Here is a 144,179-nt window from a genome sequence, read left to right on the forward strand (position 1 = left end):
TTCTTACAGATGATTTTGTAACTTTCAAATACATTACCCACTCTTAACCAGAACCACATATGTTGAAAAATCTCAGCTTTGGCAATTGGTGTTCAGTCAGCTGATCTTATCCAAGGTGGCAGAAGACCCAGCCAGATCCTTTATCACTTGACATCTACACATGTACTTTCTAATAAGAGTCTGTGAATAAAGGAACTATGGTTCCTTGTGCCACCTTAACCAACTTAACACAGACCATAGATCAAATGAAAAACCTTCAAGTATATATGGCTGATTATTTACCAACTCAGCCACTGGAATTACCCAGTCATTCCAAGTTCTCCTGTTTAGTGTCAGCTGTGGCTCCGACTTCTGAGTCAGAAGGTTGTAAGGTCAAGTCCCATTTCAGGGGGTGCTAAACCAAGGCCCCAACTACCCTCTCAGGTGTATGTAAAGGATCCCAATGCACTATACGAAGAAAAGCACGGGAGTTCTCCTTGGTGTCCTGCCCAATATTTATTATGCAACTAGCATCACTAAAACAGAATATCTGGTCATTCATTATCTCATTCTTGTTTGTAGAACCTTGCTGTGTGCAATTTGGCTGCCACGCATCCTGCAATATAACAATGTACTTCAAAAAATCTGTACCTCATTGGCTTTAAAACACTTTGGGATATCCTGAGATCAAGAAAGGTGCTATATAAATGCACGTCTTTTATTTTTATAATAAGAGTAGTCACTTTCATGAAATGATTCATAAGAGCTCAATACCAAATTAATGGTATCAGATTTTAGTCTAAACAGCCAAATAGATGGAGTGCTCGACAGTGCTGTCAGGAACTATAGAAAATAACTGGACTGCCCTAGCCTTTCACCTAGAAGGAATGAATATTCAAAGCTGGCGAATACCATTGTCAGGGATACAATTGTAATCAAACAACAAGAAACTATGAACCAAAGTGCAAAGGGCCTGGTTTCAATTGTTGTGAATTGAAGAATTGAAGTATGAATGAAGTCACCTAGCATGAAATAGTCAAATGGAGACCCCGATACACCTTTTCAGCTTCCCTAAGGTTTACCATCCATTGTTCAGCCATCAAAACCACTATTAAATATACACCTGAGTTTCTGATCCCTGTGTCAACTGAGGGAGGTGGCAATTGGTATCCAGGTTCTTCCTCTTAGTGTAGGAAATAAAATTGGATCAATGATAGCACAAGACACTGGGGTGTGGCTTCCAGCAACCATTCACAGAGTGTCATTTGCAGAGAACAAACACATGTGGAATAGTTATGTGGATAAACACCCCAACAGGTTTTTCCTCTTTCTCCGGGGTACCATATTTTATTGCTGGAAATACTTAAGAAAAAAAAAGCATGTTTTTACACTTTGCCCATTCTTGGGGCTCTCCATGCCATTCCTAGCTGAGAGGGAATGCAACACCCTGTATTCCACCAGTACTGCTTGGAGAAGAATGGAGTGTGAAGATGTGGCATACACTCCATCTAATTTTCTCCCCCTCCCTATATGGAAAGGAAAGAACTTGCATTTATACAACACCATTCACAACCTCCAGAATATCCCAAAATACTTTAAAGCCAATGAAGTATTTTTTGAAGTTCAGTCACTGTTGGAATGTCGGAAACATGTAAACACTTAAATAGATAACCTCATATAGTAATGTTGGTTGAGGGACAAGTATTGACCAGGACACCAGGGAGAACTGTGCTACTGTTCTTCGAAATAGTGTCATGAGATCTTTCACATCCACCTGAATGGGAAGGCAGATGGGGCCTTGGTTTAAGTTTCATTTGAAAGAGTGCACATCCGACAGTGCTGCACTCTCTCTATACTGCACTGGAGGCTCAGCCTAGATTATGCACTCAAGGCTCTGGAATGGCATTTTAACCCACAGCCTTCTGACATGAGGTGAGAATACTACCAATTGAGTCAAGGCTGATATCCATCAGTACATAATAAAAGCAAAATACTGCAGATGCTGGAAATCTGAAATAAAAACAAGAAATGCTGGAAATACTCAGCAGGTCTGGCAGCATCTGTGGAGAGAGAGGCAGAGTTAATGTTTCAGGTCAGTGACCCTTCATCAGAACTGGCAAATGTTAGAAATGTAATAGGTTTTAAGCAAATAAAGCGGGGGTGGGGCAAGAGATAACAAAAGGCAAAGTATTGATAGGACAGAGGGTCACAGAGAATAACTGACCAGAAGGTCATGGAGCAAAGGCTAATGGTATGTTAATGGTGTGTTGAAAGACAAAGCGTTAGTGCAGAGAGGGTGTTAATTGACAGAAAAATGAACAGCCCTGGCCCAAAGCACAAACATGAAAAAAAAGTGGGTAGGCACATGGTAAAAAAATGAATGATGAAACAAACCAAATTAAACAAATGATAAAAAAAAGAAAAAATAACTAAAAATAAAAAGGCGGCCCGGCATGCTCTGAAATTATTGAACTCAATATTCAGTCCGGCAGGCTGTAGCGTGCCTAATCGGTAAATGAGATGCTGTTCCTCGAGCTTGCGTTGATGTTCACTGGACAGATATGTGGACATGAGAGCAGGAGGTGTGTTGAAATGGCAAGCAACTGGAAGCTTGGAGTCATGCTTTCAGACTGAGCAGAGGTGTTCCACAAAGCGGTCACCCAATCTGCGTTTGGTCTCCCCAGTGTAGAGGAGACCACATTGTGAGCAGCGAATACAATATACTAAATTGAAAGAAGTACATGTAAATCGCCACTTCACCTGAAAGGAATGTTTGGGGCCTTGGATAGTGAGGATAGAAGAAGTAAAAGGGCAGGTGTTACACCTCCTGCGATTGCATGGGAAGGTACCGTGGGAAGGGGATGAGGTGTTGGTGGTAATGGAGGAGTGGACCAGAATGTCGCAGAGGGAATGATCCCTTCGGAATGCTGACAGGGGAGGGGAGGGGAAGATGCGTTTGGTAGCGGCATCACGCTGGATGTGGCGGAAATGGCGGAGGATGATCCTTTGGATGCGGAGGCTGGTGGGGGGGAAAGTGAGGACAAGGGGAACCTTGTCGCGGTTCTGAGAGGGAGGGGAAGGGGTGAGGGTAGAGGTGCGGGAAAGGGGCGGGACACGGTTGAGGGCCGTGTCAACCACAGTGGGGGGGAATCCTTGGTTGAAGAAAAAGGAAGACATATCAGAAGCGCTGTCATGGAAGGTAGCATCATCAGAGCAGATGCATCAGAGGCGGAGAAACTGGGAGAATGGAATGGAGTCCTTACACGAGGCAGGGTGTGAAGAAGTGTAGTCGAGGTAGCTGTGGGTGTCGGTGGGTTTATAATGATTATTAGTGGACAGCCTATCTCCAGAGATGGAGATAGAGAAGTTGAGGAAGGGAAGGGAAGTGTCGGAGATGGACCATGTAAAGGTGAGAGAAGGGTAGAAATCGGAAGCAAAGTTGATAAAGTTTTCCAGTTTGGGGCCTTACATGCCTGATTGTTTCAGGGTGCTACATTATCAGTACACCAAGAATGGCTTTGGAGGTATTTTCCCACTTGTGAAGACTGCATGAAGTACATTGCTCTTAAAACTACAGGAACCTTCTATGTATTCAAATCTTCGAACAAGAGAAAAAAAGGGAAGCGGGGTCAGGTCAGATGCCATCACGATCGATGTAATGGTTAGAATATTAAATGAATGAAAGGTCTCTTATCTCAAGTTTAATGAAAGGCTGCGTTCAACAACTCTCAAAGCCTTTGCCCAAGTTAACACTTCGCAATCCGTTATTTCGAAAGGTAAGTTTCTGTCACGTGAGCGTGACGTCGCTGTCGGGGTAATTTAAATGTTTTTTCCAGCTTCAATTAGTTTCAAAACACTTAGACCGAAGAGAGAGAGAGAGAGCGAGAGAGACACCGCTGAGACCCTGAGCTGAAGCACCGCACTACAAACCTTACAAGTAAGTCAGCGATCGGGTGGGTGGTTTTAGATTTGAGTGGAATGCGAGTTCCTGCTGGATCTACAGCTTTTAAACAAAATGCTGAATCTGACCCATGAGAGGGAGAGATTGCAATGGGTTACAGTGTGTGAAGCACAAAGGATTAGGGCGCCCACCTCGGTAAGAGTCTTCAAAAGTCCCCAGCTTTACATTTTGAGGAGCGATCCCGGGCTGCTTGTGACTGGAGTTGGACAATGGGATTGGGCATCTACCTGGGATTGGAAGTTTGAATGGGAACCTGCCCGAGGAAAACTGGGGGTGGGGGCGGTGGGTGGAGGGGCAGGACTCCCTGAGAGGGGGTCGCTGATGGGAATACATCTCTCCCAGTCTTGCCGAGGGAGTCCTCCCGGCCGGGACGGGGAAATTTGCCGATCGCTGCTTGAACAAGTGAACAGATGTGGGGAAAGAGTGACTTGTGGAGGAGGCTTTAGTTTGGTTCTTTGCAGAAGAGTGTGATGGGTCTGCAGAGTCTCATCAGAGAGTTGACTGCTACAAGAGGTTGGTGTATTAGAGGGGGTGGGGTAGAGGCTGGGGTGAGGACGCTACCCCAGGGTCGGGTGATGTCTAGGGGATGCAGATGATACAAGGGTGAGTGAAGACTGGAGGGCACCTGATGATAGAGGAATGTGCATTCGGCTTCATTGGATGAAGCTGTTGGTGTTACATTGGTGAGGGGAGGCGGGGGAGACGGTAAGTGAGGATGTTGGGACATTGGATGGGATGGTGTGAGGTGGGGAAACTAGATGGGGGGGGGGGGGATATTAGATGGGAGGGTCTGGGTGGAATTTGAGAATGGAAGGTTTGGGGGGATAAGAGATGAGAGAGTTTGGGGGAGACGCTGGATGGGAGGGTCTAATGTTCTAATGTCTAGGGAAGGGACACCAGACGGGAGAATTTGGGATCCTGTGCGGCTGTGGGTCTGATTCGATCGGGGATTGAGTTCTGATCTCCCGAGAGGCCGCTGATCGGTGTGAGCCCGGTCAGTTCAGCAGGAGGTGACCCTGCTCCACTCCCTACCCGCCCCAAAGCCTCCCCGTCGAGCAGCTCGATCCAGTTGTTGTCTGCTGGCTGCTGGGTTCTTTGCTCGGGGTTCCTGCTGTATTTCCCAAGTCATGGCTTCATTGAGCTTTAGGAGCCCGCGGGTTGGCTTGGTCTCCTCAAACAGCGGCCCAGAAACGTTGTAGAGGTGCGATCCCGGGGGCGGGGGGTTGTGTTCAAATTCGGGAGTGTGATCAAGGTTAATGCCAGGTCATTTCAAGAGGACCCGACCTCTCCTCTCTCCCTGCCCCTAACCCACCCCATCGAGCAGAAATCATTCAATCAATGACCAGATACAAGGAGATGACCATGGGAGGGAGAGGAAATAGAGACAAGGGCTCAGAGGGGAAGGAAATAGAAAGGAGAGATAAACTGGTAGGAGAGGGAGGGGCAATAGAGAAAGGACAGGAGAAGGGAGGGAGATAACAGAAGGGGAAATAAATGGAGAAGGGAAAAGATAAACTGGAGCAGGAGGGCCATCAATCGAGAGGGGATAGCGAGGAGGTAGATGGGAGTGGAGGAGAATGTCTTAAACTGGGGAGACTCCAGCACCCTAAGCTCACTAAATCCCAGAAAGTTAATGATGACTGGGTGCAGGAGATGGTGACAGAGCTAGGCATGGACCTGGGGAGGAGGAAACATATCCATCAAGCGCATGATCAGGAGCTGGAGGGAATGGGCTGTGTCTTTTACTGTGGACTTCTGTAAGCACTGGAACTGGAAAGAAATTTGGGGATTGGATTGGAATGTTCTTCAGATGCTCCATTATCCCTACCTCTTGAATGCAAATTGCTAAAAACATGGACTCAGTCGATGGTTTCACTGGACTGGATGAGTGAGGAGCTGTTGGTTTAGAATTTGACGAGTGGGAGAGTTCATTCACCATTGACTTGCACCATTTAACCATCCCATGGCATTATTTGCAGGGGAAAAAACATTGATGTATCAATAACAGATTAACTGGTCATTATTGCCGTTTTAGGACCTCACTATATGCAAGTTGACTGCTGCAGTTGCCTATGTACAAACCATGATTACACTTTTAGAAATAAAAAAAATATGTGAACCACTTTGGGATGTAGTAAGCTGAAGAAAAGTCAAATATTGCTTAACGCCTCCTCCCTCTACCACCACCCCCCCTCCCCCAACACCCCCCACACCCCACCCAGAAATGGAATAGAAACAAAAAGTGCTGGAAATACTCAGCAGGTCTGGCAACATCAGTGGAGAGAGAAGCAGAGTTAACGTTTCTGGTCCTTTCATCGGAAATGGAGTTCTTCCTGGTGGGGTGAGGCACCACTGCTGCCAGCAGATAATCATCCTGTGAGTTTGCAGATTATACTGTGGCTGGGGAGTGATCAGGAATGGGAGCCTTCTCTTACCCTACTTTGATACCCATGGGCACACAGACCACTCTGTCCCAGTGTTGCACTGACTGAGACCACTGCACAGACCTGAAGTGAGCCTTTCTTTGATCATGCCGTTGGAGATCAGAAGGGAAGTTCATGTATGAACTGAAAGTTATACCTTTTTTTAAAAGGGCAGTGAGTTTGAGAATGCACTGTTTGAAATAAATCAGGCTTTTTCCAAAGCTGTTGCAGTGGGTTTCTCTATTCAAATGGAATTGAGGCTTATTCATGTAATAGAAAGAAATACTTGCTTTTATATAGTGTCTTTCACAATCTCAGGATGTTCTGGAGTGTTTTACAGCCAATGAAGTAGTTCTGCAGTGTAGTCATTGTTGTAAAGTAGGAAATAATTGGTGTTCCTTTGTGAGTTTTCTACTGTGATATGATTGATACTGTTTTGATTGTGCTTTAATACAAAAAAGTCTGCTTTTGTGGCTGGTAAAGCTGCATTTTTAAAAAGTGCAAGCTATAAAGTTGTGGGTTATTCTCCATAAAGGGAGGTAGGTGATACTGAAACCTGTGGAAGCACGACTTAATTTAGTGAGTAACTGCAAATAGCTTGTTTTAAAAGAACTGCAACTTTGTGTCAAATTAAACTCAAGGGCCTGTGATTAATTAAGTACATTTTAAACCGTTGATGTACATTTTCTCTCCAGCATCAATTGAGCGGATAGACATATAATTGGTCTCTGTGAAAATGGGATTCGGGCTATTTGGATATGTTTGAGGGAGGCAGGTTTTGACACTTTTTTTTCCACTGTGGGGAATCTTGACATTACGTAGACACAGTTGACATAGGGAGCTTGTTATAAAGAGATAACTTCATAAATAGCTATCAGAAATCCTCTGATTTTCTCTTAGATTTACCAAATTTCTAACATCTGAAAATCCTCAGATAGAATTTGAATGTTGAATCCATTGGTATTTACTGCTCTGTTGGTCTGTATTTACAGTACCTTGCAAATCCTTAGAACAACTTTACCTTTTGCATTTCTCAAGTTAGAAAAACCCAGCAAATTTAATCTGCTAACCATATTGTTTGATGAAGTGCTGGACAGCTAAAACAGTTCATCAACTGCATGAAGAAAGTACAAGTTAGAACTGGATTGAAGCAGAACCAACTGGATCGTATAGAGGCTTAAAGCTGCTTGCATCAAAATGTATGCCAAGCAGGAAAGTGTAGCTGTTCTTATTCTTCTTCCCCTCCCCCACCCATTGAATGTGTAAATCTAAACCTTTCACTCAAAAACAGCCACAAGCAAAAAATCTGTTTGCAGAATTTTTGCCTCTTCAATACTAAATGTAGGTCCTCTCTTCCAGGTTGAAGTGTTGCAAAGAATAGCGCCATCCATTGTGATGTTCCAAACTTTTTTTATTCCCTGTACTGTGGTCAGTATGGTGTTCTTTGCATACTTTACATAGAATTTACAATATAGAAACAGGCCATTCTGCCCAGCTGGTCTGTGCCGGGTGCTTGTGGTGCTGAGTGGAGCCCCGACAGATAATTTTGTGATGGGATCCAGGTTTATAGAGCAATGAAGAATACTTGGTTGGGTTTTGGCAAAGCTATAACATCATTGTAATGGATGACATATTTACTTCAAAATCTGCTTTGTTGCTTCCTAGTTATACAGCACCTGGGATACTGCTGAGAACTAGGTTCTTTGAAAGAAAAAAGCTATGTTGCTTGGAAACTCTGCTCAGTAATCATTGCCTCCCCGTAGATTGCAACAAATTGCCTGTTATCAGAATTATTTATGGCATCCAAAATAGCTATAATTCTGTTCAGCTTGGAGGGTTCTGCCTCTGTCTCAGTTACATTTACCTTTTGCATGTTGGAATTTATTTGAAAACCACTTCCAAAGGGGTTTGGGGAGGGGTACAATTGGTAATGGGTTCACGAGTATACACATTGTGTAAATTCTATATGACCATTGCCCTCTAGGACCATAAGAAACAGGGATGCGGAAAGAAAAACAATGGCAATTTATTTTGTAGGCCATTAATGATTGTTTTCCAGGCAGGACCAGAAAACTGTAGGTTTTAAAACTTCTCCAGTTTTAAAACCTAAGGCTAACTGTGTGTATTGCTAAGCCAGCTGTACAGGATGACCAAATATTTCCAACTGCCTTGAAGTGGGAAGATAACTTCTAACTTTTCCCACCTCAACAGCCCAGCTGCAATGAGATAGAATGTGATTTAGCAATGTCCAGCCTCTCTCTCTCACTCTCTCTAGGAGGCTGCTGAATGTCCTTTATAAGTTCCTATCTGCAACCCGAGCTGTTAGCAATTTTAATTAATCTTGGCTCCCTCACCACCACCCTGCCCCCAGGAGGAGGGTGGTTTTCTCTGAATAACTGCTAGGAGACATCCATGAATAGGCTTCAGGGATTCCTTCTCCCAATGGGCAGTAGGTAAGATCTGCTGAGCTTCTTCCCATGATTGCAAAGTTTGGTAATTCACTGTATGGAGGAATTGCGATTGCAAGTCAAAATCCTACTACTTTGGTACACTGCATTGAAGCCTTCTCTAATCCCTCTGCTGTCTGTAACTGAATCTGGTTTGCAGGCCGATTCCAAAGTGCTGAAGACCCTCCATTCACAAAGGCCAGTTCAGTGCTGCAGCAGTTCAGAAGTTAACCCGATGGGTGCTGGGATAGATACTGCACTCCAAAATTAAACGTGGCAAGATTAATGTGGCAAGATTATAGTGTCTTCTTGCTCAGCAGCTACAGTGAGTTAGAGCGGCTTTTTGGTTCTGCTTACCTCTTTAGTCTTTTTCATCAATTTACATAAAACTAGATTTGTATGAGTTCCTGTTTACAGCTCAAACAAAGTGTCAAAAGTTTGATGCATAAAGATGCTGTAACATCCAGTCAGGGCCCAGCGTCACATGAGAAATGCTGCAGAGAGAGTTTTAAGACCACCCTGGAGAAATGCTCCTATGTTCTTTGTGACCATCATGAAATGGCCATATGACCTTCATTTAACATTTCTGGTCTTTTGGTTTCTGGGAAGGTGCAGTCAGTTGGGTGATATATTTGTAATAACACTGTAGTCCTTCTGTCCACTTGCTGTTGTTGCATTCCACACAGTTGGAGAAACCTGGTTTATTTATTTAGAGATACAGCACTGAAACAAGCCCTTTTGCCCACCGAGTTTGTGCCGACCATCAACCACCCATTTATACTAATCCTACATTAATCCCATTAACCTCTCACATCCCCACCTTCCCTCAATTCCCCTACCTACACTAGGGGCAATTTATAATGGCCAATGTACCTATCACCTGCAAGTCTTTGGCAGTGGGAGGAAACCGGAGCACCCGGCGAAAACCCACGTGGTCACAGCGAGAACTTGCAAACTCCACACAGGCAGTACCCAGAATCAAACCCGGGTCGCTGAAGCTGTGAGGCTGCGGTGCTAACCACTGCGCCACTGTGCTCCGGTTTCCTCCCACAGCCAAAGATTTGCAGGTTGATAGGTAAATTGGTCATTGTAAATTGCCCCTAGTGTAGGTAGGTGGTAGGAGAATGGTGGGGATGTGGTAGGGAATGTAGGATTAGTATAAATGGGTGGTTGGTTGGCACAGACTCGGTGGGCTGAAGGGTCTGTTTCAGTGCTAGTTAATGTGCCTTTTGCAGGCTTTTTCAATTGCAGGTCAGCTCATCCCACCAAGGGAAGAAAAGATAGTGAATTAAAAAGCTAGGTGGCAGTAGAAGAGCCTGAGAGGACACACAGACTGATGGACTTAGCGAGAAGAGTTGACTTAATGAGAAGGGTCTCTGTGGCTCTGACTTGTAATTCTATATAAAATCAAACCATTAGACAGTTAACAATTTTGGAGCCCATGGATACATTTAATTTTCTAAGTATTGGATAATCTTTGTCATGATTTATGCAGGCTCAAAAGGCTGTGCAATTGCAACTATTTTGACAACTCTTCTTAATAATGGGGCATTGCAACTTGTTGTCCTTTGCTAATAAACTAAGAAGCTCTGGGTGAAAGAATGCTGCTGATGTACTGGAGTTTTTTAAATCCAACCAAACCGTTGGGATGATTGTCATTAGGCTCGACTTACACGAATGTGGAAATGTTACTATGTATGCAGTGTGTTTTTGGAATTTTCTGGGGCATGCTAGTGATTCATCCCATTGTCATAATGCACTCTGTGTTTACAAATCGGCAAGCTGCCTTGTAAGAGATTTTCCAGCTGACCATGGCTCCTTTAAAGTCTTGTTCCCTTCAGTGCAGGCACTTTCAAATTGCCAGCCTGTGATTCTCTCTTCGAATCTCTTGTTTATGTCTGTCTTGGAACCAAAGTGCTTTCAATCATGGAGCCAGGCTTAAGGTTGAAAGGTTGACATTGACATCACTGGTATGGTGGGGGTTTTCTTTAAAAGAAACGTAAAACCAACTCTCTTGGGAGAATTATTGATCCTTGCTGGGAAAATCAAATTGCTATTTAGAAGGATTAGAGTCAGAAAAACGTTTCAGAAAAAGTGCTGTAAAAGGTTTCCATTTGGGAAGCGTTGCTCTGCTTATGCTGTTGGCCAGCTCGCTAAAGAAGTTGAATTTGGAGGGCAGTTACAAGTTATTAGTGAGTGATTTACTTTTAAAATAAATGACAAATCTCAGATTCTAACTTCTGACATTTCCAAAAGTGCTATTTGATCCTGAGTTTTGAAAAGATACAACTGTTGGAAATCTTAAACTGAGGCAAAGATTGAAATGGCAGCGAATAACTGGAGAATAGGTTCAACTGATATACTTCACACACTGGCTCATCCCATTTCAGTAACTTGTGTACCACCCAAGCTCAGTGAAATTCCAGCAGGAAATACTTCAGATTAGTAGAACTCAAGAGCACATAATTTCCTCTCCTTTTTAAAAAAAAAATCATCATGGGATGTGAGCATCACTGGCAAGGCCGGCATTTATTGCCCATCCATAATTGCCATTGAGAAGGTGAACCAACTCATTGACCCACTGTAGTCCATGTGATGTAGGTACACCCAAAGTGCTGTTAGGGAGGAAGTTCCAGGATTATAATCCAGTGACAGTGAAGGAACAGTAATATAGTTCCAAGTCAGGATAGTATGTGACCTGGAGAGGAAATTGAAGGTGGTATGTTCCCATGTGCCTTGTTCTTCTCGGTGTTAATGGCTGTGGCTTTCGAAGGTGCTGTTGAAGAAGTCCTGGTGAGTTGCTCCAGTGCATCTTGTAGATGGTACACACCGCTGCCACTGTGCGCTGGCATTGGAGGGAGTGAATGTTTAAGGTGGTGGATGGTGTGTCAATCAAGTTGGTTGCTTTGTCCTGGATGGTGTGAGCTTCTTGAGTGGTTTTGTAGCTGCACTCATCCAGGCAAGTGGAGAATATTCTGTCACACTTCTGACTTGTGCCTTGTAGATGCTGAAAAGGCTTTGGAGAGTCAGGAGCTCTGACCTGCTCTCGTAACCACAGTATTTATGTAGCTGGTCCAGTTCAGTTTCTGGTTAATGGTGACCCCAAGATGTTGATGGTGGGGAAATTCAGTGATGGTAATGCTGTCGAATGCCCAGGGGAGACGGTTAGACTCTCTTGTTTGAGATGGTCATTGCCTGGCACTTGTGTGGCGCAAATGTTACTTGCCTCTTTTCAGCCCAAGCTTGAATTCTATCCAGATGTTATTGCACACAGGCATGGACTGCTTCATTATCTGAGGAGTTGCAAATGGAACTGAGCGCTACACAATCATCAGCGAATATCCTTAAATCTGACCTTATGTTGGAGGGAATGTCATTGATGAAGGAACTGAAGAGGTTAGGCCTAGGAACAGCTTGGATACGGATGCAGCTAGTTCAGGAGCACAAGTCTTCAGTGGGATAGCTGGGATGTTGTCAAGGCCCATAGCCTTTGCAGATTGTATCCAGTATGCTCACTTGTTTTTTTGCTATCATGTGGAGTGAATTGAATTGACTAAGGACTGGCATCTGTGACCAATCCAAATATTTTCTGGGCGGAATCAATGATCTGAAACAAGCATTTTAACGGACATACCACTAATTTTAAAATCGACATCGGAGCAAGTGTGACAGTCCGGTCAGAAAAGAGCTGTGACTATCCACACATGTTCTGCAACCAACAGAAACTCAGTTACATGGCCCAGGAGGTGTTGTACTTGAAGTAACGGGGAAGTTACAAGCCACACTTCAATATAAGGGAAAGCAGAAGCACCGTCTGGCCTAAGCAATCAGGAGGTCTCACTCTTTAGAAGAGTTTGTATTGACCTTCATCTTATAAAGAAAGTTGGAGAAGTTAAACAAGAAGAATCCAGGAGCCAGGACAGAGGGAGAGTCCCCCAAACTAACCGGAGCACTGCAGAGAGTCCAGATTCCACCAGAGAGCCCGCACTGTGCGGCGAGAACCTGCACAAAATAACGCAGTCCGCCATGCCACTCAAAGACTACCAGGGTGAGAAAGAGAAATGCAGCAAGTTCCTGCAGGAATGCTACACGGACAGAGAAATTGGGAAGAAGCAAGTCCAACAAAATTGTCAGGTACAAGATCAAAGGGAACTGCTACTTTCGACCCAATTCCCAATTAGACTGTGAGAATGGTTGGTTATGGATTTATTCTTCTTTGAGGGAAGATCCTATCTAATTATAATTGATACTTCTCAATATGGATCGAAGTTATGCAGATGTACACAACAACAACTGAAGCAGTCATCTGAGTTTTACAAGACGTTTTCGCAACACATGATATACCTGATGAAATAGTATCTGATAATGGACCACAATTTGCAAATGATTACTTCACGCACTTTGCAGAAGAATGTGGATTTGTTCACCAAACAAGCTCTCCTAAGGAACCACAATCAAATGGAGAAGCTGAGCGAGCAGTTAGAACCATTAAAACTACGTTGATGAAAAAATCAAGATTTCCGATTAGCACTACTGACATACAGAACTACTCCATTATTGTGTGGATAGGCACCATCAGAACTCTTAAAGGGAAGAAAACTTCAAACTCAACTTCCAATTCTACCCAAGAAATTACTTCCAGGATTGCAAAGCAAGGATTATCAGAAAGTACAAGACAAAGAAAAGTTGTATTGAAACAAACAGACCCATAATTATAACAGAAGATACCTTACAAGAAACCTACCAAAGTTGTCACAGGGCAAATGTATGGGCACAAGACCAAAATAGAGCAGGGGTAATTATCCTGAAAGACGAGAATCAACAGCGATCTCATCTAGTATGAACTAGCAAACACCCCTGCGAGCACATCGGTTCCGGTCCTGCCTGGGTGTAACCCGTCCCGCTTGTACAGGTCCCACCTTCCCCATAACAAGTCCCAATGTCCCAGGAATCTAAATCCCTCTCTCCTGCACCATTTCTCCAGCCATGCATTCATCTCATCTATTCTCCTGTTCCTATACTCACGAACATGTGGCACAGGAAGTAATCCTGAGATTTCTACCTTTGAGGTCCTGCTTTTTAATTTAGCTCCTAACTCCTTAAATTCATCTAGCAGGACCTCATCCCTTTTTCTGCCTATGTCGTTCATACCGACATGTACCACGACCACTGGCTGTTCACCCTCCCCCTTCAGGATGTCCTGCAGCTGCTCCGAGATATCCTTGACCCAAGCACCAGGGAGGCAACATACCATCCTGGAGTCTCGTTTGTGGCCACAGAAACGCCTGTCTGTACCTCTTACAATTGAATCTCCTATCACTATGGCTCTCCCACTCTTGTTCCTCCCATCCCGTGCAGCAGAGCCATCCGTGGTGCCACGAACTTGGCTGTTGCTGCTTTCCCCTGGGAGGCCATCCCCCCCAACAGTATTCAAAGTGATATATCTGTTTGAGAGTGGGATGGCCACAGGGGACTCCTGCACTACCTGCCGGCACCTACTGCTCCGTCTGGTGGTCACCCATCCCTTTTCTGCCTGTGCAGCCATTACTTTCAGTGTGACCACCTCACTAAATGTGCTATCCGCGACGTCCTCAGCATCGCAGATGCTCCATAGTGAATCCACCCGCACTTCCAGCTGCGTAATGTGGGTAGTCAGTAGCTGCAGATGGAGACACTTCCTGCACACTTGGTTGTCAGGGACACTGGAAGCGTCATTGATTTCCCACATAGCACAGGAGGAGCATATCACAGGTGCGAGCTCTCCTGCCATGACTTACCTTTAGATTACTTAGTTACTCCCTTTAAAAAATACTAATTACAGTAGGGGTCTTGTTCTACTCCGAACACTGCCCACTACAATCTAAAGTCCTTAATAGAAATCTTATTCCTTTACATCAAAGATGTCAATCGGTCATACATTTAGACGACTCAGACGATGAAGCGAAAATTCAAAAAGCACCGAATGCTCAAATCACAACGAAGACCGTCCAAGTAAAGAAACAAGGGATCAGAGAAAGACAACTAATCTTCCACATCTGACAACAAGATCAGGGAGAGTTGTGAAGCCCCCTGATAGGTTGAATCTATGAAGTCAGAGACTTGGGGGGGAGATGGGATAGTATGTAAATAAATAAGTGAATGTATGTAAATATATATTGGGATGAAGACTCTGGGGGAGATTTAGTATAAGGGTATCAAAAGGTTAATCTCGAGAGAATGTAAAGATTACCACCCACCATGGTGAGGTAAGAGATCATGTGGGAGAGACTCGAGAACAGTTACAGTGTGGCTTTTGAAGGAGACACAGGCTAGTGTGGAGTGTACATAGTTATTACACAATAGAGATTAATGTTTAAACAATACAGTCGAAGAACCTCTCTGGCTATATTCTATACGGTGGCAGCATAAAGAACCAAATATATAACAAGCTCCATACGAGCCTCCTCCCACCCTTGTTCACCTAAACCCATCAACGTATTCCTTATCTTCCTTTCTCCCTCATGTGGTTATCTAGCTTGCCCTTAAATGCATCGATGCTCACCATCTGAAGTACTCCTTGTGGTGATGAGTTCCACATTCTAACAACTCTCTAAAGAAGTTTCTCCTGAATTCACTTTTGCCTTTCTGTTACAAACTGAGTTCTGCAGTTGGCATTTATGCAATGACCTAGTGGAATTGCCCAATTTTTCTAATGCTTGCGAGCAGCTCTATCACAACACCTATAGATGCTTTGAAATTGCGTTTCTGTCTCTAGATTTTAAATAGCACTCTTAAACTAGTGAGCGGGAAGCAGGCCAGTGATGAACTGAAGACGAGATGTGTCTGCTGCTAGCAATGTGTTTAATCTAAGTGGATGTCTTTTCTCAAAAGACCAATGAATTATAACTATCCAAATGAAAGTTCCTCTGTACTGAGAAGCATACGTTTGAAAGTATTCAGAGTGAAGATTGAAAAATCTCTTACAGATCCAAGTAGCTAGAAATCAACTTAAAACATTGTGACAACCTATCTCCTAAATAGTTTATGCACTTAAACAATAAATTCACTTCAAATGGGGCAGTAGCAGCTGATACTTTCACTTAAAACAGCGTTGGACAATAAAAATCATTGATTGGCCACAGTAATGGCTATGGTGACATTTTAGCCATGTAGGCTAATGTTGGTAGAGAACACTGTAAATTCACTCAGACAATACAGGACATATAAACAGCTATTACCACAGTCTCCTTTCTTTCCTTCAAATTCGTTGGCAATATAGGTGATCTCCCAAGACAAGATTGCCAGTACCAAGGTACTAATCACCCAAAACCAACTTTGCTTGGCAGGTGACCTTGTCCGCATACCTGATACCAAGCTCCTGAAACAACTGCTCTACTCTGAACTTTGTCGAGAAGAGACTCCCAGGAGGGCAGAGGAAACACTTTAGGGATGTTCTCAAAGCATTCCTGAAAATATCCAACATCCCCACTGATTCATATCAATCCTTGGCACGTGACAGTCCTAAATGGAGAAGAAGCATTTGGGAAGGCACCGAGCACCTCGTGAGACTTCGATGGGAGCATGCGGAAGACAAGTCCAGGCAGCAGAAGGAGCACAAACCCCCCAAGTAACTCATCTACCTGCCTTTTCAAACACCACCTGCCCCACATGTGGTAAAGTCTGCGATCGCGTATCAGACTCATTAGCCATATTAAAATGTGTGGAACTGGAGTGGAAGCAAGTCAACCTCAATCCTGAGGGACTGCCTAAGAAGAAAGAAAGTACCACAGATGGGCTGGTAAGATGGGCAGAGCAGTGACCATCTGAGAAGTGTGAGGTGATGTATTTTGGGAGGACTAACAAGGGAAGGGAATATACAATAGATGGTAGGACACTAGGAAGTACAGAGGGTCAGAAGGACCTTGGTGTCCTTGTCCATAGATCACTGAAGGCAGCAGCACAGGTAGGTAAGGTGGCTAGGAAGGCATATAAGAACTTAAGAACTAGGAGCAGGAGCAGGCAATTCAGCCCCTTGAGCCTGCTCCGCCATTCAATACGATCATGGCTGATCTCATCTCAGCCTTAACTCCACTTTCCTGCCCGTTCTCCATAACCCTTCAACACATTTCTAATTAAAAATCTGTCTATCTTCTCCTTAAATTTACTCAATGTCCCGACATCCACCGCATTCTGGGGTAGTGAATTCCACAGACTCACGACCCTTTGAGAGAAGTCATTTCTCCTCATCTCTGTTTTAAATCTGCTACCCCTTATCCTAAAACTATGACCTCTCATTCTAGAATCCCCCACCAGAGGAAACATCCTCTCTACGTCTACTTTGTCAATCCCCTTAATCATCTTATATACCTCAATTAGATCTCCTCTCATTCTTCTAAACTCTAGAGAGTAAAGGCCTAAACTGCTCAATCTCTCTTCATAAAGACAAACCCCTCATCTCTGGAATCAATCTAGTGAACCTCCTCTGATGCTATTCCAGTGCCTCCAATGCAACTACATCCCTCCTTAAGTACAGGGACCAAAACTCTACGCAGTACGCCAGGTGTGGTCTCACTAATGCCTTGTACGGTTGCAGCAACACTTCCCTACTTTTATACTCTATTCCTTTAGCAATAAGTGCCAAAATTTCATTTGCCTTCCTTATTACCTGCTGTACCTGCAGACTAGTTTTCTGTGATTCATGCACGAGGACACCCAGATCCCTCTGCACCGAAGCACTCTGAAGTTTCTCTCCATTTAGATAATAATTTGCCTTTCTATTCTTCCGACCAAAATGGATAACCTCACATTTATCCACGTTAAACTCCATCTGCAAAATTTTGGCCCATTCACCTAACCTATCCATATCAATTTGTAAATTTCTTATTTCTTTATTGCAACTTACTATCCCACCTATTTTAGTGTCATCTGCAAATTTGGCTATAGTACCTTCTATCCCTTCATTCAAGTCATAAATATATATTTTAAGTAGTTGGGGCCTGAGGACCGAACCCTGTGGCACTCCACTAGTTACATCTTGCCAACCAGAAAAGGACCCAGTTATCCCGACTGTTTTCAGTTAGTTAGCCAATCCTCTATCCAAGCTAATACATAACCCCATGTGATCTTACCTTGTGTGCGGCACCTTATCAAATGCCTTCTGGAAGTCCAGATATACTACATCTACAGGATCCCCATTATCCACTTTACTTGTTACATCTTTGAAGAACTCTAGCAAATTAGTCAAACACGATTTACCCTTCATAAAACCATACTGACTCTGATGGATTGAGTTTTGACTTTCTAAATGACCTATTATTACTTCCTTAATAATGGATTGTAACAATTTCCCAACTACAAGTTGAGTTTCGAAATAGGAGAATAGCACAGATGAATACGTGGCTTAAGAGTTGGTGCAGGAGGGAGGGTTTTAGATTCCTGGACCACTGGAACCGTTTCTGGGGAAGGTGGGACCTGTACAAGCGGGACGGTCTACATCTGAACCAGAGGGGGACTAACATCCTTGCTGACGGGTTTGCTAGTGCTGTTGGGAGGTGTTTAAACTAATTTGGCAGGGGGAGGGGATGCAGACACCTAGCAGAATAGGGACACAGCTAAACACAGGAAAGCGAACAAGTCAGAGGGAATACACCAGAAGTATGTTTCAAGGGAGTAAGACCAGGATGGAAGGACTCTACTTTAATGCCAGGAGTATTGCAGGTAAAACGGATGATTGAAGGGCAATGTTTGACACGTGGAGTTGTGATATAGTAGCCATCACGGAGACATGGTTGAGGGAGGGGCAGGATTGGCAGCTCAATAACCCTGGATATAGAATCTTCAGGCGAGACAGAGGAGGGGGTAAAAGAGGAGGGGGCATTGCAATATTAGTTAAGGAGTCAGTTACTGCAGTAAGGAGAGATGATTTCTTGGAGGGGCATCAAATAAAGCTTTATGGGTAGAGTTTAGGAATAAAAAAGGGACAGCCACATTGCTAGGTGTTTATTATGGACCCCCAGATAGTCAGCGGGAAATTGAGGAGCAAATATGTGCGCAATTTGCAGAGGTGTGTAAAAATAATAGGGTAATTATATTAGGTGATTTTAACTTTCCCAACATTAATTGGGATAGTCATTGTGTCAAGGGCTTAGATGGAGTGGAGTTCTTAAAATGTATACAAACTTTTTAGCTCAATATGTAGAGGATCCAACAAGGGAGGGTGCAGTGCTGGACCTAATTCTGGGGAATGAAGCCAGACAGGTGGTTGATGTGTTGGTGGGGGAGCATTTTGGTGTTAGCGACCACAACATGGTATAATTTAAGCTTGTTATGTAAAAAGAAATAGACAGGCTGCAAAAAATGGTTTTGGATTGGGAGAGAACGAACTTTAGTAAAATAAGGCAGGATCAGGCCAAGGTAGACTGGAAAGAGTTACTTGTCGGGAAATCTACTGAAGAGCAGTGGGGGGCATTCAAAAAGGAAATAGGGAGGGTACAGGCCCAACATGTTCCCTCTAGGGTAATAGGTAGGAGCAACAAGCCCAGGGAACCATGGATGACCAGAAACATTCAGGGTACGATGAGAAGGAAAAGAGAGGCTTTTAGCAAACACAAGGAGAGCAAATCAACGGAAGCATTAGTGGAGTACAGAAAGTGTAGGATGGAGCTTAAGAAAGCAATTAGGAGAGCAAAGAGGGGCTATGAGAAAGCTCTGGCTGGTAAAAGTAGGGAAAATCCCAAGATATTCTATAAGTATATCAATGGGAAGAGGATAACCAGGGAAAGAGTAGGACCCATTAGGGACCAAGGGGGAAATTTGTGGGTGGAGCCAGAGGACATTGATAGAGTGTTGAACGAATACTTCACATCTGTCTTCACCCAAGAGAAAGTGGATGTAGATATGGAACCGAGAGAGAGAGACTGTGAGATTCTTGACCAAATTGTCATGGGGAGTGAGAAGGTATTGGAGGTTTTGGAAGGCTTAAAAGTGGACAAATCTCCAGGTCTGGACGATTTATGTCCCAGGATGCTGTGAGAAGCGAGGGTGGAGATTGCAGGGGCTCTGACCCTAATTTTTAATTCCTCTCTGGCCACGGGGGAGGTGCCAGAGGACTGAAGAACAGCTAATGTGGTCCCACTATTTAAGAAAGGTTGTTGAGATAAGCCAGGGAATTACAGACCAGTGAGTCTCACGTCAGTAGTAGGGAAACTATTGGAGAAATTTTTGAAGGAGAGTATCTATCTCCACTTGGAGAGGCAAAATTTGATTAGGAATAGTCAGCATGGCTTTGTTAGAGAGAGGTCATGCCTAACAAATTTGATTGAATTTTTTGAGCATGTGACCAGGTGTGTAGATGAGGGTAGTGCAGTTGATGTAGTTTACATGGATTTCAGCAAAGCCTTTGACAAGGTGCCACATGGGAGACTTATCAAGAAAGCAAATGCACATGGGATACAAGGTAACTTGATAAGGTGGATTCAAAATTGGCTTAGCTGTAGGAGACAGAGAGTGATGACAGATGGCTGTTTTAGTGACTGGAAGCCTGTGTCCAGTGGCGAACCACAGGGATCTGTGCTGGGTCCCCTATTGTTTGTCATTTAAATAAATGACATAGCTGACTATGTGGGGGGTAGGATCAGTAAGTTCGCGGATGACACAAAGATTGGCCGAGTGGTTAACAGTGAGGTAGAGTGTCTTAGGTTACAGGAAGATGTAGACGGGATGGTCAAATGGGCAGCAAAGTGGCAGATGGAATTTAATGCTGAAAAGTGTGAGGTGATACACTTTGGAAGGAGTAATGTGACACAGAAGTATTCAATGAATGGCCTGACACTGGGAAGTTCCGAGGAACAAAGGGACCTTGGCGTGTTTGTCCATAGATCTCTGAAGGCAGAAGGGCAGGTTAATAGGGTGGTGAAAAAGGCATATGGAACACTAGCCTTTATCAATCGAGGCATAGATTACAAAAGCAGGGAGGTCATGTTGGAGTTGTACAGAACTTTGGTAAGGCCACAGCAGGAGTACTGTGTGCAATTCTGGTCGCCACATTATAGGAAGGATGTGATTGCATTGGAGGGGGTGCAGAGGCGATTCACCAGGATGTTGCCTGGGATGGAATATTTAAGCTATGAAGAGAGGTTGGATAGGCTTGGGTTGTTTTCACTGGAGTAGAGAAGACTAAGGGGTGACCTGATTGAGGTGTACAAGATTATGAGGGGCATGGACATGGTGGATAGGGAGCAGCTGTTCCCCTTAGTTGAAGGGTCAGTTACGAGGGGTCACAAGTTTAAGGTGAGGGGCGGGAGGTTTAAGGGGGATTTGAGGAAGAACATTTTTACCCAGAGGGTGGTGACGGTTTGGAATGCCCTGCTTGGGAGGGTGGTAGAGGCAGGTTGCCTCACATCCTTTAAAAAGTACCTGGATGAGCACTTGGCACGTCATAACATTCAAGGCTATGGGCCAAGTGCTGGCAAATGGGATTAGGTAGACAGGTCAGGTGTTTTAATGCATCGGTGCAGACTCGATGGGCCGAAGGGCCGATTTCTGCACTGTATTATTCTGTGATTCTGTGACAGATGTTAAATTAACTGGTCTATAGTTTCCTACTTTCTGCCTCCCTCCCTTTTTGAATAAGAGAATTATATTAGCTTTTTTTCCTCCACTGGAACCTTTCCCACATCCAGGGAATCACTATCTACACTGCCACTTCCTTTAAGATCCTCGGCTATAGGCCATCAGGCCCTGGGGACTTGTCTGCCTTCAATCCCAATAGTTTGCTCAGTACTTTTTCCCTAGTGATGATGATTGTTCTAAGTTCCTCCCTTTCTATAACCTGTGCATTATCTGTTACTGCTGGGATGGTACTAGTGTCCACTGTGAAAACTGAGGCAAAATACTGATTTAGTGTCTCCGCCATCTCTGTGTTTCCCTCTATTAACTCCTGAGTTACATCCTCCAAGAGACCCACTTTCACTTTAGCTACTCTTTTCCTTTTTATATACTTATAGAAGCTTTTTCTATCCGTTTTTATATTTTGTGCTAGTTTTCTTTCATAATTTACCTTTGCTCTTTTTATTACTTTTTTAGTAACCCTTTGTTTATCTTTAAAGGTTTCTGAATCTTCCAGCCTGCCACTGGCCTTTGCAATATGGTATGCCTTAGTTTTTGTCTTTATTTTATCCTTAATTTCCTTGCTTAGCCATGGATGTTTTTTCCCCCTCTTACAATCTTTGTTCCTCTCTGGAATATATTTTAGCTGGGAGGAATTGAATATCTCCTTAAATATGGGATACTTGCCTTTATTAGCCGAGGCATAGAATATAAGAGCAGGGAGCTTATGATGGAGCTGTATAAAACGCGAGTTATGCCACAACTGGAGAACTATTTACATTTCTGGTCACCACACTATAGGAAGGATGTGATTGCACTGGAGAGGAGATTCACCAGGATATTGCCTGGGCTGGAGCATTTCAGCTATGAAGAGAGAGTGAAAAGGCTGGGGTTGTTTTCCTTAGAGCAGAGAAGGCTGAGGGGGGACCTGATTGAGGTATCCAAAATTATGAGGGACATAGATACGGTAGATAGGAAGAAACTTTTTCCCTTAGAGGAGGTGTCAGTAACCAGGGGGCATAGATTTAAGGTAAGCGGAAGGAGGTTTAGAGGGGATTTGAGGAAAAATGTTTTCACCCAGAGGGTGGTTGGAATCTGGAACACACTGCCTGAAGGGATGGTCGAGGCAGGAACTCTCACAATATTTAAGAAGTATTTAGATGAGCACTTGAAATGCCATAGCATACAAGGCTACGGGCCAAGTGCTGGAAAATGGGATTAGAATAGATAGGCTCGATGGCCGGCACGAAAACAGTGGGCCAAAGGGCCTGTTTCTGTGCTGTATAACTCTATGACTCTGTGACAGTAACCAAGATGGTAAAGCACTCTCAACAATCAGAAAGCACTCACACATTCTGCTTTTTGTCTGACCACTTTAACAACAGATACACAAAAAGGTTAAAGTACTTAAGCATATATGTGAGTATTGATGTCACATGCCCAACGATGGTGTCTCTTACTCATTTTTTATTTACTGATCAGAAATACAATTAGTCACATCTGGATTTCCAATTAGCCACATGTCTAATGTACCAGACAGCACTGACTTAAAAATTGCAGCTCTGCACATTTGAATCTCACTGTTTTCGTGTCTGATTTGCCTTTCAGTTGTCTAGAAAAGTAAGCTTTAAAATGGCAAAAGATGGATATAATTTGTTGAAAGCTTTGCTATCATATGAAGAGGCTAGAAAATGTGTCGTGCTTGTGTGTTTCCACCCACCACCATCATCACATCCCCCACCCCACCTTGTCCCGAGAGACACTGATGTATAATAGAAACTGTTTGACTACTAGGTCATAGCCCAGGAGTCGGGACTAAGTGAAGTGTTTAACAATTTGTCTTAAAAGTGCTTCTGGGGGTTGGGAATGGACTAGAGCTCGTTATCTGATGTAGCTTTTTTCACTGGCGGTCTCGGGTGGGATCGAATGCAGATGTTAAAATGTTCTAGATGGTATTCAGTGCAGGAAGGATAAACCATCGTGGTACAAAGGTGAGGCCAGATGAATCAGTTATTTCCAAGAACAATCCACATTCCAAAGCCTTAGCAAAATGGGAGCAGCGAAAGCAGATCGTTCTAATTCAAGTTGTGCTTGAGCATTTGGGGTCGTAAGGCATTTATCTTTGTTTTGCAGAGATCAGCACCGTTGATCTATGAAGTTTGCATTCTATAGTCAAGAATGGTGAGAGTCAAGGTTGTATTCCCTGGAATTTAAAAGGTTAAAGGGTGATTGGATCAATGTTTTCAAGATATCAAGGGGAACAGAGAGATTGGGAGAAACTATTTCCACTGGTTGGTGAGCCTAGGACTGGGGGTACAGTCAGAAAGTTAGAGCCAGACCTTCCAGGAGTGAAATTAGGAAACCCTTCTATACACAAAGGCTCCCCTGAGGATTTTATGGCCCCCTCGAGATGAGATTGGAGATGGCGGGAGAACAGAGAATTGTGGCAGGTGGCGGGGGAGGCAGCAGGACGGAGGGCCAGTCACTTCCCCATCACCCAGCGATCCTCCTGGGGAAAACCTTCCCGCCCAGAGACAAATTGAGGCCCTTGTGGCCTATTAAGAGCTAATTAAGGACCTCTTCCCGCTGCCACTGGGATCTTACCAGCAGCGGGGTTGGGGGGGGGGGTGCCTCTGCTGTGCGGCGAGAATGCTTTGTAAAACGAGGCGCCTCCCTGCGGGCTTGGGGGTCCCTCCTTTGTGGGCAATTTGTGGCCCACGGAGAACCCACATCGGGTACCTGTTCACCCCCCTCTTCTGGACTGCAAGACCACCCCCAAAACCTCAGCCTCACCTACCTATGTTCCGGGGTTTCAGCGCTAGGCCTGGGTCTGAGGCCTTTGCAATACCTTCGCAAGTCTTTAAAGGGAATGGGATCCTGCCCTCTAAAACTTTGACAAAAAAAAAACGAGGAATTTTCCTGGTGATTGAGGGGAGTTGGTGAGGGGGGGGGTTGGTGGGGAGGGTGGTGGTGGGGAGGGGAGGGAGAGACTGAGTTCCCTGCCTTTTCGGCCCAGTGCCAGGAGACCTGCTTCCAGCACAAAATCCAGCTCAAAGGGTGGTAAAAGTTTGGAACTGTCTTCTGTATATGGTATTGATGCTAGATGAATTGTTAATTTTAATCTATGATAGATTTTTGTTCGGCAAAAGTATTATGGGATGTGGAGCAAGGCAGGTGTATACGGAGTTCAGTCACAGATCGGCAATGATCTCGCCTAATGTCAGAACAGGCTTGGAGGGTAAATGGCCTGCTCCTGTTTCTATGTGGCTCTGGATCCCAGTACTGAAGAAACATTTGTTTTTGTGTTCTGGAACAAAGTATTGTCTGACCTTTGCCCTTGCCTTGTCAGCAGTTTAGTGCGAAAGTATCAAAATTATACAAGTAAATGGGAGATAAAACTGGACAACATGGGTGATTGTACCAAAGCTCGCATTGAGATTTGAATAAGCCTTATGGGCATCTGTTTAAAACACTTGTCCCAACTCTCCTTCTATTTGTCATCTCTGCAGATAATCGTGATGATAACAAACCAAGGTTTTAAAAGACAAGTTTAATTTGTGATAGGATTATTGTGATAGTTTACAAACAAGTCAAATGGTTTCGGCAAAACTATTTTCTGTCTTTGGCGAGAAGAAACCACTGGGGTATGTGGATAACCAATGTGCATATTATAAAAAATTTAAATTGCTGGCAAGGCTGGCATTTATTGCCCATCCTTAAACTGAGTGGCTTGCTATACTATTTCAGAGGGCATTTAAGAGTCAACCACTGGAAGTGCAGAACTGGAGTCACATATAAGCCAGATTGGGTAAGGATGGGAGTTTTCCTTCCCTAAAGGACATCAGTGAATCAGTTGTGTTTTTACAACAATCTGATAGCCTCATATTCATAGGAACAGGAGTAGGCCATTCAGCCCCTTGAGGCTGTTCTGCCATTTAATGAGATCATGGCTGACCTGCAACCATAATCCACTTACCCATCTTTGCCCCATATCTGGTAATATTTCGTATAACAAAAATCTGTCAACCTCAGTTTTAAAATTAGCAGTTGATCTAATATCAATTGCCTTTTGCGGAAGGGAGTTCCAAACTTCTATCACCTTTTGCGTGAAGTGTTTCCTAATTTCACTCCTGAAAGATCTGGCTCTAATTTTTAGGCTATGCCACTTAGCCCTAAACTCCCCAACTAGCAGAAATAAAGTAGTGTCTCCCAATCTGTTCTCCTTAATATCACTTTTACTAATACCAGCTTTATTATTTCTAGATTTTTTAAGTTGAATTCAAATTTTGAAACTGCAATTATGGGATTTGAATTCACGACTATAAATTACTAAGTCGAGGAACATAACCACTACACTACCATAATCACGTTAGTAATGATGAAATGTGCCGTGTCTGTTGGTAAATCTTGTGATCTCCCCTCTTTTGGGAGATATAGATTCACCTTAGTGAGCAGAGGGGGCTCTCTACTGTACAGCGCAGTCTGAAAGAAGATCTTTGTCCAATAAGAACAGTGGCGCCTGATTTTGTGTAACTTGGAGGCAATTGTGACAAATTTGGGAATTAAGAAGTTTGTGCATACTTAAATACTGATTTAGAGGTAGCAGGATTTCTCAACTAACTTCACTTTTCTTATGGTCCTATAAGTATTTGTAAATGTGAGTTAATTGCAGTCCAATTTGATTTTGACATTTTACACAGGAGACTCCTGAGCTTTGAGATAATGGCTTGGGGGCCATTGGCTCCGCAGGGTTTCTGGAGACCAGTTGTGAGTTCGGGTGAAAGCTACTCTGCCAATTTCGTTTTCATCCAGATCAGTGGTGTTGAGTGATTATAAAGACGGCCTGAGTTTTTTTTGGGTGTGGAAAGAAGTGCAATTTAAATATTGTTGTTATGGCATCATTCTTGTGACTTACTTAACATCTTGAATTCTACTTGAAATATATTTGCAATGGCATGATTGTAATTCTCCAGTGTTGGGGCAATACGAACTGGAGTAGCCATAGAAATACAATGGCTACTAGAGCAGGTCAGACACTAAGAATCCTGCGGCGAGTAACTCACCTCCTGACTCACCAAAGCCTGTCCACCATCTACAAGGCACAAGTCAGGATTGTGATGGAATACTCTCCACTTGCCTGGATGGGTGCAGCTCCAACAACACTCAGCAAGTTCGACACCATCCAGGACAAAGCAGCCCACTTGATTGGCACCCCATCTATGAACATTCATTCCCTCCACCACGGACGCACAGTGGCAGCTGTGTGTACCATCTACAAGATGCAATCCAGCAACGCACCAAGACTCCTTAGACAGCACCTTCCAAACCCACGATCTCTACCAACTAGAAGGACAAGGCCTTCTTGAGGGCAGTTAGGGATGGGCAATAAATGATGTCCAAGCAGCGACGCCCATATCCCATAAATGAGTAAAACACAAGTACATGCACTCTTCTGAAGCTGTGTGGGATTGCAAGAGATATCCTCCAAAAAGGAAATAAATTGATTTTGGGGGTGGGGGAAGGGGAGACAAAGTAAAATATATGGAGGATACTCCCAAATGCCTACAGTTCTATAGTCTCAGCCATCGCTCAGTGGTTCAGTAGGGTAGATACAAAGAAACTGTTTCCTCTGGTGGGGGAATCAAGAATGGGGGGCACAATTTTGTTTGGTCATTTAGGAGGGAAACTAGGAAGCACTTCTTTGCACAATATCTAATGTTCAGAATATAATATGAGGGGAAAAATTTGTTTGTGTAGCACCGCTATACTTATGTTGATTCCCCGGGACAGGCAGAGCCATGGGCAGGTACCTGCAGGGTCCATGTGGCATTCTTTATTATTATCAACTAACCTCTCCCCTCATGAGTCTGCAAACCATCTTACAAGGTCCAAAACTGATGAGATTGTGGGAGACTATTAATACTAACAATGCTTATTAGATTGGGAGCCCTCATTAATCTTTACCCATCTCTTGTCACAATCCCAGTGTTACACCTGCAACTGAAGTAATGTACTTATTTAGTATTTCTGATATTCCCTCAATCTCTACAACAAGCCTGCTTCCTTCATTTCATGGCAGCACTATCCCACTGTTGACTATCTACTACTAATGAGTCAATAGAAAGCCTTTTTGTTGCCCTATTGCTTTTTCTCATTTTCGTCTTGGCCTTTAGCAAATTTTGTAGCTTTCCTATACTTTTTCCATCTGTTCTGGTTTTCTTTTTAATTATTTAGTCTGTAATCACTAAATGCTTTTCATAGCTTCCTAAATTTTGATTAAACTTCCCTAGTCATCCCTAGAAACCTGAAACACACTCCCTTTTTTACATCCTTTCTGTCTCCTGTTTTAATTATTTCTTGCTATTGACCTATGGCATCGTTTTCCAATTTTTCTTTCCATTTCATTTGGGCAAGGTCCCTTATCTTGCTGTAGTTTGCTTTCTTTTCCAGTCAAGTACCCATGCCCCTTAAACACTTCCTTTTTTCCTTTTATACTGGATGCAATTATATTGTTTCACAGTTTCTCAAACATTTGCCCAACTTCATGGCTCTTTCAATGAATGAATACAGTGAGTAGCTGAGCCATACAGATCAGGAAGGTCTGAACTTCATTTACCCCTCTTCCCCTGTCTTGTACTGTGGTAACGTATGTCAGTGTGGTGCTACAGCTGGCTTCAATGCCCCTTGTTTAGGGAAGAGAGAATCACCCAACAATTCTGTTCATGACTGCTATCCAGCAGCTGCTGCTGGAAGTGTACTTGTGAGCATGTTGGGTCGAGGATAGGATCAAGCTCACCTGTAGTACTCACTCTGGTTCAATGGCTGTCATTTCACTTTTGAATCACGACCACTTGTGTGAAGTGACAGAGAGCATCTGGCACCTGTGGACCAGAACCCTAACAGAGTCAATATCTTGAGATGGTGGATGGAGGGTGCGCGGTTCAGGTTTATGCCTATTAAACTACATTAATAACCTGTGGTTCTAATCCTCTTTTTACCTTTCTTTTATCCCATCCCTGAAAAACTGCTTTCATATTTATGAACTGTGGGGTTTGAGTAGTAGCTTTTACCTGTGTAGGCGGCTGCTGCATATTGGGACCCTGCTTAGTATTAGTATTTAATGCAGCATATGTTTTGCTACCAAAAGAAACTTGCATTTATATAGGACCTTTCATGACCTCAGGCTATCCCAAAGCTCTTAACAGCTAATTAAGCACTTTTTGAAGTATAGTCACTGTTGCAATGTAGGAAATGCAATAGCTGATTTGAGCACACAAGCTCCCACAAACAACAATGTGATAACAATCAGATAATCTGTTCTTGTGACGTTGATTGAGAGATAGATGCCAGGGATAACTCTCTTGCTCTTGTTCGAAATAATGTCTCGGGATCTTTTCCGCCCACCTGAGAGGGCAGATGGGCGCCAGTTTAACGTGTCATCCAAAAGATGGCACCTATGATAGTGCAGCACTCCCTCAGTATTGCACTAGAGTGTCAGCCTTGATTTTTGTGCTCAAGTCCATGGAGTGGGACTTGAATCCACAACCTTGTAACTCATGCGAGAGTGCTACTAACTGAACCATGACTGACCCACTGTTCATATTGGAAAAAAAGGATACCTAGAGCTGAGCACAGTGTGTTGACTTCTAGTCTGCAATTTTATCCTTCAGCCATGTCCATTAGAAACCTTTCAATGAAAAGGTGCTGAAGCATGTGGAGGAACAGAGATCTATGGGTCCAATCTATCTGTGTGCCTACAGGTAGCTAAAATTTAAAAGACTAATAACATTTTGGGTTTTATCAATGGCCCATAAAGTCCAGGATAAAAGTAGCAATGATACATTTGTGCAAAGCATTGGTTAGGCCACAGAGCACAGTATGTAGATTTGGACTAACCCATTATAGAAGGGACATTAAAAGTATGGTGTAGATTGACCAAGATGATTTCATGGAAGGGAAACTATAGTTATGAGGAGAGACTCAAGACTATATTCACTGGAACAGGGAAGGCTATAAGGGAAGTTAATAGGTTTTTTGAATTATGAAGTGTTTTGATAGTGAGTTTCCACAGGTTTGAGGGTGAGTAACAGGAGGTTATCAATGTAAAATTATCACTAAAAATGGGAGTGAGTTTAGACGTTTCTTTACAAAGTGGGTTGCTGGACTGTGGAATGTATTTCCAGTGGGTGCAGTTGAGCAAAGTAGATAGCAGTAGATCTGCTGTAGGTCTGTAACTTCTCCAGCCGAGTCAGTGAGGTACACTATTCCACTGCCACTTTTTTCAAAAAGAACTTTAACGAGGAACTTGAGCACACAAAATGTTACAGTAAACTAGTTGCTATAGATCAGCAAAAGTAACAGAGTGTGAAAAGTAGTTGAGGCAAAGAGCTGAGGCACAGGGAAATTTCGCTAAGTATTAGAAGCAGAGGATGGTACAGGGCTATGGGGAGAGTGTGGGGAGTGGGGTTAGTTTTGAATAGCTCTACAAAGACTTAGCACATACACAATGGAACTAATGACTTTCTTCCTTATAGTAAATTTCTAATTGAGGAAGGAAGGAAAGTAACTTCTAAAATTTACAAACGGGTACAGTTTCACATTGTATTTATAGTGCAGATAACGCACTTTGCCACATCAGTCTGCAAATTAGAAATAAAACCTATCCATTGACTTCCTTATTCATTATTCATATCGCCAATGGGGCTACCCTATCTTTATGCAGGTAACTACAGGCTACTTTTCACACTCTGTTACTTCTGCTAATCTATAGCAACTAGTTTACTGCAACATTTTGTGTGCTGAAGTTCCTCGTTAAAGTTCTTTTTGAAAAAGTGGCAGTGGAATAATGTACCTCACTGACTCGGCTGGAGAAGTTACAGACCTACAGCAGGTACTAACCTGCTATCTACTTTGCTCCTTTGTTTTGAGGGAACCTGCGAGTTGATGTAGAGAGCGGTTATGTTTTTCTTTAATTGGGAACGTACCAAGTGTTGCCATCAGATCATCTAAATCCCAATAAAATACAATGTAAACAGCCACTTAATGGCTCAGAGTCCCAGCTGACTGAATATAATTTTGTAGATAAATGTTTGGACACAAGCTGCCACACTGACCTGTGCAAAGTTAATGATACAGAGCAAGAGGAACTGCAGGTTCTGTGACTAGATGTACATTTTTCTCTTGGCTGAATCCAATTATTCATTGTTCCCTGTTCTCTGGCTTTTGATGCTCAGTACATCACTTTAGGCAATTCACGGCAAATGTTTCCCTGGGGAGAGAGCAGGATGCTTTTGAAATCCTTGCAATTTGCATAATGTATGGTCTTTTTTTTGTTTGATTTGTTCAATGAATGATTAACCAGGATATGGAGTTGAAATGATGCTTTAAACATAATGTAAACTTGCTTTATTAAGATTGTGCATGTTACAGATGTAGTGCAAGCTGCAACTTGTAATGACTGTGTAGGTCTGAAATCTCATTGTCCCTTCTTGTGAATGACAACTGAGGCCTTGCTTTGTTGGGGAGTAGCATTGCTGGGTTGCGGGTCTGCTATCTGCCTTCTGGATGCCTAAATTGAGTGTATGAATGCAGAGGGTAGGGGAGCCAACGGGTGGGTTTACAATGGAGAGGAGTTGAAATCAGCACAATCCCTGCATACCAGTTATCCTATTGCGCCTAGGGTCACCGACCTGCCTCGATTGCTTTGGAGTCTCCAGAAATTGAAGATTAATCTCCCAGACACTATTGCGAGCAATCTGGGTGAAAAAAAATCGCTGGGGCATTAAAATAAATTGTGTAGTTTGTTTTCCACTTTCTTTCAGCGCTTTAATTTATTAGTTATAAATATATAGAAGATGGGGAAATAAAGATTGCTTGACAGGGTGAAGCAGTTGGAGGCAGAGGTCATGTAATGAAACCTCCAGGAAAACGTCCAGCCAGAATTAGCAACCCTAATTACATTACCTGTTGCTCTGTGTAATTGCACACAGAAGTGAAATGCAGCAATAACATACAGCCTTGAAAATTCAAAGTCATTTTTTGCACTCAGTTCTGAGTGGAGAGGAGCGCATGCTTTTCTGCTTCATCAGAAGGCGTATTGCTATTGTTTTGTTGCACTTGCAATCCGCAGGGATTTTCCTGATCTCCCATTATAACTTTTGTGAAAGGTCGGCGGAAATCCAGGGCTATGGGGTGGGATTTCAATTCCGGGATTGGGACCCTGACTTCGCGTTCATTCCCGGATCCTGATCCCGCACTGCGCAGCAATGCACAGGTGTTGCTATTTTAATTGAAAATCAACTTAATTGGCCCAGGGTTGCATTTGCCACCCAATTAGCGGTAGCAGGTGCAAGAAGGAGGTGGGATACAGGAGCCAGTGGGCCTGATTTAAAGGACGAGTGGCAGCCATTGCTGTGCTTGCCATTCGTCTCAATGATGGAAGGAGAAGCTGAGCAGAGCGCAGTGGGAAGAGAGGGCCGGGGCAGGCCCAACCCCCCCAGTTTTTCTTACGCTTCACTTGAGGGTGCTATTGGAGATGGTGACAGCATGGAGACATATCCTTTTCCCTGCAAAGCAGACCAAGAAGGCATAGAGGTGGCAGCAGAGGAGTGGTGAGGAGGAACTCTGTCCAGTGCAGGAAATGTTTCAATGACCTGCATAGGTCTGGAAAGGTGAGTCCAAAGATAGACCCAGATAGCATGCCTCCTGTCAACAGTCACCAGAATGTAAAAGAGAGGGGCATCCTGAAGTTCTGATGTCCATGGGAGCGATGTGTGCTCGGCAGCATCGATAACCCCGAGGCATAGTTTATAACCCTAGCGCTATTGAACAGTAGGCTACGGTGAAGACTGCAACATCTTAGGCGAAAAAAGCCTCAAGTGGTGAGAGAGAGGCATTGTCCTAACAGCATCTTTCTTCACCTTGCGGGCCAAATGGGAGAACAAGGCCAGGGAGAGCACAAGGGCACACTTGGGTGGTGGGGTTCCTCAGCTTGTATCACTGATGCATTTTGAGCAGCTGGCCCTTAATCTGGCCAGCGTGGCAAGCCACCGGAATGCTGGAGCTGGATAAACAAAGGCAGGGTGAAAAGATCTCAACATTTCCACTTTCAGAGGATGAATGGCAATCCTCCCCGTTTAACAAGCTGTCAATGCATAAGCTGTCATTTCATTAGTTAGGCAGCAGAAGCATCTGTTGATGGTGACGATTTCTCATGACCACCTTCTCTTATATCTCCCACAGGACCAGCTGCAGAGGGGGAGGAGTTGACACACCGCCAACATGGAGTTCTGGAGGAGTCAGAGGAGGAAGACACATCGGAGCTTGCACTGTCACATCTTCCTTGCGCACCCTCGCACTCACTTGCACCTCGGGTTCTCGCGTGGTATTAGAAATGGTGGCACAGGGTAAAGTGTACATCACTTCAGAGCAGGAGGATACGGGAGAGGCAGTGTCGGCTGTGGCCAGTCCCCCTTGGGGGATGAAGAACGGGCACTGTCCTGCTCAGCAGGGCAGAGATGCAGAGCATTAGGAGTCACGAAACAGGTGGCTCTGCTGGAGAATCAGAATGAGACATGTGCCCACCTGTCTGAGTTACTTGAGGCACTGTGGACTCGTGGGATGAGAATAGACAAATCCATTCATCTCATACTCCACAATGTCTCAATGCTTTGAGCGCATGAACTTCTCCATTGAGAGAGTGGCCAACCTCATGGAGAGCCATATGTGGTGTCACTCAGAGTAGGTGCTGGAACAGCGTACTGACATGCACAGGATTCATGCGGCAATCAGTAGCATTGAACAGTCAGTGGCACAAATGGTGCAAAGAAGCATGGAGTGGATGCCAGCTGTGTCCCAGCTGGTGGTTTCCTCTAGTGATCAAGGGCGCATGAAAGGGCTGAGGTGACAGATGGTGATGAGGGCAACCCCTAGTGGGGCTCCGTCATCATCATCCACCTCGGTGGCCCCTCTGAGGCAGGAAGCATCTGTAGAGTTATTGTCTGTGAAGGAGGCTGTCCCTGCAGTAATGCTGGTAGAGCAGCCTTTGGAGGTGCACTCCCTCCTCCGTACCTCCACGATGAGGCTGACCGCTATGGGCATCTCAGTCCCAGAAAGGCACTAACGAGCAGTCTGCCTCCACCTCAGCCTCAGGGGGAGCAAATCTTAGCCGTGGCCATGAATGCAGGCCACCATGTCAGTGATGTAACTCTGTGGGTCACTTGGGTGTTTCTGTTGTAAATAAAATTAAACTTATGCGTTAAAGCACTGGGCATGTTGTTGCACTAAGACAGAGTTGTGTGTTTCTATTTCATCATGGCGAAAGGCAGGAGAATGGAAAGTAAAGGTTAGCAGGACAAAAGAGTGTGTTGGGGAAGAGTGCGTCAGGTGGACACTCTGGAGCCTTGCAGTGCTTCTGCCATTGAAAGGTTGCTGCCTTTTTCTCTTAACAGATGCTTGTTCTGAATCAGATGAAGGATCTCCAAATGTCCTGCCAACTAGGTCTCGTTCAGGTCCCTGCCATCCTGATCAGCATTCCCCTTTCTGAACCTACCATGGAGACATCCCTGCAAAGCATGGGGACCACTCTCCTTCAGCTTCCTCCTTGTCTTCCTCCTCCTCTTCTTCCGACTCCAGGTCCGGACGATTTGATTTTGATTTAGATTTAGAGATACAGCACTGAAACAGGCCCTTCGGCCCACCAAGTCTGTGCCGACCATTAACCACCCATTTATACTAATCCTACACTAATCCCATATTCCTACCACATCCTCACCTGTCCCTATATTCCCCTACCACCTATCTATACTAGGGGCAATTTATAATGGCCAATTTACCTATCAACCTGCAAGTCTTTTTGGCTGTGGGAGGAAACTGGAGCAGCCGGCGGAAATCCATGCAGACACAGGGAGAAGTTATGTCCCAGGATGCTGTGGGAGGCAAGGGTGGAGATTGCAGGGGCTCTGACCCTAATTTTTAATTCCTCTCTGGCCACGGGGGAGGTGCCAGAGGACTGGAGAACAGCTAATGTGGTCCCACTATTTAAGAAAGGTTGTAGAGATAAACCAGGGAACTACAGACCAGTGAGTCTCATGTCAGTGGTAGGGAAACTATTGGAGAAAATTCTGAAGGAGAGAATCTATCTCCACTTGGAGAGGCAAAATTTGATTAGGAATAGTCAGCATGGCTATGTCAGAGGGAGGTCATGCCTAACAAATTTGATTGAATTTTTTGAGCATGTGACCAGGTGTGTAGATGAGGGTAGTGCAGTTGATGTAGTTTACATGGATTTCAGCAAAGCCTTTGACAAGGTCCCACATGAGAAACTTATCAAGAAAGCAAATGCACTTGGGATACAAGGTAACTTGATAAGGTGGATTCAAAATTGGCTTAGCTGTAGGAGACAGAGAGTGATGACAGACGGCTGTTTTAGTGACTGGAAGCCAGTGTCCAGTGGCGTACCACAGGGATCTGTGCTGGATCCCCTATTTGTCATTTATATAAATGACATAGATGACTATGTGGGGGGTAGGATCAGTAAGTTCGCGGATGACACAAAGATTGGCTGAGTGGTTAACAGTGAGGTGGAGTGTCTTAGGTTACAGGAAGATATAGACAGGATGGTCAAATGGGCAGAAAAGTGGCAGATGGAATTTAACGCTGGAAAGTGTGAGGTGATACACTTTGGAAGGAGTAATGTGACACGGAAGTATTCAATGCATGGCCTGACACTGGGAAGTTCCGAGGAACAAAGGGACCTTGGCGTGTTTGTCCATAGATCTCTGAAGGCAGAAGGGCAGGTTAATAGGGTGGTGAAAAAGGCATATGGGACACTTGCCTTTATCAATCGAGGAATAGATTACAAAAGCAGGGAGGTCATGTTGGAGTTGTACAGAACTTTGGTAAGGCCACAGCTGGAGTACTGTGTGCAATTCTGGTCCCCACATTATAGGAAGGATGTGATTGCATCGGAGGGGGTGCAGAGGCGATTCACCAGGATGTTGCCTGGGATGGAACATTTAAGCTATGAAGAGAGGTTGGATAGGCTTGGGTTGTTTTCACTGGAGCAGAGAAGACAGAGGGGTGACCTGATCGAGGTGTACAAGATTATGAGGGACATGGACAGGGTGGATAGGGAGCAGCTGTTCCCCTTAGTTGAAGGGTCAGTTACGAGGGGTCACAAGTTTAAGGTGAGGGGCGGGAGGTTTAAGGGTGATTTGAGGAAGAACTTTTTTACCCAGAGGGTGGTGACGGTCTGGAATGCCCTGCCTGGGAGAGTGGTAGAGGCAGGTTGCCTCACATCCTTTAAAAAGTACCTGGATGAGCAATTGGCACATCATAACATTCAAGGCTATGGGCCAAGTGCCGGCAAATGGGATTAGGTAGACAGGTGTTTTAATGCATCGGTGCAGACTCGATGGGCCGAAGTGCTTCTTCTGCACTGTATTATTCTGTGATTCTGTGATACTCCAAGGTGCTGTGCCATTTCAGCGCTTCTCCCTCTTCAAGATTGGCACCTCTCTGGAGGTCCATGTTATGGAGGGGACAGCAGACCACCACAATGCGCGAAACCCTTGACGGAGTGTACTGGAGGGCGCCACTCGACCTGTCAAGGAACCGGAACCTTGTCTTCAAGAGGCAGATGGCCTGCTCAGTGATGACCCTTGTGCTCAGGTGGCATCAGTTACAGTGTCTCAGTCTCCATGGCTGGGTTACACACTGGTGCCATCAGCTATCTCTACAAGGGTTAAGCCTTATCTGCTAACAGCCATCCATGGATTTCCAATTCCTCCGTGAAGAGCTGCAGCACCTGTGATTGCCGGAGGATGAAGGCATCATGGTAGCATCCAGGATAGCATGCACACACTTGCATAAAGCGCTTGCTGTGGTGCTATACCAGCTGAACATTTAGGGAGTGGAATTCCTTCCTGTTGAAGAATCTCCCTGGCTGGTCAGTCAGCGCCTCGTAGGCCACGTGAGTGCAAACGATGATCCCCTACGCTTGAGGGAATCTGGCAAGGGAGACAAATCCCGCTACCCATTGAGCTTGAGTGCCACCATCCACCTTGAATTCAATGTAATCCCCTGCTCTCTCGAACAGAGCATTCCTTACTTACCTCCATGATGCAATGATGTTCTGCTGCCTGCGAGATGCCAATGATGTCTGCTGACGCTGCTTGGAAGAAACCAGTTGCAAAAAGGTGCAGGGCCACTGTGACTTTTACAGCCATGGTTCCTGAGAATGCTCAGATGACCCTCAATGAGGGCACACAGGTGAACAACCAGCTGCCTGGAAAGGCGCAGCCTTCAGCGGCACTGATGCTCCTGATGTATCTAGGTAGGTTCTCCTTTGGCAGTAGACCCTATGCTGAGGGTCTCATCTTCATTGCCTTCCTGCCCATTGTTCCTCACCCCTGTGCCCTTGTTGTCCAGGGGTCTGCCTCTGCTCTTGCAAATGCTGCTCCTCACCCCTAGTTGATCCAATCTCGGAGTATCTTAATCCCAGTTCCTGTTATGTCCTTCTTTCCTTTCAATTGGAATGTATAGTCTTTCTGAACTCCCCCTCTCATGAACCCATGAGGCCTGTATGCAAAAGGACCCCTTCACTCCCAAAGCTGTTTCCCCACAGTGCCCTTGTCAAAAATGAAGAGAAATTACAGATAATTGTCCTGACACTGTGCAGCTGGTTGCCTGTGAATGACGACCATCTCTGTGCCCTCCATCTTCAATGGTACCTCTTGCTGCTGTCCTGTCATTCTGATTTGTTCCTCGATGTGTAAGCGTCTCCTCCTCCATGTCGTTGAAATCCTGCGTGTATCCATGCTTTATGAAAATTCCAAATTGGCCCTTAATGAGCTGCCAACAAGTTTAAGAGCCATCACGAGCCATTTATTAATTTCGAGCAGGTTGCCTCTTCCCGCTCTCTTTGGAACTCCTTAAACTTTGAGCATGTTGGGTTCACATTGGGAAACTGGCATGAGAACTCCAGGGTTGGGCTTAATGACCACCCGCCTCTGTTCCCGCCCTCATATTTAAAACAAATGCCATCCATGAACCGGAATTTTATGCCACCCCGTCGAGCAGGATGGTAGTTGTGGGGTTGGGGGGGTGGCGTAAAATGGAGCGGGAGGCACCGGAAGACCTTCCTGACCCACTCCTGCCTCCACCATCACTTTATGCAGGGCAGCGGCGGCGAGAAACAGCCTGCCCACCCCAGGCCAATCAAGACCCTTAAGTGCCACTTAACGCCCACTTAAGGGCCTTCGCCTGCCTCCATGCGGATTTTACGTGTGGCAAGTGGGCGTCCTGGAGCCAGGTGAAGCCGCCGGACGAAACCAGGCGGCTTCTCAGCGTCCTGGGGCAACCCTCATGATCGGGCACCCCTGCTACCCCAACCACCCCTAAGACCCAACACACCCCACCCCCTTCCCCTCAAATGACCATCCTTGCCTCGCCAGGGGCCGACTGATTACCCCCGGCAAGGCAACCAAAACTTACCTTCCTTCCCGTCTCCCAAGCATCTTCTCTGCATGCAGGGCTGCAGTCCCAGTAGTGGTCACCTTAAGTGGATGGAAGTCCCGCCTCAGAGCAATTAAAGCCCAGGGACCTGCAAAATATGGATTGGATCCCCAGGCGAGGCGGAAGCGGGATCGCCACCAACATTTCAGTCGGTGGCTGGCTCCTGTCTGCCTCGGGCAAAATTCCAGCCATGGTGTGGGTTTTGCTGCACTTCTGACAGGAGATTGGGAGGATTCTATGTAAATTCCGTCCTGGAGCCCTTTGTGCGTGGTATGCTCTTGTCATAAAGTTATGGCTGTGGACCTCATATTAAGTTTATGTCAAGGAGTGTTTCTGCTGTTGTATGGAGTTCCTTAGCAGGTTCTGCCTTCGCCAAGTCTGGTGTTTAAACCTTACAAGTCCGATCGTGTTTGCACTTTGACAAGGTCCAGTTCTGCCTCTGGCAGTGTGTTTGATCTTTTAAAATTTATGATTGTCGTTGCATACTGCCTTCTGAATAACATTCTGCAGAGGGGTGTAGAGTGCCCCTTTGTAACGTGTTTAATGGCAAATTCTGTTTTTTTTCTCATATTTATCCAGTTACATTTGGATGCTTTTTTCCTGAGTCATTAACTTGAAATATGCCACCTGAGGAGTTTTGTGCTGATTTAACTTGGACCTCTTCAGTTTGACAACAGCAAAGAAGGAAGAAGCCACTTTAAAATGAGATTAAAATAACACTAACCTCCCCACTATAATCTTACCCTATTGCTAAAGCCTGGTGTGGTGCAATTAACTCTTCACAAATTGAACTTTGAGTAGATCTGAAAGGGTTGAATGCCATTTTGTACCGTTGATTCTGAAGTTAATTAAAAGTGACCATTGTAATATAATTGACTGTGTGCTTGAATATACTCCTGACAGTCTCCAGATTAGAGAAGTGCTTTGAGCGTGAAATGGTTTTCATCTGTCTTGAGGTTTCCCTGGTGCTGGTTTCCAAACTCTTGGAAGTTAACGGTGCTGGCAGGGGCCCTATGGTTAAAAGTAGCTTTTCCATCTTGGCGCTGTCACATGGTATCTAAGAGAAAGATGCAAAGTTTGAAATATCTAGTCTTTACAGACCCCGAGGCCTGCAGATGATCTATGGGCATGAGAAATAAAAAAGACTTGCACTGGGGGCATATTAAAGAGAGAAATAGCAACGTTATGACAGCTTGCATGTCCAGTAGTTTTTTTTTGGGTCGAATTGTGTGGGGTGGACAGTAGGAGTGGGGGATATTGAAAGATTTTCTAAACTAACTGTGCAACTATGCAAAATTCATTGAAGTTCTAGATAACTGATTCAAGTGCAAGTTTAAAGGGAGGTATTCTAAGCTGAGAAATCCCAAAGGGAACATGTTTGTGTGTCTCAGTTATATCTTCAAATTGAAAAGATTTAAGAAAACATCCGCTGGTGAGGTGAAATTGATCTACACCAATTTTCTTTATTGGTATGATGGAAGAGAAACTGAGTGCAGTGTAAGGGGGGGTTGCCAATTCCCTGTCAGCCCAATTTGCACTATTGGCACAAACTAATTTCCCCCTTGCCTCTGCTGAGGTTTTTAATTCATTCATGGGATGTGGGTGTCGTTGGCTAGGCTAGCATTTATTGCCCATCCCTAATTGCCCTTGAGAAGGTGGTGGTGAGCTGCCTTCTTGAACAGCTGCAGTCCTTGGGGTATAGGTACACCCACAGTGCTGTTAGGAAGAGACTTCCAGGAGTTTGACCCAGCGACAGTGAAGGAACAGCGATATAGTTCCAAGTCAGGATGGTGTGTGGCTTGGAGGAGAACTTGCAGGTGGTGATGTTCCCATGCATCTGCTTCCCTTGTCTTTCTCGGTGGTACAGGTCGTGGATTTGGAAGGTACTGTCGAAGGAGCCTTGGTGAGTTGCTGCAGTGCATCTTGTAGATGGTACACACTGCTGCTACTGTGCGTCGGTGGTGGAGGGAGTGAATGTTGAAAGTGGTGGATGGGGTGCCACTCAAGCGGGTTGCATTGTCCTGGTTGGTGTCGATTTTTTGAGTGTTGTTGGACTTTTACCACTGAGCAGGTAACTTCTTAATATCTACTTAGTGAAGACTGGTTAAGATTTTTGTTGGGTCTAATCCTTACGATTGAAAGCCATTTAACATTTGAAACATGACTGTTTCACTAATTAAAGTTTTAATCAAAAAACATGAATCTCTAACTTCAAATGGTCACCTCAATATGGTGATCACATGACTTCCTTACTCTGTTGTTTATTGGCACAGGCTCCATTTTGAGAGATTCAACTTACTGATTTGCTGGAACTCTTAATACTGAGGTGATTGATCCAGTTAAAGTGATCCTTTTTGTCTAATTTAAAATTATAATCTTGTCCTGGATTGATACGGAATATACTTTAAATAGTTTAGAAGGAGCTTTATCTTAGAGAAGAGAAAGCTTGACAACTTCTTGATGTAACATTTCTTTTGTCACGTTTGTCCTTTATGATCTTTACTAAAATTATCAGAAAAGAATTTCCCCTGTTTAGTTTCAGGTTTTTTGTAAACCTTTGCTAAGCAATACTATTTTTACAGCATAGTATTTAGTTTGTGAAGGTGGTGTTAAATGTCCAAGGGTGAACTGAAAATAGAGTGACGTAGAGCTAATCTCAAGATTTTCATTTAAAAAAGAGAAAGCCCAAGTCAAACTTCAAAGGCCCCACTCTTAAAGAACGAGCCCCATCCAAATGGTTGGCTGCGTCCTTTTCAAGAATGATAGGCAATATTTTACTAATCCCGCTCCTCACCCAAAGAAAAGGGAAAGGCTTCAATTGAAATGAGTGGATTTTTTTCAACTGAAGAATAGCTCTTATTGAGAGCAAGGTGCTCAAATCTCAGATCAGTGCATACAGCTCATTTCCTTCTGGAAGAGTAGAGCATTAAAGCATGTGGAGCGTATTAACTATAAGGTATTCGTACCATGCTGTTTCGCTGTGAAGCTGTTTTTGTAATGCTGAGATAACGTCGGTGGGTCTTCTGACCTACAACCCAGTGAATAAAGAGAACAAGTAGTATAAAGAGAAATGGTTACTGACCAAGATATTATTTTAAAAACACCCTTACGCCGGGATCAGACTTCCATAATCAGTAGTCCAGTTTTTTATAAGGATTACAAATCCTTTTGACATCTCTGTCATGTATTCATCAAATTCCTGTTTTAATAGGTATTGTCGATGCCTCTTTTTTCCACTAGCCATGCTTCTAAAGGTGATAGGAGGGGGAATCAGCATTTTAAAGCAAGTCCAAGCTCTTAGTCCAAGCACCTCCTTTTTATTAATTCTTAGGTAGTCGCTTGGCTTGCAAGGCTGGCATTTATGGCCCATTCTTAGTTGCCCTGATTAGCAGTTTGACACAACTGAATGGCTTGCTAGGCCACTTCAGAGGGAAGTTTAGATTCAACCACATTGGTGTCAGAGTTCAATCACATATAGGCAAGACCAAGTAAGATATTAGCAAACCAGTTGAGTTTTTATAACAGTCCCAACAATTTCCTGATCACTTTTACTGATAACCAGCTTTTTATTTTCTAGATTTAAAGAAACAAAATTGAATTCAAATTTTCAAACTACCCTGGTGCAATTGTGAATTCGTATTCTCCAGATTACTTGCCCAAGATCTAGATTACTAGATCAGTAACATAACCATTACGCTACCATACCTGAAATGCTTGACAGGGAGTAGTTGCTGGAGAGAAAAAAGGAAGAATTGGTTATCTTTAGCTTGGCCCTCTGTAAAAACAATTGGTCTTGAGGTGTGGACAGCACTGGCAAGGCTGTATTTATTACCCAACCCTTGCTACCCTGAGTTCATTACGAGTTAGCAACTGGGAACTGGATTCACATTTAGGTCAGACCAGGTAGAGATGATAGGCTTCTATCCCTGATTGACATTAGTCAACCAGCTAGGGGTTTGACCAGAGTTATTGAACTTAGTTTTATCGCTTGCCATGGTAACATTTGAATTCATGATTTCTGGATTACTGCTCTGGTATTATAACCACTCAGCTATTGTAACCAATTCTAAACCTTACTCCTATCTATCAATGGTAGCGAAAGTTAGTGGGGGTCTTTCTGAGACAAGTTTGAACTGCATTTGATTGCCCATAACTGAAAGAAGTAATCCCTGTCAATATTAGGAACTTCTATTGAAGTATTCCAATATGAACCAGTACTAGCCTTTTAATTGTAATGTTTATTGTGCTCCAGTAGCCAACCTTTCTTTTCTCTTCCCTGCCTCCCCCCTGAGCCCCCCTGCCCTCACCCCCCACCAATAAGGTATTGGGTGAAAATGCTTTTGTGTGTATGACCATTGTACGGATTTGAAAGTTCACACTTTTATTGTCTGTAATAAGGCTGTTGGGTGTTAGTTAATGATGAATCTGCTTGGTTTGCGCAGTAGAAGCCTGGCTCCTTTTTGTTCTCCATTTTCTTTCATCTCCTCCCCCTCCCACCCACCCCAGTATTTGTTACATTTGCTTCATGGTGGTAACAGGAAACCTTGGTAAAGCCACAGTTCAGGCTTGCAGGGTACAGTCATTCAGTAGCAATTGCTTTGATGGATGTAATGCTGCTCTGTTTGTTGGTTTATTCATAGTGGAAACAGTATATTCTGACAAGTTGAAATTAAAACACCCCCTGGTGCTAGCGAAGCTGCAAATTGCTGGGTTAGAAAATTTAGCTTTCAGTGAATTTTGCTAATGTGCCAGGGTTTTCCTTGATAAACCATTTTTAAGCGAATATTGTTCCTAAGGTCACTGTTCTTTTACCATCTGCCCCAGAGTATTCACTAAAGTTCATGCAGTGATGGTGCAAACTCATCGATGAATGTGTGTTCCTTTTAAATCCAGCTATTGCATCACTGCTAAGAGATTAAGGCTAGAGCTCCTCACAATTCATCTGTATGAATGGCCCCTACAATCATAATATGGCTCGATTATTCACGGTACTTCCCTGTCCAGTTGATCTCATTACACAGGAAGTGGTTTAGAGCGCTAGGTCTGGCCCAGTAGATAATTCTAATCACTAGTCATTCTCCCTCATTTTTAAATATTTGAACAAAGTGGAAAAAATCCTTATGGGAGGGGGGACAGAATTGCACTTGGGAATACATCCAGCTTGGCTCTAATCGGTAAACTGTATACACTCAACACTTTCATCTTTCAAAACTAACAGGATAATGATTAATGTTGCAGTTATTCTTTAGTTCATGTTTGAGTATAGTTGAAGCCTTTAAGACTCTGTTTCCAACATGGTGCACTCTTACTTAGGTCGTGTAGTATTGGCTTGCATTGGCCAACATCACTTGATGAATCTTGTAATCTGTGCCTCAGGAAAATATCTCCACTGGTGTTGGCTACACATTGAACAAACTCAGTTGATTAAGCTGTGAATCCCATTTTACACTCTCTGTATTTATTTTCCATTGTTTGCCTCTCCGAGGAAATTACATAACTCTGGACTGGGTGGAAGGTGTATGTATTGTGGTGCGCAAGGCATCCCAATTCTGTAGGATAGGCTGGACTGACCAGTAGGTCTTTTCCTGTCTGCCATTTTGAGTATGTTTGTGTATAAGAAAAATTGAGATGAGTGTAAATTATCCCCAGGAGTATTTTCACTCAAAAAGAAGGCTAAGATGCATTTAGGACTATGAAGGGTTTTGATAAGGTGGATAGGGAAAGATTATTTCTTCTGTTTTGTGGCAAGCGATCATTAATTTAAAAGTGAATGAGGACAGAGGCTGGGAGAAATCGATTTAGGCAGCAAACTAAAAGTTCTGCCACAGAAGTAGTTACAGATTTATTTAAAGGGAAAAGTGGATACAGTATTATGGGGGAGGACAAGGCACAGATGCTACAAGCCACATGATCTCCTATACTGTAAACATTTCCAGTAAGATTGTGTGTGTGTGTGTGTGTGTGTGTAGGTACAATGGAGTTTTATTATAAATTCTATTCAGGTATGCATCGTATTCACCTGAAACTTCAGTCCAGACCATTAGTTGATTTGGAACCACAAAGATGATAATAAACAGTGATGAATGGAAAACCAGAGAGTTGGGAAAGACAGAAAAAGCCATGAGAAGGAGCAACAAAGCAAATCAGCTCATGAAGAATTGCTTTCTTTGTCAGCTCCCGTTTATTAATGGATTGGGCACTGGGACTGAGGTGCGGCACTGTTTTGGGTTCAATAAATTAATGTCTGTGACAGCTGTAGTGGATGTGAACAGAAATACAGAGCCGATGGGTTACAAAAGGATTTCTTACTGTCTCCCCACCATAAACCACCAGGAGAAGGGGGAGATCAGATCAAACATGAAGTGACTATGGACTAATGTTGTACCTTTTGTAGCAAACTGCCTCTGGTATTCATTCATGCTCACAATGGACATAAATTATGGTTGGCACTTAAATCTTAAATCAAGGCATCCTTTTTTAAAAAGCTACTTTAGCAGAAACTTGCTGAATTTCCTACTCGCTTTGCATTTTCTCAGATGAATGAAAAATGGATCATGTATATCATTTACAGATTTCCTTGGGTCTTTGTAAGATTTAATGCTGAGACCATCTCTTCATCTTTTCTCTTTCAAGGAAGGCAAGATTGGCATCTGAGAGTTGTACTGTATTGGTGGTTTATGCTTTAATTAGTGAGCAGGATCTCTTCCAGGCATAGTAATTGGAATATGCTGCACACTATTCCCATTCAAACACTTTCGTTTAGGGAGAAATGGCCATTCTCAGTAAATGAAAACACTAAAACCATTACTGGAAACAAGTCAGCAGGGATTTAAAAAAAAAACACTCCTTGAAGATGCATAGCCTGAAGATGGCTTTCATGAGGTTTTATTTCCTCAAACACTATTTTTCTTTTTGTTTCTTTCAAAGCCGTTCGACACATTTACACATGACTAGGCTTAAGAATTGCTGTTTTCTAATGCACCACATCAGCTCATCGCTGTGAACTGAAAATTAAAAAGAACGTTCCCCACCACCAACTTTTTAGAAATAAATAATCTGAGGCCTGATAGCGGGGCTTATTAAATGATGCCAGCGCTCAATTCTGATGGTCCTGGTGAGCTGCTTCAAGCCTGCAGTCTTGGAATCTGTTGTAAGGACAACGGGCTGTATCATCAATTTGCACTAATATATCTTATTGCTTTAGGGTGGGGGTGTGGTAGGAGAAGGAAGAATGCAATTACAGAAGTGATGTGGTGCAGAAAGTTGACTGCCCATTAGCATTATTTCAGAGTGTGACGTTCTAAATAAGAGTGTTAAGATTTGTGTAGTGGGAGGGTCTTTGTCCTGGCCAGCTGGGTTTTGCCAATTGTTAACAGTGGGTAACTCCATTGAGTGCTGAAGATTTACTTGACTGGTGAAATGCTTGAGGACCTCGGAGCTGGAAGTGCGTTGGTGCAAGGCTAGAAAAGTTCAGATGGATCAAATGTTAGGAGGACATTTGATTTGTACTCCTTCTGCCCCTTCATTTTCATATCCCACAACAGCTGTACATAAGTTAATTTGGGTATCATAAAATGCAATTCAATTTGACTATTGTGTCAACCTTATATTATTAAGTCTTTAACTTCCCCCAAATTTCTCTTTAAGCATTTATTTCAAGGCCATAATCAATTGTAGCTCTGCTCTTGTATTGACCTCCACTTAAACCCTCATGTAATTGGATATTCCACCCTACCTCTTGTGATGATTCTCTTTTGGGCACGGTTCAGTAAACTGAGCCCTCTGCTTTCACATTTTCTTTCCCAGCAGAAATCCTTAAACAATGATCAGGATTGTCTCTTTTAGTTAATTGTAGGTGCTGATATGAATTTATGCCCTTACTGAGCTGCGTGTAGGCTGGCCTAGCAAACTGGCAAAAGTTGAGTAATGGCTTTAAAAAAAAACCTGTCCCAACCCCCTAAAAAAAAAACTGACCACTGAAGTAAAAGCCCTAATTGAAAGCTCATGATATCAAAGAGAACACATTTTTACCCGAGCTTAGTTTAAATTGTGGTAATGACCAACATTCCTTCACTTGTATTGGAGGGAAACAATGTAGATAAAAGGGAGAAATCCCGTTGATGGAAGGGACAAAGTTGGTGGTCAATTTCCAGGATTGGGGCCAAGCGGGTGTGTCCCACCAGGAAGCTTTGAATTTTTGCATTAAAATGATGCATTCTGGTTGATACTTCACAGTTAATAGGAAAAGTGACATTTGAATTTATAGCCGATCAACTAAACCATCACTTCCCCAAAAGTTAACGCTACAGTCATTGTTCCAGATTCAATCAGCTCCTCACTCTTTCACTTACCCCCAGCTTTTCAATTCATAGTGATGATTCTCCTCTCCCTCCTCAGTGCGGTCTGGCAGTCCTCCCCACCCTGTTCAAGCTAACACTTCTCTGCTGTTCCAAGTCACGATTATCTTCCTCCCCATTGGCACCCACCCCTCCCCCACAGTTTGCCTTCACGACTGCAGTCATTGGTCTTCTATATGGTTTGATGTAGGACAAGTGCATTGGGATGTTTCTACAAAACCCCTAATGGGGTGAAATAATGGTGCAATTCTTTTCTCTCAATTCACTCACCAACTGAACTGAAGGTGGTTTTTAAGTCTGGTTGCTCCTTGTAGTTCTGAAAGCAAATTCCTGGAAACAGTTTAATGTGTGTGTGTGAAGTACTGAGAAAGGAAGAGTCATGCATTTGGAGTAAGGTGAGAGAGATGATATTTTTGGAATGAACGCTGTGTATGTGATACTGGACTACAGGACCAAGAGCAACACTGCGCTTTTAGTAAGCACCTCTGAACCACTTCCGGGGCTTTCTCTGGAAGGGAGCTCTTGGGAGAGGGAAGTTGGTGGGGATAGTTTTAAAATACTTTCAGACCTCTCCAAAGTTTTTTTGTAATTGGTCAGCCAAATTTATTCAGTTCCCCTTACTCTGATGCCAGAAGAGTGCTGCCCTTCTATTATCTTCTTATAAAACTGTATAACTCGAACAAGAGTCCCAGTTCCTTATAATCCTCCTGGTATCATAGCTTCTTTGACAGATTAGGAGCTATTCCAGTTGAGGACAGCCAATGGCATCACTCTTCATAACAGTTTAACCCATGGCAGGGGGAGGGCAGTGAATCTGGTCATTTAATGAATGGGGTTGGATCAGATTCAAGGCTATAATGAGGTCTTCCTTGGCTGTAGATGTAATTTGCCTTGAGGCAAGTATTCCACATTCATCAAGCCCTACATTTGTCATTTGGTTGGAAGCCTTCTGTCCCATTAAAGTACTCAACATACACCCCAAATGTGTGGAATTCCATGCTTGGGTGTGGAGATACTTGGCTATGGTGAAGCAGAATAACCCAGATTTGCTGCTCTGGATTAAATGATTGTGTGTGCTTGTGTGTTTACAATTAGGTGTGAACAGAATTAAACATGTGATATTTTTTCTATTTTTCCCCTCTCCTACTGCAGCACCACCCCTGGTCAGTAGAACAGCCTACTTAGGCTTATAATCAAGGTTACTGAGAACAGTGGGTATGTATTCGAGATCTATGAGAGCCTGTGGTTCAGTATGAGTCAACAGGGTAAATTTCACTTTTACACTGGGCAGTAAAAGTGCCTTTGACATCAAGGCAGCATTTGACCGAGTGGCATCAAGGAATCCCAGTAAAATTGAAGTCAATGGGTTCAGAGGGAAAATTCTCCACTGGCTGGGGTCAAATCTAGAATAAAAGAAGATGGGTGTGGTTGTTGAAGGCCAATCATCTCAGCTCTACGGCATTGCTGTAGGAGTTCCTCAAGGTAATATCCTCGGCTCAACAGGTGCTGTTGAAGAAACCTTAGTGATTTGCTACAGGACATCATATAGATGGTACACACTGCAGCCATGTGGCACCAGTGATAGAGTGAATGAATGTTTAAGGTGGTGGATGGGGTGCCGATTAAGTGGGCTGCTTTGTCCTTGATGGTGTTGAGCTTCTTGAGTGTTGGAGCTGCACTCATCCAGGCAAGTAGAGAATATTTTGTCACATGAACAAGAAATGCTGGAAATACTCAGCAGGTCTGGCAGCATCTGTGAAGCAGAGTTAACTCTGAGAAGCAGAGTTAATGTTTCAGGTCTGACTTTTCATCAAAACTGGCAGATGTTTGAAATGTAAAAGGTTTTAAGCAAGTAAAGCGGGGGTGGGGCAAGAGATTACAAAAGAGAAGATGTTGATAGGACAAGGTCACAGAGAATAACTGACCTTCATGACCTTTGCTCCATGACCTTCTGGTCAGTTATTCTCTGTGACCTCACCACATGGCTCATTACCACCTTCATGCGGGAAATTAGGGATGGGTTTACTAGTAAATGACCACATCCTGTGAATGATTTACAATCCTCTGCATTTAAATTCTGCCCGTTTTCATTTACCTTGAAGTCAATGGAAGCCAAAATTGTGCAGTGTGTCGAATGGCTGGTCAATTCACTACTGTTTGTGTTCTGCCCAATGGAAGTGAAAATTCACCTCAGTGTGTTCAGGAGTGGAGTGGGGCTAAACTGTGAAAGAGAAACCCACTGGCAATATTCTCATTATCTGCTTTTCAAATTTTTTTTCTTGGTGCATATTTTTTCCTCGTTGAAGGATTATTAGCGATTCTGTTTGAGATGGGTGCCAGTTGCACTATTCCCCACCATTTGAAATATTCATCTGTGACTACTTTGCTCTGGGAAATTAGCCTTCTTCCGGTTAGAAAAGGAAGCTAATGTAATAATCAGGACATCCAGTGTACATACTGGTGATGCCACCCCTAACTGCTGCTTTCCTTCTCTTTGCTTTCACACTTGTTACATCCCTGCCCTCACCCCAAACAGGATCTTAACAAGAAAACTAGCCACATGAAGCTTGGGAACAGAAACTGCTGATTTCTACCACTTAGTTCTGCCCTGGAACAATTCATTTTAAGTTCTGCTTTCCGTTCCACTCTTATCCCTGAGATTTTGCCTCACACTGGTGAAGTTACAAACCTCAAATCAGTATCTGTTATCTTCTTCAGTGTCTCTGTGATATTTTAGAGTTGCCAGCTCCGTTTGGAGACATTCCTGGACATTTAACCACGTGACATGTGACAACATAATGTCCCACCATGTGACATTTGCAAAGGTTATTGCTCTTATCTTATAAAGGTTGGGTGCATAACCATTAAAGTACCCTTTGAAAAAGGTCTTCTGAAGTTTTCCTTAGTTGTTCCTCACAGAGTTTGATCTTCAGTTTTCACTGCAACACTTGGATTGGTTTTAGGGACACAGTTTTGCTGGACAATGAGGGCTGGTGAGAGTGTGTAGCAATTTGCACACCAGACTGTTCTGCATGTCCAATTTGAACAGGTTACCTGTCCTGTATTAGGGACAAGCGTCTATTTGGTGAAAAGACTGGGCCTAAGCAAGTTGTAAAAATGAGGAACATGGGTGAGGGGAAACCACTTTTGACCAGATTGTTGTTTTTGATTTAGTGCAGGTATAAGCACCACTTTTTCCAGAATCTACAGTTGGCATCAAATATCCCCAACACGAGCACAGTTGGAGACTCATGCTGTTTGTAAACATTGAATGTAGATAACAAGCATCAAACTGTTCATAGACATCAAGTACCAAGCCCTTCAGGACCATTACTGGTGTTGAGTCGACTTAGTTGGAGGGTTGAAAGCATTGCTCATACTTTAAGGCTTTCTAAGTAGTAATTCTGTGTATAATTATAATCTGGCATTTTGTCACCTTAATAGTTGACAGCACAAAATTTGTTGCACTCTGTTTTTCTTGAAGGCCTGGGGCAAGGAACTTTGCCTTGACATGGCCTAGAATAATCGTATTGACTTGCCAGTTATGTTGTTGTACTTAGTAAATTTGAGTTATTTCATTGTATAATTAAATGTGACAGGACTGTTCTGATGCACCAGTTGACTGTAATCCTGACAAGGGGATGTGTCTACAATACACAAAAAAAATCCAAAGGGTTGACAAAATAAAGCTGTGACAGGACCAACCATTGAATCTGACCTGCAAACCCATATTGTAACCTAGTTTTCCGTTTTTTTCTTTTTATGCTTGTTCTTGCTAGCAGCGTTTTATCAGCTGATAAACAGTTTACACTTTGAACACATTTTGGCACCAATTAGCAACCCTGCGCTTTACCAAAGGATTTGCACCAAGAAGCCAGTCACCAATGAAGGAGCCCGTGGGTTATGAAGGAACCTGTGGTTATTTTTCAGTACTTTTTTTGTAGCAGGAATTCCACAGATGTTTGCATTGATACACAAATCTCCTCCTCCAGATCCTTGACTTCCCATGTTGTGATACACTTCCCTGTAGCTTCCTACCAATAATGGACAGGGGAGCGATTACTCATAGAATATGTAACAATTAGTCCTAGTTCTGTGCTTTCCTGTGTAAATTATGTATTTATGTTTTTAACACTACTGCCAGTCAAACACCAGCAAGTTTTTGATCCAATTTTGTGTGTTCTTTATGAATAATTTGGTGCTTTTATCAGTTCCCATTCTGTATATTAAGGCCAACTTTGTTGATATATTTAGTCTATGCATTTTTATATTTAAACAATGTGTTACGCCGTAGTGCGAAAGAGGTCTAGGGTTCCCTTTCAGCCTTCACCTGGTCTTACTGTAACAGGGTTTAATTTTAAACTCTGTTTTTAGCTCCCCCTTGGTGAATCCTTGTTCACCACTTTCCAATTCTAAGCCAAAGAAACCAGCACAAACAGGCTTTCTTAGGTTTAAAGAAGAAAAGTAGAAATGTATTAAACTTAAACTTTAATTTGGTTGACTCCTACAGATACATGACGCACCCACGCTTGCATGCATATGCGATACACATGCAAATAGAGACAGAAAAGAGCAGAAGAAAAATAAAGTGGAAAAGTTTGAGGCAATATCTGCAGAGTCTTTGTTATGGTCTTCGAGCTCACTGTAGAGTCATTGATTGTAGGTAGATCTTACTTTTCGTTGGGGCCCAGTATTCTTCTTAAACCTTGTTCGCTGCAGGATACTTTTTTCTCTTGGGGTTCATGTGTATTCAGTGGATTCAGAGGCTTGTGAGAAAGAGATGGGAGCAGACAGGAGAGATCTTCTCAATCCAGGAGCAAACAGTCTTTCTCAGTTCAAACTGTTTGTACAATTCAGAAAAAACCCAGGTTGCCAAGCAGGTTAGTCATGTGACTAACTGGTCTGACCACGTCTTGGATTGTATCACCTTAGCAGTCTCTGGAATGCTGCTCTTAGACACAATACCTGGTGATCAAGGCCCATTGTGGGTTGAATGTGTCAGGGAATGGTCCTTTGTCCATCCAATCACCGTCTGTTAATATGCAAATGTCTTTTCCAGCCACGGCTGATCTGTTTAACAAGTCCTTTCTTCACTCCAGTAACAGTTTAAAATCAATGTTCATGACAAAATTAATGTGCCTCATTCTTGGCAGGTGGTGGCCAGCATGACAAATGAAACTAACTGCAGATTGTCACATGAATTTGTAACATAACTTCAGTATTCATTACTTCACAAAATGCATACCAAACACTTAACTACATATATGTCCCTCACCATCAGACCCATCACTAAGTTCAAACTGCCTCTATGCCTCAATGGACCAGCTGATTTTAAAACATGGACACCTGGCAGTGAGTATATACCAAGAAAGAAAGGACTTGCATTTATATAGAACTATACCCTATCTCAGGACTTCCCAAAGCGTTTTACAGCCAATGAAGTACGTTTGAAGTGTCATCACTGTTGTAATGCAGGGATCACAGCAAGCAATTTGCACAAAGCAATGTCCCACAAATGCCAATGAGATGATGTTGAGATAATCTGTTTTAGTGATGTTGGTTGAGGGATAAATATTGGCCAGAACACCACGAAGAACTCCCCTGCTCTTCTTCAAATAGTGCAGTGGCATATTTTACATCAACCTTAGAGGACAGATCGGACTTCAGTTTAACATCTCATCTGAAAGATGGCACCTCTGAAAGTACAGAACTCCCTCAGTACTGTACTAGATTGTCAGCCTGGATTATGCGCTCAAATCTCTTGAAATGGATTTTTAACTCACAACCAACAGTGCTACCAACTGCTGACAGCATTTTATCTATTTGTTTAGATGATTGTTAGAGAATTCTAAAATAAAAGCAAAATACTGCGGATGCTGGAAATCTGAAACAAAAACAAGAAATGCTGGAATCACTCAGCAGGTCTGGCAGCATCTGTGGAAAGAGAAGCAGAGTTAACGTTTCAGGTCAGTTCCGAAGAAGGGTCACTGACCCGAAACGTTAACTCTGCTTCTCTTTCCACAGATGCTGCCAGACCTGCTGAGTGATTCCAGCATTTCTTGTTTTTGTTGTTGTGTTAGAGAATTCTGTTTTGTCATTTAAATTATTTTGAAGCATCCTTCCTCAGCCCCACTGTCCCATCTTATTTACTATTTCGTTTCATGACCTAGATTATGCTGCTTCAACCATAAGGCATGCTGATTAGATGAAGTGCTTTTGTCATCACCTCCATGAGATGTACTGTCACCCAAAATTGCTGGTTAATGTCGCAGCATGAATTACATGCAGTGTCAAAGCTATGCCTTTTCAATCTGATTATGTTCCAAATCTTTCATTCAAAAAAATCAGTTCATTTTTGATCAAATCACTATATTACCCATCCCTTTTCTATAGAATATAACTGGATTAATTATCTCCAGTTCCACACAGCTGTTGACTTGTTAACAATCGTTTAAATTGGCTGCATTATGCTCTTGTTGACTTTTCTGCTTTCGTCATCTATCACCAGTGAGTTAAGTGGAAATGTTTAGTGTTCATTGTTGTGCTCTGTACAGCAAACACTTACAAACACACACACAGGCTGTTGATTGATATTGAGGCTTTTTGCTTTCTCAGGGCCTCTTGCCCTCTCCACACACATGATAGGAGGATTATTTGGTTTTAACCTCTACTGACATAGCAGCTGGACTTTCACCAATATTTCCTCAGCTTCCCCCACTCCCTGCCCCTGTTCTTTTTCGAAGACCTATTCTTGCACCGTACTTTCTGCTAGCACCCTGCACTGTGGCAGGACAGCCTAGTTTGATAGGTTCTGGAGATAATTCATGCTATGTGAAGCCATGACATTGCGGATATGTCGGGTTATTTTCAGTCCTCTGCTCCTTCATTGTATAAAGCCAGGACTTGCAGCAGTTCAGTTGACCCCAGCTGAAGTTTTTATAGTGTCTATATGCAACCAATGCTCTTTGCTCCTCACATTGGATATCTATGCAACAGAGTTTGATCCAGAACAAATCAAATGTCAAACATTCAGTTAACATCAGACCTGTCCAGTTTCTTTTGCTGGGCATTTAAAAAGATGAACAAGGAGTAAAGCTAAAAGTCATGCTCCTGACGTGTTATGAGCTCCCCATGACATGGAACTTTGATATCATGATACTGAACAGAGCTAGAGCTTTACAGGAGTGATCTCCTAACAGGGTTGAATGGGGGTGGGATGGGAGTTAAATATTATATCCAAGCCCAGAGATGTTCAGAGCTGAAAGATGAATCAAGGTTTTGTGTTTCTGGTGATTAAAAACTGATCACTTTTCATTGGGCATCCACTAATTGAGCTCCTAACAAAAAATGGAAGAGATTTTGTGTTCCACTCAGTTTTCTTCTCTGATGTTCCCCCTGTTCTGGAGTATATGCAGCATTTGTTAACTTTGGTTTAAAACTTAGTTCCAATTGGATTTCTGTTGTGGCCATTTGTTTTCATGAGTCATTTGTGTTTTGGATCAGTAGTGGTTGACCTGTTAGTGTTCCACTTTATGCAAAATATTTTGAAATATGTGGCCATTTAGGCTGTCACTGGTATCCAATTGGGACCTTAATTTAGTTCTTCACAGTTGTACCCACCATTCAAATTGCTATTAAATATATATTTTAAGACTCCAATGTAAGGAACTGCACTCGAGGTTACTATTGGCTCTGGAATGTTAATTGGCTCAATGGTAGCACTCTCAACAGTGTGTCAGAAGGTCATGGATTCAAACCTCACTCCAGTCACTTGGGGCAGGATTGGGAGGTCGGGCACGAAAATTCATGCTGCTGGTCAGCATAATGGTTTGCAGGCTACAAACCACCCCCGGGCCATTTTCCTGGAGGAGGGATAGAGTTTGGCAAGGCTACCCATCCACAAGCAGTGGGTAGCTAATTAAACAGGATAAATGGCCTATTAAGATCTATTGTCTGTAACTGATTGGAATTTTCCAGTTGCCCTGCGGGCCCTGAGATGTTGGGGGCTAGGCTATCTGCCTGGAGGTGGCCTCTCAGCAGCAGACCAGGGTAGGAGCCTGCACTCGAGTCAGGCTTTGAGGCCCTCCCTACCTGCCTGGTCCCTGCTGCAGACGCAGGCTGTCGTGTGAAGTGGTTCTCCCTCCACAATGGTGGATTGACTGTTGAAGCCATTTTTTTAAGCTAAATATTTTAAAATGCGAGGAGAAGGTGCCTGAAAATAGAGGCACTCTCCCTGTCCCTCACTTGAACTGCAGGCTTCATCTCCTTCCTAGCTGGAGGACCTCTTATTGGCCCTCCAGATTTGGACGCTCACTTGCTGTTAATTGGTCAGAAGCGCCATCTGGCCATTATTTGGACAATCCAGGGATAATCACTGCCAGGTTTCCTACACAGTGCGGGGTTGTGATCCCCATTTGAGGGCATAAACTAGGCTGGTGCGTTAATGTAGTACTGAGGGACCGCTGCGCTGTCAGCTGTGCCTTCTTTTGGATAAGAAGATAAGCCAAGTTAAATCTGCCTTCTCAGGAAAATGTCACTAGTCAAAGATTCATCCCTCAACCACCATCACCAAAAACAGATTATCTGGTCATTTATCACACTGCTGTTTGTGGGAGCTTGCTGTGCATAAATTGGCTGCTGCTTTTGCCTACATTACACCAATGGCTACACTTCAAAAGTACTTCATCGCCTATGAAGCACTTTGGGCCATCCTAAATATGTGAAAGGCACTATGTAGATATGAGTTCTTCACTTAGTTATTGTACATCAGTTGTATTCTGATGGGTTGATACTTGGGCTTATCTGGAGTGTTTATCCAAGGTCATCATCATTTAAGGGGAAATGACTGTTGTCCCATCTGTCATGATTTGGGGTTCCTCCCAACAATTTAAACTTGTGTCTGTAGCTCAAATGAACTGAAACTCGCACTTGTGCATGTGATCTGAAAGAGATGCAGGAATAACAGTTGCCCTTCAAATACACTATTACACCCTAAAGACCACACGGGATGCCATGTTCTCCTGCTCATTCCGAGAGATGATAAGCAGTCAGAGCATAACTATGAGATATATTTACAAGATAATGGCAAAAAAGCAGAAAAACAGGGTGAGAGATTAGCACTACAGTACTCATCTTACACAATACATAAACTGTTTCAAAATCATAAGAGCGTGAGATCTTAGCAATGCTTTTCAGTGACTTTTGATTGACTCCATCCACATGACCTCTGAGTAGCCTCTGTGGATTAAGGAACACAAGACTTCAGTGTCTCTAAATTGTCAGACTGCTTATTCAATATCCAGTACTGGAGGATCAGAAATTCCCTCCAACTAAATATTGGAAAGACTGAAGCCATTGTCTTCAGTCTCCATGACAATCTCTGTTCTCTTGCCGCTGACTGCGTCCCTCTCCTTGGCAATAGTCTGAGGCTGAACCAGGCTGTTTGCAACATTGGTGTTATATTTGACCGAGATGAGCTTCTGATCACATATACAAGCCATCACTCAGACCCCCTATTTCCACCTCCGTAACATCATTCCACTCTGACCTTGCCTCAGCTGATCTGCTGAACCCTCACCTATGCCTTTGTTAGCTCTCGACTTGACTATTCCAACACACTCCTGGCTGGCCTCCCGCATTCTACCCTCTGTAAACTTGAGGTCATCCAAAACTCTGCTGCCCGTGTCCTAACTCGAACCAAATCCTGTTCATCCATCCCCCCTGTGCTGGCTGATTTACATTGTCTCCCGGTTAAGCAATGCCTCAATTTTATAATTCTCATCCTTGATTAAAAATTCCTCTATGACTTTGCCCCTCCCTATCTCTGTAATCTCCTCCAGTCCCACAACCCTCTGAGATATCTGCACTTCTCTAATTCTGGCCTCTTGAGCATCCCTGAATTTAATTGCTCCACCATTGGTGTTGTGCCTTCAGCTGCCTCGGCCCTAAGCTCTGGAATTCCCTCCCTAAACCTCTCAGCCTCTCTTTCCTCCTTTAAGACACTCCTTAAAACCTACCTCTTTGACCAAGCCTTTTGGAAATCTGCCCTAATATCTCCTTATGTGACTCGGTGTTAAATTTTGCTTTATAATGCTCCTGTGAAGCACCTTGGGAGGTTTTATTATGTTAAAAGCGCTATATAAATATAGTTGTTGTGTTTCTCACCATTTATTGATTCTTGAAGTGGACTCATTTGAAGGTGAAACAGGTTTTTCTCTGATCAGGCGATGAAAATATGAACCATTTCTAACACAGATAGTTAAATGTGGACAGTAGTTTCAGGGCCATCTGACGGTTTTATTTGTGACACCTGACTGCACAGAAACCACTCAATGTCTGATTTCTGTCTCCATGTGAAATATCCATTGCCCTCCTAGAGGGCCCTAATGCAACTATCCATGTGGAAACAAAGTTGTTGTCTCCCAGCTGAGTTGTGTCTGCTTATAGTGTGTACAGTAGCCTAGTGGTAATGTTACTGGACTAGTAATCCAGAGGCCTGCACTAATGATCTAGTGACATGATCTGAAATCCCACCATGGTAGCTTGGGAATTTAAATTCAGTTAACTAAACAACTCTGAAATGAAAATCCTGTATCAGTCATGGCAACCATGTAACCACTGGATTGTTATAAAAACCCATCTGTCCTTTCGGAGAGGAAGTCTGCTGTTCTTACCTGGTCTGGCCTACAGGTGACTCCAGATCCACAGCAATCTGGTTGACTCTTAACTGCTCTCTGAAATGGCCTAGAAAGCCTCTCCGTTGTCAAGGACAATTAGGGATGGGCAGCAAATGCCCACATCCCAGGATAGAATTTTAAAAGATTATAAGGCTTGTCTCCTCCAAGATACATGTCTTCTCATGCTGAATGTTAAGTCAAATGATCTATAATGCTGTTCTTTTTTGAATATTGGAAATAGATTTACCATCTTCCAGTACTCAGCTATTTTACCATTGTTTATGGAGCTATGAAAAATACCTGAGCATCAGTTTAATTGCTTAAGGACTCTAGGTTATATCTGATCTGTCCCAGGAGCTTGTTTCTGATTTCTGCATAATGCATTCTTTTCAAACTTTATGTTCAGATTGTTGAATTATGGAGCCAGCTTCTCTTTGACCATCTACTATTAACATTGTTGTAATAGTTTTTTGGGTCCCTCTTGCTGCCCTTTATTGTCTCTACTCTTTTTTTCATACTTTCTTCAGCTATCTTCAGTTTTGTAGGAATTCTGGTTTTCCCTTTTTTGTTCTCATATCATAAAGTGAGCAAAAATACTTTACAATATTCCTTTTAAACTTATTCGTAAATCACTGTGGTCAAGTACTTGCTAAGTCATGAGTGAATTTTCAGTTGAACCCATCAACAGAATTGGGTCCTTACATTTATATCAGCTTTTATGGTGAATTTTCCTAACACTTTATTTTTTTATCATTCAACCTTCACATTCAACACTATTTTGTGGTTGACTCTTAACTGCTTTCTGAAATGGCCTAGTGTGGTATTCCCCACCACCTGTTCAAGAGCAATCAGGGAAGGGTGAAAACTGCTGGCCTTGCCCACATCCCATGAATGAATTGAAAAAAAAGTAAACAGCTTGGATAGATCTTGACATTGTGTGATAGTGTAAAATGGAAATAGCATGTCAGTAGCCTGTTTATTGTCTCTTCCAATTTTTTTTCCCCGTTGGCTGAAAGGTAGCAAAGGATTTCTCAGGAAAAATAAACCCATGCAGTCAGCAAGCAGTCCTTCGATCAAAGGGTCATGGCAATCTGGCGCTCTCTTCCCCAAAAAGCTGTTGAGGCTATGTCAACTGAAAATTTCAAAACTGAGATTGATACATTTTAGTTCAGTAAGGTCATCCTGGGATATGTAACCAAGGCAGGTAAATGAAATTAAGACACAGATCACTCATGATTGAATTGGATGGCAGGACCGACTCCAGGGGCTGGCTAGACTCCTTTTGTTCTATGTTCCTACTCAGTATAATACAGACAGAGCATGTCAGTATTCTCTAAGCAAACAATTTAAAAAAAAATAATGTGCCTGAACTTATTTATGAGCTATTAACTGCTTTGTGAAGAATGTACTCAAGCCCTGTTTAGAGATAAAAATAGTGTGAAAGTCATTTCATGTTTTGTGCACAAGAATTAAAAAGGACAGCATAACATTTATTTTAATCTTATGCTTTGCTCCTTGAAAGCATCTGTCCCAGCTGTTCTTGGTCACTGCTTTCCAGCCTCAGGCGGCTGCTTGTGGTAGTGATAACTTTTTCTCTCTGCTCTGTAAAACATCTGAGGGCCTCAGATGCAGTTGCGTCAGAACTTCAGTCCAGCTGTGATACCCAGGCATGCCGTACGTTGTTGTTTATTAAAGCTTGAAGATCTTCATTGACATACTTTCCAAATGCAAAAATTATTCCAGAGCATCGAACTTTAGGAGAAAGACTGGATTTTTATTTTTTATTTTTAACAGCGGAAGAAAATGTTCAGTCAGAACTAAGGGAATTATTTTGATAAAAGGGTCAAAACAAGTGCTACCTTGGTGCAGTGCGAATAAGACATCCCTGTTTGAAAGTCAGGATTTAGCGCACAATTATGGTAATAATTGCTGATTGCCGTAATTTGAACTTTCCTGGTGGTGCTAAACCAGCATGTTCAGCATTCATTGCTGATTAGGCGTAATTTTCATGGAGCAGTACATCCACTGAAGGTGTGGAGTGGCACATGACAACATGTTGCTGGATGGCTCAGGGACCAAGGGAGAGGACACACAGGTTCTCAGATGAGGTAGTGCAGATTTGGTGGAGGAGGTCCAGAGGAGGAGGGCTGTTGTATACCAGCTGGAAGGAAGGACATCACTTTGCCCTCCTGTCCCCCTCACCAGAAGCTGTTGCTGCTCTGCACGATCTCATGCCCTCCTTCCATTCCTCATCCAGACCATGTGGGATCCCTAGTAAGACGCCCATGACCAAGCATTCCCTTTCTCCTGGTGACTCCTACAAGGTGTCCAATAAGGTGGAATATCTCAGTTCATACTCGTTTAGGTGAAGTCCTCAGAAAATTTCTGGAATAAATGTTGCTTGAGTGCTGGTGAACCCTTGACAAAGTGTTCCCGAAAGTGTCCAGATGTATTTCAGAGTTCCGCTTCACAGCTCCAGTAGCTAATGAACATGAAATGATGAGTATCCTTCATACAAGTGGATGGTGTTATAGTGGTAATGTTACTGTAGTAGTAATCCAGAGGCCCCAATTAATACTCTGGGGGCACAAATTCAAATCCCACTACAGCAGCTGGTGGAATCTAAATTCAATTAATTAATAAATCTGGAGTTAAAAGCTAGTCTCAGTGATGATCATGAAACTACCGTTTTGTTGTAAAAACCCATCTTGTTCACTAATGTCCTTTAGGGAAGGAAATCTGCTGTCCTTTCCTGGTCTGGCCTACATGTGACTCCAGACCCACAGCAATGTGGTTAACTCTTAACTGCTCTCTGAAATGGCCTAGCAAGCCACTCAGTTGTGCCAAATCACTACAGAAACACCGAATAAGAATAAAACTGGGCGGACCACCATTGGCACCGGAAACGACAATGACATAACCTGTCCTCCTCACTGGGGGCTTGTGCCAAAGTTGGGAGAGCTGTCCCACAGATGAGTCAAGCAATAACCTGACAAAGTCATACTCACTGAATCATACCTTCCAGCCATTGTCATACATCAATAGAGGTGGTGACACAGTGGTATACAGTTGGGAGGGAGTTGCCCTGGGAGTCCTCAACATTGACTCCAGATCCCATGAAGTTTCATGGCATAAAATAAAACATGGGCAAAGAACCACCTACCGTCCTCCCTCAACTGATGAATCAGTACTCCGCCATGTTGAACACTACTTGGAAGATGCACTGAGGGCACAGAATGTACTCTGGGTGTGTAACTTCAAAGCCCATCACCAAGAGTGGCTCTGTAGCACCACTATGGGCCAAGCTGGCTGAGTCCTGAAGGGAACAAAGAGGGGGGGAAGAACCTGCTTCTCCTCACCCTCACCAATCTACCTGTCACAGCTGACAGTTTTGGTGGGAGTTACCACCACACAATCCTTTTGGAGACGACGTTCTGCCTTCACACTGAGGTTACTGCCCATCTAGTTGTGTGGCACTACCACTGTGCTAAATGGGATAGATTCAAAACAGATCTAGTAACCCAAAACTGGGCATCCATGAGGCGCTGTGGGCCATCAGTAGCAGTTGAATTGTATTCAACCACAATCTGTAACCTGATGGCCAGGCATATCCCTCACTCTACCATTACCATCAAGCCAGGGACCAACCCTGGTTCAGTGAAGAGTGCAGTAGAGCATGCCAGGAGCAGCACCAGGCAGACCTAAAAATGAGGTGTCAACCTGGTGAAGCTACAACACAGGACTAAATGCATGCCAAATAGCAAAAGCAGCATGCGATAGATAGAGCTAAGCAATCCCACAACCAATGGATCAGATCAAAGCTCTGCAGTCCTGCCACATCCAGTCGTAAATGGTGGTGGACAATTAAACAGGAGGAGGAGGTTCCACAAACATTCCCATCCTCAATGATGGGGGAGCCCAGCATATCAGTGCGAAAGACAAGGCTGAAGCATTTGCAGCCATCTTCAACCAGAAGAACTGAGTGGATGGTCCATTTCGATCTCCTCCTGAGGTCCCCAGGATCACAGATGCCAGTCTCAGCCAGTTCAATTCACTCCATGTGATATCAAGATATGGCTGAAAGCACTGGATACAGCAAAGGCTATGGGCCCTGACAGCAATAGTATTGAAGACTTCTGCTTCACAACTAGCTGCATTCTGAGAAGGTTGGCTGTCCCAGCAATTGGTGCTGTAGAACATGCAAGAACTTTAGAGCCTAAACAGCATCTCAAGTTTTCTTCCAGGTTGACACTCCAGTGCAGTACTGGCGGAGTGCTGCACATTTGGAGGTGACGTCTTTCAGATGAGACGTTAAACCGAGGCTCCTTCTGCCCTCTCAGGTGGACGTGAAAGGCTCCATGGCATTATTGAAATAAGAGCAGAGTTCTTCCTGGTGTCCTGGCCTATCCCTCAGCAACATCAATAAAACAGATTACCTGGTCATTATCTGATTGCTGCTTTTTGTGGGACCTTGCAGTGTGCAACTTGGCTGCCGCGTTTTCTACATTACAACAGTGATCACCCTTCAAAAGTACTTCATTGGCTGTAAAGCATTTTGGGATGCTCTAAAGTTGTGAAAGGTGCTATGTAAATGCAATTTCTTTCTTTAGAACACAACATAAAATGGCTGCAGGACACAAGAGATCACTGTATGTGATAACGTGTTTTAAGAAAGTAGGATCTGTAGGGGAAAGGACTCGATTCATGCATAATCTATATTACACTTTCTAAGTACTTTTATATTCCAATTTAAACACTAGTTAGTTTTCTAAAAGGAAGGAGGATTATAATTTGATATCTAATGCATCTTGTGTGGTCAATGTAACCTCTATAGTCAGCATTTCAAGGGTTAATATCCAGTTGCTATATGGAGAACAGGATCAATGTGTGGTAAGGTCACTACTCTCACTAAATGTCTTTCATGTTCAACCTTTTGTACTGAACGTTACATTGTTACATTCCAGTCCTAAGGGTTAAGGATGTGCACCAGTAATGGACACGGAGCAGTATTTGTTAAATGATAACAGTTGATATTGGAGGCAGCAGGATAACCTGATTGCCACAGGCAGTCCTATTAGTGATGGATTCTGCCTTTCTGCCCTGAAATTCCAGTTATTCAGGCGTTTCAAAGTCTATTGCTTTTCATTTTCAGCTTTAATGAGCACTAAATGCCATTATGCCTGATATGTGGAATAAGCCATGGGTGAAAGTTCAGGGGTCACAGCTGTTGAGCATTTTGCTACAAGGTTTGTTTTAAAAAGGAAAATTTGTAAAATTTGACAAAGTGGCATGGTGGGAGGAGAGGAGAAGGAGTGGCGGAAGAGGAGGAGGAGGAGAAACCAAGGAATTTGGATCTGATTGTGCAGTCTAGACTGGCCCAGCAGATTGCATGTTGTGTAGATTATCAGAGTTTAGATGGATTGGTGATAGCTTGCTGCTTGAAAGACATGCCTACCTTAGGTATAATCATTGATCTGTTTGTGGAAACATAGCCTGATGCTGGCTTGATCCCCAACAGCTTTGTGTACTGTGTTGTAAATCTTTTTAATGTTCTTACCAATGATTCATTGTTATCCATTAAGTTGGGTAAGATAAGTGGGGGGGGAAGGCATAATTTAGTTTAGAGATACAGCACTGAAACAGGTCCTTCGGCCCACCGAGTATGTGCCGACCATCAGCCACCCATTTATACTAATCCTACACTAATCCCATATTCCTACCACATCCCCACCTGTCCCTATATTTCCCTACCACCTACCTATACTAGGGGCAATTTATAATGGCCAATTTACCTACCAACCTGCAAGTCTTTTGGCTTGTGGGAGGAAACCGGAGCACCCGGAGAAAACCCACGCAGACACAGGGAGAACTTGCAAACTCCACACAGGCAGTACCCAGAATTGAACCCGGGTCGCTGGAGCTGTGAGGCTGCGGTGCTAACCACTGCGCCACTGTGCCGCTCATTGTGCCAGAAAGAAAAAGATTTGCATTTATTTCGCATCTTTCATGACCCAAGGACATCCCAAAACACTTTACAGCCAATGAAGTACTTCTGAAGTGTTGTAATGTAGGAAATGCGACAGCCAATTTGCACACAGCAAGATCTAACAAATAGTACAAAAAACAAAGAACAGTACAGCACAGGAACAGGCCATTCGGCCCTCCAAGCCTGCGCCGATCTTGATTCCTGCCTAAACTAAAACCTTCTGCACTTCCGGGGACCGTGGGACCGTATCCCTCTATTCCCATCCTATTCATGTATTTGTCAAGATGCCTCTTAAACGTCGCTGTAATGTGATAATGATCAGATAATCTGTTTTAGTGATGCTGATTGAGAGATAACTATTGACCAGAGCAAGCAATAGGCTCACCTGTTTCTTGTGCTGGCCACAAGATTAATGCAAAGGAAGGGTTTGGATCTGGTTCAGTCAGGATAATGTTTGCTTTTGTTCCATTTAAGCCCAACTGACAATGTTTCTGAGCTACTTTACTCAGCATGGCCTATGAATATTGGTCTTGTTGCTCAGTATTTTATGATATCATTAGAGAAGCCTCTGGTTGGGTTGGTTTACAACTTTTTAAAAGGCTCACTCAGGGAGCTACTAACTGAGGTACCTGGGTGGAGACTTTTATGCTCCCTTTTATTTAGAAGGGCAGTATATCAGATAGGCTTGCTTGCCCTGAAAATTTGAGGGGGCTGCTTCTTGGAATACGTGCCAGCATACACAAGCTGCTACTGACCCTGCCAAGATTCCTAGGCTCCTAATTTTCAGGGATTTAGGTTCCCCCACCATTGCCTGGTGTCACAATTGTGCAGAGAGTGATAGCTGAGTTTATGTCTGTTTCTATAGATTCCATCAGACCTACAGTGGGCACTAGAGCAACCTCAGAATTCTGGGCCTGGCATTGGTTTTCATTTTCCCAAAGACTAAACATTTTGGTGTCCTGTTTTGTCCTTGAGCTAGGAACACTCATGGATACAGCAGCTAACAACTTCATGGCCACTTCAATGTTGCTGTGTATGAAAACTGACTATTCAAAATATTTTTTTTTGCCAGAAACCATTTGACTTTCTTCATTATGGGTCACCATGTTCTCCCTGATTCTTTGCCTCACCTCCTGCAGAATAACCTTAATTATATATTTTGGATTATTGTCCAATTGAACTCTTCCAACAGGTTCCTGCCTTCTGCTCATTTACCTCAATCTCCAAAAAGCTGTATGCAGACGCTTTAGGAATAGGAAAAATCTACTTAGCCTAATGTAAGTTACAAGGCCCTGACCAGTGATTTTCCAACAAAATATTGCAGATGCTGGAAATCTGAAATAAAAACAGGAAGTGCTGGAAATACACAGCAGGTCTAGCAGCATCTGTGGAATGAGAAACAGAGTTAACGTTTCAGGTCGTTAATCTTTCATTTTGATTTCACCAAACTGGTAATCGGTATTGTCCTCAGAATTTGCCAATCAGCATCCTATACAATCTGATTTCTTTAATCACAGTTATCGTAATCTTGAAGTTTAAACTTCCACTCCCTTCGCCACCAGTACACTGTGGCTATAGTGTTTCTTACCTACAAGATGCAGTGCACCAACTCAACAAGGCCTCTTCAGCATCACCTCTCAAATTCTCGATCTCCAACAGCTAGAAGGACAAGGACAGCAGGTGTACGGGAACAGCATCACCTCCCAGTCATGCAACGTCCTGACCTGGACATTTATTGCCATTCTGTTATCGTCAGTGGGTCAGTATTCCCTACCTAACATTACTTTGGGAGCACCTACACCATCTGAACTGCAGCAGTTCAAAGAAGAAGACCCACCACCATTTTACAAGGGCAACTAGGGATGAGGAGTAAATGCCAACTTTGCCAGTGATACCCATATTCTGAGAATGAATATGAAAAACGTTCTTTGCTATCCTCGCTGCATAGTATTTTGAATCTCCTTGTATCCTGCACCGTTCCTTTGGTGAGAACTGCCAGATTGATTCTCCTTAGGCTGCTGCTGATGCCAGTCTGAAAACTTCTGTCCTGTGCTTGGCACATCTTTACTGACATGACCTAATTCATATTTCTCGCTGTGCCCCAAAATTAAGAGGCAAAAAAGCACTGGCCCTGTTGTCCCGATTTTCACCTAATCCTCCCAGTGGGAATGGGACCATGTTGGATACCCATTGATTGGTATAGAGTGTAAAAGTTGAGTGATGTGTATGATAGGCGACCGACTTGACAACCTATTGTTCCTGCCTGGGTGGATTAAGTTAAAATTGCGGCGTTTAGTGTGCAAAAATATGGCAAACTGCATGGCTTAAAGGTTGGCTTTTAGCGAGAATAATGCCGAGCCTGTGAGGCCTGTAGCTTGAAAGCCAATGCCATCAAATTCATAAGTGGTCCAGTTTCCAGTAGGAAAATGGATCCTGAAAGTTTTGAAGCAGAGTTATCTGCACACCTCCCTGGCTCCCATTTCCCTTGCTTCTGCGATTTCTTGAACAAGGCAACTTGTCAGTGTTCCCTTCTTCATTAATATGAATGAAGGGTGCATTGTTTTTATACCAAAAAAAAATGCCTGCTGCCCTTGGGACTTCCAGCTGGCAAGCATTAAATCATTAAAACATATCACCGGGAGAAAGGAGTGATGCAAGCTGTAGTATGATGTGTTAAATAGTCTCCTTTTTCAGACCTGTAATCAGAGTTGGCTGGTGCCAACAGGTCTTGCATCTGGAACCTTTGTGAACAATGGGGACTTGTTCAGCATTGACATGCTGAAGGGAGGCCTGGCAGTTCAGTTGCATACTTCATAAAGCCTATCAGCAACTACTGCTGAATAAATGCCCTTCATGTCTGCAAAAGATTTCTATCAGCTTTACTGACAAAGACGCAGATGGACTGATTTATGAAAAGATACATTTCCAATGTCTGATCTGTTGTTTACCCACTTCCAGGTGTTTCGGAACAATCAGCGCAGTTATTGTCTGAAGTCTTACAGACAGCAATTGTTGGTAGTTATATTTGCAATCTCAATACTCATGTACCGTTTATTGACAACTACGCAATCGGTGTTACGCAGAGAGAGAGAGAGAGACCCCACTTGCATATCGGGGTAGTTGAATTTATCACCTTCTACCAGGCACAATGACCACATTGGATCAATGGAGTATTTCCCTCTGCACAAAGTTGGGAGACCTGCTGTTAGTTTAATCTGGGCTGACATAAGAATTCTTTTCAAGCTGGAAATTTGGCAAGCTCTGTTGTGGATCCTCCTTTCTGGGTGGCATTGTAATGACCACCATTGAAATTCCATTGTAAATTCTGACCACTCGTTGTGCAAAAATAAGGCTGTTGCTCAGCATAAACATTTCAGAGTTTCTTACAGAACTCGCTGGCAATTTAAAACAAAAGGACAAGCCTGGTTTTTGTCAGTTAAACATCAAAAATAAATGTAACTGGTCTTGCAAAAGTTACAAATGCAATGATTCTCAGCAGATCACAAGTTGGTTTAAATATAGGCTGGTTTTCTCTTAATGAAACAATTTTAACCAGGGAATTGCTGATATTTAATTGACTCTAGCAATGGGTGGTACTGATGTATGGCCCTGAAAGGCTAGGATGCAGGACTTTGGAAAACTTCACCCAGTGTGTTGGTGGACTAGACTAAGAGTAGAAAAAGGGCCTATATTTACACCACTAGAAGTGACAGACTGCTGATTGTAGAGTCACAAATCATGTAACTTAAAAAAAATTGTAACATAAGGTAACATTTTGAAGTGGAATAGTGTGCAGCTTCCATTCGTGTCCTCCTGCATTTCCCAGGCTACGTGTGCTAGAGTGGACCCTGGGCTCCCTGTCCTTTTTAGTTGCTCTACCTGACCCGGTGACTGTGGGAAGGGCAGAGCTGACTAATAGTGCATATTAACACCACTGTCCCAACTTGATTAACCACTTGTGACCTGACAAATGAGGCCAGTCTCTTTTGGCACTTGAATGAAGGTTTGCTGAAAACTATCATGAGGGCAATGCCCCTTTTAAGAAGCCATTGTTGAAAATGTATTTAAATAAGAAACAAAGGAAGAGGTGAGGCTAATCCATAAGTAACCTGGTTACAGCCAAAGCCTGTTGGACTCCCTGACTTTAAATATTGAATTCTTTTTGAAATATCCATCGGCCTATGGTAAAATGGAGATTATCTTTTTGCCTTAACCTTATAATCATAGAATGGTTACAGCACAGAAAGAGGCCATAAGGCCCATTGTGTCTGTTCAGCTCTCTGCAAGAGCACCTCACCTATTCTCACTCCCCCACCTTTTCCCCGTAACCCTGCAAATGTTTTCTCTTTAGATAATTATTCAATTCCCTTTTAAAGGCCTCGATTGAATTTGCCTCCACCACATTCTCAGGCAGTACATTCCAGATCCTAACCACTCGCTGCACAAAAAAAGTATTTCCTCATGTTGCCTCTGGTTCTTTTGCCAGTCACCTTAAATCGGTGTCCTCTGGTTCTTGGCCCTTTCGCCAATAGGAACAGTTTCTCCATAACTGCTCTGTCCAAACCCCTCATGATTTTGAACACCTCTATCAAATCTCCTCTCACCCTTCTCTTCTCTAAGGAGAACAGCCCCAGCTTCTCCAATCTATCCACATAATTGAAGTTACTCATCCCTGGAACCATTCGCAAAGATCTCTTCTGCACCCTCTCCAATGTCTTCATATCCTTCTTTAAGTGTAGCGCTCAGAATTGGACACAATGCTCCAGTTGAGGCTGAACCAGGTTCACCATAACTTCCTTGCTTTTGTACTCTATGCCTCTATTGAAAAAGCCCAGGATCCTGTATGCTTTAATAACCGCTTTCTCAACCTGCCCTGCTTTCTTCAATGATTTGTGCACATTCACCCCCATGTCCCTTTGCTCCTTCACCCCCTTATGATGTAGTGGCTTAAATTTTCCTTCTATGACCTCATGTTTTCCTCCTCTCTGCTCTTCTGAAGGCATTAACTCCTTCCTGGCATGTGGTTCAATGGTCATGGGGCCCCTTGGGTACCATGCCTCACTACCCATTATCCATACACTTTACTAAGTGCCACCAGGTTTTCAATGTTGGGGGCAAGGCAAACACCACCCCTTGGTTGTGTCCCTAATGCAATTGAAATGTCCCCAGTTATTGCACCATGTCTATACTATTGGCATCACATCCTTGGACCAATGACTCGACAAGGCAATAGCATTGTATCAATTTTTTCTTCCCAGAATGCAGCTGCGTGTCCTTTTCTCGCTGGTACTCGTGCTGCTTGTTGTCCTGATGACAGGGTACTCTGAAGCTGCAAGAAACAAAAAAGGTGAGTGGGATGTAACAATTGAATCATGATTTTTTTTGTTAGCCCAGTGTGCTGCGGATGTTCTACATTTGGACTCCAATGTTGACATGAAGAGAATTTTTGGTTAAATCTGGAGGTGCGGACCCTTGATGTACTTCTGTTTAATCCTGAGCAGAGTTTCATTCCTCACATCTGTTCTGTTGCTGAAACTGCTCGCTTTCACCTTTTTAAGTATTGTCTGACTCCACCCCCAACCATTGCTGCCAAAGTCCTAATCCGTGCTTTTATCACCTCAAGCTCAACAGGGGTGTAATTTTAACCCACCTGCCCGAAAGAAGTGAGTCAGGTTTGGATCCTAACACTGTGATTCCACTGGGTGTCCAAATGTGCCCTTCTTTCTCCTGTTCCAGTGCTTCTCCTGGGTGTAAGCTGCTGACTTGTATCACAAGAGGTGGCTAGCTGCTCCTGTGGTATAGAAGGTTAATTGGACGGAGGTAGCTCTCCTCTCACGGCAGCTTGCCCCTGGGACTAGGGAATGATAGCAGACTCTGGAGCTTCTGCCTTTGCAGCCTGATGCCACTTGTGTGGTGCTCTGAGGTGGAAGGCCAGATACTTTATGCACATTGCTGTCCTGAGAAACGGTTGCCTCTTACAGGTTGCCTCCTGCAATGTCATTGTAATTGGCCCTGGATCTGGATGTCCACTGATCAGCAGGATGTGTGGTGTAATGATAGCTATCAGATTCTGAAAACCCTGAGAGACAGTGGCCAGCATCCTGGCCCACTGATGTGAAGGACACTGCTCAATCCCCTACTGCCACCAGGATGGCAATTTGTCGTTCCATGGAGGCCGAGTCACTAACTGGAATCTGTGTCTGTCCACCCCATTTGAAACTGGCCTGGGACCAATAAAGCTGCCACCTGCTCCGTTTGATGCCTGCAATGGTGAAAGCGTTTCCATCACATTCAGCAAATGACAACTGCAGACTCCCACCTTTTGGTTGGCACTCTCCCTAAAGACTGAGCTCAGTCTGCAAGTAGGTGAAATGATCCTCAAACCACCTCCTTTTCATGTGAGTCTGAATGAGTTTCAGCTGCTGTAACTCTATTAGGTCATGGGCAGTTGTCATTGACTTCGATGGAAGTAAAAATCGGGAGAGATGTAAAATGGGTGATAATCAGTCAATAACCTGTTTACAGCATGGTATAAAGTCAAAATCACCCCTATTGTCCTTTTATCATCAGCTAACCTAAGATTAGCTTCACTCTAGTGTGCCAATTTCACATGATGAAACAGTTAAAAAGAAAGACTTGCATTTACTTAATAGCCTTCTGTGTGACATTTCATCAAAGGTCATCTGGAAATTCAGATAAACAATATCTTCTGGGTTACCATCACCCTCTAATTCTGTCATTTCTTCAAAGAATTCAACCAATGGCCATTCTAATTACCAATATTGTTCACCTCAAGTGCATCTCACACCCATCCCTAGTCTCCTGAATTATTTTCTTTTAAATCTTAGTTAACTTAAGAGTTAATTTGACTATGAGCTTATGGCTAGCCATTTGGGGCTTCACTTTACCACATACCCTGCTAGAGATGGATGTGAGATGCAACTAAAGTGAAAAAAATTGATTATTTGGAATAGCCAAAAGAACAGCAAAGAAATAAAAGAGGATTATGAGTAGATGTGACAATGATAGTGAAGTCTTTTTAATCCAAACAGCAACAATGCCATCAGGAAGGATTAAAGATGACATAGAGTGCTTTTTTAAAAAAACAATTACGTTTTCCAGAGTCAGATTCTGAAATCAAGCTCCGACACAGAGCAGACTTCCATAGGGTGGTGGAGACTTTAAAAATGCTGCAATTGCTACGAAGCAGCTGGATAATGTGATGGTGAAATTGCAGGTTCCTTCTGTATGGATAACCCAAGATGTGGTGAATGGCCGTCCTCCGTATCTGAATGGATGGTCCAAGGTGGCCTTCCTCTTCCATATGTGTCAGCTGATATGATGTACTCAAATTGTGGTAGACAGTTACAAAGTACAACTACTTGTAAACTTGAGCCAATCCCCTTCTGCCCACCTTTCACCTCCTCTTCCCTAATCAAAGTCAAAAGTACACATGTGATATCATGTTCTCTTACAGAAAAAGGGAAGAAGTCCAGCTCAGCCTGCAAAGAATGGCACTGGGGAACATGTGAGCCTGCCTCTGGTGACTGTGGCACTGGACTCCGTGAGGGAACCTGCAAGGAGAAGGAGGAGTCAAAGATCGTGAAGTGCAAGGTACCATGTAACTGGAAGAAGCAATTTGGAGGTGAGCATTTTGTTTTTAAGAGCTGGTTTTAACATAGCCTTATCTTTGTCTGACCCTTTACTCTTTTTCTATCCTCCTGCCCTCCCACAAAAATGCATAATTCGCAGAATGGACAAAGGATCTATCTACTCACATGCCCCAGCCTATGGCAATTTCTGCCTGGCGACAGGGAGGTGTACAAGAGCCATAGGAGCTCCCAGGCTCCCTGATAACCTGGTGAAGACTGGGGAATCAGAGGCACAATCGTGCATCAATTACTGTGTGGTGCACTTTGTTATTAGACCAGCTACCCCTGGCTTCTTTACTCAAAGTAACAGGTTTACTTTACTAAAGCCTTATGTTCTTGGATGCATTTAAGCATCTTGTGGATATTACAGATTTATAAACTCCCTATTGGACATTAATTCCAGCTTTTATCGGCTGTCTTAAATTGCTCGCTGCTGGATCAGTACAGCTTCGAGCCCATTGTAACGTATGGCAGTTACTGTAATGTGGTAATTTTTTTTCTTGTCTGGGAACATAGAAACATAGGAGCAGGAGTAGGCCATTCAGCCCTTCAAGTCTGTTCCGCCATTCAATTACGACATGGTTGATCATCTACCTCAACGCCACTTTCCTGCACTATCCCCATATCCCTTGATGTCATTAGAATCCAGATATCCATCGATTTCTGTCTTGAGCATACTCAATGATTGAGCTGCCACAGCCCTCGCGGGTAGAGAATTCCAAAGATTCACAACCCTCTGAGTGAAGAAATTCCTCCTCATCTCAGTCTTAAGTGGCCTGTCCCTTATTCTGAGACTATGTCCTCTGGTTCTAGACTCACCAGCCAGGGGAAATATCCTATCCACGTCCAACCTGTAGAAATTTGTAAGTTTCAATGAGATCACCTGTAATTCTTCAAATCTCTGGAGAATATAGGCCCAGTTTCCTGGGCAAAATTAATTTTATTATTTTTATGTCCTTTCTATGTTGACCCATGTATAGTCATCAGTCATCATCACTAGTCATCAATAATCATCACTAGGGAAAAAGTACTGAGCAAACTATTGGGATTGAAGGCAGACAAGTCCCCAGGGCCTGATGGCCTATATCCTAGGGTCTTAAAGGAAGTGGCAGCGGAGATAGTGGATCCATTGGTTATAATATTCCAAAATTCCCTGGATGCGGGAAAGGTTCCAGTGGATTGGAAAAAAGCTAATATATAACGATCTTATTCAAAAAGGGAGGGAGGCAGAAAGTAGGAAACTATAGACCAGTTAGTTTAACATCTGTCGTTGGGAAATTGTTAGAATCCATTATTAAGGAAGTAATAACAGGACATTTAGAAAGTCATGCACAATCCATCAGAGTCAGCATGGTTTTATGAAGGACAAATCATGTTTGACTAATTTGCTAGAATTCTTCGAAGCTGTAACAAGCAAAGTGGATAATGGGGATCCTGTAGATTTAGTATATCTGGACTTCCAGAAGGCATTTGATAAGGTGCCGCACAAAAGGTGGGGTTAAGGGCAATTTATTAGCTTGGATAGAGGACTTGATATTTACAATCTATATTAATGACTTGGATGCAGGGATAGAAGGTACTGTAGCCAAATTTGCAGATGACACTAAAATAGGTGGGATAGTAAGTTGCAATAAAGAAATAAGAAATTTACAAATTGATATGATTAGGTTAGGTGAATGGACCAAAATTTGGCAGATGGAGTTTAACGTGAAAAGTGTGAGGTTATGCATTTTGGTCAGAAGAATAGAAAGGCAAATTATTATCTAAATGGAGAGAAACTTTTGAGTGCTTTGGTGCTGAGGGATCTGGGTGTCCTCATGCATGAATCGCAGAAAACTAGTCTGAAGGTACAGCAGGTAATAAAGAAAGTAAATGGAATTTTGGCATTTATTGCTAAAGGAATAGAGTATAAAAGTAGGGAAGTGTTGCTGCAACCATACAAGGCATTAGTGAGACCGCAACTGGAGTATTGCGTACAGTTTTGGTCCCCTTACTTGAGGAGGGATGTAGTTGCATTGGAGGCAGTTCAGAGGAGGTTCACTAGATTGATTCCAGAGATGAGGGGTTTGTCTTATGAAGAGAGATTGAGCAGTTTAGGCCTTTACACTCTAGAGTTTAGAAGAATGAGAGGAGATCTAATTGAGGTATATAAGATGATTAAGGGGATTGACAAAGTAGACATAGAGAGGATGTTTTCTCTGGTGGGGCAATCTAGAACGAGAGGTCATAGTTTTAGGATTAGGGGTAGCAGATTTAAAACAGAGATGAGGAGAAATTACTTCTCTCAAAGGGTCGTGAGTCTGTGGAATTCACGACCCCAGAGTGCGTTGGATGCCGGGACATTGAGTAAATTTAAGGAGGAGATAGACAGATTTTTAATTAGTAATGGGATGAAGGGTTATGGAGAACGGACAGGAAAGTGGAGTTGAGGCCGAGATGAGATCAGCCATGATCGGATTGAATGGCGGAGCAGGCTCGAGGGACTGAATTGCCTACTCCTGCTCCTAGTTCTTATGTTGTTATGTAAATGGCTAAAATCATTCATTCTCTACTGTCTCTTTCTCATTTTCTCCCCACTTTTTCCCAGGCTCTTTTCCTCGCAAGTGCTCATGCTTCCTTCTTCAATTTCTGCTCTCTGGTACACGTTTTGCCTCACTTTCTTCCTCCCTACACGTACATTCTCACTTCCTCTCTTGCTGCTGGGAGATGTTGAAGAGGAGGCAATCATAGGAAGGAGCCATGAAGGGGCGGAAAAGAATATATGAAAATATAAACAAATACATTGTTGATGGCCGGAGACTGAATTCAGTTCATCATAGTTAGGTGACTTTCACCTATTAACCACTTTGGAGAGCTACCAAACTTAAGGTGCTGACCTTCACAAGCTAGGGAATGAAACTATCAGCATTTAGGTTCCTGACTTCAACATATCTTCACAGGTGACTGCAAATACAAGTTTGGAAACTGGGGTGAGTGCGACACTCAGACTGGCCTAAAAACTCGCAATGGAACCCTAAAGAAGGCATTGTTCAACGCCGAGTGTGAGCAGTCAGTGAAGGTCACAAAGTCCTGCGATAAATCCAAGTCAAAATCAAAAGGTTCGTATTCGCCCTTCTGAGGGAGGAATTGAGTATGTAATATCTGCTATCTTTTGTGAGTGCCTGAAAGCTTGTGGGGAACTGCAGCTTATAATGATAAACTTCAGAGTCTGTGTCAGTCAAATGATAGCTAAGGGTTCAGCTGCTGAACACCCATCTTAAAGAAAGTAATTTTGGAGGAATTATGACTGTTCTTGTGTGTGTGTTTAAATTGCTGGTCTACCTGGAGTGTTTCATAACTTGTTTCATCCATGCTCTCTCTTGCACTTTTCATTGGTTGCTACCACCTTGCGAATTCAATAAAGAGTGTGACTTATTCAGTGGGGAGAGAAGGAGGGAAGATTCAATAGGAGGCAGTCTTTCATCTGAAATCATGATGAGGATAGTGATGGCATATGTAAGTGTCTGGAATGATTCTGTGGTTTCACCTGACAGTCATTGCTAACTGCACGGGTTTCCATGTTTTCAAATTTAACTAGTCAGATGCTGAGCCATCCGCAACAGAAATGACCCAAGCTGACCCCTGATCTGTGGTGTATTAACTCAGCTCAGAAGGGCACAGTTGACATCAGTGCCCCTGGGCTGAGGAACATGGGCTAGGGCTCTCACACTGGATTGCTATCCAATAATACCTTCCATTTATATGGAGTCTTTAAATTATGATTTTTTTAACATCCCAAGGTGCTTCACAAATCGAAATAAATGGGGGAGTGAATGCTAGGTTAAGAAGAGTGTTTGAAAGCTCAGTCAAAAAGTAAAATGGGTTTAGGGAGTGAGTTCCAAAGAAGGGCTGAGGTGGCTGAAGGCTCTGCCCCCATTGTTTGGGTAAAGGGAGGCAGGAGGTGGCAAAGAAGGCCAGAATCAGAGGAAGTAACCATGGAGATAAAAAGATGGAGGAGGTTGCAAAAGTGGAGTGTGTGAGACCATGGCAGCATTTGCAGAGAAGGACAAAGATTTTGACTATGAAATAGGACAGGGCCGAGAAATAGGCGCAGGAATCGCGATGCAAACTGCGTGCTGCCTGCTAATTTAAATGATTGCAGTGTGCGGCCACGGCTAACCACGCTGTTGAGTGACTGCATGCCTGAGCAGGGGCCAACAATCGTGAGGGGCAAGCATGAGTTAAAGCTAGTTTGCACTAATTTAAAACCAGCCTGTACCTTTTAAAGCGGAGGTGCATTGTGGCTGGACCAGATGCTGAAATTTGTTCTAAAAGTGATTTTGACATGGGAATCACACAATAATGCCACAATGTGGAAGAGAGCGCACTAAAAGATTTTCCGAGGCTACACTGGAGGCTTTGGTGCAGGAGGGGGAGAGCAGGAGAGATGCCATCTATATACAGTGGGCCAGGAGACCCTCCAGACAAATTTTGCAAAGGGAGTGGGAGCAGATAGCCGTGGGGATCAATGTCAAGCGTCTATCCACAAGGACCTGGATGCAGTGCCACAAAATGTTCAGTGACCTAACACGAGTGATCAAGGTCAGTGAAGGCATCTTCAAATGCCATATCCTACCAACTGTAGCACTACCCTCACACTCCACTCAATGTACCACCCCCCCTTTCACTGTCCTACCAGCAATATCTACCAATATGACTCATACCTAACATTCCTAGCTTCACCTCATCCTCACACACTAAGCACAGCTGGAAGCCTCATACCCACATCTCACAGCTTGCACACACATGACATCCACCCAAATACGTTGCATTACACGCACTGACACACTTGCCTCTCTCTTGCACGATAAGGTGATGTATAACTGGAGGTAGCAGCATCTAACTAATGTTACGCATAACTGCATTCTTCACCCTGATGGAGGAAATGGTGGTTGCTATCATTGGAACAGCCATGGCTGAGGCCGTGGCAAGTTGTGGGGGCTGCAACCATTGACAATGATTTTTTAAAAATTCATTCACGGGATGTGGTCGACGCTGGCCAGGCCAGCATTTATTGCCCATCCCCAATTGCCCTTGAGAAGGTGGTGGTGAGCGGCCTTCTTGAACCACCGCAGTCCATGTGAGGTAGGTATACCCACAGTGCTGTTAGGAAGGGAGTTCCAGTATTTTGACCTGGCGACATTGAAGGAACGGCAATATAGTTCCAAGTCAGGATGGTGTGTGACTTGGAGGGGAACTTGCAGGTGGTGGTGTTTCCATGTATTTGCTGCCCTTCTCCTTCTTGTTGGTAGAGGTCGCGGGTTTGGAAGGTGCTGTCTAAGGAGCCTTGGTGCGTTGCTGCAGTGCATCTTGTAGATGGTACACACTGCTGCCACTGTGCGTCGGTGGTGGAGGGAGTGAATGTTTGTAGATGGGGTGCCAATCAAGCGGGCTGCTTTGTCCTGGATGGTGTCGAGCTTCTTGAGTGTTGTTGGAGCTGCTCCCATCCAGGCAGGTGGAGAGTATTCCAGCACACTCCTGACTTGTGCCTTGTAGATGGTGGACAGGCTTTCAGGAGTCAGGAGGTGAGTTACTCGCTGGAGGATTCCTAACCTCTGACCTGCTGTTGTAGCCACGGTATTTATAGGGCTACTCCAGTTCAGTTTCTGGTCAATGGTGGCCCCCAGGAAGTTGATAGTCGGGAATTCAGTGATGGTAATGCCATTGAATGTCAAGTGGAGATGGTTAGATTCTCTCTTGTTAGAGATGATCATTGCCTGGCACTTGTGTGGCGCGAATGTTACTTGCCACTTATTAGATCAAGCCTGGATATTGTCCAAGCCTTGCTGCATTTCTACAGGGACTGCTTCAGTATCTGAGGAGTTGCGAATGATGCTGAACATTGTGCAATCATCAGCAAACATCCCCACTTCTGACCTTGTGATTGAAGGAAGGTCATTGTTGAAGCAGCTGAGGATGGTTGGGCCTAGGACACTACCCTGAGGAACTCCTGCAGTGATGTCCTGGAGCTCAGATGATTGACCTCCAACGACCACAACCATCTTCCTTTGCACTAGGTATGACTCCAACCAGTGGAGAGTTTACTCCCTGATTCCCAATAACTTCAGTTTTGCTCGGGCTCCTTGATGCAATACTTGGTCAAATGCTGCCTTGATGTCAAGGGCAGTCACTCTCACCTCACCTCATGAGTTCTGCTCTTTTGTCCATGTTTGAACCAAGGCTGTAATGAGGTCAGGAGCTGAGTGGCCCTGGCGGGAACCCAAACTGAGCGTCACTGAGAAGGTTATTGCTAAGCAAGTGTCACTTGATGGCACTGTTGATGACACCTTCCATCATCTTACTGATGATTGAGAGTAGGCTGATGGCTGATAACTAATGTCCTTTAGGGAAGGAAATCTGCTGTCCTTACCTGGTCTGGCCTACATGTGATTCCAGACCCACAGCAATGTGGTTGAATCTTACAAGCCCTCTGAAATGGCTTAGCAAGCCACTCAGTTGTATCTAACCGCTACGAAGTCAATAAAAAAGAATGAAATCGGCCGGGCCACCTGGCATCGGCCGAGGCACTGGAAACGACAACGGCAAACCCAGCCCTGTCGACCCTGCAATATCCTCCTTACTAACATCTGGGGGCTTGTGCCAAAGTTGGGAGAGCTGTGTCACATACTAGTCAAGCAACAGCCTAACACATAGTCATACTCACGGAATCATACCTGACAGCCAATGTCCCAGACACTGCCATCACCATCCCCGGGTATGTCCTGTCCCACCGGCAGGAGAGACCCAGCAGAGGTGGCGGCACAGTGGTATACAATTGGTAGGGAGTTGCCCTGGGAGTCCTCAACATCGACTCCAGACCCCCTGAAGTCTCATGGCATCAGGTCAAGCATGGACAAGGAAACCTCCTGCTGATTACCACCTACGGCCCTCCCTCAGCTGATGAGTCAGTACTCCTCCATGTTGAACACCACTTGGAGGAAGCACTGAAGGTGACAAGGATGCAGAATGTACTCTGGGTGGGGGACTTCAATGTCCATCACCAAGAGTGGCTCAGTGGCACCACTACTGGCTGAGTCTGAAAGGACATAGCTGCCAAACTGGGTATGTGGCAGGTAGTGAGGAAACCAACAAGAGGAAAAACATACTTGACGTTGTCCTCACTAACCTGTCTGCTGCAGATGCATCTGTCCATTACAGTATTGGTAGGAGTGACCACCGCACAGTCCTTGTGGAGATGCAGTCCCGCCTTCACATTGAGGATACCATCCATCATGTTGTGTGGCTCTATCACCGTGCTAAATGGGATAGATTTCGAATAGATCTAGCAATGCAAAACTGGGCATCCATGAGGCACTGTGGGCCATCAACAGCAGAATTGTACTCGATGACAATCCGTAATCTCATGGCCCGGCAAATCCCCCACTCTACCATTACCATTAAGCCAGGAGACCAACCCTGGTTCAATGAAGAGTGCAGGAGGGCATGCCAGGAGCAGCACCAGGCATACCTCAAAATGAGTTGTCAACCTGGTGAATCTACAATAGAGGACGAATTGCGTGCCAAACTGCATAAGCAGCATTTCTTTTTTCTTTTTTTTTTACAGCACTGAAACAGGCCCTTCGGCCCACCGAGTCTGTGCCGAACATCAACCACCCATTTATACTAATCCTACACTAATCCCATATTCCTACCAAACATCCCCACCTGTCCCTATATTTCCCTACCACCTACCTATACTAGTGACAATTTATAATGGCCAATTTACCTATCAACCTGCAAGTCTTTTGGCTTGTGGGAGGAAACCGGAGCACCCGGAGAAAACCCACGCAGACACAGGGAGAACTTGCAAACTCCACACAGGCAGTACCCGGAATCAAACCCGGGTCCCTGGAGTTGTGAGGCTGCGGCGCTAACCACTGCGCCACTGTGCCGCCCACCGCGCATGCGATAGACAGAGCTAAGCGAGCCCATAACCAATGGATCATCCAGCCGTGAATGGTGGTGGACAATTAAACAACTAACTGGAGGAGGTGGCTCCACAAATATCCCCATCCTCAATGATGGGGAGCCCAGCACATCAGTGCGAAAGATAAGGCAGAAGCATTTGCAACAATATTTACTCCGAAGTGACGAGTTGATGATCCATCTCGGTCTCCTCCTGAAGTCCCCAGCATTACAGATGCCAGACTTCAGCCAATTCAATTCACTCCGTGTGATATCAAGAAATGACTGAAGGCACTGGATACTGCAAAGGCTATGGGCCCTGACAATATCCTGGCAATAGTACTGAAGACCTGTGCTCCAGAACTTGCCGCGCCCATAGCCAAGCTGTTCCAGTACAGCTACAATACTGGCATCTACCCTGCAATGTGGAAAACTGCCCAGGTATGTCCTGTACACAAAAAGCAGGACATGTCCAACCCGGCCAATTACCGCCCCATCAGCCTGCTCTTAATCATCAGTATAGTGATGGAAGGTGTCATCAGCAGTGCCATCAAGCCACACTTGCTTAGCAATAACCTGCTCAGTGACGCTCAGTTTGAGTTCCGCCAGGGCCACTCAGCTCCTGACCGCATTACAGCCTTGGTTCAAACATGGACAAAAGAGCTGAACTCGAGGTGCGGTGAGAGTGACTGCCCTTGACATCAAGGTAGCATTTGACCGAGTATGGCATCAAGGAACCCTAGCAAAACTGAAGTCAATGGGAATTGGGGAAAACTCTCTGCTGGTTGGAGTCATACCTAACGCAAAGGAAGATGATTGTGCTTGTTGGAGGTCAATCGTCTGAGCTCCAGGACATCACTGCAGGAGTTCCTCAGGGTAGTTTCCTTGGCCCAACCATCTTCAGCTGCTTCATCAATGACCCTCCTTCAATCATAAGGTCAGAAGTGGGGATGTTCGCTGATGATTGCACAATATTCAGCACAATTCACGATGCCGCAGATACTGAAGCAGTCATGTAGAAATGCAGCAAGACCTGGACAATATCCAGGCTTGGGCTGATAAGTGGCAAGTAACATTTGCACCACACAAGTGCCAGGCAATGACTATCTTCAACGAGAGAGAATCTAACCATCTCCCCTTGACATTCAATGGCATTACCATCGCTGAATCCCCCACTATCAACCTTCTAGGGGCTACCATTGACCAGAAACTGAACTGGAGTAGCCATATTAATACCTTGGCTACAAGAGCAGGTCAGAGGCTAGGAGTCCTACGGCGAGTAACTCATCTCCTGACTCCCCAAAGCCTGTCCATCATCTCCAAGGCACATGTCAGGAGTGTGATGGAATACTCTACACTTGCCTCGATGGGTTCAGCTCCAACAACACTCAAGAAGCTCGACACCATCCAGTACAAAGCAGCCCGCTTGATTGGCACCCCATCCACAAACATTCACACCCTCCATCACCGACGCACAGTGGCAGCAGTGTGTACCATCTACACGATGCACTGCAACAACTCACCAAGGCTCCTTAGACAGCATCTTCCAAACCCACGACCTCTTCCAACTAGAAGGACAAGGGGCGGCACAGTGGCGCAGTGGTTAACACTGCAGCCTCACAGCTCCAGCGACCCAGGTTCAATTCTGGGTACTGCCTGTGTGAAGTTTGCAAGTTCTCCCTGTGTCTGCGTGGGTTTCCTCCGGGTGCTCCGGTTTCCTCCCACATGCCAAAGACTTGCAGGTTGATAGGTTAATTGGCCATTATAAATTGCCCCTAGTATAGGTAGGTGGTAGGGAAATATAGGGACAGGTGGGGATGTGGTAGGGATATGGGATTAGTGTAGGATTAGTATAACTGGGTGGTTGATGGTCGGCACAGACTCGGTGGGCCGAAGGGCCTGTTTCAGTGCTGTATCTCTAAACTAAACTAAACTAAACAAAATGCATGGAGACACCACCATCTGCTAGTTGCCCTCCAAATCACACACCATCCTGACTTGGAATTATATCGCTGTTCCTTCACTGTCACTGGGTCAGAATCCTGGAATTCCCTTCCTCACAGCACTGTGGGTATACCTACCTCACATTGACTGCAGCGGTTCAAGAAGGCAGCTCACCACCACCTTCTCAAAGGCAATTAGAGCTGGGCGATAAATACTGGCCTAGCCAGCGACACCCATATCCCATGTATGAATTTTTAAAAAAGACTGTCAAAGCTCATGCTAATATTGACATCTTGGATGAGGGCACTATTGCTTGTGCAACTGTTTTCAGGAAGGAGTCAGCATCTCCAGGAAACAGGGGTGATGGTGGTGCATGGGTGGGGGTTTTGGGTGGTGTTGGGAATATCCTTGAAGAAAATATGCTAAAATGTTTAAATGCAAAGGGCCAATATTAGCATAATTTTCCTTCAGATCAAGTGGAAGTAGCAAAGAACATAAGGACATAAAAAAAGGGAGCAGGAGTAGACCACATAGCCCGCTGAGCCTGCTCCGCCATTCAGTCCAATCATGGCTGATCTTTGGTTTCAACTCCACTTTCCCACCCACTCCCCATATCCTTTGATCACCTGAGAGACCAAAAATCTGTCTATCTCAGCCTTAAATATATTCAACGATGGAGCATCCACCACCCTCTGAGGCAGAGAATTCCAAAGATTCACAGCCATTCAGATGAAGAAATTTCCCCTCATTCAGTCCTAAATGATTGACCCCTTATCCTGAGGCTGTGCCTCTGTGTTCTAGATTCCCAGCCAGGGGAAACAACCTCTCTGTGTCTACCCTATCAAGCCCCCTTAGGATCTTGTATGTTTCAATGAGATTGCCTCTCATTCTTCTAAACTCCCAGAGACCATAGGCCAATTTACTCAACCCTCTCATCCCAGGGACCAATATAGTTGAACCTTCACTGTACCGCCTCCAGTGCAAGTCCATCCTTCCTTACACATGGAGACCAAAACTGCACACAGTACTCCAGGTGTGGTCTCTCCAAAGCCCTGTACAATTGTAGCAAGATTTCTTTACTCTTGTACTCCAGTCCCCTTGCAATAGAGGCCAACATGCCATTTGCCTTCCTAATTGTTCGCTGTACCTGCATGCTAACTTTCTGTGTTCCTTGTATGTGTACACCTAAATGTCTCTGAACATCAACATTTACAAGTTCCACGCCTTTTAAAAAATATTCTGCTTTTCTATTCTTACAACCAAAGTGAATAACCTCACACTTCCCCATATTATACTCCATCTGCCACCTTGTTGCCCATTCACTTAACCTGTCTCTATCGCTTTGCAGCCTCTTAGTGTCCTCCTCACAGCTTACATTCCCATCTAGCATTGTATTGTCAGCAAAGTTAGATACTTTACTCTCTGTCTCTTTGTCTCAGTCTTTAATATAGATTGTAAATAGATGAGGCCGCAACACTGATCCTTGCGGCACTTCACCAATTAAAGCCTGCCAACTTTAAAATGCCCCGTTTATCCCTACTCTTTGCTTCCTGTCCATTAACCAATCCTCTCTCCGTGCTAATATATTACCCCCAACACCATGTGCCCTTATCTTGTGTATTAACCTTTTGTGTGACACCATGTTGAATGCCTTTTGGAAATCCAAGTATACTACAGCTGCTGGTATCCCTTTATCTACCCTACTAGTTACATCCTCAAAAAACTAAGGTTTGTGAAACACAATTTCCCTTTTGTAAAACCATGTTGGACTTTGTCTGATCACACTATGATTTTCTAAGTATACTAAGACTTCCTTAATAATAGATTCACAGCCCAGCAGATGGCTTACATCTGAAGAGATAAAGGAATCCCATGAGCTCTTTACCCCTAGTCTGCAGTGGGGGTGACAGGGAAAGAGTTTGAATAGGCACTTCCTCTTGGCAAAAAGGAGCCTTGGGATTTCCTTGCCTTCCTCTCCCCCAAGGATGATCCTCGTGTAGCAGCTAATTTTAGTTGATGAGAACAAGAAGATTAATACAAATAGAGAGAAAGGGAAGCCTTTGTCTTATTGAACTGTCAAGATAATGGGCAGGGCTGTTTCCTTGTGATTATTTTTGCAAAGAAATTAAGGAACCTTGATACTAAATGATAACCTGGACCGAAAATAATCTGGAAAATGCCAATAAAATACTGAATGTGAACTGGATTCACTCTACTTCAGGAATCTTTGGGAGTTGGTGAAAGAAGTGATATTTTAGTTGCAGATTTAAGATGGATGCACATGCAGGCAAGAGAATAGACCAAGACTAAACATAATAGACTAATGAATCCCGATAACAGACTAATGAATAAAGTCAGCAAATGTGGAGTCAAGGGTCAAGTAGCAGACTTGATAGCTAACTGGCTTCAAGACAGAAAGTAGAGTAGGGATAAAGGGTTGTTCAGAGTGGCAGAAGATAGGAAGTGGTGTTCCCCAAGGATCAGTTCTGGGACCACTGCTGTTCACAATTTAGATTTATGGTTTAGACTTTGGAATCACAACACAATTTCTAAATTTGAAGATGCCACCAAATTGTGGGGGTTAGTCAATACTGAGGCAACAAATTACAAGAAGATATTATTATTATTGGATATCCCTTGCAGGTGAGGATGATTGTCTTCCATGAGTCCAAAGATAGCTGATGAGGCTGATCTGGGATCTACAGACTTCATGGCACGTAGGGCATTTGTTATCATGTGGGATATCTGGTTGTGTATTATTAGTTCAGGTCATGGATTGTTCTTTCCGCCGCTGTCTTGTTTCCTCTTCATTTGACTCAAAATTCTGGGATCCTTCCCACAGACTCAGCCTCCATCTGATTCAGTCCAGGGCAATGGTCTCCCAGGAGTTGATGTCAATGTTGCATTTCTTCATATATTTCTTCATGTTGGCTTTCAGCACATTCTTGAAGCCCTTCTTTTGTCCTCCTCTGGTGCGTCAGCCCTGCCTGAGCTGGGAGAAGAAGACCTGCTTTGGGAGCCTGGTATCTGACATCCGAACTATATGGCCAGCCCAACGAAGCTGATAGCAGATAATCATAGCCTCGATGCTTGTGGTGCCTAATTGTGAGAGGACACTGATGTTGGTGCTAATACATATCCCACTCGATATGTAGGATCTTCCGCAGGCAGCGTTGATTAAATGACTCCAGTGCTTTGAGGTGCCTCCTATATATTGTCCATGTTTCAGCCCCGTAAGGTAGGGATCATGACTGCAAGGTAGACCATGAACTTGGTTTTAGTTTTGCTGTCACTATCTTCAAACACTCACTTCCTCAATGGCCAAAGGCTGCATTAGCAGATTTCAGATGACACTGGATTTCTTCATCAATGTCAGCCTTCTGTGAAAGATAACTTCCAAGATACTGGAAGTTCCACATTTCCCAGGCAGTCATCATGAATCCTAATCAATGGGACTGGGGCATGTGCATTTGGAACTTGCTGTTGGAGGACTTTGGTCTTCTGACTGTTGAGTGTAATTCCCATCTTCTCATAGGCCTCAGTAAATATGTTAATGATTCTCTGAAGATCCATTTCCGACACAGCACTTACTGCAGTGTCATCAGCGTATTGGAGCTCAATGACTGAAATCCAGGTGGTCTTAGTTTTTGAATGGAGTTGCCTGAGATTAAATAGTTTATCGTCCATTCCATAAATAAGCTGCACTCCAGCAGGGAGCTCGTCTCTAGTCAGACGGAGCTTGGCTGCTGCGAAGATCGAGAAAAGAATTGGGACGGTGACACAACCTTGTTTAACTCCTGTCTTAACCTCAGTGGTCTGTAATGGATCCATTACTAAGGATCACCGCTCGCATATCATCATGAAGCAGGCAAACGATGGTGAGGACATCATAATTCGACAGAATCTTCCAGAATGCCTCATAATTTACAGAGTGGAAGGCCTTTGTCAAGTCAAAAAATGCTATCTAGAGAGGTTGAGGTTGTTTGTGACATTTTTCTTGTAGATGACAAGCTGTGCCCCTTGATGGCTGAAACCCACATTGAGATTCGGGGAGAAGCTCTTCAGCAAGTGTAATGAGTCAGTTCAGAAGGGTTCTTGTAATGATCTTGTAATGGAGAACAGGGAGATGCCTCTGTAATTTCCACAGTTGGACTTGTCCCCTTTCCTGAAGATTGTCACAATCATGGCGTCCTTGAGATCATTCAGGACTTCCTCTTCATTCCAGATCCGTAGGATGAGGGCGTGGAGCTGTAATGTTAGTTCTTCTCCTCCGTGCTTAAAGATTTCAGTGGGGATTCCATCACCTCCTGCCACTTTGGTGTTCTTCATTTGTGTGATGGCTTTCATTACCTCCATAGGCGTTGATGGAGTTCCAGGTTCGTCTCTAACTGGATGTAGTGGGATGGAGTTGAAAACACTCTCATCAACAATGGATTCTTAATTGAAAAGGTCTTCGAAATGCTCCCTCCAAAGGGCGTTGACAGCCTCCCTCTCCTTGATCAGATCTCCCCCGTCTTTAGGCCTCAAAGAAGCTGTCTTTGAATACTTGGTCCATAAATGGTCTTTGTGACAGCGAAGAAACCATGGATATCATTCATGTCAGCGAGGTGCTGAATTTCCTTTGCCTTGCCTGCCCAGCACCTGTTCTTCATGTTGCGGGTGCTCCTTTGTACCTCTGCCTTTGCTTGTTGGTAAGCCCGTTTCTTTTGCTTTGAGTTTGGGGCTTTCTGCCAGGCACAGAGAGTCTTACACTTGTGATCAATCAGTTTGTTGATATCCTGATCATTTTCATCAAACCAGTCCTGATGGTTCCTGACAGAAAATCCAAGTGTATCTTTGCAGGCATCCCAAGTGCTGTGGACACTCTTCTGTTCTTGATTGAAGTTTGAAAGAAAATATTAACAAACTTGCAGAAAGGGCATTTAATTGACAAATGAATTTCAGCATAGATAACTGCGAAGTATTTCATTTTGGTAAGAAAAATAAGGATGTTGCAAATTACTTAGAAAATAAGAATCTAAATGAGGTAGAGGAGCAAAGGGATCTGGGAGTACAAATACACACATCATTAAAAGTATCTGTGCAAATTAACAAAGCCCTCAAAAAAAGCAAACCAAGAGCTAGGGTTTATTTCTAGAGGGATAGAATTAAAAAGTAGAAAAGGAAGTTATGTTAAACTTGTATTAAACCTTGGTTAGCCCACACCTGGAGGACTGCATACAATTTTGGTCACCAAATTAGAAAAGGGATAAAGAGGAACTGGAGAGAGTGTGAACAAAAGTTACAAAGATGATACCAGAAATGTGGGGGCTATACCTATAAGCAGAGGATGTACAGGCTGGGTCTCCTTTCTCTTGAAAAAAGAAGGCTGAAAAGTGACCTATTGAAGGTCTTTATAATTATGGAAGGTTTTCATAGAGTAGACCCAGGAAAATGGGCTGAAATTTCCTACGGGTGTCAGCAACCTGACGTTGGGACCATATATGCTGGCATTGACTGCGATGGCTATCTGCTCCCACTGCCTACGTGGTGTCACCTCATGACCCCCTGTGGACAGAGGGCCTCTCTCCTCCTCTCCACCTTCTGCATCAAGACCTCCAGTATTCCATTTGAGAACCTCGGAACATGCTCTCTGCACCATATCTATTCTTCTCGCAGGCCAGACTCTTTTCCCCAGCCACTTCCAGCACCTGTTGAGGCCAGAATTTTAAGAGGTTGCAGGCTGGCCTCAAGTAATGCAGTCTACCTTTAAGTGGCACTAGCCTTGCATGGACTTGGCTCCCCTGCAGTCACTCAACAATGCAGTTAGTGATGGGCTACATGCTACTACCATTTAAATTAGCAAACAGCGCAAAGTGTGTGTGCTACCTGCATCAGAAGGAACGGGTGCGAGTTAATTGTCCATCGCAATCCTTGTCCCTGTTTTCAGGCCTTATCCAATCTTTCCCACGTGTACTTTAACAGGCAGAGGAATTCCTAGGAAATACTGATAATTGACAAAGTCAATGGAAATAAATATCATGAGCGATGTGAAATGGCCTGCCAGCTCACTATCACCCATTTTACACTGTCACACAAAGTCAGCATCTACCCTCAGCGGGGCCTGCATTTGGAAATAGCCCAGACTGATGGTATGATGGTCTCTGCCAGTCATGAGGATTCTAAGGGAGGTGAGATTATACAGTCTTAAAAACATGAGGGTGAAAGAAATAAAAGGATATGCTGATAAGGTTAGATGAAGAGGGATGGGATGAGACTCATGTGCAGCGTAAACAGGCATAGACCAGTTAGGCCGAATGGCCTATTTTTGTGCTGTACATCTGTGTAATGCTAAGTAACCTGCTATTTGTTGGGCATATGGTCATTACAAAGCTGCCCACAGTTATCCCTCTTCAAAGCTACAAAGAGTGTTGATGGAATGTTCAAATGTTGCACTATAGTTGGGATGCTTATCCAATATTGTCCATTCTGGTAAATATGAACTGGTGGTCTTTGCTATTTCCATGCTGTCCCCCCCCACCTTTTTTTTCTCAATGCTCTTCTCTTCTTTCACCTTGAAGAATACAGGAGGGAGATGATAAATGTCTCTTAATTACCAGTTTAGATTATCCCAATGTGAGCATCAGTCATCTGATTGAGATATCCCAATGTACAATTCTGTCTGCTTATGTTGACATTCGTTTGCATGAGATAGAGTCATAGAATTATACAGCACAGAAACAGGCCCTTTGGCCCATCGTGTCTGCACCGGCCATCAAGCACCTAACTATTCTAATCCCATTTTCCAGCACTTGGCCCGTAGCCTTGTATGCTACGGTGTTTCAAGTGCTCATTTAAATACTTCTTAAATGTTGTGAGGGTTCCTGCGCCTACCACCTCTTCAGGCAGTGCGTTCCAGATTCCAACCACCCTCTGGGTGAAAACATTTTTCCTCAAATCCCCTCTAAACCTCCTGCACCTTACCTTAAAACTATGCCCCCTGGTTATTGACCCCTTCACTGAGGGAAAAAATTTCTTCCTATCTAACCTATCAATGCTCCTCATAATTTTGTACACTGTAATCATATCTCCCCTCAGCCTTCTCTGCTCTAAGGAAAACAACCCCAGCCTTTTCAGTCTCTCTTCATAGCTGAAATGCTCCAGCCCAGCCAACATCCTGGTGAATCTCCTCTGCACCCTCACCAGTGCAATCACATCCTTCCTATAGTGTGGTGCCCAGAACTGTACACAGTACTCCAGCTGTGGCCTAACTAGCATTTTATACAGCTCCATCATAACCTCCCTGCTCTTATATTCTGTGCCTTGGCTAATAAAGGCAAGTATCCCAAATGCTTTCCTAACCACCTTATCTACCTGTGCTGCTGCCTTCAGTGATCTATGGACAATACACCAAGGTCCCTCTGACCCTCTGACCTTCCGAGGGTCTTACCACCCATTGTATATTCCCTTGCCTTGTTAGTCCTCCCAAAATGCATCACCTCAATCTTCTCAGGATTAAATTCCATTTGCCACAGCTCTGTCCATCTTACCAGCCCATTTATATTCTCCTGTAACCTAAGGCTTTCCTCCTCGCTATTTACGACACCACCAATTTTCGTATCATCTGCGAACTTACTGATCGTACCTCCTATATTCACGTCTAAATCATTAATGTACACTACAAACAACAAGTCCCAGCACCGATCCCTGCGGTACACCCCTGGTCACAGGCTTCCACTCGCAAAAACAGTCCTCTGCTTCCTGCCACTAAGCCAATTTTGGATCCCATTTGCCAAATTGCCCTGGATCCCATGGGCTTTTACCTTCTTAACCAATCTCCCTTGCGGGACCTTATCAAGAGCCTTACTGAAGTCCATATGGACGACATCAACTGCTTTACCCTCATCTACACATTTCGTCACTGTCTCAAAAAATTCAATCAAGTTAATCAGACACGATCTCCCCCTGACAAAGCCATGCTGACTATCCCTGATTAATCCCTGCCTCTTCAAGTGGAGATTAATCCTGTTCCTCAGACTTTTTTCCAATATTTTCCCTACCACTGATGATGTTAGACTCACCGGCCTGTAATTACCTGGTTTATCCCTGCTACCCTTCTTAAATATTGGTACCACATTCGCTGTCCTCCAGTCCTCTGGTACCTCTCCTGTGGCCAGACAGGATTTTAAAATTTGTGTCAGAGGCCCTGCAATCTCCTCCCTTGCCTCACATAACAGCCTGGGATACATCTCATCTGGGCCTGGGGATTTATCCACTTTTAAGCCCGCTAAAATAGCTAATATTTCCTCCCTTTCAATGCTAATATGTTCAAGTATATCATAATCCCCCTCCCTGATCTCTCCACCTACATTGTTCTTCTTCATACTGAACACAGATGAAAAGTAATCATTTAAAACCTCACCTATGTCCTCCAGCTCCACACACAGATTGCCACTTTGGTCCCTAATGGGCCCTACTCTTTCCTTGGTTATCCTCTTGCCCTTAATATACTTATAAAACGCCTTAGGATTTTCCTTTACCTTGACCGCCAGTGTTTTTTCATGTCCCCTTTTCGCTCTCCTAATTACAGGCCAGATCCTGTTTAATCATATTGAAATTGGCCTTCCCCCAATTCAGTACCTTTATTTTCAGTCCATCTTTGTCCTTTTCCATAACTACCTTAAGTCTTACAGAGTTATGGTCACTATCCCCGAAATGATCCCCCACTGACACTTCTACCACTTGTCCGGCTTCATTCCCTAGGATTAGGTCCAGTACTGCCCCTTCTCTTGTAGGACTTTCTACATACTGGCTCAAAAAGCTCTCCTGTATGCATTTTAAGAATTCTGCCCCCTTTAAGCCTTTTGCACTAAGATTATCCCAGTTGATATTGGGGAAGTTGAAATCCCCGACTACTATTACCCTATTATTTTTACACCTCTCTGAGATTTGCCTACATATCTGCTCCTCTATCTCTCCCTGACTGTTTGGCAGCCTGTAGTACACTCCCAGCCAAGTGATTGCCCCCTTTTTGTTTTTAAGTTCTACCCATATGGCCTCATTTGAGGAACCTTCTAAGATATCATCCCTCCTTACTGCAGTAATTGACTCCTTTATCAACAGTGCAATTCCACCTCCCCTTTTACCCCCTCCCCTGTCATGCCTGAAGATTCTATACTCTGGAATATTGAGCTGCCAGTCTTGCCCCTCCCTCAACCATGTCTCTGTGATAGCAATAATATCATAATCCGATGTGCTAATGATCGCCCTCAATTCATCTGCTTTTCTAGTAAGACTCCTTGCATTAAAATAGATGCAATCCAGCATTGCATTTTTTACCTGTGTCTTAACAGGTCTATATTTGCTCTGCCTTCCAGACTGACTCATTTTCTCTTCATATTTGAATGTGCACTGCCCCCTACTGTAACTCCACTCTGTATCCCATCCCCCTGCCAAATTAGTTTAACACCCCCCCCCCCCCACCCCCCAAACGGAACTAGCAAACCTCCCAGCAAGGATGTTGGTCCCGTTTTGGTTCTGGTGCAACTCATCCAACTTGTACAGGTCCCACCTTTGCCAGAAACAGACGTAGTGATCCAGGAAACTAAAGCCCTCCCTCCGACACCACCTCCTCAGCCACCTATTCATCTGCTCTATCCTCCTATTCCTATACTCACTAGGATGTGGCACTGTGAAGAATCCAGCGATTACAACCTTTGAGGTCTGCTTTTTAATCTGCTACCTAGCTCCCCAAAATTCTTGTTGCAGGACCTCATCCCTCTTTCTACCTGTGTCGTTGGTACCAATATATACCACGACCTCTGACTGTTCACCCTTCCCCTTCAGAATGTCCTGCAGCCGCTCGGAGACATCCTTGAACCTAGCACCAGGGAGGCAACATACTATCCTGGAGTCTCGTTTGCGGACACAAAAATGCCTGTCTATTCCCCTTACAATTGAATCCCCTATTAGTATGGCTCGCCCACTCCTTTTCATCCCCTCCTGAGCAGCAGAGCTCCTGTGGTGCCACGAGCGTGGATTTTGCTGCTTTCCCCTGGGAGGCCATCCCCCCCAACAGTATCCATATCTGTTTGAGAGAGGGATGGCCACCGGGGACACCTGCACTACCTGCCTGCGCCTACTACTCCTCCTGGTGGTCACCCATCCCTTTTCTGCCTCTGCAGCCATTACCTGCAGTGTGACCACCTCGCTAAATGTGCTATTCACGCCTTCCTCAGCATTGCGGATGCTCCACAGTGAGTCCATCCACAGCACCAGATGCACAATGTGGTCAGCTAGTAGCTGCAGCTGGACACACTTCCTGCACACATGGTCGCCAGGGACATTGGAAGTCTCGCTCTGTCCCTGGTCTCTTGCAGCCACTTTTAAGCTGCTGGAACTCCCACTCGCCGGTGCCTGTCTGCTCGCAGGTCCGCTCGGTCTCGCTGTCTAGTCAAGGTGAGGTTTTTTGAGGGGAGTGTGCGTAGTTTAATTCATAATTATTCACCCATTTTAAACCTGCTGCCTTAAATTACAAACTGACATAAAACTGAGAAAAAGCATACACAAATGCAAAAAATAGCAAAAAATCCTGGCGAATGGGAAAGAAACAAAGAGCGGCAAAGGGTGACAAAGCTACAAAGGGGAGGATGAAAAGAAACTTTCAAACGATATCAAAATCAACACAAAAAACTTTTACAATTACATTAGTAAAAGAGATGATCAGAAGCAATGTGGGCCACTTGAACACAGATAACAGTGGTGTTGAAAGTAAGGAAGTGCAGGCATGCTGAATAATTACTTTGTGTCAGTATTTATAGTAGAGGAAGAGTCCGTATGCCAAACATCTCAAAGAAACTATTATTGAATCAGGGACAAGGACTGAACAAATTATCGTAAGCAAGATAATAGCCATGGAGAAATTAATGGCACTAAAAATTTTAAAATATGTAGGTGAGAATATTGCAAATGCCTTAACTGTCATCTTCAAATGTTCTCTAAATTCGGAAGTCATTCCTTTGGATTGGAAAATTGCACGTCACTCCAATATTTACGAAAGGTGAGAGAGGGAAACAGGGAATTATAGACCAATTAGCCGAACATCTGTTGTCGGGAAATTACTAGAGCCTATAATTAAGGATAGGGTGATTGAAAACCTTGAAAATTTCAGTGGATCGGAGAAAGACAGCATCAAGTTGTAAAGGCTGGGTCATGTCTGACAAATCTAATTGATTTTTTTAAAGAGGTGACTAAAGTCATGGTTCATGGAATGTCTATGGATGTTATTTATATGGCTTTCCAGAAGGTATTTGATAAAGTCACTCACAAGAGACTTTTAGCTGAAGTTGGAGCCCATGGAACTGAAGGCAAGTTATTGACCTGGTTAGGAAATTGGCTGAGCGACAGGAGACAGAGAATGGGGATAATGGGCAAGTACTGTAATTGGCAGGATGTGACTAGTGGTGTCCTGCAAGGATCTATATTGGACCTTCAAGTATTCACCATATTCATTAATGACACATATCCAAATTTGCCAATGACACAAAGATAGGCAGCATTGTCAGCAGTGTGGATGGAAACATAAAATTACAAAGAGCTATTGATAAAGAAAGTGAATGAGCAAAACTGTGGTAAATGGATTTCCATGTAGGCAAATGTGAGGTCATCCACTTTGGACTTAAAAGGATAGAACAGGATACTTCCTAAATGATGAAAAGCTGGAAACATTGGGGGTCTAAAGCGACTTGGGGATCCAGGTACATTGATCATTAAAAGGTTATGAACAGGTACAGAACATAATCAAAATGTCTAATGGAATGCTGACCTTTATATTGAAAATAATAGAATACAAGAGGGTAGAAGTAAGCTTCACCTATACAAAGCCTTGGTTAGACTACACCTGGAATACTATGAGCAGTTCTGGGCATCACACCTTGGAGGGAGTGCAGGGTAGACTTACTAAAATGATACCTGGACTCAAAGGATTAAGCTGTAAATAGAAATTAAACAAAGTAGGGTTGTGGTGTGTGGAATTTAGAAGGTTAACGGAGGATTTGATTGAGGTTTTCAAGATATTAAGGGGAACGGATAAGGTAGATTGGGAGAAACAATTTCCATTAGTTGGGGTATCCTACAAATTAGAGCCAGACCTTTCAGGAGTGAAATTAGGAAACACTTCACACAAAGAGTGGTAGAAGTTTGGAATTCTGTTCTGCAAATGGAAATTGGTGCTAGTTGAGTTATTAATTTTAAAACTGAGATTGCTAGATTTTTGTCAGTCAAAGGTATGAAGGGTTCTGGGGCAAGGCAGATATATGGAGTGAGCTCACAGATCAGCCATAATTTAATGACGGAACAGGCTTGAGGGGCTAAATGGTGTACTTCTGTTTCAATGGGCTGAACTTTTCAGGAGACCTTGAAGTCTGGAAGCCGAAGTGCAAACACTGCACAACATCAGGGAGGGGGAGAGGTACCTGGACACTTTGTACCAGAAGGCGGTCACCGCCCTTAGAATAGAGTTGTCTGTTTAGGTCAGTGGTGAGGGACAGGAGGGTGTGACCGTGAATGAGGCAGGATAAAGGACCAAGCAGACAGTAGTGGAGGAGCCTCAGCCTTTACAATTGTCAGACAGGTTTGAGGTGCTTGCAACCTGTGTGGACGAAAGCAAGGTCTGCAGGGTGGGTGAGCAGACTGGCCATGGCACCATGGTAGAGGAAGCCGTTCAAGTGGGGGGGCAACAAAAAACAAAGTAGTGGTAGTAGGGGACAGTATAGTGAGGGGGAAAGACACTGTTCTCTGCAGTCAAGAGCGAGAGGCCAGAAGGCTGCGTTGCCTCCCCGGTGCCAGGGAACAGGACATCTGCTCAGGGCTGGAGAGGAACTTACAGTGGGAGGGAGAAGATCCAGTTGTGGTGGTCCATGTAGGTACCAATGACATAGGCAGGACAAGGAAAGAGGTTCTGCATAGTCAGTTTGAGGAGCTTGGCACCAAATTAAGAAGCTGAATCTCAAAGGTAACAATCTCTGGATTATTACATGAGCCACATGCAAATTGGCATGGGGAAAGTAAGATTAGAGAAATGAATGTGTGACTGGTGTGGTAGAAGTGGGTTCTGATTCATGGGACACTGGCATCAATACTGGGGAAAGTGTGGGCTGTACCGTTGGGATGGTCTACATCTGAACTGTGCTGGGACCAGTGTTCTAGCGAGCAGCATAACTGGGGAAGTAGAGAGTGTTTTAAACTGGATAGTGGGGTCAAGGGATCAAATTTGGGATGAGGTCATAAAGCAAGGCAAGAGAGAAAGGTATTAATATGGGAAATGATAAACAGACTGTGACAGGAAGGGACAGAGAGTATAAAACTGAGAGTAAATCAGCAGATAAGGCTAGAGGTTACAAAAATAATAAAAGGACAAAACTAAAGGTTCTCTATCTGAATGCATGTAGCATTTGAAACAAAACAGATGAACTGATAGCACATATAGAAATAAATAAATACGATCTGATAGCCATTACCGAGACATGGCTGCAGGATGACATAGATTGGGAACTGAATATTGAAGGGTACATGACATTTTGGAAGCTAGGAAAAGGTAGAGGGGTGCCTCTGTTAATTAATGATGGTATTAGCACATTAGAGAGGGATGACCTAAGTTCAGGAAACCAGGATATAGAAGTGGTTTGGGGAGAGATGAGAAATGATAAAGGCAAGAAGTCACTCATGGAAGTAGCATACGGGCCCCCTAACAGTAGCCACATGATAGGACAAAGTATAAAGGAAGAAATAATGGGAGCTTGTCAGAAAGGTATGGCAATAATCATGGGGGATTTTAATGTGCATATAGACTGGAAAAATCAGATGGGCAAAGGTAGCCTAGATGAGGAGCTCAAGGAATGTTTTCGGGATAGTTTCTTAGAACATTCTGGAGCCAACTTGAGATCAGACGATACTAGACATGGTATTGGGCAATGAGATAGGATTAATTAATGACCTCTTAGTGTCCATGCCCCTAGGCAGCAGCAATCATAATATGATTGAATTTTACATTCAGTTTGAGGGAGAGAAGAGTGGGTCTAAGACTAGTATTCTAAACTTAAATAAGGGCCATTATGAGGGCATGAAAGCAGAGCCCACTGAAATGAACTGGCAAATTAGGTTAAGGGATAGGTCAATAGAGATGCAGTGGCAGACATTTGAAGGGATATTTCAGAATACACAGAATAGATACATTCCAACGAGGAAGAAAAATTCCAAGGGGAGGACCCACCATCCGTGGTTAACTAAAAAAGTTAAAGGTAGTATCAAACTTAAAGAAAAAGCATATAATTGTGCAAAGATGGGTGGCAGGTCAGAAGATTAGACAGAGTGGAAAAAACAGCAAAGAATGACTAAAAGGTAAACAAGGAGGGAAAAATTAGAGTACGAGAGAAAGCTAGGTAGGAATATAAAAACAGATAGTAAGAGTTTCTGCAGATATTTAAAGAGTTAACAAAGTGAGCATTGGTTCTTTTGAAAGTGAGTCTGGGGAATTAATAATGGAAAATAAGGAGATGGCAGATGAATTGAACAGGTATTTTGCATCGGTCTTCACTATAGAGGATACAAGTAACATCCCAGAGATAGCTGTAAATCAGGAAATGGAAGGGAGGGAGGAAACTCAAGATAATTACAATCACCAGGGAAGTGGTACTGAGCAAATTGTTGGAGCAGTGGGCTGACAAGTCTCCGGGTCCTAATGGACTTCATCCTAGGGTCTTAAAACAAGTGACTAGTGAAATGGTTGATGCATTGGTTTTAATTTTCCAAAATTCCCTAGATTCAGGGAAGGTTCCACAGGATTGGAAAATAGCGAATGTTAACTCCTTTATTCACAAAGGGAGGGAGACAGAAAGCAGGAAACTACAGGCCAGTTAGCGTCACATCTGTCTTAGGGAAAATGTTAGAAGCTATTATTAAAGCATTATAGCAAGGCGCATAGAAAAATTCAAGGTAATCAGGCAGAGCCAACATGGTTTTGTGAAAGGGAAATCATGTTTAACCAATTTATTGGAGTTCTTTGAAGAAGTAACATTTGCTGGGATAAAGGGGAACTGGTGGATGTACTGTACTTAGATTTCCAGAAGGCATTTGATAAGGTGCCACATCAAAGGTTATTGTGGAAAATAAAAGCTCATGGTGTCGGAGATAACATATTGCCATGGAGAGAAGATTGGATAGCTAACAGGAAGCAGAGAATAGGCATAAATGGGTCATTTTCTGGTTAGTGTAACGAGTGGTGTGCCACAGGGATCAGTGCTGGGGCCTCAGCTTTTTACAATTTATATAAACGACACGGATGAAGGGACCGAAGGTATGGTTGCTAAATTTGCTGATGACACAAAGATAGGTAGGAAAGTAAATTGTGAAGACGACATAAGGAGGCTACAAAGGGATATAGATAGGTTAAGTGAGTGGGCAAAGATCTGGTAAATGGATTATAACGTGGAAAACTCTGAAATTGGCCATTTTGGCAGGAAGAATTTAAAAAAAGCATATTATCTAAATGGTGAGAGATTGCAGAGCTCTGAGATGCTGAGTGATCTGGGTGTCCTAGTGCATGAATTGCAAAAGGTTTTTATGCAGATACAGCATGTAATTAGGAAAGCTAATAGAATGTTACATTCATTTATTGCGAGGGGACTTGAATACAAAGTAGGGAGGTTATGCTTCAGCTATACAGGGCATTGGTGAGACCACATCTGGAGTACTGTGTACAGTATTGGTCGTCTGATTTAAGGAAGGATGTAAATGCGTTGGAAGGAGTTCAGAGAAGGTTTACTAGACTAATACCTGGAATGGGCAGGCAGGTTTTCTTATGAGGAAAGGTTGGACAAGCTAGGCTTGTATCCGCTGGAATTTAGAAGAATAAGAGGCGACTTGATTGAAACATATAAGATCCTGAGGGGTCTTGACAAGGTGGATGTGAAAAGGATGGTTCCTCTTGTGGGAGAATCTAGAACTAAAGGCCGCTGTTTAAAAATAAGGGGTTGCCCATTTAAGACAGAGATGAGGAGAAATATTTTCTCTCATAGGGTTGTGAGTCTTTGGAACTCGATTCATCAAAAGGTGGTGGAAGCAGAGTCTTTGAACAATTTTAAGGCAGAGATGGTTAGATTCTTGATAAGCAAGGGGATGAAAAGTTATTGGGGGTAGGCTTAAATGTGGAGCTGAGGTTTCAGTAAGATCAGCCATGATCTTATTGAATGGCGGAGCAGGCTCAAGGGTGCAAGTGGCCTGCTCCTACTCCTAATTCATATTCATATGTATGTATGTAAGTCCCGCTGCCAGGGCCGAAAGCGGGAGGCCACCTCACTCCTGCGGGCGGCGGGACTCTGGGGTGGCATCTTGCCGCAGGCAGCCAATTAAGAGGCTGCTGCCAGGGCCACCATCCATTCAGAGAGCCAGCAGTTCAGCAGTCTCAGCAGCTAGCGGTAGCTATTGTTGAGCCTGCGTGACCAAGGAGGGGGCATCCCAATGGTAGGGTGCCCTCGAAGAGAGCTGAGTTTGGTTGGGGAAGCCAGGGGCTAGGCAGGTAGGCCCATGTGATCGGAAGGTTGGGGTGGTGGTGGGTGGTGTCGTGGTGCACCTTGATGGCACGGCCGGCCACTGGGTGGCCAATTAAGCCAGTTAAGTAGCCAATTAAGGGCCACCCAGCCCTGCAGGCACCACCCCCCACACCATAGGAACCAGCTGGGGGGGCTGCCATAGTCCAGCTGGCAGTCTCCTCACACAGCGGCAAGCCCTCCTGATGCGAACAAAATGCCTGCGGGGCTGGAAGTGGCCCTTAATTGGCCACCCAGTGGCCGACCGTGCCATCCAGGTTCCCACCACTGCCAATATGTGATGGTGGCAGAAAGATGTTGGGCTCAACATAAGAACATAAGACATAGGAGCAGGAGGAGGCCATTCGTCCCCTTATGCCTGCTCTGCCATTCAGTAAGATCATGGCTGATCTGATTCTTGCCTTAACTCCACTTTCCTGCCTACCCCCCTATAACCTTTGACTCCCTTGTCAATCAAAAATCTGTCTAACTCCGCCTTGAATATATTCAATGACCCAGCCTCCACTGCTCGCTGGGGAAGAGAATCCCAAACACTAACGACTCTCTGAGAGAAGAAATTCCTCCTCAACTCTGTCTTAAATGGGAGACCCCTTAATTTGAAACTGCGCCCCTCGTTCTAGATTTGCACATGAGGAGAAACATCCTCTCAGCATCTACCCTGTCAAGCCCCCTCAGAATCTTATACCGTTTCAATAAATTCACCTCTCAATTTTCTAAACCCCAATGAGTATAGGCCCAACCTGCTCAACCTTTCCTCATAAGACAAACCCCTTCATCCCAGGAATCAGCCTGTTGAACCTTCTCTGAACTGCTTCCAATGCAATATATCTCTCTTTAAGTAAGGAGACCAAAACTCCATACAGTACTCTAGGTGTAGTCTCACCAATGTCCTGTACAGTTGTAGCAAGACTTTCCTACTTTTATACTGCATCCCCCTTGCAATAAAGGCCAATATTCCATTTACCTTCCTAATTACCTGCTGATTTTTGTGATTTCGTGTACAAGGATACCAAGGTTCCTCTGTACTGTAGCATTCTGCAGTCTCCTTTTAAATAATATTCTGCTTTTCTATTCTTCCGGCCAAAATCGACAACCTCATATTGTCCTACATTATTCTCCATCTGCCAAATTTTTGTCCACTCAGTTACCCTATTCTATGCAGACTCATTGTATCCTCCTCACAGCTTGCTTTCTTACCCAGCTTCATATCGTAAGCAAATTTAGCTACAATGCAGTCGGTCCCTTCATCCAGGTCATTAATATAGAGCGTAAACAGTTGAGGCCCTAGCACTGATCCCTGTCGCACTCCACTCGTTACAGTTTACCAACCTGAAAATGACCCATTTATCCCGACTCTCTGTTTCCTGTTAATTAGCCAGTCCTCTACCAATGCTAATATATTACCCCCAACACATAGAAACATAGAAAATAGGAGCAGGAGTAGGCCATTGCCCTTCGAGCCTGCACCGCCATTCAATACAATCATGGCTGATTGTCCAAACTCAGTATCCTGTTCCCGCTTTCTCCCCATATCCCTTGATGCCTTTAGCCCCAAGAACTACATCTAACCCTTTCTTGAATATATTTAATGATTTGGCCTCAACTGCTTTCTGTGGTAGAGAATTCCACAAGTTCACCACTCTCTGGGTGAAGAAATCCCTCCTCATCTCATTCCTAAATGGCTTACCCCTTATCCTTAGACTGTGAGCCCTGGTGCTGGACCATGAGCTCGTGTCTTGTATAATAACCTTTTATGTGGCACCTTATCGAATGTCTTTTGAAAATCCAAATACACTACATCTACGTGTTCCCCTTTATCCAACCTGCTTGTTACATCCTCAAAGAAATATAATAATTTTGTCAAACACGATTTCCCTTTCACAAAACCATGTTGACTCTACCTGATTTTATTGTGATTTTCTAGATGTCCTACGACTACTTCTTTAAGAATGCAATCTAGCATTTTCCCAATGACAGATGTTAGGCTGACTGGCCTATAGTCTCCTGCTTTCTGTCTGTCTCTCCCTTCTTGAACAGAGGTGTCACATTTGCGGTTTTCCAGTCTGCTGGGACCTTTCCAGAATCTAGGGAATTTTGGAAGATTACAAGCAATGCATCCACTATCTCTGCAGCTACTTTCTTTCTGACCCTAGGATGCAGTTCATCAGGTTCAGGGGACTTGTCGGCCTTTAGTCCATTAGTATTCCCATTACTTTTTTCTAGTGATAGTGATTGTTTTAAGTTCCTTCTGATTTTCTGCTATTCTTGGGATGCTTTCTGTGTGTTCTACTGTGAAGATGGATACAAAATACTTGTTCAAAGCCTCTGCCATTTCCTCTTTTCCCATTATTAATTGTCCAGTCTCACCCTTTAAGGGACCAATGCTCACTTTAGCTACTCTTTTCCTTTTTATATATTTGTAGAAGCTTTTACTGTATGTTTTGATATTTCTTGCTAGTTTTCTGTCATATGCCAATTTCTCCCTCTTTTTTTAGTCATCCTTTGCTGGTTTCTAAAATTTTCCAAATCTTCTGGCCTACCACTAATCTTTGCAGCATTGTATGCCTTTTCTTTCCATTTGATGCCATTTCTGCAACTATATAATTTCCATGTAGAATGCCTTACAAATCTCTGAGCTTGTAGTAGGGTTTTTGCCATGTATCGATTGCCCCTTTTAACCCCATCCAAAATGTCGACATCACTTTTCTTCACAGAATTCTAGGCTGTTAATTTTCCGCAGCCTTCTTGTCCTTCAAACCTGAATGCAACCAGCATTCTTTTCGTAAGAACAGGTAACTTTTTTTTAGATTTGAGCTACACAAAACATCTTGAAACAATTGATGGCAAGATCAGAAGAGAAACAGTCATTTTGATGTACTGACAACACTGTGTTCTTGACAGAGGGGGAGGTAGAAATTGTGTAGGAGTTACAAAGTTCACTGCAGCTTAAACTTTGTCTTACTGACCTCCAGCTGGAAGTTGCAGTCTTGCATCTCCCTGTAGCTCAAGATTTAACCTCGAACCTGAAGGACCCGTGCTGTTTGGAGTTTGCACATTCTGCATGGATGAGTTGAGCAACTGGATAAAGTGCATACAACACTGAGATTTTTAGTTTCAGGAAGAGAAGGAGGAAGAACCTGGCAGAAGAATGTTTGGCACTGGTTAGCGTAACAGTCTGAGCAGGGTTGTCCTCTGCTCCAGACAGCAGGAGGTTACATGACAGAAAATGTTGACTTGCTGTAAACATATACATACTAATTTTGTTCTTTTCTATCTTTTTGAACAGGTAAAAAGGGAAAGAAGGGAATGTGAGGAAGTTCCTAGAAACTTGACAGTATAACCCACCTTCTTGTTGATCTGAGCTGCAGCACAATCTATACAGCCGCCCCTCACCAAAATACCTTTTACCAAGCTTTGTTGTAATCTTCTAATCTGTAGAATTTCATGTAAGAAAACTGCCTTTTTAAATGCTTGCTTTTTCTCCTAGTCTCTTATTGCTTATAAACCTGAGACTTTGGTATGTGTACAGTACATTCCTGCAACTATATAATTTCCATGTAGAATGCCTTACAAATCACTAAGCTTGTAGTAGGGTTTTTGCCATGTATCGATTACCCCTTTTAACCCCATCTAAAATGTCGACATCACTAGTCTTCACAGAATTCTAGGCTGTTAATTTTCCGCAGCCTCCTTGGCCTTCAAACCTGAATGCATCCAGCATTCTTTTTGTAAGAACATGTAACTTTTTTAGATTTGAGCTACACAAAACATCTTTAAGAAATTGACGGCAAGATCAGAAGAGAGACAGCCATTTTGATGTGCTGACAACATTGTGTTCTTGACATTGCAACTCTGAAATCATGTAACAAATTTAGCACAACTCCACTGTGAAAACACTTTTTTTTTCAAAGCAGTGATTTGGAGATTTGGAAGGCACAATGTAGTTCATGAAAAATAATGCATTTCCTGTCCTAAATGTTTGTCATTCACTGAAGAGATCTTGGTCCAGAGGTTTTTTCAATAAAATCTTTTTATAAACTTATACATGTGTGCTTCCTCAGGTGACTGAGGGATGGTTTCTTGTCTCTAGTGGCTCAGTAAGAGATGGAGCACTGGTACATAAGCTCAAAAGCAGAGAAGCCATTGCAGTAGTTAAAGAAGTTGGTTCAGAAACCAAACTTGATTCAGTGCACTGTGGCTTTAAACAAATCGACGCTGGTATTTATAAGGGGTGTTCAGATTAGTAAACTGCTATAACTCCCAGGATCAAACATTTCGTAATTTTGATTAATGCTTTCATCATTTTTAAATATCAGCCATGGTCCAGTTGGTAGCACACTCCCCTCCAAGTCATAAGGCTCTGGATTCAAAGTTCCACTCCAGGGACTTAAGAACAAAATCTTGTCTGATACTCCAGTGCGGTACATAGGCAGTGCTGCATTGTTGGAGGTGCTACTTTTCGAATTTGTTTTTGCTATTATTCATTCTTGGGATGTAGGCATCGCTGGCAAAGCCAGCATTTAATGTTCATCCCTACTTGCCCTTGAGAAGGTGGTGATGAGCCGCCTTCCTGAACCGCTGCAATCCATGTGCTGTAGATACACCCACAGTGCTGTTAGGAAGGGAGTTCCAGGATTTTGACCCAGTGACAGTGAAGGCACAGCGATGTAGTTCAAAGTCAGGATGGTGTGTGACTTAGAAGGGATCTTGCAGGTGATGGTGTTCCCAAGCGTCCCCTGCCCCTGTCCTTCTAGATGGTAGAGGTCGTGGGTTTGGAAGGTGCTGCCCTGGCGAGTTGCGACGTTAAACCGAGGCCCTGTCTGTGCACTCGTGGGCATAACAGATCCCGTGGCAGTATTTTGAAGAAGTGCAGAGGAGTTCTCCCTAACGTTCCAGCCAATATTTATCCCTCAACAACAGATTATCTGGTCATTATCATGTTGCTGTTTGTGGGATCTTGGTGTGCGTGAAGTGATTGCCACATTTCTGCATTACAGCAATGATGACACTTCATGGGTGGTTTGTTGGCTGTCCTCAGGTTGTGAAAGGCGTTATATAAATGCAAGTTCTTTTTCTCCTTATTTTAAGAGATTGTTTTTCCCCTTCCAGAGTTATGTCCTTTCTTATCAGAGGAAGCAAGTTTTCTGTTTGCTCCTGTCAATGATGCTCTTGAGCCAGCTAATTGCATAAAAATTGCAGAGGAACTCACAATCAATTATGCGTTTAGGTCCAACCTTCCTTTTTCTGTCTCTTTTGCTCTGTGCTGAGGAAGCATGGCAGAAAATAAGAACATGTGACACAGAAATAATGAGCACATATTCAAACATTGCTGGTAGAGGGGAGGTGATGATGCAGTGGTATTGTCAGTGGACTAGTAACCCAAAAACGCAGGGTATCTCTCTGCGGCCACGGGTTCGAATCCCACTATGGCAGAAGGTGGAGTTTAAATTCAATTAATAAATCTGAATTAAAAGCCATGAAACCATTGTCAATTGTTGTAAAACCCCACCTGGTTTATTAATGCCCTTTAAGAAAGGAAATCTGCTGTCCTTACCTACACGGTCAAGCCTGCTAAGTCCTCCTCACTAACATCTGGGGGCTTGTGCCAAAGTTGGGAGAGCTATCCACAGACTAGTCAAGCAACAGCCTGCCATAGTCATACTCTGAAATCATACCTTACAGACAATGTCCCAGACACTGCCATCACCATCCCTGGGTATATCCTGTCCCACTGGCAGAACTGACCTAGCAGAGGTGGTGGCACAGTGGTATATAGTTGGGAGGGAGTTGCCCTGTGAGACCTCAAGATTGACTCTGAACCCATGTTGTCTCATGGCATTTGATCAAACATGGGCAAGGAAACCTCCTGCTGATTATCACCTACCTCCCTCAGCTGATGAATCAATCCTCCATGTTGAACACCACTTGAAGGAAGCACTGAGGGTTTGAAAGGGGGCAGAATGTACTCTAGGTGGGGGACTTCAATGTCCATCACCAAGAGTGGCTCAGTAGCACCACTACTGACTGAGCTGGTCGAGTCCTAAAGAACGTAGCTGTTAGACTGGGTCTGTGGCAGGTGGTGAGGGAACCAACAAAAGGGAAAAACATACTTGACCACGTCCTCACCAATCTGGCTTCCGCAGATGCATCTGTTCATGGCAGTATTGGTAGGAGTGACCACTGCACAGTCCTTGTGGAGACAATGTCCTGTCTTCACATTGAGGATACCCTCCGTCACGTTGTGTGGCACGACCACCGTACTAAATGGGATAGATTTTTGAACAGATCTCACAACGCAAAATTGGGTATCCATGAGGCACACTGGACCATCAGCAGCAGCGGAATTGTCCTCAACCACTATCTGTAACTTCATGGCCTGGCATATCCCCCACTCTACCATTACCATCAAGCCGGGAGACCAGCCCTGGTTCAATGAAGAGTGCAGTAGGGCAAGGCATACCTCAAGATGAGGTGTCAGCTTGGTGAGGCTACAACCCAGGACTACTTGCGTGCCAAATAGCGTAAGCAGCATGCGATAGACAGAGCTAAGCAGTCCCACAACCAACGGATCAGATCTAAACTCTGCAGTCCTGCCAGATCCAGTCGTGAATGGTGGTGGACAATTAAACAACTAACTGGAGGAGGTGGCTCCACAAATATCCCCATCCTCAATGATGGGGGAGTCCAGACATCAGTGCAAAAGGTAAGGCTGAAGCGTTTGCAACAATCTTCAGCCTGAAGTCCCCAGCATCACAGATGCCAGTCTTCAGCCAGTTTAATTCACTCCACCTGGTATCAAGAAACGACTGAAGGCACTGGATACTGCAAAGGCTATGGGCCCTGACAATATTCTGGCAATAGTACTGAAGACCTGTGCTCCAGAACTTGCTGCACCCATAGCCAAGCTGTTCCAGTACAGCTACAATACTGGCATCTACCTGGCAATGTGGAAAATTGCCCAGGTATGTCCTGTACACAAATAGCAGGACAAATCCAGCTAATTACCGCCCCATCAGTCTACTCTCAATCATCAGTAAAGTGATGGAAGGTGTCATCAACAGTGCTATCAAGCAGCACTTACTTAGCAATAATCTGCTCAGCGGCGCTCAGTTTGGGTTCCGCCAGGGCCATTCAGCTCCTGACCTCATTACAGCCTTGGTTCAAACATGGACAAAAGAGTTGAACTCAAGAGGTGAGGTGAGAGTGACTGCCCTTGACATCAAGGCAGCATTTGACCTAGTATGGTATCAAGGAGCCTGAGCAAAACTGGAATCAAAGGGAATCAGGGGGAAATCTCTCCATTGGTTGGAGTCATACCTAGCACAAAGGAAGATAGTTGTGGTTGTTGGAGGTCAATCATCTCAGCTCCAGGACATCACTGCAGGGGTTTCTCAGGGTAGTGTCCTCGGCCCAACCATCTTCAGCTGCTTCATCAATGACCTTCCTTCAACCATAAGGTCAGAAGTGGGATGTTCGCTGATGATTGCACAATGTTCAGCACCATTCGCGACTCCTCAGATAATGAAGTCCAGATGCAGCAAGACCTGGACAATATCCAGGCTTGGGCTGATAACTGGCAAGTAACATTTGCGCCCCACAAGTGCCAGGAAATGACCATCTCCAACAAGAGAGAATCTAACCATCTCCCTTGTCATTCAATGGTAATACGATCACTGAATCCCCCCACTATCAATATCCAAGGGGTTACCATTGACCAGAAACTGAACTGGACCAGCCATGTAAATACCATGGCTACAAGAGCAGGTCAGAGGTTAGGAATCCTGTGGTGAGTAACTCACCTCCTGATTCCCCCAGGCCTGTCCACCACCTACAAGACACAAGTCAGGAGTGTGAGGGAATACTCTCCACTTGCCTGGATGGGTGCAGCTCCAACAACACTCAAGAAGCTTGACACCATTCAGGACAAAGCAGCCCGCGTGATTGGTACCCCATCCATGAACATTCACTCCCTCCACCACCGACTCACAGTGGCAGCAGTGTGTACCATCTATAAGATGCACTGCAGCAATGCACCAAAGCTACTTAGAAAGCACCTTCCAAACCCACGACCTCTACCACCTAGAAGGACAAGGGCAACAGATGCATGGGAACACCACCACCTGCAAGTTTCCCTCCAAGCCAAGCACCATCCTGATTTGCAACTATTTTGCCATTCCTTCACTGTTTCTGTGTCAAAATCCTGGAACTCCCTTCCAAACAGCACTGTGGGTGTACCTACCCCACACGGATTGCAGTTCAAGAAGGCAGCTCACCACCACCTTCTCGAGGGCAATTCGGGATGGACAAAAATTGCTGGCCTAGCCAGTGATGCCCACATCCTGTGAACGAATAAAAAAAAAATTCTAGGACAGCCTACTGGGGTTCCCTACTGTAATATTACTGTTGGAAACTAACTAGTAAGGTACTGAGAAAAATGTAGGTAGGTCCTCCTTAGCTGGACAATATAGAATGAATGACCAATTGTATATTTTGAAAATCTGTCAAAATGAATCCTTAATTGTTGGGTTTGATAAGGTAATGAAGTTGCTGTTCATTCCATTCGTGACTTCAGTGCAATCTCTCTTTATAAATAGTCCTATCGTCTCTTCCAATGTACTGTTTCTTCTAATCCTGCTGTCACTTCAAGGTCTCATCAGTCAGTTGTAACTATTCATGATTCTTCTAAAGAATGAAATCAAAAAGTCAATCAGACTGCAGCTAGTGCCAACTAAGGAGACAAATGAGTTTGTAAAAGTTCACCTGGGAGAATCTATTGTTGATAGTTGAAAGAAAACTTTTTGGGGAATGGGGCAGGGGATAATTTATCTCGGAGTTGCTCTTTTATAAATTGTATCTATACTGTGGGGTGGCTTTGACGAACTCAATTTTACTGTTCAGAATAAATTAACCCCATCCCATTGGATACTTTGAATGTTGATGTTGGTTAGTGACTCAGGTTACATGCTTTGCTCTTGTCAACTTGTGATGATAGTTTTCCAAGTGTCTGTTGCTGGTGTGGCGCCTTGCCCAGCAGCAGCATAGACTTGCAAAATTATCTTGTCACTACAAAGAATTGCATGTGTAGAATGTCTTATCACATCAAAGGGTGTGACAATTACATAGGAGAACAGCAAGAGCCCACATATTCTAAGATAACTGGCCAGTTTATCATAATTTTGGCAGTACTGATTGAAGGAACAATGACAGGCAGGAGAACTCCCATCTGCTTCAAATAGTCACATGGGATCTTGAACATCTGCCTGCTTTGGTGGTTCAGGTGGACTTCAAACATTTTATCTGACAATGCAGCACTCCTTGAATATTACACAGAACCATTGACCTAGTGAGTTGAACCTGCAACTTTGGATACCAAGGCCAGAGGGATACCAACTGAGCCAAGCTAACACCACCTATTAATTACATCTTCCCAGTCCGGCCAAGTATCATATTCATGCATGTCTAAACCACTTAAGTGTCTTGAGTAAGTTATTCAGAGCAATGATAACAGATCAATAGTCTTTTCGGTAGCATTGCCTCCCTGTTAGCGCATATCTCTATTGTTTTTAAGGAGAAAAGCCCATGATCACTCAGAACTAGTGTGAGGGTGCCTTTCAATATCAAAATCATGCCTCATGAGGAGGAATTCTTCACAAAATGCTTGCTTTTAATCAATAGTCTGAAGCATGAGAGGAATGGAGAAGCTGCATAAGTGCATAGAACAAGAGGAGATTTGGGTCAATAGATTATATTTCTACTTGAAGGTAAGAGTTGGAAAGCCTCCTACATACATGTATTCATGCAAGATGGAGTTGTGGGGGTGGTGGGGGGGGGGGGGGTGTGGAAACCAGTAGAGTAGTATAGAAGTCTCATCTTGTTGGTCATCCAGTCATGATCAGCAATATCCACTACCCCATTGGTCACTGGCTGCGATACCAGAAAGCTGGAGATTGTAATATGGGACTTCTTAGTGTTGCATTCATGGACGAGAGTTTCGTGGACTAGTCTGGAGGGATATTCCCTTCAATTTAAGGGGATACTTTCCCTCTTTAAGGGGATTACTATCTTGTAGCAGTGTGCATGTACTTAACGAAAAGAATCTTGGCTTCTGCAGCAGTTTTTGTTGTTTTGAAGCCTTAAGGACATTCCCTACAGGTTTGGGAAAGGAAGGATTCCACTCTTGATAATCTTGTTGTCTCTAAACTGTGGTAACACAATGATCCATCGAGAACCTTAGAATCCTGAATAAATTTCTTCTGAAATTTGAAGCTACAGATTGTGCCAGTGGTACAATAGGAAACTGGTTAATGAGTCGTACTGACATAGGGGGAAGAATTAACATTAAACAGTGTCTTTTTCGGTTTGATTTCAGCAGGCAAGAATTATTAACAAAATCCACATTACTACAATAGACTTATTTTGGCTGAAGTCTCTACATATTTAATTCTGATGAATAACTCATCTAATTTCAGAAATCACAGCCTGGTGAGGTCCATTTATTCTCTGTTCTAAGGAGAAGAGTTCCAACTTCTCCAGCCTCTCCACATAACTGAATTCCTCTTCCTTAATACCATTCCAGTAACTCCTCTGTACCCTCTCTAAGGCCTTGACACCCATCCTAAAGTGTGGTGCCCAAAATTGGACACAATACTCCATGAGGTTATACCACTAGATCAACTTGTGATTGGACAAACACTGGAGGCTGACACAAACCAGATTAGGATATCTGTTGTGAGATCAAAGTGTAACTAAGATAGTATGAGATGAAAAGCCAATTTTATAATTGTACAGTGGCTCATTCTGCATTAACTACCTCTAAATGATATGGATGCTCGAATGTTTCTAACCTGCAGCTTTTGCCAGGAAAATGTTTTGAAACTTTTCAGGTTTTTCTTTTTGTTCGTGTTTTCAAGTAAACCTCTTAAACTAGAGATTGGGTAACATGGTCAGAATATTTTGTTCTTTTCCCTCTGATGACTGGAATCAAATCTGTCACTGTCTCCAGGAATGAAAGTTTCATTTCTTTTTGGACTATAAAGCTTTTATGAAAAATCAACTTTGGGTGCATGAACCTATGCATAATTTGGCACTGAGCTAGCAACCTCAATCAACAAATCCACAGGATTGCTGGTGTTGAAAATGAGAATGTCATATGCTGTGGTAGGGAATGCTCTTCTAGATTAGTGTTGTCCAATAGGATTTTGATACTCGCCAGATGTGTGGCGATCAGGTTACCATATTCACCACATGAAACAAAATATATGCAATATTAATAAAACAAATTCACAGTCTTTTGAAAAGGGTTTAAGGTTTTAAGCCATCAGCAATCAAGACTGATATACTCACTGCCAGAACCAGGAGAACAGCCTCAAAAGAGTTTTGCAATCCAACTGTTCCACAAAGCAAACCTGCTGTATATACTCTCAAAGGGTGGTGACAATCTGTTAACTGAAGTGTCATTCAGTTTCTTTCAAAAAAGCAAATTTCTTCAGAGTGAACTGTCTCTATTTTGTCAGAACAATAATTAGGAGACTCGGGGAGGAAAAAGAATCAACAAATCTCTACGCATTGCTTCTGCACTCTTGACTCTTTCCTTGCTTATAGTCTATCACCTGCCATTTCTGAAAACAGTATCCGGACATTTAATAGACCGTTGGCTCTTGGCCAACCTCCTGTAATCTCTCCTTGTATGTCAATTCCTATCTCTATTAAGATGAAGGTGGGACACTTTGGATATTGCTGCACCGCTTCAGCTTGCCAAAATTGCACATTTCAATCTTCATTAGCAGCCATGCAGATCTGTCCATCACTCACGCACCTCAACTGTTATGTGAAAACTGCCAACTACTAGCTAAACAAATAAAAACAAGAAATGCTGGCAATACTCAGCAGGTCTGGCAGCATCTGTGGAGAGAGAAGCAGAGTTAACGTTTCAGGTCAGTGACCCTTCTTCAGAACTGGCAAATATTAGAAATGTGAAAGGTTATAAGCAAGTAAAGCGGGGGTGGGGCAAGAGATAACAAAGGAGAAGGTGTAGATAGGACAAGGTCACAGAATAGCTGACCAGAAGGTCATAGAGCAAAGGCAAACAATATGTTAATGGTGTGTTGAAAGACAAAGCATTAGTACAGATAGGGTGTCAACGGACTGCAAGTTGAACAGCAGCAAATACAAACATGAAAAAAAACAGTGGGTAAGCAAACTGAACAAACTAAGATGAAATAAAATAAAATAAACACACAAAAAAAAAGAAAAAATAACTAAAAATAAAAGTAAAATGGGGGGCCCGTCATGCTCTGAAATTATTGAACTCAATGTTCAGTCCGGCAGGCTGTAGTGTACCTAATAGGTAAATGAGATGCTGTTCCTCGAGCTAGCGTTGATGTTCACTGGAACACCGCAGCAATCCCAGGACAGAGATGTGAGCATGAGAGCAGGGAGGAGTGTTGAAATGGCAAGCAACGGAAGATTGGGGTCATGCTTGCGGACTGAGCGGAGGTGTTCCGCAAAGCAGTCACCCAATCTGCGTTTGGTCTCCCCAGGGTAGAGGAGACTACATTGTGAGCAGCAAATACAGTATACTACATTGAAAGAAGTACAAGTAAATCGCCACTTCACCTGAAAGGAATGTTTGGGGCTTGGGATAGTGAGGAGAAAGGAGGTGGGCAGGTATTACACCTCCTGCGATTGCAGGGGAAGGTGCCGTGGGAAGGGGACGAGGTGGTGGGGTTAATGGAGGAGTGGACCAGGGTTTCATGGAGGGAACAATCCCTTCTGAATGCTGACAGGGGAAGGGCGGGGAAGATGCGTTTGGTCATGGCATCACGCTGGAGGTGGCGGAAATGGCGGAGGATGATCCTTTAGATATGGAGGCTGATGGGGTGGAAAGTGAGGACAAGGGGAACCCTGTCGCAGTTCTGGGAGGGAGGGGAAGGGGTGAGGGTTGAGCTGCAGGAACTGGGCCGGACACGGTTGAGGGCCCTGTCATCCACAGTGGGGGGGAAATCCTCGGTTGAGGAAAAAGGAAGACATATCAGAAGCACTGTCATGGAAGGTAGCATCATCAGAGCAGATGTGTCGGAGACGGAGAAACTGGGAAATGGAATGGAGTCCTTACAGGAGGTAGGGTGTGAAGAAGTGTAGTCGAGGTAGCTGTGGGAGTCAGTGGGCTTATAATGGATATTAGTAGACAGCCTATTCCCAGAGATGGAGACAGAGGAAGGGAAGGGACGTGTCAGAGGTGGACCATATAAAGGTGAGAGAAGGGTGGAAATTGGAAGCAAAGTTGATAAAGTTTTCCAGTTAGGGGCGGGAGCAGGAAACGGCACCGATACAGTCATCAGTGTACCAGAGAAAAAGTTGGGGGAGGGGGCCTGAGTAGGACTGGAACAAAGAATGTTCGACATATCCCACAAAAAGACAGGCATAACTAGGACCCATGCGGGTACCCATAGCAACACCTTTTACTTGAAGGAAGTGAGTGGAGTTGAAGGAGAAGTTGTTCAATGTGAGAACAAGTTCAGCCAGGCAGAGGAGGGTGGTGGTGAATGGGGACTGGTTGGGCCTCTGTTTGAGGAAGAAGCGGAGAGCCCTCAAACTGTCCTGGTGGGGGATGGAGGTGTAGAGTGATTGGACATCCATAGTGAAGAGGAGGTGGTTGGAGCCAGGAAACTGGAAATTGTCAAAATGACGAAGGGCATCAGAAGAGTCACGGATGTAGGTGGGAAGAGACTGGACCAGGGGAGAAAAGAAAGAGTCAAGATAGGAAGAAATAAGTTCAGTGGGGCAGGAGCAGGCTGACACAATGGGTCTGCCGGGACAGTCCCGTTTGTGGATTTTGGGAAGGAGGTAGAAGCAAGCTGTCTGGGGTTGTGGGACTATGAGGTTGGAAGCTGTAGAGGGAATATCTCCAGAGGAAATGAGGTGAGTGACAGTCCTGTAGACAGTAGCTTGATGTTCGGTAGTGGGGTCATGGTCCAGGGGAAAGTAGGATGAAGTGTCTGAGAGTTGGCGCTGAGCCTCTGCAAGGTAGAGGTCGTTACGCCATGCAGCAACAGCACCACCCTTGTCTGCAGGTTTGATGACCATGTCGGGGTTAGACCTGAGAGAACGGAGTGCCTCAACTTCAGAGGGGACAGGTTAGAGTGAGTGAGGGGGGCAGAGATGACCAATGTCTCGCTGACAGTTTTCAATGAACCAGCTAAACAAAACTAGGTTCTTCAGTTAAAATCCCCTTGTCACTAGATTCTCCCAAGAAAATTTCGCAAACTTTCGGAACACCAACCTTCCAAAGGCTGGCCCTGCTTTCACAGTGCTTCACAGAGCGATCCAGCAGATCTAAATGTATTGTCATTTAACGGCACCCAGAGATAACAGGAACCCAGAAGTTTACATCGGCGGACTATTTTTCTTGTTTCATTGAGCAAGCAGCCCTTCAGCTTCTCAGTCACTAGAAACCTGACAGCTGAACTATATTCTGATAACCGTAGTCACTGTCTGACTGATATATATCGATCCTGTCTAACAGCAATGTGATTGAGTCTTCCTTGCTCAATCAGGGATGACAAAAAGCGGTCTAGCAAGTGACTTACCCACAGCTGTAACTTTAACACAATTCAGTTTTGTATGGCTGTAAATATGAACAGCATCAATTCTCCACATGTCCGCGGCTGATTCACCGCATGTAGTGAGGGGCGAGTGTATTGGACGACACTGATATAGATTAAGGGAATACACATCAGTGGACCATGGTAGGTAGAACTTCATTCATCTAACCCATGATGCACAGGACTTGGGAATCTGAAATTGTCTTTCAAAAAAAATACAAGGAAAGGAATACACCATTTCATCTAATTTCCACAGTCTGTTGTATATTCCCTCTTACTCCTAATCTGCCAATGGGTTTCACGTTTGCAAAATAGAATTATTCCATTTCCCTGGTCTTTCTCCTTTCCCCTCTATCCCTTCTGCAGGCCTCTGCAACCTGAAATTGGGTCATGTGGTACCATAAACAAAACACACAATAAAAAAAGGTTAGGGGGTGACATAACAGAGGCCTTTAAAAATATGAAGGGGTTCGATAGGGTAGACATAGCGATAGTGGAGTAGGATCCAGGTCTTGGAAGTGCTCTGGTCCTGGGAGAGGGTCAGATCCTGGAGTGGGGGTGCGGGGGTGGAATCTGTTCCTGGGGAGTTCCAATCCTGTGGTGGGGAGTGGTCGGCGATCCTGGAGGTGGGGGGTTGGGGTGATAGAGGAGAATAGTATCAGCAATCCTGGAGGGACGAAGCAGGTAAGCTTGGTGGACTGGGAGGATGCCCATCTGGCCCACAAACAGTGATGGAAAGGCACTTACCTCTTCCACACAGCAGTCCTTGCTTCCTTTAATTCCAGAGGGAGGCAATGGAAGCAATTATTATTGATTCATTCAAATGCAAATTAGATAATTTCTTTCGGAAATAGCATTATGGAATACAGTGTATAAGTAATTTGAGACAGGATGGGCTGAATTTTATGAGGCCTCCGGCATTGGAGGTCGTGGTGGCGGGACCCAGAAAATCCTTCTCGGAGAGTCCTGCCATGACTCCCAATGCTGAGAAAGTCCCACCGCATTTTACCAGTGGCGGCAAGGCCCCGATGTGGCCTCCTCCTGCCCCACGCCCCCGCCCCACGCCCCCGCCCCGCCGCCAAGTGGCAGGGCCTTCATTTCAATATGGTAATGAAAGTTAATGCATGCAAATTAACTTATCTTGTCCTGACGACCATCCGACGTTGATATTCCAGCCGCTGGCTGCAAATTCCATACCTTCGGAACTCCATTTGGAGTGAAATTCTCAGGGCACGGGGTGGGGGAGTGGTTAAAAGTGCTTCAATTGGCTGAGGGGATGGTGGGCAGGGATTGAAGGGCAAAGATTACAAAGTTTGGGGGTGAAAGGTTGGGACCGGCAAAAATCGTTTTGCAGGCGGGAGGGGGAAATAAATATGTTGGATCATTGGGGGGTGGAGGCGGGGCTTTAATGTTTAATTAACTGTTTTTACTGACATAAAAGGTGATGTGTCCTTTTAAAATTTGGAATCATCAAAAATGGCACTGATGCCTGCGGGGTGGCACCGGACGCCGTTGCTGGGGATGGAACAGCTGCCCCCTCTACATCATTGGGGCAGCCGTTCCACCCCCTCCATTTAAATGAGATCCTGCGTGATAAATATCGCGGGGGCTCAGTGGCAGCGCATCCGCGCCTGAAGGCCGCCGACTTCAATGTGCGGCGGCAGAATAAAATTCAGTCGGACATGTGGTAACTAGAATTCTTGGGAAAAAAAGGTGACATTGGAACTATAGTTCCCAAAACTCTCCACCACATGGGTTTTCCACATGTCATGTCTGGGTCTGGTGTAGACTAGTGGCTATGACTACTGATCAGGGATATGATAGATTTCCTCACAAATCAGTGATGTACATGAAGGCTCAGCTTACCTCCTGAGGCAATAGTGGAATGTCATCTGCTGGCCCTGGACCTGGAGCCACTCCCACCAAAGGCATTTCATTGCCAATCTCAATTCAAATCACAACTGCACTCAATCTCTATCCTTTTGACTTATTTTAGGCGGCATCATGAGGAGATGAGTTTATCAGCCAATCAGATGTCCACTACTACATGAAACATGTAATGGATGTGTTGAAGGGGATTTTAACCCCCAAAAACGAGTGGGCTTGTGTCGGGTGCATTGTGAAAATTTTAGCACACCTTGAACCTGCTCACTTTCAGTTTTTGATGGAAAAAGGACTCCTGAATCATACCCTAGAGGAGGAGAGATGTGGAACCATCAGGGTGTGCATGAAGTCGAGGCCCCTCTTTGGGAAGAGTTTGTGCAGGAGCTCCTTTTGCTAGCTGTGAGATATCTGCTGGTGGGCCTTATAAGAGAGACCTTTACCTAATTTATATCCAGGCCCGCTATAAACCAGTCCTACCATCATAGCTCCCCTTTTACATGCTGGTATATAGGTCCTCCACAATGACCCATGCTACCAGTTTGGAGGCAGAGTGTAAATTATCCTCTCAGGTCTTCCTCCAATTTTCCCCAAATTAATCAGTATATATGGCATCAGTACTAACCATGAGGAGACAGCTGTGTGCCACTCTGCTGTTGGTTGTCATAATGCCTCCCCTTAGAGTTTGAAGATGTGTGCCCTTTCAGATCTAGTCTCCTACTTTTCCTCACTACTACCTCAGGGACAGCAGGTTCTGAAGCAGAGGACTGGTGCTTTCCATCAGGAGCCACCGAGGCCTGGGGTGACCATTGTCTCAGGGCAGCTGATGCCCTAGAGTGACCTGCCCCAGGCTGCATCTCATCTGCTGCTGCACAGATAGCTTGGTTCTGATTACTTTCTAACACATGTGCAAGCATCCGAACTGGCTGGCAGATGGCATAGATGTGGCACTGACCCGAGTGGCAGCATCATCATGCAAGCGCCCATTTGCCAGGCTACCGGTGCAGGGCACTGGTTCTGCTTGGGCACTGAACAGCAGAAAAGCAGACCAAATTGTATTAATCTGATCACTGAAGTCCTGAGAGACAGCCCTCTCCACTATAGGGCTCATGGTAGCTTTTGCAGCTACCATGCCAGAAGCTACAACTGAATTTAATTCATTTAGTCGAGGTGCCTTGAGGTTTTGGAGCTGCAAAATGCATTAGGGTTAACTGTGTGACTCTGAGCTATTCAACTATGGTGTCACAAATGCAGTTAGTGGACTTTTCCAACTGAACCAAAATCTGCAGCACATTCTAGGACACTGTCTCCAGTGCCTGTCCATACGATTCATTCTGCACAAGCATTCTGCTTATAAATAGTGAACCCACAAGATCTGGATCCCAAGGCTCTTCAGCCAATGGTTGCTGACCCTTTAGTCAGAAATGACCACTTCCTCATCCTCCACCTTCAGCTCTTCTTGGCCGCTTGTGTTCTGTACATCCCTCTGTTCACTGACCTCATATTCACAAACTGAGCTGATGGCATGGGTGAAGAGGGGCCTAGATCCACCCGAGCAGGTTCTCCTCCTCAGCTTGTTACTGCAGTACACTGAGTAGGGTATGAGAAGGAGAGGAAAGCTTATCTTGATGAGCGGTTCAATGGCCCTAGCTCTTTCAGAACAGACTTTCACAGTGTATTTGCGAAGATAAATTTCATTTGTTTTATAGGAGCCATGGCTGCTCATGAATTCCATGGCTTCCTCCTTGTGCTGGCGGGTGGGTGGGGCAGGTGACGAGAGGCCAGAGGCTGTGTGTATAACAACCTGTGAGTTTTCTGCCTTTGGCTGTGGGCTACTTAGTCCCTTAAGTAGAAAGTACACATTGTGAAAGTTGTCTGCTCGCTGACATATAGAATTCAAGCCAGGTGTGAGAAAGTATTACTTAGCAGGGGGTCATAACACGTGCAGGAAACGAGCAACCACCTATCACATGAGTCTCTCACTGTTTCTTACTATGATCATCTGTGAGTGAAAAAACACATATAGGGGAAAGAAGCAGATGTGAATGGTCTTGTACCTTGTGAGAATTTCAGGTAAGTAGTATATGGTGTTCAACATAGAGAAGGTGAGGTGGGTGGAAATGTGAAACATGCTTATCGTATTGTATTGGTTCAATGTGTAATTGTCTCTTGTTACCTTGTCTAGTGTATTACCATTTGGCCTTCTGCTGACCCTACCTAGCCTCAGTGCATAGGGCAACTCCTTCCACTGGGCCTGCATCAGACTTTGTTTTGTCTCTTCAGTGCTAAACAATTGGTGCTTCCTTTATTTCAGATGATGAAGCAACAGACTTAAGCGTATTTGGTGCACAACTGGTTTAGCCATCATTGCCGGATGTGGCTGAGCCACATCATGTGCTATTGGGCCTCACTGTCTTTTGCTAAAATCACTCACTACTCCCGGATCATTTGGAGCACAAAGATAATCCTGCTTTCTTTTCTCCACAAATAACTGTATCCTTAAACCCATCTTCTCCACATTCCCTTCCATCCTTACCTCCAACAAATGTTAGGAACTCATGGTTTCTTTGCCACCAAGAGTGAGGCCATCGCTGCTGTTTTCCCCTCTTCTTTTACACCAAAGCAAACCTCCTCCAAGGCTCCATCCTGACCTAGCCCTAAAACTGCATCTCTCTCTCTAGTTTCTCTCCCAGCTTCCCTCACACCCTCTCTGAACTCATCTTGTCTGCCCCCTCTCTCTTGACCCCATTCCCACTAAAGTGTTGATATTTTATGTCCTCCTTGTGGCCATTGCACAGTTGGCCAAACCATCCTCTTCTGTTCACTGGGACTGTCCTTGTTTGGTTCCACTCTTCCATATCCAATCACAGCCAGAGCATCTCTAGCAATGTCTTCACTTCCTGCCAGCATACAGTTATCTCTGGAGTCCCCCAATGATCTATCATTGGGTCCTTCATCTTCCTCACCCACCTAGTACCCCTTAATGATATCATCTGCAGATATTGGGTCAGTTTCCCCACGTATGCTCAAGAAACCTAGCTCTAACTGTTCACTGCTTCTGCTGACCCGCAACTGTGTTGTCGGTTTGTCTGACATCCAGTGTCAGATTGGATTGGTAAGACCAAAGACATGGTCTTCAGATACCCACCACAAACTCAGTACCCTTGCCAACAATTCTGCCCCCTCCCCAGCCACAATTTCAGGCTGAGCCAAACTGCTTGCATCCTTGAAATTCTACTTGGCCCTGAGCTGAGTTTCTGACCTTATATTCTCTCCATTATAAAAACTGCCAACTTCCAACTCCACAACATCCCCTTCCTCTGCCTCTGCATCAGCCCCTTCTCCATACTTTTTTCACCTCTAGATTATTCTAACACACTTCTGGATGACTGACCATCATCCGTCCCCTGTAAACTTCGGTTCATCCAAAACTAGGCTGCCGGACCCTATCACTGTTGGGTTATCCATTAACCCCATCCTCACTGACCTACATTGGCTCCTGGGCCCCCATTACCTTAAATATAATTTTTAAAAACTTGTGTTTAAATCCTTTGAGGCCGTTCCTAGCTCTATACTCTTCTCCCTTACAATCCTCCCCGAACTCATTTATTTGCAGCCCCCGTCACTCTCTGTGTAACACACCATGAGGGATTCGGATCTCTAATGTCCAGGATCATAAAGCCTGCTACCTAAACGATGTCATTCTGGTCAGTATCTTCTGTTACTGCCAGGTTTTGCTGCTTGGCCACTCTAAATGGGAAGTTGACTCCCACCCACCCTCCTCCTCTAACCAAAAAAAAGGACTCTGGTGTGTTGATAAGGTAAGCTTTTTATTTAAAAAGTTCAGTCCGTCGGATTGCTAAGCGAACAAGTTTTGACTTTTTTTTTTTCGTTTGGTTTTTCAGTAGATTTGTTGGGAATCTAGAATAGTGGGAATGGAGGTAAAGGCAGTTGTATGTTCCTCCTGCAGAATGTGGGAGGTAGGGGTCGCCAAGAGTGTCCCTGCTGACTGCATCTGCGGGAAGTGCACCCAACTCCAGCTCCTCGCAGACCGCGTTAGGGAACTGGAGCTGGAGCTGGATGAACTTCGGATCATTCGGGAGGCGGAGGGGATTATTGACAGGAGTTATAGGGAGGCAGTCACACCTCAGGTAAAAGAAGTAGGTAGATGGGTTACCGTCAGGGGAAGGAAAGGGAACCAGCAGGCAGTGCAGGGATCCCCTGTGGCCGTTTCCCTCAACAACAGGTATACCGTTTTGGATACTGTTGAGGGGGACGACTTACCAGGGGTAAGCAATGGGGTGCAGGTCTCTGGCACAGAGTCTGTCCCTGTTGCTCAGAAGGGAAAGGGGAAGAGGAGCAGAGCATTAGTCATTGGGGACTCCATAGTTAGGGGAACAAATAGGAGGTTCTGTGGGAACGAGGGAGACTCACGGTTGGTGTGTTGCCTCCCAGGTGCCAGGGTACGTGATGTCTCTGATCGTGTTTTTGGGATCCTTAAGGGGGAGGGTGAGCACCCCCAAGTCGTGGTCCACATAGGCACCAACGACATAGGTAGGAAGAGAGATGGGGATTTAAGGCAGAAATTCAGGGAGCTAGGGTGGAAGCTTAGAGCGAGAACAACCAGAGTTGTTATCTCTGGGATGTTGCCTGTGCCACGTGCTAGCGAAGAGAGGAATAGGGAGAGAGAGGAGTTGAACACGTGGCTGCAGGGATGGTGTAGGAGGGAGGGTTTTGGTTTCTTGGATAATTGGGGCTCTTTCTGGGGTAGGTGGGACCTCTACAAACAGGATGGTCTTCACCTGAACCAGAAGGGTACCAATATCCTGGGGGGGAGATTTGTTAGTGCTCTTCGGGGGGGTTTAAACTAAATCAGCAGGGGAATGGGAACCTAAATTGTAGTTCCAGTGTACAGGCTGTTGAGAGTAGTGAGGTAGGGGATAAGGTTACAGGGACGCAAGAGGGCACTGGCAAGCAAGAACTTGGTTTAAAGTGTGTCTACTTCAACGCCAGGAGCATCCGGAATAAGGTGGGTGAGCTTGCAGCATGGGTTGGTACCTGGGATCCTGATGTTGTGGCCATTTCAGAGACATGGGTAGAGCAGGGGCAGGAATGGATGTTGCAGGTTCCGGGATTTAGATGTTTCAGTAAGAACAGAGAAGAGGGTAAAAGAGGGGGGGGTGTGGCATTGTTAATCAAGGAAAGTATTAAAGAGGCAGAAAGGACGTTTGAGGACTCGTCTACTGAGGTAGTATGGGCCGAGGTTAGAAACAGGAGAGGAGAGGTCACCCTATTGGGAGTTTTCTATAGACCTCCGAATAGTTCCAGAGATGTAGAGGAAAGGATAGCGAAGATGATTCTCGACAGGAGCGAGAGTAACAGGGTAGTGGTTATGGGGGACTTTAGCTTTCCAAATATTGACTGGAAATACTATAGTTCGAGTACTTTAGATGGGTCTGTTTTTGTCCAGTGTGTGCAGGAGGGTTTTCTGACACAGTATGTGGACAGGCCAACCAGGGGCGATGCCACATTAGATTTGGTACTGGGTAATGAACCCGGCCAGGTGTTCGATTTAGATGTAGGTGAGCACTTTGGCGATAGTGATCACAATTCGGTTAGGTTTACCTTAGCGATGGGCAGGGACAGGTATATACCGCAGGGCAAGAATTATAGCTGGGGGAAAGGAAATTATGACGCGATTAGGCAAGATTTAGGATGTGTAGGATGGGGAAGGAAACTGCAGGGGATGGGCACAAACGAAATGTGGAGCTTATTCAAGGAGCAGCTAATGCGTGTCCTTGATAAGTATGTACCTGTCAGGCAGGGAGGAAGTTGTCGAGCGAGGGAGCCGTGGTTTACTCAAGAAGTTGAAGCGCTTGTCAAGAGGAAGAGGGCGGCTTATGTTAGGATGAGACGTGAAGGCTCAGTTAGGGCGCTTGAGAGTTACAAGCTAGCCAGGAAGAATCTAAAGGGAGGGCTAAGAAGAGCAAGGAGAGGACACGAGAAGTCATTGGCGGATAGGATCAAAAAAAACCCTAAGGCTTTCTATAGGTATATCAGGAATAAAAGAATGATAAGAGTTAGAACAGGGCCAATCAAGGATAGTAGTGGGAAGTTGTGTGCGGAATCAGAGGAGATAGGGGAAGCGTTAAATGAATATTTTTCGTCAGTATTTACAGTAGAGAAAGAAAATGTTGCCGAGGAGATTACTGAGATACAGCCTACTAGGCTAGATGGGATTGAGATTCACAAGGAGGAGGTGATAGCAATTTTGGAAAGAGTGAAAATAGATAAGTCCCCTGGGCCAGATGGGATTTATCCTAGGATTCTCTGGGAAGCCAGGGAGGAGATTGCAGAGCCGTTGTTGTTGATCTTTATGTCGTCATTGTCGACAGGAGTAGTGCCGGAGGACTGGAGGATAGCAAATGTTGTCCCCTTGTTCAAGAAGGGGAGTAGAGACAGCCCTGGTAATTATAGACCTGTGAGCCTTACTTCGGTTGTGGGTAAAATGTTGGAAAAGGTTATAAGAGATAGGATTTATAATCATCTTGAAAAGAATAAGTTCATTTGCGATAGTCAGCACGGTTTTGTGAAAGGTAGGTCGTGCCTCACAAACCTTATTGAGTTTTTCGAGAAGGTGACCAAACAGGTGGATGAGGGTAAAGCCGTGGATGTGGTGTATATGGATTTCAGTAAGGCGTTTGATAAGGTTCCCCACGGTAGGCTATTGCAGAAAATACGGAAGTATGGGGTTGAAGGTGATTTAGAGCTTTGGATCAGAAATTGGCTAGCTGAAAGAAGACAGAGGGTGGTGGTTAATGGCAAATGTTCATCCTGGAGTTTAGTTACTAGTGGTGTACCGCAAGGTTCTGTTTTGGGGCCACTGCTGTTTGTCATTTTTATAAATGACCTGGAAGAGGGTGTAGAAGGGTGGGTTAGTAAATTTGCGGATGACACGAAGGTCGGTGGAGTTGTGGATAGTGTCGAAGGGTGTTGTAGGGTACAGAGGGACATAGATAGGCTGCAGAGCTGGGCTGAGAGATGGCAAATGGAGTTTAATGCGGAGAAGTGTGAGGTGATTCACTTTGGAAGGAGTAACAGCAATGCAGAGTACTGGGCTAATGGGAAGATTCTTGGTAGTGTAGATGAGCAGAGAGATCTTGGTGTCCAGGTACATAAATCCCTGAAAGTTGCTACCCAGGTTAATAGGGCTGTTAAGAAGGCATATGGAGTGTTAGCTTTTATTAGTAGGGGGATCGAGTTTCGGAGCCACGAGGTCATGATGCAGCTGTACAAAACTCTGGTGAGGCCGCACCTTGAGTATTGCGTGCAGTTCTGGTCACCGCATTATAGGAAGGATGTGGAAGCTTTGGAAAGGGTGCAGAGGAGATTTACTAGGATGTTGCCTGGTATGGAAGGAAGGTCTTACGAGGAAAGGCTGAGGGACTTGGGGTTGTTTTCGTTAGAGAGAAGGAGGAGGAGAGGTGACTTAATAGAGACATACAAGATAATCAGAGGGTTAGATAGGGTGGATAGTGAGAGTCTTTTTCCTCGGATGATGATGGCAAACACGAGGGGACATAGCTTTAAGTTGAGGGGTGAAAGATATAGGACAGATGTCAGAGGTAGTTTCTTTACGCAGAGAGTAGTAGGGGCGTGGAACGCCCTGCCTGCAACAGTAGTAGACTCGCCAACTTTAAGGGCATTTAAGTGGTCATTGGATAGACATATGGATGAAAATGGAATAGTGTAGGTCAGATGGTCGGCGCAACATCGAGGGCCGAAGGGCCTGTACTGCGCTGTAATGTTCTAATTCTAATTCTAATTCTAAAAAAAAAACATCTTGTGACAGGAGGCAACCTTCTCACCAAATACTTGCGACCTTCTAGATATTAGTATCTGATTATAATGAAGAAAATGTAGAAAGTGAATAAACTGCCCCATCACTCAGCTGCAAAACACACTCCAGCGTGGATGAATGTTTTAAATATTTATATTGTAAATAATATTAAAGGATAAGTTACATCAGCTGTAGCATTATTGGAAAGAATACAAGAAGTACATTATAATATATGCCCTGACCTCAACTGCTCTATTGTTAAACAATTCCATCAGAAATAAAAATATGGACATATAATTCCAATATAGTACCATTCAATGAATGATATTACTGTAACATTTGACAGTGGCAGCATCATTGTATTTGCTCACCATTTCCTGTCAATACAATATCAGCTTTCTCACGGGCTTATTCACTTTGTCAACATCACATTACATTATTTAAATGGTGGAGGGTGAGGGAAGGGCTGTAATTTAACCTTGGGGTTTAGGTGAAGTCAAAAACCTTTCTTGGGATCTTTGATATCACCCATTAAATGCCAGTCACAGTATTCACTCAGCCATGCCACAGTTGTCTAGATATTTTACATTTTTACTTTAGCTTATATAACACTAATTTACAGACCTCTCAACATGTCAAGCTTTTGCGTCCTGACACAACTGGAGTCGCTGAGCTGAAGCCAGACACAAGGAAAAGCACATTTCCGACTTGGTCTACCACTAGTCTACTACCTACACAACATTGGGATGAGTTTTTTTTTTCACACTGTCATGTATTTGCTTATATGGTATGTACATGCTTTACTTAAGCGGGGGAAAGAGCAGACTTTAGACCTAGAATAGAAGCATAGTGTAAGTCTGGTATCTCATAAAATATCACTTTACAACACTTCCATTTTTAAATCCATATTAAATACAAATTGCAGAACAAGTACCAGACTCTGGCATTCACTTTATCTTGCATTACCAATATTCTTGTATTTGCACAGTAACAAGTGTTTGAAAGTCTTCTTAAAGGTAATGTTGCAGAGGGCATAACAAGCTGGGTTGACAGTGCTGTTGATGTAGCACAGCCAGTACCCAATGACCCAAACAGTCTCAGGGACGCAGGCATCACAGAAGGTGCTGATGAGAACCATGACATTGTAAGGAGTCCACGTGAATATAAACGCCAGTAGGATTGCAAAGATTGTCCGTGTGACCTTTTTCTCCCTGGCAGCCACTTGGCGCCTTTTTCGTACCTGGCTTCTCGCAATGTTAGCGAATTTCCTGGCGACAATGCCGGGCTTGTTCTCCACTGTGTTATTGGTCGCATTTCCTGGCATGATCTCAATGGCAGTGACACACTCGCTGCCAGCCTGTTTGGTGACTATCTTGATCCTTGACCATTTGGAGCTCTGCATTTTGGACAGTTTTGGTGCTTGTACATGCTGTATGACATCACTTGTGCCTTTCTCTTTAGGATTGGATGGGACAGTGCTGGCTGAGCTGGACTCATTTGAAGTCTCCTTCTCTTCACGATGGCTTAAGGACACATGTTTTGTGGAGATCTTTTCCTCCACCTTTCCATTCCTCACAGTGTCACTGGAGGAGTCCGTCGTTGGCTTGGGAGAGTTGTTGTTATTCTGCTGCTTGCTAAAGTGACTCTTGAAGAAGTTGGAAGATCGAGAAGTATTCTCTTTCTGACTTTCAGTCCTATGACTTTTCATTCTACTCCTGCTGGCAAAGGAAACTTGGATGTACAAAACAGTCATGATGACAACTGGCAGATAGAAAGCAGCAATGGCCGTGCCAAATGTTACAGCAGGATTGGAGAAGAATTGAATGTAACATTGTCCTTCTTTCACCTGGCGTTTGCCAACAATGAACTGCCAAAAAAGGATGGCTGGAGCCCACAAGATGAAGGAGAGTATCCAAGCCGCTGCTATCATCAGCCCAGCCATTTTGGTGGTCCTTCGAGCTGGATAGGTCAGTGGCTTCGTAACACAGAAGTATCGATCGAAACTGATAATCAGCAGGTTCATTACAGAAGCATTGCTCACAACGTAGTCCAGAGCTAGCCACAAGTCACAGACTACAGCTCCCAGAGGCCAATAACCTTTAATAATGTAGACTGTATACAAGTTCATAGAAAAGACTCCAATGATCAGATCAGCACAGGCCAAGCTGAATAAGAAGTAGTTGTTCACAGTCTGCAATTGGCGATTAACTTTGATGGATAACATGACTAATATATTGCCCACCACTGTGACCAGGCTGAGTGATCCAGTCACAACAGCGATAAAAACGATTTCAACAGTCTTGTAAGGGCTAGTCCATACCATTCCAAAAGTTGAGCTTGAGTTTATGTTGGCTCCAACATTCTCAAATGTGACGTTCTCCATTTTCAGCAGCAAACTTTCTCCAAATGTGTTATACATAGGACCTGAAACACACAGTAAAGCATATTTAGAATGGTGAATACCTGCTTCCTTGCCTGCTTGACCTACCAGTGATCAGCCTTGCACTGCTAAGCCTTCCAGTTTCTCAACCCTTCTTTCCTTTTTTAAAGGATGGTATACAGTTGAATGCAAACATCTACTCACACTGCTGTACATCAAATAATGAGTGTTGCAGCTGTATATTGTGGACTGTTTTCATTGTGTGCTGCATGGACATGGACTGTATTATGTGAATCATGTTAAAGGAAGGAGTGTTCCTTGAAGAACATTGGAATGAGTAGGCCATTCAACCCTTAGAGCCTATTTACCATTCAGTGAGATCATGACTGATCTGTATCCTATCTGTAGCAAAATTCTATCAATCTCAGAATTAAAATTATTAATTGAGCGAGCATCCATTGCTTTTTGTGGAAGAAAGTTCCACACTTCCGCCACCTTTTGCACGAAAAGGTGTTTCCTAACTTCTCTACTTCTGTCCTAAATAGTCTGGCTCTGATTTTAAAGTCATGTCCTTTTGTCCAGGACTTTCCCAGCAGCAGAAAATGTTTCCCTCTATCTACCCTGTCAATTTTTTTCAAAATCCTAACAACGTCAAATCAAATCAACCCTTAATCTTCTATATTCCAGGGAATACAAGCCTGGTTTGTGCAATTTGTCCTCTTAATTTAATCCTTAGAGCACTGGTAACATTCTGGTAAATCTGCACTACACTCATTCCACTACCAATATATCCTTTCTAAGGTGTGATGCCCAGAACTGTGCACAGTGTAATATTTGATTGATCTGGGTTTGATTGTATTCCAGATATGGTCTAACCAGGGCTTTGTATAACTGTAGCAAAACTTCCTCCCCTTTATATTCTAGCTGTCTGGTTAGAAAGGCCAACATTCCATTAGCCTGTTTGATTATTTTTGTACCGAACTATTACATTTTACTGCTATGTGTACATGGACCCATAAATCTCTTTGAGCCTCCACTGTTCCTAGTTTTTCACCATTTGAAAAATACTCAAATGCATCCTTTTTGTGGCCAAAATGGATGATCTCATATTTTCCTGTGTTGAAATCAGCAATCACAATTTTTCCCACTCGCTTAATCTATCAATGGCTCTTTGTAATTTAATGCTCCTGCCTACACTACTTACTAATCCACCAATTTCTGTGTCATTGGTAAACTTTGATACATGACTCTCTATTGTAATAAGTCATTAATAAAATAGTGAATATTTGAGGTCCCAGAAAATTCCTGTGGGACACTAGTCATTCCCTTCCAATTCAAGCACCTATCCATGAGCCCTAATCTCTGTCGTCTACCACCTAACCAATCTCCTGTATAGGTCAATCTTCAATTCCATTAATTTTAATTTTAGCTAACAAAATGGATTCTTATCGAATGCCTTTTCGAAGTCCAAATAAATGACATCCATAGGTATTTCCCTATCTACTTCTTTAGTTACTTGTTCAAAATTCAATTTGATTTATGAGACATAACCTACCCTTTACAAATCCACGATGGCTCCCTCTCTCTAACCAGCTCAAATTTCTATAAGTGCTCAGTCGCTCTGTCCTTAATTATATATTTTAATAACTTTCCCACAACAGATACTAGACCATCAGGTCTATAATTTCCTAGTTTATCTCACATTTCTGAAATAACAAGGTTACATATACAATCTTTCACTCTGAAAGGACAATTCCTAAATTGAGAGATCTTTGGAAGATTGTGGCTAATGAAATACTGCCTTTACAATCCAGGCATGGAAACCATCAGGTCCTGGGGATTTGGCTGTCTTTGGTGGTATCATCTTCCCTAATACTGCTTTCTTGCTCATTGAGTTCCATTCCCTGATACATTATTAGTTTCTCTGGGATGTCAGGTATGTTCCCTTCTTCCTCTCCTGTGAATTTTCCCGGCTACAGGGTGGCAGGCTGGAAAAATAGTGAAGAGCCATATCAGGACAGTTCCCTGACACAGTCCTGTTACTAGTGGAGTTACCCTGCTGCAGGACTGAGTGCAGATTGACAGCCTGCCAAATGAAGGTCGGCAGCCAATTTAAGCAATTAAAGGCCCTATTAAGGGCAATCTTCCAGGGCTGCCAGCATTTTGCCAGTGGCAGAGCGGCCCCTTCACCACATTCAGAGGCTGTAGCTTCATGGAGGCAGTGTCACTGCCATCGTTAGGTGTTGGGGGGAGGGGGGGGGCGGCACTGGAGCTGGAGACTCCTTGCCCCATGTGGGCAGGGAAGGCCACCCCCGTGGCCCCAGTGGACCAACTTAAGGGGCCTGCCTGCCTGGGCACTCTATTTTTAATTTCTCACTTACCCCTTCAAGGGCACCTTCATCTCCTCTCAACCCTCGACCTCTTTCAGCAGCACCCAGCTCTCTCGGTGGGGCCAGCTCCTTCTGATTTGGCCAGCAGCATCTATACCCTGCCTGCTGTTTGTAATTGGATGGCAAGCCAGGAGGCAGCCAACTACGAGACTGCCTCTGGGAAAATTGCTGAGCTGATCCCACTGCTCGCGATAAAATTCAGCCCAAAATTATGATTCCCTTTCCTTATTTTCATTTGCAAATTTTAAAATGACCCACATTACCCTTGACTACCATTTATCTTGGAATATAATTGTAAAAATCTTTTGAGATAATTTTGATACCCCTTACAAGTTTTCTTTTATAATCCCTTTTTGCAGCTTTTACTATCTTTTTTGTCTTTCTTTTCTGTTCTTTATATCTCTCCCCGTTTGTCTGATCTACGCTACACTTTGCACTTTTGTATGTTCTTTCCTTTAGTTTTATGCTATTTCTCACCTCTTTATTGACCTTGGTTGTTTTATTTGTTAAGTAGAGCTCTTTCTCCTTGGAGGTAGATATTGGTCTTGTATTAAGTTTAAATTGTATTTGAACACCTCCCACTTCTCATCTGTAATTTTACCTGATAACGTCATTACTCATTACTAAATCTAGTGAGGGCAATGCTCTTATTGGTTTGCGAACATGTTGCTCTCAAAAACTGTCTTGAATGCACTGAAGAAATTCATTACCTTTCTGGCTTGAACTACTCTGTTCTTGGCAATTTATATGCAGATTAAAGTCTCCCATTGACACAAGTCTGCTTTTCATCAAGCCTCTCTAATTTCTAAATTCTGTCTCTCTATTGTTTCAATCAGGAGGCCTGCAGTCCCCATTACAGTTTTAAGTCCTTTCTTATTCCTCAATTTTAACCATAGATTCTCCGCTGATTGCTTTCCCTTACCTATATCATCTGTTACTAATATCGCAAGAGTGTATTTAATCAATAAGGCTATCCTTCCTCCTCTCCAGTTTCCCTATCCTTTTTAAAGACCTTATAATCTGGAATATTTAACTCCCAATCATGACCAGCTTGCAGACATGTCCCAGCAATGGCCAGCATCTTATACCATCTAAGCTAAATTTGAGCTTCTAATTCATTTATTTCTTATACTCCATGTGTTAGTATATGAAATTCATATTTAGGAATCAGGGAGAAAACTCTCCACTGGTTGGAGTCATATCTAGCACAAAGAAAAATGGTTGAGGCTGTTGGAGGCCAATCATCTAAGCCCCAGGACAGCGCTGCAGGAGTTCCACAGGGTAGTGTCCTAGGCCCAGCCATCTTCAGTTGTTTCATCAATGGCCTTTCCTCCAACATAAGGTCAGAAGTGGGGATGTTCGCTGATGATTGCACAGTATTCAGTATCATTCCCAACTCCTCAGATACTGAAGCAGTCTGTGTCCACATGCAAAAAGACCTTGTCAACATTCAGGTTTGGGCTGATAAGTAGCAAGTTACATTTGCATCACACAAGCGCCAGACAATGACCATCTCCAACAAAAGAGAATCTAACCATTTCCCCTTGAGATTCAACAGCATTACCATCACTGAATCCCTTACCATCACTATCCTGGCGATTACCACTGACCAGAAACTGAACTGGACCAGCCATATAGCTACTGTGGCTACAAGAGCAGGTCAGAGGCCGGGAATTCTGCAATGAGTAAATCACCTCCTGACTCCCAAAGTCTGTTCACCATCTACAAGGTATAAATCAGGAGTGTGATTGCCTGGATGAGTGCAACTCCATCAGTACTGAAAAAGCTTGATATCATCCAAGACAAAGCAGCTCGCTTGATTACCTTAAACATTCACTCCCTCCACCACCAGCGCTCAGTAGCAGTTGTGTGTAACATCTACAAGATGCACTGCAGCAACTTGCCAAGCCTCCTTCGACAGCACCTTCCAAACCAGCAACCTCTACCACCTAGAAGGTCAAAGGCAGCAGATGCATAGGAATCCCACCACCTACAAGTTCCGCACCAAGTCACTCATCATCCTGACTTGGACTATATCGCTGTTCCCTCACTGTCGCTGGATCAAAATCCTGGAGCTCCCTCCCCAACAGCACTGTGGGCGTACCAATATCACATGGACTGCAGTGGTTCAAGATGGCAGCTCACCACCACCTTCTCAAGAACAATTAGGGATGAGCAACAAATGCTGACTTTTCCAGTGATGCTCACATCTCATGAACAATTAAAAAAAGGACTCTAACCTGTTTCTGCCCTGATGCTATCTTTCTAACACCATTCAGCTTAACATGTTTCTTATTTATCACTCCTGCTGTGACTACTTTAGTTATTTTAATATTCCCTTCACCTGGCATATCAGTGCCTGTGACCTGAACTCTGCTCTGTCTTTTGATCTTTAAACTTCCTGATTAAGACCTCCCCACCTCATGAAGGTTAATAAATTGTGAGGTACACAGAGGCCCATCTGCCATTTCAAGTGGGCGTCAAACGTCCTGGACCACGATTTCAAAGAACAGCAGGATAGTTCTGCGTGGTGTCCTGGCCAATATTTATCCCACAACTAACAACCAAAAATCGATTTTCTAGTAATTATCTCATTGCTGTTTGTTGGAGCTTGCTGTGCACAAATTGGCTGCCAAGTCTCCTATAGTGCAACAGTGACTTCACTTCAAAAAGTATTTCTTTGTCTGTAAAACACACTGAGTCATCAAGAGGTCAGGAAATGTTTGATATGAATACAAGTCAATTTGTCATTCTTCCTTCTTTCTTTTCTTATCATACAATCATAGATTTGTTACAGCACAGAAGGAGGCCATTCAGCCCATTCTGTCCATGCTGGCTCTCTGCAAGAGCACCTCAGCTAGTCCCACTCCCCCACCCTTTCCCCATAGCCCTGCAAACCTTTTCTTTTCAGGTGCTTATCCAATTCCTTTTTGAAAACCCCAACTGTATCTGTCTCCTCCACACTCTCAGGTAATGCATTCTAGATCCTAACCACTCTCTACATAAAATGTTGTTGTTGGTCCATTTGCTATTCACTTTAAATCAGTGTCCTCTGGTTCTCGACCCTTCTGCAAATGGGAACAGTTTCTCTCTATCTACTCTGTCTAGACCCCTCATGATTTTGAACATCTCTAACAAATTTCCTCTCAATCTTCTCTTCTTGAAGGAGAACAACCCCAACTTCTGCAATCTATCCTTGTAACTAATGTTCCTCATCCCTGGAACTATTCTCGTAAATCTTTTCTGCAACCTCTCTAAAGCCTTCAAATCCTTCCTAAATTGTGGTGCACAGAATTGCACACAATGCTCCAGTGAGGTCGAACCAGTGTTTTATCAAGATTCATCATAACATCCTTGCTTCGTACTCTGTGCCACTGGGATGAAGTAAAAGTGGGTGACAATTTTGGAGATAGTGACCATAATACAGTTAGTTTTAGCATAATCATGGAAAAGGACAAAGATAAAACAGGAGTAAAAGTTCTAAATTGGGGGAAGGCAAATTTTACGAAACTGAGAGGTGATCTGCCAAAAGTGAACTGGATACAGCTACTTGAAGGAAAATCAGTGGCAAACTAGTGGTAGGCATTCAAAAGTGAGATACTACAGGCACAGTGTAGGCATGTCCCCACAAAGATAGTGAGATACTACAGGCACAGTGTCCCCACAAAGATAAAGGTGGCACTGCCAAATCTAGAGCCCCCTGGTTATCTAGAAGCTTACAGGGTTATATAAAGCAAAAGAAGAAAGCTTATGATGAACACAAAAAACTTAATACTTTAGAAAGCCTAGAGGAGTGTAGAAAGTGCAGGGTGAAGTAAAAATGGAAATTAGAAAAGCAAAGAGAAGACATGAAAAATTATTGGCAGGTAAAATCAAGGACCTAGCTGTACAAGGGAACTTATGCGTGGATGCAGAAGATGTGGGCAGGGTTCTTAATGAGTTCTTTGTCTCTGTCTTCACAAAGGAGAGGGTTGATGCAGACATTGTAGTTAAAGGGACGGAGGGTGAAATATTAGATACAATAAGCATAATGAGGGAGGAAGTACTAGAGGGTCTGACATCCTTGAAAGTGGATAAATCGTCAGGGCCAGATGGATTGTTTCCCAGGTTGTTAAAGGAAGCCAGGGAAGAAATAGCAGATGTGCTGAGGATCATCTTCAAATCCTCACTGGATTCGGGTGAGGTGCCAGAGGATTGGAGGTCTGCGAACATTGTATCATTGTTTAAAAGGGTGCGAGGAATAGGCCAAATAGTTATAGGCCAGTCAGTCTGACCTCAATGGTGGGTAAATTGTTGGAATCTATTCTGAGGGACAGGATAAACTGCCACTTAGAAAGGTACAGATTAATCAGGGATAGTCAGCATGGATTTGTTAAGGGAAGGTCATGTCTTACTAACTTAATTGAGTTTTTGAGGAAGTAACAAGAAGGATTGATGAGGGTAGTGCAGTGGATTTGGTCTACATGGATTTTAGTAAAATTAAAGGCCATGGGATACAGGGGAATGTGGCAGGTTGGATCCAAAATTGGCTCAGTGACAGGAAACAAAGGGTAGTAGTCGACAGATGTTTTTGCAAATGGAAAATGGTTTCCAGTGGCATTCCACTGGGCTCAGTGTTGGGTCCCTTGCTGTTTGTGGTATATATTAATGATTTGGACTTAAAATGTGGGAGGCATGACTGGGAAATTTGCTGATGACACAAAAATTGGCTGTGTAGTTGATAATGAAGAGGATAGCTGTAGACTCCAGAATGATATCAATGATTTGGTTGAGTGGGTGGAAAAGTAGCAAACAGAATTCAATCCAGAGAAGTGTGAGGTAATGCATTTGGGGAGGGCAAACAAAGCAAAGGAATACACAATAAACGGGAGGAGATTGAGAGGGGTAGAAGAAGTGAGACACCTTGGAATACATGTCCACAGGTCCCTGAAGGTGGCAGGACAGGTAGATAGAATGGTGAAGAAGACATATGGAATGCTTTCCTTTATTGGCCGAGGTATAGAATACAAAAGCAGGGATGTAATGCTGGAACTGTATAAAACGTTGGTTAGGCCACAGCTGGAGTATTGCGCACAGTTCTGGTCACCACATTACAAGAAGGACATAATTGTTCTGGAGAGTATAGAGGAGATTTACAAGAATGTTGCCAGGGCTTGAAAGTTGCAGCTATGAGTAAAGATTGGATCGGCTAGGGTTGTTTTCCTGAGAACAGAGGAGGCTGAGGGGAGACTGAATTGAGGTGTATAAAAGTATGAGGGGCCTAGATAGAATAGACAGGAAGGACCTGTTTCCCTAACAGAGAGGTCAATTACCAGGGGGCACAGATTGAAGGTGATTGGTAGAAGGATTAAAGGGGACATCAGGAAAAACATTTTCACCCAGAGGGTGGTGGGTATCTGGAATTCACTGCCAGGAATGGTGGTGCAGGCAGAAACCCTCAACTCATTTAAAAGGTACCTGGACATGCACTTGAAGTGCTGTAACCTGCAAGGCTACGGACCAGGTGCTGGAAGGTGGGATTAGATTGGGCGGCTAGATTTTTCGGCCAGCCCAATCACAATGGGCTGAATGGCCTTCTTCTGTGCCATAAATTTTCTATGGTTCTAAGGGATGTGACTGATCAGACTGATGGAAGAGTGGACCAGAATGTGATGGAGGCAATGGTTCCTTTGGAACGTTGAAACGGGAGGAGAGGTGCTCCTGCTTCTAATTCCTAATTCGTATGTGTTTGGTGGTGGACTTGCACTGGAGGTGGTGGAAGTGGTGAAGAATAACCTGCTAAATGTGGAGGGAAAGAAAGAGAAAAAAGAAGAAAGAATGAAATACAGACAGTCTTGCATTCATCTATCATAATTCATGACCCAAAGAGCAGCTTTACAGCCAATCAAGTATCTTTTGGAAGTGAAGTCACTGCTGTAATATAGTAAATGTAGCAATGATTTCTGCACAGCAAGAGCTTCCAAACAGCAACATGATAATAACTAAATAAGCTATTTGTAGGTGCTCATTCTGGAATAGGTATTGAACAAGATACCAGGAAAACTTCCCTACCCTTCTTCAAAATAGTGGTACAGGATCGATGATGTCCACCTGAGAGGCAGACGGAGTTACGTATCGTACAATTTTGAAGGGGTTTATCAACATTAATGAGGTGAGGAGGACTCAGTCAGATGATTTAAAGATAAAAAAAGGTAAGAGAAGAGATCAGGTCTCAAACAGCGATATAGATACTTCAGGTGAAGGGAATATTGAAATAAATAAGGCAGTTACAGAAAGAGTGACAAATAATGGGAAACTTTAATTGTCATATGGATTGGGAAGACCAGAATAGCTTAAGTCTGAAAGGTAGTGAATTTCTTCAGTACATTCAAGGTAGTTTTCTGGAGCAAGATGCTCCAGATATTGCATTAAAACAAGGCAGCACAATTAGGTCAGAGGTTATAAATCGAAACACATGAAAAATAAACTCAGAATAAATAGCAGAGGAACTTTTGCACACAAAAGGTCATACGTGTCTGGAAGAACATGCTGTGCAGGGTAGTCAAGAGGCAGACTTTAGTGACATTGAGAATACAACTGGATGCCCAGCTGAGAGAGATGGAGTGTTGAGGGAGGAACTTTGATGGAACAAGCAGCTTTCCTTCATCCTTAACGATTTTGTTGTGTCTGGGATGATGGGATAAAGATGTCTCCCTCTGCCTGTAAGGAACTATAATGGGACTCCTCTTCAACAGCAAGATAGGGCAGACTGCTTTGCTGAGGGTTGCACTGATTTGCATTGGTGAGAGATCATGGGGACCACAACGATACAAATGTAAGAAAAATGACAGACAGGAAAAGACCCACTTTCCATCCAGCCTGTCTCCTGCATAATCGATACCTTGTGCATCACAATACATACATTCCCCTCCCACCCCATGGAAACCATATGATCTATAGCAAAAAATAAATACCATTTCTGGCTTTTGCATGATAGATACCAGTGCTCTGTCTCCAGTGTTGCCATCCCTCTCTGGGAGGAGAATATCAAGTAGAGAGAAGATCATTCTTAAAGGACATTAGCTTCCAGCCCACATTTTAACCAGGAAGCTTCTTTATCATTACATGCTATAGGGAAGAGCTGGTCCAATTCCCCAAGGTTTGTTGCCAGGTGTATATAGCCCAGGATCAATTCTCTGGCAAGAATGGAAGGATTCACACTAAACTAAAAAGCACTGAATGACTAAAACCTGGCACAATTATTGACATTAAACAGATGTCTTCTAGCTTCTAGCAACTACTGCACTTTTGAGATCAGATAACATATGGCCTACCCACACTCTTGTTTCCTGTCAGTCTGAATCACTGCCAGTATGCACCTTGCTGGATGGCCAGCCAAGCACATCAGACGAATTTTACCTGAAGCAGGATTGGATTTTTCTGCTTTAACAAATCTGGCACACTTGGTCTCCAGCCCAAGTGAGCTATTTGTGCAATCTGTGCCTTTTTAAACTATCATTGCATTTTTTCCATCAGAATAACTGACAGCTGTCTGGTGCCTCCTAGGATCATGCCTGGATTATCAGTAACCCGTAAGATACTGGAAATATACGATTGAACCTGATGGGAAGGTTCCATAAGCATTCTGTCATCCGTTCCTTGGACTTAGTATAAAATACATATTATTGTCAATTGAACCCTCCAGTCAGTTCAGTTGAATAGCCAACCCCAATTTTTTTTAACAATTCTGCCATACCTATAATTATACTTTATTAAAATCCTGCCATAGCTCTTATCAAAGTCATTAATGCCATCCTATGTGACTGTGACAAAGCTAAACTATCCCTCCTTATCTTTTTTGACCTGCCTGCAGCCTTTGACTACTATTAGACCAATTCTGTGCTTCTGTGATGGCTCAGTGGTCAAATGCAACATGTAAGTGACCCATATAATCAGTCTGTGCTGAGTCCGCTGATCTGAGCTGGAGGACTTGCAGGGGTAATACAATGGATTTTAGTGCCCTAAACTAGCAAAGGAGAAATCAGCCTAATTTCCTGCTCTTTAATGCTATTCCTGTGAGAATATGTGGCTGTCTGTGTGAGAAGAGGACTGGCCATTTGTTTGTGATGCTGCCTGTGGGCAAATAGCCCCCTTGACATCCAGAGTCTAAGCTTACACAAGGAATGGCCACATGGCCAAGATACCTTGAGTTCCGAAGAAGGGTCACTGACCCGAAACGTTAACTCTGCTTCTCTTTTCACAGATGCTGCCAGACCTGCTGAGTGGTTCCAGCATTTCTTGTTTTTATTATGGCCAAGATACCTATTGGTCAAGGGTATGGGAATGATGGTTCACACTACCTGCATACCTCAATATCCTGGGCTGTTTGTGGGATCAGCACACAATGAGTTAAAGCAGCGTTCCACTGAATGTGGATGCATTGTGTAAGTTGGCCTAACTCAAGGGTTTCTTTTTAAGATTAAGAAAATGATGTGAGAGGTGGAAGTCGCTCATCTATGTCTTCGGTCTGGGAGATGTCGGTTTGGTCACTGATGTCTATCGTAATAAAATGAAGTGGGCCATGTAACCATGGTAACAGAATGATTAGAAGATATTGAGAAAATTGAAGTGCATCTTGTTGTCCTTATGTTGTTATTATATTGTCCCTTTCATGTATCTTTGACGTACAATGATTTATTGGTAGTATACATGGAATGTAGAGATCAAAGGTTGAATTAGTATAAGCGTTGTGAGTGAACCACTTCATGATGTACTCATACTGGATTATTTAATGTGATGTACCTGGGTACACATCCTGGATTGTGGAGTGTGGTGTACCTGTGTACTCATGTTGAATTGTGAACTCATGAAAGACCCATGTACACATACTGGATTCGTGTAGTGTGATGTACCTGAGAGCATATATTGGATTGTGTAGTATGATGTCTCATTAAATACCTGATTCTGCAGTTGTTGCATCTGTGTGTTTGTATATTCTGTTGTTTAAAGTAACAAAATGTATTAGAACAAGAAAGCAGTGCAACAACGAGCACATGTCCCAACATAAGTCAGTGTGTTTCAGAGGAAATGGTGACTGGCAGTGGGGGGAAGAGCCAATTCTGATTGGTGGCAAAAGATTGACTTCTGTATATGTAATGCCCTATCATGTCTCTTGGAAACTATACAAAATGCTTAAGCGACGAGGGCCATAAAATTGGATAGTCACTGAAAACAGGCGCGAGGATCGCAGTGCCCGGCGCTTCTGATGTAATCAGCACACAAACTTTGTGCTGCCTGCTCATTTAAATAATTGTAGTGTACAGCCAGCACTAATCGCTCTGTGGAGTAGCTGCACTCTTGAGCAAGGTGGTACAAAATCATAAGAGTTTAGCACGAGTCAAAGCTAACCTGCAGTACTGGTGAAAGGTCGTGACCTGAAACGTAAACTCTTTCTCTCTCCACAGATGCTGCCTGACCTGCTGAGTATTTCCAGCATTTTCTGTTTTTGTTTCAGATTTCCAGCATCCACAGTATTTTGCTTTTGAACTTAAAGCTCTTCTGTATCTCTTAAATGGGAGGCACATTTTTGCTGGAGCACGTGTCAGAAGTCATTGTAAAAGTGATTTTGACCTGGGAAAGACACAACATAGCAGAAAGCATGCTCCAAGATTTTCTGACAATGCATTGGAGGTCTTGGTACAGAAGGTGAAGAGAAGCAGAGATGTCATCTATCCACAGGGGCCAGGAGGTTCTCCCCCCAGAAAAACTTTGCAAAAGCAGTGGAAATAGATAGCCGTGGCGGTCAACGCCAGGAGTCCAGGATCGGGATACGGTGCTGCAAGAAAGGTTAGTTAATTGGCTGAATTTTTACAGCTCGCCACTAAGATCGGTGACAAGCTTCCAAAACAGTGTGGCGCATGTGTGCGATGTGCACCGCTGTGATATTTAGCATGGCGGCTCATTTACATGGAGGGGGCTTCCAGCCCTTCATTTAGATTTAAATATTTAAAGTTACTTTCCCTAAAAAAATTAAAGGGAAAAGTTTAATAAGAGGTTCAATCCCTTCTCTCATCCCCGCCAATGACCACACACTTTATTGATTGGCCATTCCCCCACCAAAAAATTTTTTCTTTCATCCCGACCTTTCCCCCCCGAACTTTATTCACTTTAACCCTCAACCCCTTCCCACCATCCCTTCCACAAATGGCAAGAGTTTTCCCTGCTCCTGCCTCGCCCTGAAAACCAAATTCCTCCCCCCTCCCTACCAGTATACCGCCTTGGATCTCCAAACGGAGATCCGAAGGGGTGGGAGATCTGGCAACCAGCTGGAATATGGCAGCGGGACAGCCGTCGTGAGGAGGTAAGTGTTAATTCTGTTCTTTAATTAACATATTTTAATTAGGTGTCTGTCGCCGAGCAGCGGGTGGGGTGGGGGGGGGTGGTGGGGGGGTGCCGCCACAAGGCCCAGCTTCCGCCGGTAATATGGGACTTCATGGCATCGAGGCCTGTGGCGGGCCTCTCCGGGAGGTATTTTCCGGGCCCCCCCACCACAACTCCCGACATCAGGGGGCTGGTAAAATCCAGCCTATATTCTCAAATGTCATTTCCGATCAACTGTACCACTAGCCTCGCAGCCTGCTCATTGCACCACATCACTGCATCAAAATCCTGAAACTCCCTTCCTAACAGCACTGTGGGTGTACGTGCATCAGATGGACTGTAGCGGTTCAACAAGGCAGCTCGCCACCACCTTCTGAAGGGCAATTAGGGATGGGCAACAAATGCTGGCCTTGCCAGCGACACTCATAACCCATGAAATGAATAAAAAGAACCCATCATTCACCTACCAACAATCTCTAACAATGAGACTCATACTTCACATTCATAGCTTCACACCTTCACGCACCAATCACAGCTGCAAGCCTCACACCCACATCTCACAGCTTGCACACACTACCAGCTATTCAACCAGGACAGCCACATCACACAAATACATTGTTTCACACTCATTGGCACACTTCCCTCTTTTGCAGGACAAAGTGGTGCACAAGTAGAGGCAGCAGGAACTAACAGACGGGGGCCAGCAAGGCTGCTTGTCCTCATCTCAAGGAGAAAACAGTGCTCATTATCAGTGGGATGGCCATTGCTGAGGCAGTAGCAAGTGGTAGGGCTGAAACCATCGAAGATGACAATATTCTCATACCTAATCTTTTCATATCCCATTTCCCCCCCTCATCGCACATACTCCTCTGATTTACAAGCTGCAGATTGTGTAAACATGCCCCGCTTACTTTCCTCCCCTCCTCCATCACAATCCTGCCCTTTGCTTTTCCCTTTTCAGATACCAAGAACTGCAACTTGTCCATGCAGTATTGGAAGAGAAAGAGGTGGAAGTGTAGGAAGACAGAGATGATGAAGAAACACCATCACTCGCTCTCACACTCGCAGCCACCAGCTCAGATACTGATACAGTGCATACTTTAGAGGATAGCTCAGATGCAGGATCTGCATGTGGTGAGACACTGACATGAGTGGCCTGCAGCCAGGGCAAGGGAAAGGGTAGCACAGGGCCAGCTCGCCTGAGAGCGATGCCGCACCCAAATTCTGCTGGAGAGGACTCAGATAAGGACTTGAATGGGTATGCGCGATGAAATGTTTGGTGCATTGGCAGACTTGCCAGAAAACCTATAGTCAATGTCAAGAAGCATTGAGGACTTCAGAACTAACATTGCATAGGGCTTTGCACAGAGCTTGGAGCCCATCCTTTCCAGCGTAGAACTGGTGGCCAACTCCATAAGAATGCTTGCAAACCAATCCATGATGCACCATCTGATGGCCACTGTCTCAGCTTCCATTGCAGCACAAACAGACGCCACCCTAGGTCATGTAAACACAGCCTACTGCATTGTAAGCTCAGACAGCTCTCATGCAAGCTCAGGATGATGCCATGCAAGTCAGACTGCTGCCATCATAGTTGCGGATACCAGCGGTCAAAGAGGCTTGCAGGGTGTCACAACAGTCCAGCAACCTGTCCTCCAATGCATGACTAGGATTGCTGAGATCCTATCCGGGGGAGTTGCAGTGGCATTGTGTAGCATGAAGCTGCTGTCCTTTCGTAGTATGAGAGCATTCGCACTCCACCACTGCCGCTCCACCAGTGCCCTAGCTATTGCTTCCCAGCCAGCCAGTCAGCCCAGCCTGCTGCCGCCCATTCTGAGGTGATGCAGTCCAAAGCCAAGCCTTCGAGGGCCAGAACTGCTCAGGGTTGTCCGGCAAGGCCATTTGCAGTCTCCCCTCTGAAAGTCAGCAGCCTTCCACCAACCATGCTGCAGCCAAGGGGATGGAACTGTATAGGAGAACTACAGGCAAAGACACACAGACTGCTGCCAGGATAGTGGGCATTGACCTGCATGAAACATTGCGTATGGCCACACACCAGTGAGGGAGTGGAATCCCTTTCAGTTGTGATACATCACAGAATTGATATGCAGTGTCCACAAAGCAACATGAGTGCAATCACTGACACCCTGCACCTCACTCCACCCGTCCCATCCCTCCTCCTGCACTGATAAACGTACCTCCCCTGCCAATAGGGAGAATGAAATGTATTCAGCTCTCCTGGAATACAAAGCCCTCAGTGACCTTCCTTACACAACAGTGGAGGGCAAATTAGGAGATGTTGCAAATACCACTAGCTCCAGCTGGGAAGGAGCTGAACACATAAAAGTTCAATGCCGTCCTCGCCCTGCTGTGAGGCTGGAGTTGTGGCTGCAGCAAGTGGCAGATTTCACTGAGGACCTCCTTAGTGAACTGGAGACATCTCACACAATTTTTCTCACTGAGGTTCAGGTAAGAGAATCACTCCTAGCACCCTGGGCTGATATGGCCGTCTGCTGAAAGTCCTTCTCCCCCTCCTCCTTCTCCCTCTTCCAGCAGCTTGTGCTGCTCTATGCTACCTCTGCTTAGTCTCCCTGTCATTCTGTAGGCTAAGGGATATGCAAACTACTGTTCATGGGATGTGAACATCGTTAACAAGGCCAACATTTATTGCCCATCCCGAATTGCCCTACAGAAGGTGGTGGTGAGCCACCTTCTCGAACCATTACTGTCCATGTGGTGTAGGTGCACCCACAGTGCTGTTAGGGAGGGAGTTCCAGGATTTTGACCCAGCAACAGTGAAGGAACGGTGATATAGTTCCAAGTCAGGATGATGTGTGACTTGGAGGGGAACTTGCAGGTGGCGGTATTCCCATGCGTCTGCTGCCCTTGTTCTTTTACGTGGTAGAGGGTTTGGAAGGTTCTATTGAAGGAGCCTTGGCGAGTTGCTGCAGTGCATCTTGCAGATGGTACACACTGCTGCCACTGTGCATCTGTAGTGGAGGGAGTGAATGTTTAAGGTGATGGACGGGATGCTGACAAAATGGACTGCTTTGTCCTGGATGATGTTGAGCTTCTTGAGTGTTGTTGGAGCTGCACCCATCCAGGCTAGTGTAAAGTATTCTATTACAGTCTTGATTTGTGCTTTGTTAAAATGGTGGACAGGCTTTGGGGAGTCAGGAGATTAGTTATTCGCAGTAGAATTCCCAGCCTCCGACTTGCTCTTGTCACCACAGCATTTATATGGCTGGTCCAGTTAAATTTCTTGTCAGTGGTAAACCCCAAGATGTTGATGGTGGGGGATTCAGCAATGGTAATACTGTTGAACATCAAGGAGAGTTGGTTAGAGTCTCTCTTGGTGGAAATGGTCATTGCCTGGCACACGTGTGGCACAAACGTTCTTTGCCACTTATAAGCCCAAGCCTGAATGTTATTCAGGTCTTGCTGCATGCAGGCACAGACTACTTTAGTATCTGAGGATGTGAGATGATTAGCCTGCAACGACCACAACCATCTTCCTTTGTGCTAGGTTTTCCCTCTGATTCCCAATTTGCTAGGGCTCCTTGATGCCATTCTCTGTCAAATACTGCCTTGGTGTCAAGGGCAGTCACTCTCACCTCACCTTGAATTCAACTCTTTGTCCATGTTTGGATGCAGGCTGTAATGAGGTCTGGAGCTGAGTGATACCTTTAAATAGCAGTGGTGGGGGGAGGGGGGAGCGGATCCTTCTTGCTGCTGAACATGTGTTCTGCTGTCTGAGATTAAGGGAGGGCATTAGCTGGAGCATGGAGCTCTAAAATGGCAGTGCTGTCGCTAAATCAGTGTTACACATCTAGATTGATGTCACAATCTGCCCATTCTGCATACTCCTTGCTCTCACATTAATGCCCTCACTGAAATGGTGTATGGCATGGCTCGCACCACAATTGTGTACCTACGCTGCGGATGCCATTTTGGAGGCAAAGCAATACTTATAGCGCAATAAAACCATGTGCTACTCAGCTGAATTTCATGTCAAATGAATTACTTCTCAAATGCGGTTATGGTTTGTAGGTGACATGGCAGCCTTAGTTTGCACAGCAGTGAGATGAACAATCGGTTAATTAGTACTTCATTATGAAGACACGGGCCAATCTGATAACTGCACAACAGTGAACACATGCATTGAACAGATGGCCAGCTTTTGGCTTTGTGTAAACATTGCTCATTCACTCCCTCCTGTTGCTGTACGGTTCATGTACATCTCAGTAACCTCTACACTCATCCAGAAAACATTGTGTAAAAAGGAACAGTTACAGCTGGGGCCATATGGTGCAATTCTGCACCCAGGTGCTGTAAATTGAGCAAATTATTTACTGACCATAGCAATGGAACCGATGCTCGAGAGCAGGAGGAGCTGTGTTGGTGATAGAGAATCAGCTGTTTACCTAGGATTAGGGCAGCTGTATAAATGACAGCTATGTCCTGAATGTGTACATTGTCCATGATAATAGCACTTAAACAGGATTGTAAAATATTCAGTTAGGGTGCTTTGGGACACCCTCCTGAAACGACTTGTCAGTTCCTGCAAGCTGATGTGTTACTTTATTTGCCTTGGGAAAAGCATTTTTATCGTCTTGCCTCGTACACCCAGAAGGAATGAAGCCCACGGGAGATTGTGTAAGTGCGTATTCCATGCAGAATAATGCAAAATATTTAGATGCCAGTTTGTGCAAAACTCAAATTATTCACCTTGGAGATTATTTTCCTTTAAATTATTTTATACTTTTAGACTATACTTTTGGGGAAAGCGGGAAGAAGATGGAAAGCTTAAGGTGAATTCAGTGTAGTCATAAGAACATAGAAAAAGCAAAGGATGAGAAAAGACTGTTCAGTTCAGTGAAGCTAGTTCCTGTCAAACTCCCCCATAAGACAGGTCAAGGACAGGAAAAATATTGGTGGACGAGACAGGATTTCCTTATGGATTAATTCTTCTGCAGCAATATGCTATATAACACCTTTTTAATATGGTGAAATATCCTATGAGAAATGGTGAGAGAATGGGAGCCGTGCCAGAGCAAAGGGATCTGGGTGTCAATGTACACAAACCACTAAAAGCTAGTGCACAGATACAAAAAGTAATCAAAATGGCTAATAGAATGTTGGCCTTTATCTCAAGAGCAATTGGTCGGACCCCATCTGTATGATCGTATTCCATTTTGGACATCAAAGCTCAGGAAAGATATACTGGCCTTTGAAGGGGTACAGCATAGTTTCACCAAAATGAAACCAAGGTTTAATGGATCAAGTTACGAGGATGGGTTGCATAAAATTGGCCTGTATTCTCTTGAGCTTAGAAGGTTGAGAGGTGATATAATCAAGTTGTTTAAAATGATAAAGAGATTCAGTAAGGTGGACAGAGAGATTATTTCTTCTGGTTGGGAATCCAATACAAGGGAGCTTAATTTTAAAATTAGAATTAGGCCATTTAGGGGTGAAATTAAGTAGCATTTTTTCATACAAAGGATAGGATAAATCTGGAACTCTTCCCAAAAGGCTATGGATGCTGGATCAATTGAAATTTTCAGGACTGAGATCCATAGATTTTTGTTAGGTAGGGGTATCAAAGGATATGGAGCAAAGGCAGATTAATGGAGTTGGAGGCACAGCTCAGCCAAGGAACGAGCTCAAGGGCATACTCCTGTTCCTACATAATGTCAGCCGAGAAAACAGTGATAAGATTGAACCTGCAGTACTAGGTTTAAAAATTCCAGTTCTAATCAACATAAAGATAGTCAATGCAATGAACTTATAAAGAGGCATTAAGGTTGGTACGGGATCTGAAATCAATAGACTTTGAAGTCCTAGTTATAGTGCAAGTCTTGCTTTGGAGAGGATGTCATCTACTACATTGATACAATAGCTGCAGTAGACTTACTGATCTGGCATTGTAGTGATATTAGGCATATTTGGAATATTGCTTGGAAAAGGTGTCAGTAGCGAATTGTGCCGGCTGCAATTTCAAAACCTCCAGGCTGCTTATGTGCTACTGTTCCACTCCTGGCCATCCCATCAGTTCTTGTTTTAGTTATAGGAAATCTCAGAAGCTGCCAAGCATATGCATGAGTTCTATCTTTGAAAAACAGGTGTTCAGTATGATCAACACTACTATAATAATACATTCCCATCCATCAGCTTAGTCGCGACTATGGCACAGAATGATTAACACAACCTGCAGCCAACACTGCAGTGCTTGCTGCAATGTCTGTGTTTGTTCGAAGTGGAATACAAACACAGTAAGGAGGTGATCAGTTGGTGAACATGATTCATGTTTTTAAACTACATTTGGTAGCTCGGGAGGAGCCCTTTGTGCTGAAATGAAAGGGGACCATGGGACTAGATTATGGTCTAAGGGAAACTTGAATTAAGTGTGGCATGAGGATTAACTACTTTACATGTAAAGCTGTTAACTTAGGGAACTAACTGCTGGACAAGGTAGAAATTGCTGACTCGGCAGCATCATTTAGAAACTAGATAAATTCCTGCAGTGCCAGTATATAGGCTTAGCACAAGTTTTACAGCACAGAAGCCAGCCATTCGTCCCATTGGCTCAGTGCTGGCGCTTTGCCGGAGCAATCTAAAAGCTAATTTCATTCTCCTGCTTCATCCCCTTGGCTCTGTATCTTCCACTTTAAATGTTTATCCAATTTTCTTTTATAAAATGCAATGATTTTTGCCTCAGCCACTTCCTGTGGCAAAGCCCTCCATACCTTAACGACCCTCTGTTTAAAGCAATTTCCCTTAACCTCTCTTCAATTGCAGTGACGTCCCAACCAGATGAAATAGCCTTTCACCCATTCATTCTATTTACCCTTTCAAAATCCTCCATAATATAAGAAAAATCTCAGTTCTTGGTTCCAGTGGCAATTGTTCCAGTATTTCAAGTTTCTCCTCATTAACTATAGTACCATTTTGGCAAAACAAGTCTTTGTGGGTCTTAAAGAAAGGACTTTCTTTTTAGGTTTGCTAAATAACAAACTCTTCTTCCTAATTCTGACCCAAAAGCAGCATTATATAGTTCACAAGACTATCCTCAAACTTATTCCATGTAAACCATCAGTTCAGCTCCTTTATCTCCAAGGCATCGTAGCACTAACCTGAGCTTTCATAGAAGGTGGAATATTTCAGAATTCAACAAATGCTTCTAATGGAGAATCTGACCACTCAGACAATATTTCATTTCAGTTCACGTGTATTTGTTTTCAGTATCTTGGGGATGAACAATGTCACACTCTTCCACAGTGCCTGGTAACACTGCTCTGAATATCGCCAGCAGAGTCAAGATGTATCTTTTACTGAGTTGGAGCAACTCCTTTCTGTGTGCTACCTGTCAAAAACAATCTGAATGAACAACTGAAGCACAGCCTTTGACTGACTGAGATAGGAGGATTCGAGTGACAAGCAGCCCTGGGATTGACAGAGGCAGAGTTATAGGGACAGGCCACTCAAGAGTAGATCAGGCCAGGAGGATTCAAGCATTCAATCCTCGAACAGACTGAGGTAGGAGGATTCAAGGATTCAGCTCTAGAACATACCAGCTCAGAAAGATTCAAGAGATAGACAGCTCTGAAGAAGGAGGATTCAAGAGACAGACAGCTCTGGAACAGGCTAAGTAAGGAGAATTCAATGATTCAGCTC

The 144,179-nt window shown here is 44.0% G+C and overlaps 2 protein-coding genes across 2 annotated transcripts; one reads left to right on the plus strand and one right to left on the minus strand.

The window, feature by feature from the left end:
* The first annotated feature begins 3,821 nt into the window (after positions 1-3,821).
* mdka (midkine a) lies at positions 3,822-101,094 on the plus strand. Its single transcript, XM_068046824.1, has 5 exons — positions 3,822-3,916; positions 68,188-68,276; positions 70,407-70,574; positions 73,521-73,679; positions 100,339-101,094. Exons 2-5 carry the CDS (start codon positions 68,189-68,191, stop codon positions 100,362-100,364), a joined length of 441 nt encoding a protein of 146 aa, XP_067902925.1. The 5' UTR covers positions 3,822-3,916; position 68,188; the 3' UTR covers positions 100,365-101,094.
* A 21,234-nt stretch (positions 101,095-122,328) lies between these two features.
* On the minus strand, positions 122,329-123,795 carry chrm4a (cholinergic receptor, muscarinic 4a). The gene has a single exon (XM_068046825.1). The coding sequence runs from the start codon at positions 123,793-123,795 to the stop codon at positions 122,329-122,331; it is 1,467 nt and encodes a 488-aa protein (XP_067902926.1).
* Between the last annotated feature and the right edge of the window lie 20,384 nt (positions 123,796-144,179).

This window comes from Heterodontus francisci, chromosome 14 (genome assembly GCF_036365525.1).
Source record: "Heterodontus francisci isolate sHetFra1 chromosome 14, sHetFra1.hap1, whole genome shotgun sequence".
In the NCBI taxonomy this organism is placed as follows: domain Eukaryota; kingdom Metazoa; phylum Chordata; class Chondrichthyes; order Heterodontiformes; family Heterodontidae; genus Heterodontus; species Heterodontus francisci.

Excerpts from the sequence above, each read along its gene's own strand:
- mdka (XM_068046824.1), top strand. The coding sequence starts at position 68,189 with ATGCAGCTGCGTGTCCTTTTCTCGCTGGTACTCGTGCTGCTTGTTGTC. Across the intron at positions 70,575-73,520 it reads CTGGAAGAAGCAATTTGGAG|GTGACTGCAAATACAAGTTT; the intron begins GTGAGCATTTTG and ends ATATCTTCACAG. Across the intron at positions 73,680-100,338 it reads ATCCAAGTCAAAATCAAAAG|GTAAAAAGGGAAAGAAGGGA; the intron begins GTTCGTATTCGC and ends CTTTTTGAACAG.
- chrm4a (XM_068046825.1), bottom strand. The coding sequence starts at position 123,795 with ATGTATAACACATTTGGAGAAAGTTTGCTGCTGAAAATGGAGAACGTC.